Source organism: Ziziphus jujuba, chromosome 9, assembly GCF_031755915.1.
Source record: "Ziziphus jujuba cultivar Dongzao chromosome 9, ASM3175591v1".
Lineage (NCBI taxonomy): Eukaryota > Viridiplantae > Streptophyta > Magnoliopsida > Rosales > Rhamnaceae > Ziziphus > Ziziphus jujuba.
The window spans coordinates 15,634,011-15,778,189 of NC_083387.1; the positions used below are offsets into that span (position 1 = coordinate 15,634,011).

The following is a 144,179-nucleotide window of genomic DNA, read 5'->3' on the forward strand; positions in this document are numbered from 1 at the left end:
TTACAATGGAATATCACATCCACTTGGCTGGTAAATACATATGTGAATAGGTTTAAGGGTCCATTTGGTATCGTTGATACAAGTAGAACTTTTAACTGTAGAGCTTTTGATTGTAGAGCTTTTTAAAGAAGAGTTTTTATTTAAAAAATAAAAAATTAATAAATATTTGGTTGTCACTTTAGAAAAAAATTGAATGCTGAGTAGATCACTTAGCAACATAACTTCATAAGTGCTTTTAACTTCCAATTTATACATAAATTATTTAAACAACATTATTTATTTATTTGGCAATAAAATATATTTTTGCATCACATATAATTATTTTAATTTATTTAAAATATATTAAATTTAAATCACAATTCAATATTTGAAGATCAATTTTATATAATTAAACATTTTGCTGATTGATAAAAACAAACTCGAAAATTTTTTGCTAAAAAAATATTTTGCATCCTTTGGAGTGACCTCTTTATCAACGGAGTCTATCTCTCTCTCTTTTTTTTTTTTCTTTTTTAATCAATGATGAGAAGAGAGTATTGAACGTTTTGTTTTCCGTATGTTTGTAGAGTTTTATTTTTATTTTTAGATATACTTGAAATGTTAATAAAACAGTGATGACAAAATAAATATGTAGAAAGTTTCATTAAATGCACCAAACTGAACTTCCCATATAAGCTCAAACTAGAGCTTTTTTTAAGAAGCCTAAACTATGGGCTACTTCACAATGGTCTAAAAAAGCTTTCTTTTAAGTGAAAAGTACTTATTGATTTGCAGTCAAACACCTGTGAATTCAAGTAAAAGAGCTTATGACAATCAAAGAGTGCTTTCTGGCACAAAAAAAAGGGTTATACCAAACAGAGGCTAAGTAAGAACCAAAGTTGGGATTTTTTGCATTTAAGGAAATTGTGCAAACTGACTTTGTGGCCAATATTAGTAATTGGCAGTATTATAGAGCTAGAGCTAAGGCAAAGGACAAGATCAATGGGATAGTGATTGAACAATATGGTCAGCTATTGGATTATTGTGAGGAGATCAAAATGTTCGATTTAGAAAGCAAAGTTATTGTGAAGACTAATTTAGTGGCTTATGGACTCCCTGTGTTTAAAAGAGTGTACATTTATTTGGCTGCTTATAAGAAAGGCTTTAAAGAAGACTGTAGACCATTGATTGGTTTAGATGACTGTCACATTAATGGCTAGCACTCAAGTCAAATATTGGCTGCTATTGGAATTGATGAAAATAACAGTACCTTTTGCCATTGCATATGCAGAGGTTGAGAATATAGTCATGTGACATTGGTTTTTGAAGCTTATTATGAAGGATGTTGACATTATCAATTTTCAAGGATGGTGCTTTATTACTTATAAACAAAAAAGCCTAGTTCAAGCATCAGATTCTTTTGTACCAAATGCTGAACACAAGCATTTTTTAAGGCAACTGTACAATAATTTCAAACTTCAATTTAATAATTTGTTGATAAAGAATGCATTATTGAGTGTTGCCAAACTACAACAATCCCAAGTTAAACACCCATAATCTATCACATTGTACAATTTAGTTCAGTACATATTGAAATTCATTTTCTTCTTATTTAAATCATTTTCAAAAGTGCTGTTATTTAAGCAATGTGAATTTTATGTATTATGTATGTAATTAGGTTGATAATATATTTTTTGAGATTTTCTATTTTGGGAAGTAAATTATAGGTATATAACTTCACAAAATAAACAACCTAGATTTCAACTTATAGGTTTATAACTTAACACCTTCATTTTGATCATACCCCCACATTCTTTTGGTCATACTACTATACTGTTGTGAAACAATATTAAATTTTGATCAATCTTAATGGAATGCACATGAGCATATATTCTATCCAATTTGTGACACTATTTCAGGGTGTATTGCTGAGTGCAAATGTTTTTGTATATGTTTGGTATTTAAATGGTACAACTTTTTTCTTTTTTTTTTTTTTAATGAAGGACATAGATATATGAAACTGAGTGCAAATGTTTAGCAAGTTTAGTAAAGTGCGTATTGCAATAATGCTAATCAAGCCAATTTGTGACACTATTTCAGGATGAATTGCTGCAAAATTCCTTAAAGTTTAGAGTGCATTATTGTAAAATTACTTAAAGTTTAAAGTGTATTACTGTAAAAGTAATTAAAGTTTAGAGGACATTGTTGCAAATTTAATTAAAGTTTAGGATGCATTATTGCAATATTAATTACAAGTTTTTTGACATGTTGGAAAAAAAAACACTTCATTTTCATGTGACATTTTGCTTCCTTCTGCTTAGAAACATAATAAATGCAACTTTTGCTTTAAAAAAAAATTCAAATTGTAATGAAAACAGTCCAAATAAAACAACTATAATGCTTTCATTCATTATGTTTACTATAATATTGTTATTTAAAATCTCTATTGCAATACTGTCATTAAAACTGAAATAAATTTCCAATAAACACATTAATATTCTTAAAAATAAACACAATACTGATTTGTTATGCTAATTGCTAAACATCATAATTAGCAACTTACAACAAACCATAATAACAAGCCATTTTTATATATATTCCTTGCATGCTCTTCCTCCAATTTGTTAGAGCGTCTCAGCAAGCCAAGAATTATTTCTTTCACTCGGTCAGATTTTGGTGGATCTACCCAATCGAAAAAACCACATCCATTTTGCAATGTGACAATTTCAAGTTTAGAAAACATATCATTTCCATGGCACATATCATCAACATGTGATAAACTCAAATAAAGGAAATGGTTGCATCTAAAGTAAAATTTATCACCACCATCAAGAATGTTTCTTTACACCATATTAGCCCATGAACAAATTCACTCATTTAAACCTTTAAATTAAAATTTCAAATTCATTCACTCATCTAAATTGTAAAATTCATTCATTTAAACTATTAACCTATCGCTGCAAACAAAATTAAATTAATTTTAAAAATATAATGTAAATATATGTGAGGCACTCTTCCAAATTGTTAATATCCTAGTGCGTTTGCTCTTAGATTTTATTATGAAATGAAAGGAAGTGTTTTAGATTTTGATTAATCCTTGAAAAGGGAGAGGACTTTTGTTCGTCATCATTTGATGTCTTGGTGTTTCAGAATCATCATTTTTATATAAATAGGTGCAAAAGACTTTTGTTCATCCATGTTGTGCAAAGCCTTTAACAACATTTATTTAAAGTTAGTTTATGCTTTTAGCTTTTTCCCATTGCTAACGGACTAAGGCTAAATGGCTCATATCCAAAAACCAAATCATATATACTTCTTTCATATTATGACAAGAGAAAAATCTTCAACATTCAATAAATTTTACATCCCATTAACCTTTATCATTGATACTCTGGAATTGAATCATGTACTTAGAACTTAATCATTTCAAATCCAAAATAAATACCAACATACCAATTTTGGGAAAAATAACATAAATCAAAACAAATAATAGAAACTAAAGCAAATCAAAGTAGCTAACCCGTATGAAAATACACAACCAAATGTATTTATATAGCCAAATCATACAATTTCTAGCAACCCATTCACATAATTGGGCAATTTTAAAAAAATTCAAAATCTAAAATACCCTAGAATAGAACTAGCAGGGTAGTTTTGATAGCTTAGAAACTTTTTCTAGGAGTCTGATTAGTCCATGATATCGTTATTATAGCAGTTTTTTTTTTTTTTTTTTTTTTTTTTTTTTTTTTTTTTTTTTTGCAATAGCAAAGCATGTCTTCCATATTTTCCCCAAGCTCTGTAACCCAAATAAAAAACCCTAGAATTTTCCTGCTTCATTTCGTTGGGTTGAGAGTCAAAGACAACAAGGCATATATATAATACCAATTGTATCCCTTATCTAGTGATGAATGTGCCACTAATGTGGTAGTTAATAATCAACTTCGGACAGAGCTCAGGAACCATTGCTATTAAGAACCTGTAAGTTTAGGGTAAATAGATGGTGAATGTCTAATACAAGGTGCAATTTGCTATTCCTTGTAAATTTTAGGGGGCACCGCCTTAAAAAAAATAAAAAAAATAAAAAAACTATTTATATATATTAACCATCAATATGCAAGTTAATTTAGAGGACATGAAATACAAACAATTGAGAAGAAACAAGAGCAAAAGTTAGTGAAAAAGTTAAAGTAAAAAAAAAAAAAAAGTTAGTGTTGCAACTTGCCAAAAATAGAATTTCAATTTGCAGCTAATCTTTTTTTTTTTTTTGGGTAAATATTTGCAGCTGATCTTTGTTTTTTTGGATAGTAATTTGCGATTGATCTTCAACAGCAAAAGGCAGCATCTTTTAATATAATATAGCTCCATCATCTTCATCCAATTATATATATAACTGCTGATACTCCTGCAAACTCAAGGGGCGTGTTTGTTTCACCGGATTGGACAGAATTGTATCCCAATACGGTGTTTGGTAGGAGCAAATGAAGAAGCGGATAACTTAACCGCTACAGTAGAATAATCCCCCTAGAGGATGATTAAGCTGACCCGTCCTTCCCCCTGGGTCAAGTTTCTGTCCGAAGCTCATCAAAGGCTTTACTAGTGTCTCTCGCATGCCTCTGCCCAGATCAAGCTCGTGGTAGTGTTCTTCTTCTTGAATCTGTGAGTTTGCCTTCTTCTTCTTCCTCTTCTCATTGTTTGTCTGCTTCTTCTTCTTCATTTTTCAATTTATTTCTTTTGATCTGCCATAGAAAAGACTTTTTCTTCTTCTTCTTCTCTGTTCTCCTTCTTCTTCTTCTTCTTCTTCATCTACATTCTTCTTCTTCTTCTTCATTTTCCATTTATTTCCTTCCTGCCATATTCCTCTTCTTCGTTCATCTTGTTATTCGATCTGGCAATTTGTTTTTTTCTGCAATTTTATTTTCGATCTGGTAGTACAAATCTGTAGAAAAAAATTTCTTCTTCTTCATTCTTCTTCTCCTTCGATCTGGCATTGTTTTTTTTTTTTTTGCCATTTTATTTCTTCTTCTTCTTCAATCTGATAGTACAAATCTGTAGAAAAAATTTCTTCTTCTTCTTCGTTCTTCTTCTCCTTCAATCTGGCATTGTTTTTTTTTTTTTTTTTGCCATTTTATTTCTTCTTCTTCTTCAATTTGGTAGTACAAATCTGTAGAAAAAATTTCTTCTTCTTCTTCTTCTTCTTCTTCGTTCTTCTTCTCCTTCGATTTGGCATTGTTTTTTTTTTTTTTTTTTGCCATTTTATTTCTTCTTCTTCTTCAATCTGGAAGTACAAATCTGTAGAAAAAATTTCTTCTTCTTCTTCTTCTTCTTCTTCTTCTTCGTTCTTCTTCTCCTTCGATCTAGCATTGTTTTTTTTCTGCAATTTTATTTCTTCTTCCATCTGGTATTACATATTTGTAGAAAAAAAGTTCTGCTTCTTCGTTATTCTTCTTCATTTGTTCTTCTTCTCCTTTGTTCTTCTATAACTTATGCATTGTAGAAGAATTTTTATGTGTCATCTATATCTTGACTGGATTTTTTTTTTTTTTTTTTTTTGGTTGGGATCTTTTACAGCTAATGAAAAATTGGCTTTTGTTCATATTGAGGAAGAATGGAACCACGGTGAGAAGGTAACAGAATCTTCATTTACTTCGGCTAAATGGTTTCAATTGAAATTTGTGGCTGTCAATTTCTTTTTTTGCATACCTGGTAGTAAGAATTAATGTTTTCTGTTTTTATTTTTGGGTTTTGTTTGAATTCTCTGTTCTAAAAGTATGGTTTTTTTTTTTTGTGTTGTTGTATTTTGTTGCACCGGTGATGTTGAATTTTTTTTTTCTTTTTTTTCCTTTTTTGGGATCTTTTACAGCTAGTGAAAAATTGGCTTTTGTTCATATTGAGGAAGAAGGGAACCGCGGTGAGAAGGTAAGAGAATCTTCATTTACTTCGGCTAAATGGTTTCAATTGAAATTTGTGGCTGTCAATTTCTTTTTTTGCATACCTGGTAGTAAGAATTAATGTTTTCTGTTTTTATTTTTGGGTTTTGTTCGAATTCTTTGTTATAAAGTATGGTTTTTTTGGTTGTGTTGTTGTATGTTGTTGCATCGGTGATGTTGTGATGTTTTCTGGTACCTCCAAAAGACACCAATTTTGAAAAATCAATTTCACTTGTGATCTCTCTATTTCTCTCTGCACCGAGTGATGTTATTTAATACATGCAACTGATATTTCAGTTTTGAAAAACCAATTTCACTCGTGATTTTCATTTTTTTCTGGTATCACAGGTCCTTGGTCTTTTCTGAGCAAAAAATATGTTGTGGGAGAAACAATTTAGTTGCTGAATATGGAGTATTTAGAATATCTACTTTGTTCCTTTTTCTAGGGATATAGTCTTTGTTTTACGTATATGTACATCAAAGACCAAAAAAAAAAAAAAAAAAAAACAAAAAAAAAACAACAAAAGTGTAGACCATTCTCGAAATACAATTACTCTGTTAGCTTTGTTTCTGATGGATATTTGTACAATGCTAGTAAAACCTAAACAAACAAAAAAGAGGTATACAAGTTCAATTCTTGCTAATACATGTACTTCATACCTCTGCTGCTCTTTACTTGCATTTTCAATTAAGGAAAAAAAATGTACATGTTATTGCTAGGGGTTATCGATGATTTAAATTTTCTTGATTTTTTGGTTTACATATTTTGTCAAATGCAATCAAAATTCATCATCTGAAATGAAAAATAAATAAATAAATAAATAAATAAGTAATACAAATGAATGAAGAAACATTTCAGCATGTGAAAATTAAGTCAAACCAAATATATTCAGATTTTTGGCATCTCATCACTTAGACCACCATGTCCTAGACAGCCCAAACAAAGTAAACCCAATATAGAATTTTATCATTCTCCCCCTGACACGTAATTGGGTGGTTTTATAAATTATATAACACTTGGCATTGAATTGGGGATTTTTTTTTTAGCCAAAAATTAAAAAAAATTTATTAGTTCTTTGATTAATGTTCATCTGTCATTTTGATTAATGTAATATATTTATTTGAATATTTAGTTGTAATCGAGATTATTACTTTTACTATAATTATTAGAAGTCTTACTAATTTTCATCCAAGATATATTTTTGTAAATTATAATTTTTTTGTACATTAAAATGTTATGTTTTTTTTTTTTTTTTTTTGTAGTGAATATGGATCGAAGAAAATTAGCTGCATTGTTGATGCTTCCAAATGATAAGGCATTAGAATATTTTTGTACATGCTTTATAGTTGTCGGGTTTATGTACATGTATGTAGCAATGCGAGTGAGAAATGATAGAGGTGTTAGGAATCGAATAAATAGGACTGCAGAGTTGCGTTTGTCTTTTGTAACTAGTTTGTTGGACAATGATGTTAACTGTATTAGTCAACTTAGGATGGATAGGAGAACATTTGGTATTTTATGTCAGTTATTACGCCAAGATGAAAATGTTAAAAGAGATGGTACTGTTACATTGGAAGAGCAAGTGTGCGTATTTTTGCATATAATTGCTCATCATACAAAGAACCGTACAATTATCACCAGATTCAATAGATCGGGGAAAACAGTTAGTAGATATTTCAATTCAGTGTTGAATGGAGTGTTACGTTTACATGGGACATTGTTGAGGCATCCTGAACCTGTGTCAAATAATTGTTCGGATGATAGATGGACAATATTTAAGGTATGTCGATCAATTAGTTTGGTTACTCTATTTAATTTGTATATATACGTGGCAATATCTTATGTAACTAATTTTGTTTGTGACGTAGAATTGTTTGGGAGCATTAGATGGAACTTATATTAAGGTTAATGTACCCGAAATTGATAAGCCGAGATATCGAACCAGGAAGGGTGAGATAGCCACAAATGTCTTAGGTGTATGTAACCCAAATATGGAATTTATATTTGTACTACCTGGTTGGGAAGGTTCCGCTTTAGACTCAAGAGTACTTCGAAATGCATTAAGTAGGCCAAATGGATTAAAAGTACCCACCGGTAAGATCAATCCTAAAAGTGTATATTGTAGTAGACTAACATTACGTTATCTAATAGGAGCCATTTTTCTGTGTTAGGTTATTATTATTTAGTGGATGCTGGTTACACTAATGGTGAAGGATTTCTTGCACCATATAGGGGAATAAGATATCACCTTTCCGAATGGAGAGATGGTTGTGCACCTACAAATCATGAAGAGTATTTCAATATGAAGTATGCATCTGCTAGAAATATCATAGAAAAATGTTTTGGGGTTCTAAAAATGCGATGGGCAATTTTAAGAAGTCCATCGTTCTATCCAATTTCAACCCAAATTAAGATAATAACTGCATGTTGTTTGATACATAATCTTATTAGGAGAGAAATGACACTTGATCCTGGAGAAGCTGAGTTTGATATGAGGAACGATGTTGACATAAGTGGGGAGGAAGATATTATAGGATCAATTGGTTCTTCGGATCAATGGACTAATTGGAGAAATGAGTTAGCTAGGCATATGTTTGATGAGTGGAGAAGTCGTCGTGGTTACTAGTTGATTGTTATAATTTATATAATTTTGTAACTGTTTAATTTTATGGTGTTTGTTACATCTTTTGTATGAAGACTAAATTATATTAAATATAACATATGAGATTTTTGTTACTTGTTATTAAATTCATATTTGTTATGGTATTATTGGAATCATGGAATTTTTACATAAATAGCAATGGAAGCTGGAGGTAGCAGTAACGATAATAGCGGTGATGACTCTAGGCGTACATGGACTCAACGTGAGGAAGAAGCTTTGCTGATTATCTTAGATGAAGTTGTAGCTAGTGGGCAACGTTGTGATACAGCGTCATTTAAGCCTGGCACACTTACTATGATTGAGAGGCGACTATCTGATATGTGTCCTAATTCGAGACTGCGAGCCAATCCACATATTGAGTCAAAGATGACAAAGTGGAAGTAGCAATATGGTATAATATATGACATGCTGAACAAAAATGGATTTGGATGGAATGACTGTCTTAAATGTGTGGAGGTTGACAGTGAAGAAGTTTGGTAAGCATATGTGCAGGTTTTGAATATTATTTGAAAATATATGTTAATTTCAATTTTAGTTTGTTATCTAGCATTTATTTTTTCTTAGCTAAATGTTGGCTTTTTGTATTTTAGAGTGCCCCAAGTGCAAAAGGTTGGAGAGGAAAACCTTTTCCTATTTATGAGAAGCTTGCTAATATTTTTGGGAAGGATTGGGCAACCGGACATGGAGCACAAACTCCAATTGATATAATAAATGAAATAAATCTGGACTCTGCAAATGAACCAATTGATGATGTCGATTCTCCAATGTCTGTGAATCAAGGAGGTAGTGAACCATCTACACAAGTCCAAGCAAGAGGTAAACGAAAATCTAGATTGAAGGACGATAACATTGTAGCCGGGTTAGGCAATGCAGCAGAGAAATTATTTGATAAATTGGCTACAAAGTTGGAAAAATCCGAGGCTTATTATCCACAATATTTAGCTATGGAGCTTGACAGGTTAGGATTTGAGGCCAGTGACAACCTCAAAATCTCTAAGGTAATGAGATCGGATTCATCGAATATAGAGGTTTTTAAGGTTATTAAAATGGATGCGGGGAAGATTGCATTTGCTCGTGACTTTTTGGATAACTAATTTAGTAAAGTAGTGGACTACATATTTCTGTTTATGTATGGGAGGATGATAATTATGAACAATTAGGTTTGAAACTTATGAACTTGTTGTATGGTAGTGGATGTTTGTTTCTAAATTTGCATGTAAGTATAATTTTATGATTATGTGTTATGTTTTAGAATATTCATATGAGCGTGATTGAGTTGATTTAATGTTTTTTTAATTGTATTACTATATTATATTATAATGTATTCTTATATGCAGGAATATTAAATGGCAAAGAGAAGAGTTTATATTGTGTTTAAAGGTAGAGAATCAGGGATATATAATTCTTGGCCTGAATGTCATCAACAAGTGCAAGGATTTAGAGATAATTTATATCAAGCATATAATACAACCCAAGAAGCTGAAATTGCATATGTTGAGTATGTAAAACAACTGATGCGGAATCGTAATGACGCAAATCTAATACAAAATACCACCACACATACACATGCTCAATTGAACAATGAATGGCGTAATGGTTTTATAGTAGGTTTTTTATTTGGATTGCTATTAATAAATGTATTTACTTATTTGTTTTATAAGTAGATTATCCTTGTAAAATCCAATATATTTATATTTATGTAGTACTTGTTATTTGAATTGCTACATGTGAAATCTATATACATATACGTATAAATTGGATATGGATATTCTTATATTATCAACAAGTTCTTAATTACATATATTGTTAATTATTTTTTTATTTGTGAATAATTATTATTTATGATTTACCATACTAAAATTTTATTTTAATTGGTTTTGGAAACAATATATTCATGTAATTTATGGGTTGGAAAAATATTCAATTGTCTTATGCATACCATTAAAATATATTTATTTTTAATTAATTGTTATTTATGGCATACTATGTTTTAAGTTAATTTTAAGCTATTTCTAAAGTTATATATTAATATTATTTGTGGGTGTATACAACAAATTTAGCATATTTTGCATGTATATATAATATATAAATATATAAATATACAACCTTAATTAGATGTAATAATTTTTTTCATATAAATTTAACTTTTAAAATTTTTATTCTTTTTAAATTAAAAATATAATTACAAAATAGTTCTATCCAGTCCGATTCGGTACCAAATATGGTACAATTAGTCCATCATTCAGTCCGAAACTATGCCAAACATAGTACTGCACTAATTATCCTGTCCGATCCAAACCTATCCGGAGTACCAAATGCCCCCAAGAAGGTCATGCCCAAAAAATCAGTAAATCTAACAGTCCTTTTGATTACTCAAATGCCAAGTTTACTAGCAGACCGACAAATTTTAAAATGTTGGGTCCAATTTATCACATATACATATCCAACCATTGCCCCATTTTTTATTTTTCATTTTTTTTTGGGTAAATAAGCATTGCCCAAATGGCAGAATAATTATTCACCAAAAAAAAATAAAAAAATGGCAGAATAATTCATGTAAGTAACCCATATATCTTCTGGTGAAAAAAAAAAAAAAATCAAGAGTTTTTATATGACATTTTCAAACTACCGAGTCATGTTATGGACAATTTTTTTTTTTTTAATAAATTTGGATGCTTAAAGTCACTAGTGCCATAATACATAGTCTAAAACCTCAGGCAATGCAAAAATAAAAATTCAATAACTTTAGTCATCATTAGCTCATAACGAAAGATTAGAAAAATTAATAAATAAAACGATTATCGTCAAGTCAACGTTCTTTATGAGGTTTCAAAAAAAAAAAAGAAAAACTTGCCTTTAGATCTTTTTAGCTGCAATAGGCTTTATTTATTATTGGAAGAAAGGAGATCTCAACGGCTATATCATAACGTTTCAATCTTCTCCTTCCAAAAATGAGTACATGATCCAACGGCCAGCCTTTTTTCCATTACTCTAATTGCTTCCCCAACGGTCGAAACTCTCAATTTATATCCAACAAAAAAGGAAAAAAGTCTCTCTCCCCTACAGTTTGAAAAACTAGCCGTTACCATCGATTTTCAAGAAACCGATCAACTCTCAAAGATCTTCACCAAATCTGCACAATTCTTCCTTATTTGGGTTCTCTCTTTCTATTTTGAAATCTTTGAATTTACTGGAAACCATTGTTCGCTCTCTGGCTAATAATCAATCCGATGGCCTTGCCTTCCAACAAGTCATCGTCTTCCCCAATTTCAGGCAGAGCAAACCCTAATGCAAGAAATTCAGAAATGGGAAATCCCATTAGAAGGAGCTTCACCGGGAACCCATTTACTAAACCTTCCATTGTTGCGAACCCAAGAGGTTTCAACCACAATACCCCCGTTAATAGTCCAGGTTCGACATTGCTTCAACCACTTTTTTTTTTTTTTTTAATATATATATTTGTTGGGTAGAAATAAAATTTTCTTCCTGTATGGTGGCTAGAAAATTGGAGAGAGTTGAAAGTAAAGGGAAAAATTGATAAATTTTGTTGCTTTTACTTTTCTTGCTTTTTAATTTTCTGCTTCTGGTTTGTTTGCAGAGCATCTGAGAAGAAACTCCGTGGGCAGAGATACCATAGTAACTTTGCGAGATTACGAGGACAAAGAAAACGGGAAAGATCAGAATTCAAAACCTTCGAAAGTTCGATCGCCAATGGGTTCAAAGGGCACGAAGAATTTTATGTCTCCAACGATTTCAGCCGCTTCCAAGATCACTCAGTCGCCGAGGAAGAAAATTTTGGCAGAGAGAAACGAACCACTTCGAGCTTCAGTCACTTTCTCTGAATCCAAAATCCCAACTTTCAGTCAAGCAATTGCAGAATCAGAGCACAAGGAGGAAGATTTAACAGCTTCTCTGAATCCTAAAACTTCCAAAAGCGAACCAGCCCATGAGACAATTCGGACTTCTGTCTCTTTCTCTGATTCCAAAATCCGAACTTTCAGTCAAACAAATGCAGATTCAGAGCGCAGGGAAGAAGAAGACCCAACAGCTCCACTGGATTCCAAAGCTTCAAAAACTGAACCAGTCCATGATTCCACGGAACCATTGGGTTCCAATAATTTACCGGAGACTCTTTGCGAACCCCAGAACTCTAATGTCACCGAGGAAACAGATTCTGTTAACCTGGATCCTAGTTTCAAGATTAGCCCTCCTGCGATTTCGTATCAGTCTTCTTCCTTGTTTCCTACCGTTGTTTCCCTGGATTCAGACCCATCAATGCCTCCTTATGATCCCAAAACCAACTATCTCTCTCCAAGGCCTCAGTTCCTTCATTACAGACCCAATCCTCGAGTTGAACTCTATCTCAACAAGGAAAGAGAAGGAAAGCGGCTGGACGACAGCTTCATCTCCGAAATCTTTTCTGATTCTGATGCAACTGAAGAAACCCAGTCTGAGAGTTCACAGAAAGAGTTGGAGGATTTTTCTTCAAGTGAAGTAATAGAAACCAAAGAGAAGCTAGAAGAAGAGCTACTTGTTTCTGAACCAAGCCCTGCATTTATGTCAGAGGAGATTGATGAATCATCAAAAGGGGAAACTAGGCCACGCTTCTTTTGGTGGAAAAAGTTCATTGCACTGCTTATGGTCCTATCGTTTGCTTGTTTGTCGATTTCGATTACCAATTCCCCCGTCATTGATCATTCTATGTTTGAGGGAGCAACCTTCTTGAAGCTGTATGATCATTTCGAAATTGCTGAATTTGTGAGAACGAGTTATGATGGGTTGGATAGAAATCTTCAGGTTTGGTCATCAAAATCCATGTCTTACCTTGCTGAGTTGATTTCAAATCTCAATGGAGAAAAACGCGAATTGGGCTCCTTGCATTACTGCAACTTGACTACTTTGCTTATGGATGATGTAAAGAGTAATGGGTATATGGTGTTAGATCACGATAATGAAGGAAGCGCTGAAGTGATTATGTCTGGATCAACAGGAAGAAGAAAGGTCCATATTGAATTTTCGGAAGAAAAGGGTCAGCCAGAAATTGGAGATTCTGAGGAAATTGCAGATTCATTTTCAGAAATACATCCTATTCCAGAATGTGAAGAACAAGCGGATCTAGAGGCAGAACCACTAGCTAATCACATCAGCCCAGACTCTGAAGAAGTGCATCAAGCTTCTGAATTTGAGGTAGTTGAACCCTTGTTTGATCACATAAATCCAGACACTGAAAAATTGCATGAAGCTCCAGAATCCGAGTTAGTTGAACCCCAAGAAACTGATGTTTCTGGTCAAGTTTCCATGGTAACAGAAAGCGCGACAAACTCGAAGGAGGAACCAGTTCGGACTTCTCAGGCTGGTGAAGTCCAATCCAAAGTTTCTGAAGCTGTAGTGGAACTCGAAGATAAAAGTGAAATAAGTTCTCTAGAAGTGGTTCCTCTAAAAGAAGCGGAAGATCTTACCGTAAATGGGAATTCTGAACGTACATTTTCCAAATCGAATGTGTTGGGAATTGCCTACTGGTTTTTGCCTCTAATTGCGGTTGCCTTCATCTTTATGAAGAGAAGGAATGATAACAACACAGCCTTAAACGCTTATAATACTGCAAGGGTCCAACCATTTGTGACTAAGAAATTGGACTATATTTCTACTATACCAATCAATCCTGATCAGAACACTTTCGAGGAAAAACCAGCTTCTTGGAACTGGGTTGGAGAGTCATGTCCTTCCGAAATGAGCAGCTTTGGAACAAGCAGCTCCTTTTACAGCAAGAGATCATTGAAGGGCTTAAATGAAGCTGAGAGCCAAGGCAGAAAAACAAGGAAGAGCAACAACAATCGTAGGAGAGAATCCTTGGCTTCTTCTTGCATGGATTCCTCAATGGGTTCACCCTCCTATGGAAGTTTCACAACATATGAGAAAATTCCAAGCAAGATTGTTAGCATCTATAGCTCTTTGCTTTTACTCATTGAATTTTATAAGTTTATAAGCTATTTGTTTGTTTTAGTAACTTTTTGCACTTCCATTGGGTTTTTTGGTGCAGGGATATGCAGATGAAGAAACTATTACTCCTGTTAGGCGCTCAAGCAGAATCAGAAACCTAGTCACTTCTCCTTGATGGGGTTGAAGAACAATATATGGTTTTTCATTTAAAAAAAAAAAAGAAAGAATCAATTTGGCTTTTTTTCTGCATTGCGTGGCTGCGCAATTTCTAGTTTTTTAGTTTGGTTTGCTTGTGGGAGTAGCAGCAGTTGGCTTACAATACTTGGCTTTGTATTGGGGTGTTTTTACTAACACTGTTGTGATTTAGCTGTGTAGGACCCGGATGATTCTTGGTAATTTTTAACATTCTTTTTCCTAGCATCATTTTTAAAATTTTTTTAATTATGTAAATACTACTTTGCTTGTTTTGCTTTCTTTCTTGCTTTGCATTGAATTTCTTTCCGCTTTTGCTATGCTTTTCCTGGTGCACAGGACTCTTGTTTGCCTGTGGTACATGTACATTTCTTAATTGCAACCAGCCTTGTTCATAAAACTATAAGGAGTTAAATAAGGAAAATGAGGTAAATTGACTATTCACCAATATATATATATATATATATATATTTTTTTAAAAAAAAGAATAACAATACATTCAACTCTTTATTTTCAAAATTGATGAGAAATGTGAGCCAAAAAAAATGATGAGAAATCAGTGCTTGCTCATCTATTAAAAATTTGTTTCAACAGAAAAAAAAAGAACAATTATATTTTGGTTTTACATTCTTTTTCTTTTCAATGACTTGCAGAAATTGCAACATATTAATATTTTTCTCAAACAACAAAATAAAGAACTGATTTCCCGAGTACTGTTTGAGCATTTACTTAAAATTTGTTTTGTGTTTTTAATAAAGTAATTTTTTTTTTCCCATCAAATTATATCCTAAGATAGAGGGGGTAAAAAAAAGAGTACCATTTGGTTTTACGTTCTTTTTCTTCTTAATATAGTATTTTCTCTTAAAACAATTGTTCTTTTTCTTCTTATATTATTTTATTCTCATTATATGTATTATGGCTGTATGCCAATGTCCTTACGCTAGCCAAAAATAAATAAATTATTTTCAAAAATCAAATATATTAAGATTACACTAGCAAAATAAAAATTCATTTATATAGACCCTTTGATGTTTACATCTAGTTTAAATTTTATCCTGTGATTTGAAATATTTTAGAAAGCTGTTATTAATACCTTTCTATTACCTTACATTGTCTCTCCAAACTGGAAGTATTAAAAAAATCATATATACGCTCAAATATTTAAAAAAATGACTTAGTAATCAAATTTTTTTTTTTTTTTTTGAAAAACCAATGTATATTAACTTAAATATTAGCATAATTATTAATATATATGCTATTTTAAATATTTACTTAAAAGAAAACCAATATTTTATCACATATTATATTTTTTTTTCTTTTTTCTTTTTTTATATATCAACGTATTCAAAGATATTATATTTGCTTTACTCTTAAAAAAATGTGTCTTGATTTATAATAATGAAATAAATAAAATGTTATATATATTTTTTTTATAATCAGTGCACAAACAAAATCTCTTTCTAAATAAATTAATAAAAACAGTAATAAAAAAATCATTTTCACATATACTATCTCTTTCCAAGATTATATATAATATATAAGTAAAATAATATGTATATATATAATAATTATCTAAGTAGGATATCCTGATTTTATAAAGTAATAATTTAAGCTGAAGGAAAAATAACCGATTTATCTTGAAAAATTTGAATTGTATTCTAATTTTATAAATATATATATATATATATAAGAAAATTCTACGGTGCGGACTGAGTATTGACGACATTTATTAATATTTGTTTCTGTGTGATAGTATTGATAATGATTTTTAAAAAAATTATCATCAATATTGAAATCCAGATAATAAAATATGTAGATATCTACATTATAAACGGATCATATATATGTATGCTTCGCAAAAACAATTCCTTTATTGCCAAGCTTACATCAGCATAAGGCAATAATCCTCAAAATCCATTCAATTTTTTTGTTTTCAATTTTATATACGAAAAGGTAACCAATAAGAAAAGAAAAATGTTGTTTTCCTCCAAATTCATAAACTATTCATTAATGTATTCCGTTAATGCTGTTAGACAAAAAAATAAAAAAAAAAAAATAAAAAAAATAATAATAATAATAATAATAATACAGACCGAGTCTAGCACAATTCTCTCATGCAATATCAAAAAAAAAAAAAAAAAAAAAAAGAAAAGAAAAATCTATCTCATCCAAATTTCCAAGGTTGTTGTGCCATTCCAAGAAAAAAATCATCATAATAAAGAAAAAAAAAAGAAAAAAAAATGCTGTCACTTGTTCATATATAGAAACTAATTCTCATATTCACAATTTAAATACAAAAACCCATAAAAGCATATAATGAAATACTTAAATCTCATCTACACCATGACTTCAAATCTACAAATCTAAATATCAAAGCCTAATATAGAATGAGAAATCAAGAGAAAAACTTGTCATGCCAGATCCGTGGTCTTGTCAACACCATTATTATGCTAGGTTTCATAAGCCCTTTTCTCATCCTAATTTAAAGGACAAAACCATAAGTAGCTCTGCAAAACCCATTTTGGAATTTTGTTGAAAAGATCAAAACTGCTAGTGTGTTGGCTTGAAAATCCTACTTGTTTAAACATGATAATTTAAAGATTACGGATGAGTTGTATAGAGTGAATACTTTGGCAACTTTGCATACCATATAAAAGAATGGAAGAAATTCACCAAATGAAAAAGAAAGGAAGAAGATAGACGAGGAGGGTGTGGATGTGGTCGATATGCATGCGCAAAAACTTTCCTTCACTTTTGACACGTTTTTCAACAATTATTATATAGTTTTAACTTCTTTTTTTTTTTTTTTTTTTAAACTTTTGTAAATTTTAGTTCACTTTTGGCACATTTTCCAACAATTATTATATAGTTTTAACTTTTGTAAATTCTAATTAATGCAATTACAATTTTATCCTTTTCATGGTTAATTTTAAAAGAAAATGCTAATTGCAAGGAGTGTTTTTGAAATATTTCAAACTATATGGTAAATTTAAAATAGGGTAAATTACAAGGTATTTGTATGATATTAACCTTTTATATAGTTCTTATTCTTCAATTTAATATTAGAGATGCTTCACTCAATTTTTAAAATACTGCTTGAGCATTTATTAAAATTTGTTTCATACTTTTAATAAAAAATTTCCACAAAAGACTTTTCTTAGCAAAAGCAAAGAAAAGAAAAGAAAAGAAAAAAAGAAAGTTATCATTCTGTTTTATATTATTTTTCTCCTTAATGGCATATTTCTCTTCAAATAATTGTTTTTTTTTTTTTCCTTGTTAATCTTTTGTTTACGTATGTATCTATTGCTGTATGCCATATGTCCCATACCAAATATATCAAGATTACATTTTTTAAATAAAAATATTAGATTGTCCAATCACTTTCCCTTACTGATTTTATCACCATTTTTTATTTATTCACTCTTTTTAATATTTTTTTATATTTTTATCTAGGAGATTGGAAATTTAATTTTGAGCTAAGTATATTACAAAACAATAATTTTATTATTAGATTTGGTGGGTTGTCTTGTTTATACAGGACGATTTGTTTCCATTTTTCAAAGCATGTTGAAACCAATAGTACCTAAATTATTTTTTTATTTTGTTCAATCACATCCTCAAACTCACTGTGTTATTCCACAATTAGTTCCTAGTTTTTTAAATTTCCATCAAAATCTTAACAATTATGCACATACCAATCATGTGACACTAAAATAAAAGGTAAAGTTGTCATTTAACATTCGTTGAAGGGCATGGTTGCGTTCTTACACATGCAACGGAGAGGTTACTACCACAGGAGGTTTCTCTCCTAGAACTGTATTAACACTTGCAATCCCTCTTTTTCCCTTTATTTATTTGTTTATTTTTTATTTTAAAAAGCCAATAGCATCTATATGTGAATTTACTCTCACCCTTTCAACCATAATGGTCGGCCGATCAAAATGCTTCTACCATCCTCTTTCAGTTCAATAAAATTTCAAATTGGATAAAATCCAAATAATCTTTAATTTTCTATCTTTAATGTAACAAACCCTAAATAGTGTTGATAACTTTTACCTAAAGTATATAAACTGTGATGTACAAGCACAATCGTGGGATTCGAGTAGCCACTGCAGAGACACACCTTTTTCCTTATATGATCCTTAAGGTTGATCCTGGTGGAGCACATTAAAGTGGTGGCCATTATTGGTTGTTGCTGACAGGAGGAGATAGTTAAGAGATACAAAAAGAAGAGGAAGAGAGAAAAAATGAAGGTAAACTTTTAATCATAACGGTCTATGGCATACTTGACTGTAGATTGCCACTTATGGTTGCCGATGTGATGGTGGTGGCAGCTACAGGTAGAAGCAATCAATGGTTCAAAATTTGGGAGATAATGAAATAGAAGGGAGAGAAAAAAAAAAATAAATAAAAACACTTGGAAGAGCAAATGAGGAATTTTGAATGAAATTACTGCGGTTGAGTAAAGACCCATCGTGGCAATAACACCACCCACATTTTAAAACCGAGCTTCGTTTATTGCTTTATATGAACTTTTTATTTTTTATTTTATTTTATTTTTTTTTGTGGGTGAATTAGTTTGTATGAATGTTGGTGACAAACTCCTTTCACTCTTTCTTTCTTTCCCTGTTTTGCTCTCTCACTAACGCAATATCTTATTTCTCTCTCTTTCTGTCTATCTCTCTCATTAAAATAATATTATGATAGTTTTGCTAGTAGTCAGGGATTTAGCTATCCTTTCATAGCTAAAAGCCATGTTGAGATTATAGAAGGTGAAAATATATCAAAGCCATTATCAATATTGCCATTCTAAATGTCTTAAGCTGAAGAAAAAGTGTTAACTCTCTCAATGTGAAAAATATCTGTCTTTCTTAAGTTTACAATTAAAAAAGAAAGAATAACCAAAGTGGACTCTCATACTTATCAATAAAACAACTTTTTAAGTTAAAGATAAAAGCATAGCTGAAAACAACAATGATAAAAACCATAGTTCTTTTCTTTGCTTATCCCATATACCATGAGAGGCTATCATGTAGCTAGATTATGGTTAAACATACACTTGTAAAGAGAAGTCAATAAAGAAATAACCAAGAAAATAGTTCACCTTTATTTCACAAACTACAAATGGTTCTTCGGTTCGAAAATCTACAAATGGTTCTCTGCTAACATAATTGCACACTCTATGGCAATAGAAAGAGACCTATAATATGCAACATGATCCTCATAAGTTATCTGAGATCGAAGAGGTGGAAGAAGAGTAGACCTACTATGATTACCCTGAGAAGAAGCTCCAAAAGTGGAAATTCCACAAGAGGGATGGACTTTCTTTGCGATACCAAACATGCCTCTAAAAATGAATAGGGAATCTAAGAGGTCTAAAAATGGGGTAAGAAAATGTCACTTGCAGATAAAAACAATGAGAAACAAAAACTTATAGCAAGAGATACCAATAAGCAGATAACACCTAAAATAACATAAACAAAATGAAAAATAAAAACAAAATAAAAATGTGGACTACGAAATATGAAAATAATAAGAACAAAATAAAACTAATAATAGCAAAAGAAAGCAAAAAACTAAAAATAATCATAAAAATAAAAAAACAAAATAAGAAAATTAAAATTAAAATTAAAATTAAAAAATTAAAAAAATAAAATAACATAAACAAAATAAAAAAAATAGGCTACGAAATATGAAAATAATAAGAACAAAATAAAACCTATAATAGCAAAAGAAAGCAAAAAATAAAAATAAAAATAAAAATAAAAATAAAAATAAAAATAAAACAAAATAAGAAAATAAAATAAAATAACAATTAAATATTTTTCTTTTTAAAAAGCCAAATAATAAGAAAATAAAATAAAATGAGCTAAAAATCCATTAGTATCTTTCGAATTTCTCAAAAAGCAGTATATAGAAAGAAATTAACAATTCAAACAAATAAATAAAAAAAGGATCTATCACAAGAATTAATCTTACAAGTGCACCGGATTCAGTCTTCAAATAGCATCTTAATCATAATAGATCATCAATAAAGCTCATTAAGACACAATAACAATAAACCAACAACAAAAGAAAAAGAGAAAAAGCAAAGAAATAAAAATAATGTTATTCAAAAAATTATGTAATAAAAATGGAATGCTACTAACCATAATTCCATAGTGAAACTTGCGACAAACACACGATAAAAGCCTAGACAAAACTCTAGCAAATGGAGGTTAAAATTCAATGATAAATCGAGAAAAAAAAAAGGGCCAAAATGAAAATAGAAAGACAAAAACTTTAAAGATCAATGAAGTCTAGTTAGAATTTGGTGAGAAACATTGAAAAATCAATGAAAAAAGTGGTGGATGGTGTCCAAGAGTGTAGTCCAAACAAGAGGTGAATTTAGGGTTTTATAGAAGTAAATCAAGGAAACAAAGATGAAAACTAATCACGAAGGTTTGTTCGAACAATGTTAAATGATATACCAGAATGTGATAGATGACCAAGGGTGTGTTTGAACTATATATACATATTGTTCATACAATGTATAGATCCATCGAGTTCATGGTGGTATGTGTACAAGGGGTTGTTCGAACATACATGTGCCAAATATGTGTTGTTGGTATGTTTTTCGTTCAGTGCAACATATAGACTCAAAATTCAACCAAAATGATCTAAAACTAAAGCACATAACCATTAAAACATCATTCTAATACCAAAAATTGAAAAATTAAAATTAAAATTAAAATAAGCTGAAATTCCAAAATAGAAGAACCAATTTCAAAGAAATTTCAAAGAACTAAACAATTTCAAAGAAATTAAAACCAAAAACATAAATGCAAGGAAATTAAATACAACAACATGCCAAATTAAAGACAACAGAATCAGAACCTTATCAAATAGAGATCGATAAAATAAAAGTCTTAAATGTAAGCACATTATGGTGGTCAACAAGCTATTTGATGTTTACATTATTAGCTTATAATAATGTATTTTCTTAATCTATATTTATTCACATGAATTATTTAACGTTTAGACCATTGAGCAAACCAAGTGGCTTTTATTATTATTATTATTAGAGATAGATATTCAATAATTTTCTTTATTATTATTATTATTATTTATTTGAATCTTTTATATTTGAGCTTATCAATCTATATTATGTAACAAATTAGGAAGCATAATTGGACTTGTACATCATTTTATTGAAGTATATTATCAATAGTTTCGTATAATATTTGCTAGCCAGCATCTAAGGATGTAATCAAACAACATAAAGAAATGGACCACAATTTGCAAATATGACTGGTATGACTGCTTCTAAAAGAAAGAAAGGAAAAAAAAAGAGGAAAAAAAAAAGGAGAAAAAAACAGTATGATTGCGGTGATGTTGCAAGTTGAACTCATCTATTATCACCTGATTAGGAAAAGATTTGAGTCGAGGGGGAATATAGTAATAGAAATAATATAAATAATGTCATGTTGTAAGGCATATATATGACCAATTGACCGTGCAATATCTTTGTTAACATAAGAGTTGTGAGCTCGCTGTCCAATCAAAAGCAATCTTATTATTCTACAATATTTGGCTCTATATCTTCGTCTTGTATATAGTATATTTTTTCCTAATTAGAATCTTCTAATAGTTGATGATAGGATATCTTAAAAAAGCTAGCTAATATACACGTATATATGTAAATATTCTAAAAAAAAAATTCAAATTATTATTATGATAGATAATTTAGTTAAAGTTTATTCATTATTCATGTATGCCTGCTTCAGTGGGCTTAAAGTCTTGAGTTAAACTTCAATAATGGCAAAAAGTAGACTAAAGAAACAATAGGAACATCATTTTATTAATATCATGCTTGTCTATTATATTAGTGAGTTACACATAAAAAATAAATAGAAAAACATAATAATAAAATAGTATATATTATTGCATTAGCTATAACTGAGAGGAAGAAAATACTTCGAATCTGTTAATGTCTTAACCATTTTAAGAATACTAAAGATATAATGTCATTTGAGTGGCAACCAATTATATTAACACCAGTATGAAAATGTTATCATGATATGCATTAGCTTGATTTCCTATCAACGTTACCCAAGAAATGAAGCACAAAGGATTTAATATCCTTTTACAAAATCAACTATGATAATAGAATATTATGTTTACCTTGGTATACTAATTTTAAAGCAACAAAAAAACTACAATCATGATTTAACTTTAAGCAAAAATGTCCTTTTATGCAAATTTTAATGCACTTACAGCATAAACTGAATTTTCATATTCATCATGGTTTTCTCTGTTTTCTCTCCATCATCTGAACCTAATGACATAAATAAATATTAATTACAAATTATTACGACATCTAAAAAACATTGTTAAAAAACTGAACTCATTTAAATTTCATACCATATTTTTTAAAATTGTTACAAGTCAAATTTTTGAAACTAAAAACAACTTCAATCGGAACGAGAATAAGGATTAACAACAAGTTTTATATATGTACATAGGCTTTGTCTTTGCTAATATTTAAATTTATATATAACATGTAGTCAATTAAAATCATGTTACAACAGTTTAGAGAAATTCTTGGAAATACGATGTGTGCCAATATGGCTATTGATTTAATACACATTGGCCAATGATATTATGCCATGTGCATAATAATACACCTTATTTAAAATCTTAGGTTATTAGTCCAAGACTATTAACATCATTTGTAATCTCCTTCTTCTCGTTATATGGTTATTATTATTATTATTACTTTCACTGGTAGCTACATTACACAGTGTTGGAGTTTGGTGTAGTTTTGGATTCACTTGGCCACAAGTCGTCAGTCAATACCCAACAAGAAACAATTCCTAAGCTAAATACAACAAAACTTAGGTACTCAAAAGACATTAAAAAAAGCATAAAACATAGACATAAATATTGTTTTAAGACATTCAACAAAACATTTCTTGTGAAAAAAAAATGAGGGTGCAAACCTTGATGAACTTTGGCTTACACAAGATGGCAAGATTACCACCTTTTCAACACATAATTCTTTTCCTTTGCCATAAATAAGATATCTCCATGGATGTAGGCTATTATCCTTCACTTCCTATTTGAAACATATATAAAAATTCCTCCTACCAGAGTTGCCATTGTTATGGATAGAAGTTTATATATATATATATGCAAATAAGATTATAAACTTAATTTTGCTTTTTCATAAAAAAAATAAATATATATATATATATATATAAATACATATTTGCTTTTGATGAATTAAATTAATTTTGAATCTATAAGTCTAAAGAAAACTTGAATTTTTTTCTCTTTTTCCTTTCATACTGTTTCTTAGTAACCAAACAAATTCAATATCTAGAAAAAGAACAAAAATGAAAATTTCACAACCGATTAAAGCCCTCGAATCACAAGGGTATGCATTAACACCAAGATCTGCATCAAAGAACTTAAATTTTTGCAATTTGTTGTCTTTCACAGAGTTTTCAATCTTCAAGCTTTTTCTTATATTTTTCCTTCAGTACCAGGTCACCACCCATTGTTGTTTTCTACCATTGGAAGAAGAGGTTTAGGAGTGATAAAAAAAGAAGAAGGAAAAAATAACGACATTTAAACTCTATCTACACACGTGGAGTTTTTAACTGAGGTGTACTATTATTTAAATATGGCATAATATCATTGACAAATGTCTATCAAATCAAAAGCCACTTTGGTACAAAATGTGTACCCAATAATTTCTTCAACATATCAAGAATTAGCATTGTCTACATGTAGTGCTAACATACATACACCTAATTTTTGTTAAGTCCAAAGCAAAAAAAAAAAAAAAAAAAAAAAAGAAGGAAAAACAGAAGTTTACAAAAAAAACACCAACATTTTAATTATACAAATAAGTGGTAACCACGGCATTATAAAAGTTACCAAATAAGCAAATACTAAAGAATGAAATGAAAGATTATTTTGAGAAAAAAATTTTACTTTTGTATTTTTAACACCAGCAACTAAAAAGAAAGAAAAAGTTGTATAAAAAATTAATAAAAGGCAAGCAAAATAATGCCATTTGCCTAAAGATATGCCCAACCAAGACAAACTTCAAAATCATTTGCAAAAAGCCCATCATTTTCCTATTCATTCAATATTTGAGCTTGATATATTTCAATTGTTTTTCGAAATGTTGGTGAAAGTTTGTTGAGATCTTAGTTTATAATGCAGTTTTATTGTTCTTCTTTTTTTATTTTATTTTTATTTTTTTAAAAGCTATCTTCCTTATTCTTGATCTTTCATCTTTATTTTTTAAGCTTCTTCCTTTATTTTTTGACTTTTCATTTTTGAGCATTCTACTTTATTTTTTCTCCTTTTTCATTATTTGTTCACATAATTAAAATTATTACTTATCTTTCTCTCTTTTCAACTCCAACTCTTTTTGATGAACATCAATTTGACTTTATTTTTCTCTTTATAACATTTTCTTCCTCATGGACACACAATACCCATCAAAACTAATATCTTCAACCACAATAGTATCTAAGACAAAATTGTTTGCTTCATTATAAAACAACCCTTGTATTGAAGTCAACGCAGGTGGATTATGAATGCCATTGTGTAATTTTACACAACTAGAAAAAACTTAATAGATGACAGTAATTCAAAAAATTATAGATGTCATTTTCGTAAAATCTATCGTCTATATTGCAATAATTAGGTTGCAAATAATTTTCATTCATAATAGATAACAGTTATTTTAAAGTGACACCTTATGATTTAAATAGATAACAGTTATCTTAAAAAGTCATCTTTTTATTTATAATACATAGCATTTATTTGAAAGTATAATCTTTTAGTTTATAATAAATAACAATTATTTGAAGCATCATTTTTTTATTAATAATAAAAAAAATTTATTTTGTAAAAACCATGATTTAAAGTGTAATAGTTCAATGGTCATTTTTTTTTTTCATTCTAATGGATAACACTTATTTGAAGAGCATTAAGAATGTTTAACTTTTGATAAAACTTATGCAAAAAGTGCTATGAAACGCCCAAAGTTTAATGACACTTAGAGTAAGACTATCATTTTTCCCACTCTGTTTTAGAATCGCACCTTTTAAAATTACATTCACATGAAGCCCTAAAATTTCAATTTTATTAAGAACCCCTAGCAAACTTTTATTTCGTAACCCCCTACCAAGTTTGTTTTTTAAAAGCTAGCAACAGACCTGAAGCCAACAATTTGACCTATGTTGTGCGTCGATAAGGCTTCCATCCCTACGGGCCATGCTAGTGAACCTTACTCTGATACTTTATGAGCACCAAGAGATTAGAGCTCAAGCCCATCTGAGTTGTTATAGCCAGGTACAGAGCACTAGCAGGCAACCTAATATCCAATCCCACATTATCCGAATGTAGATTATAGGATGATTCAAATGTAATGATACTCACTTCCTTAATGTTGATGCCTTTTCCGAGCGGTTGACTTTAAAGTTTGAAAGAACTCCGAAGTTAAGCCTGCTTAGGAGAGAACAATCATAGGATGGATGACTATCTAGGATGCTCTAGACAAAAAAATCTCATATTGAGTGTAGTGGTTAAATTAGGGACAATATCAGTAGAAAGTGAAAGGTTCACTAGTGGAGGTGGGATGTTACAAATGGTATCAGAGCCTGTTTTACCTGGTTGGAAGTGTGCCAGTGAGGACACTAGGCACCAGGATGGTCGATTGTGATGACCACTAATGGTGGGTGCGGGGTATTAGTAGGCTACTTGATGTTTAATCCCATATCGATCAGGTGTAAATCAATGGATGTTTTAAATATAATGAAAATCACTCTCATAATGTAAGAGTCTTTTTAGAGCAATTGACTTTAAGATTCAAAAGAATCTTGAAGTTACATGTGCTTAGGGGAGAGCAATACTAGGATGGGTGATCTCCTGAGAACTTCTGAACAAAAAACCCCATACTGAGTACAGTGGCTAAATTAATATAGAATAAAAGATTCGTCAGTAAAGATGAGGTGTTATACAGGAGCTGGATTCTATACGAGTGTTGTGTTACACTACAGCTAGATTCTATTCGAGATAACCGTTGGACAGTGGTGAGTGCTAATAGGGTTTTTGAAAGTGTGAAGTAGAGGAAGGGATTTAAGGATTTGGGTTTCAAAGCAAGCGATTGAAGTGTGGGTCAAATTAAGGTTTTCAAGGATTGCAAAGAAGATGGTGGTGGATTTAATGTAAAGTTAGACAAAAAATATAGGGTTTGTGAAAATTGTTCAAAGCGAGAAAAACATAAATAATGTTAAAGACCTCAACAGTGGTAACAATGGTGATGTTGATTAAATCTTAATGCTGGTAAATACAAATGGGTCTGATAAAGGCAACTAAATTCATAATAAAAAAGTTCTAAAATTGTTCGGGGTCAATAATAAAGCAACAAAAATTGGTAATCGAATTCATTTGGGGCGGAAAAGGGATGGCTTGTATAGTTTTGTGGATGGCATGTAATTGATGTATTTTTCTTGCAGTGATGTATCCAATTTGAAATTAGATAATGGATGTTCAATGTATGATATAGATGATCTTATTTACTAGCTTAACGTTGTTAAGTCATTTTGATCATAATTTTTTGTTCAAATTGTTTATATTGATGTGTATTATAAGTACAGTCCAATTAAAAAGTATAGTAGCGTATTCATATCAATACTCATTCCAAGCAAGATAAAACCTGTTTCAAATAGTTCATATCCACCATTGGTCAGTAGACTTTTGAGCATAAAATCAAAGTAATCTCTATTGTATCTTAAGTAGTGGAAAATTTGAAACTAAATTAATTTAAATCTAAATATGATGGGGAAATTATATAACTTGAATTCATTTGAATATACTTAAGTATATTGTAGCACAAAATATGTGCATACATATAATAAATATATCCATGTCTAATATAATAAAAAGAACACAAAATATGTCTATACATATGTTAAATGTGTCCCACATAGGTGCTGGTTGTTGGAAAAAATATTAGAAAATTTTGAACATCAACTACAATCCATTTTCAACTTGGCTAAGACAATGATATTCCTCTTCCTTTGCCTCTGTCCTTAGAAATCCTTTTAAAAGGTGGTGGTTGGGTAATGCTTCTTGCCTCTGGCTCTGTTGGTCAAGGTTATTGGTCATCAATGGAAATGTCTCTACCTACGTTTCCTTTTCCTCTCATTTTCCCCTTGACTCTCCCTCTTCCTCGAGTTCTAGCTTAGGACCCTCTATTTATCTTTGTATTATGTATGGCACTTTGTATAACATGTTAAAACAAAAATCAGTTATCTATGTGATGATTATTTAAAAGCAACAATTTACATAAATGGCATAAGCCATGCATTTATATCAATTTACATTAGAGGAAATTTTAGCTTAAATTACAAAGTACTTACAGCTATAGAAGGAACTGGAGCTGCAGGTACCATAGTGGCTAAGTTCCCACTTACTATGCCATTATTATCATTATCTCCTTGCCATAAGCAAAAAAAATGTAATAATTACTTATAGGAATACACTTGTAACAACTGTTCATATTCTATACATTAGTTTGAATATTACCATATCAATTGTAGTTGCAGCCTCATGGTCAAACTATCTCCCAATTCGCCAAGTTTGTGGTCTCTTCCTAGAAGCTTGCTTACATGACCTCTTATTGTGTCCCCACTCCAAACAGTTCTTGCACTGGACTGTTGGTCCCTTTATAGGCCGTGCCTTGTCCTTTTTAGATGGATCTCTTCTTCTTACTTTTTTTGGCCTTCCAACAGCCTTTTTATATGGGTGAGGGTACACAGGGTCAAATGAGGTCTTTGTCCACATATCTAATCCATTTAGTGGGAAAATAATAGGTTCATAGGCTCTCATATAGGCAGCTGTACTGTATGACTGATCAATATAGTCAGCTGGGTCATGTTTTATAAAAAGATGCATGAAACACCATGCTTACATGGGACACCACATATTTTCCACTTTCTACAACTCCATGAACGTTGTTACAAATTGTCATAAATTTATTCGAACGATCCTCTACCTTGAAAAATTCAATACCAGCTCAATATGGTAAGTAGTTCCTACTGTCTATTTTTATCTACTCTAGATTCTGTAAAGGTAATGGGCAGATCCTGTAAGTATGTTTTCTCATTCTCTCCCTATTCTCCCTCATCCTCAACATTAGCTTCTACCTTATATACTCTAACATGTATATAATGGGTTTATCTCTCCCCTCCCAAATCCAATAGTTAAAAGACTCACTAATATTGGTTGTCAGCAAATCACATTTAATGTCCTCTCAAAATGCATGTCTACTCCAATGCTTCAGATCCAACCATAGCAACCACTTGGCTGCATTCTTTTCTACCATTTTCAGAACTTCGATTTTCATCACAAAACCAGGTGTGTTGCTTGCCCTAGCTGCATCCCACAGCAAATTCATAAACTTTTTTCCTTTATAAAGCTTATTGAAGTTTGCATAGAGGTGTCACACACAAAAGTGATAGTCCACATTTAGCATACGCTCTTCAATTGCAGGAACCAGCCCCTACAAGTGTCTCACATAAATAAAATTCAGGTTATTAGTAACAGAACATAACGAATACTAAATTGTTTATTTAAAAAAAAAGAAAAAAAAATAACAAATAAATAATGTTACTAATAATCAAATACTTGAACAGAACTTAAGAAATGAATTACTAATACCTTTTGTTAATCACTCATGAAGATAAACTTCTTACCTTCACTCATGAATGAATACTCAAGATTTTTCTGTAAGTCAAATAAGAGCTGCAAAAAGCTATCTATATAGCCTCAAAAACCCAAACAGTAGAAATATTAAAGGTCCCCAATTAAAACCTATTTATTCCCCATCAATACAAAACCCATTAAACCAATTTATCCCCCCATGAATGAAAATGTTAAATCATTCAAATTCTAAAAACATTACAAAATATTACACTAACATTCTAGTTTTATGTTTCTTCGGCTATGACAATCATTTTTTCTCTTTTTCTTTTTTTTGACCTTTTTTTTTTAACCATCTCCACTGCATGGATCTGAAGTTATCATCTTTAAAATATTATTGAGAATATATATTGGTTCTTTTTATTAACTAAAGTAGACAATAACATTGAATATTATAGCAAACTACATCAAAGTTTTCCATTAGATTATTGGAATCTTCCATTCAATTGAACATTCAACTAATTCCGAAGCTAATTCCAAAGAATCTTTATTAAAATTATTATAATGTATGTTTAGTAGCATAACTTGAAGTGAGCATCATATGCTTAGAATAATGACAATGAAATTGAAGCTACATTAAATAATTCTTGATATGAAGAATGTTTATACAAATAATTCATATTCTTTAACCACACAGATATTCAATTACAAAAACTACAATTCTGCTAATATGACCAAATGATATGGATAATGGATACACCTAATTTTAAAATTAAAAACTAACTTAATGGTTATAACAGCATTTTAACGACTTGTTAATTGGTTTTTTAATATGGAAATCATAAGTTGTGAATAAATTTGTAATGGACAATTAAAAAAAATTAATTATAAAACATTTATTACAACTAATTAAATACGAGATTTAATTATGAGCTTTATGAGATGGTTTAAAACCATATTAAATATCAAATAATCCTAGCTTGGTTGAGGGCTAAAAATTCCCTAACCTCCTGTTCAATTTTGATGTGGAATGCGATAGAACAAAGGAAACCACCACAAAAAGCTCTATAGCTCTCTTCATCTCATATATCTAAAATTTCCTTAGTTTTGTCCAAGATCTTTCGATTTGGTAGAGAAAAATAATTTCAAGTTTATCAAAAGAAACTCAAAGATGCGACGTTTAGAGGTTTTGTTGTTTGTTCTATCATAGGAGATAGATACATTTGGATTCATTAACACTAATAAAGAGTGAATCTGTTTTAAGGATACTTTGTAGAACATAGGCCTCGAACCCAAAGTTCATTCCTACATTCTAATAGGTTTTTATATTAATATATATTTGTTTATTATTATTGTTTGGATTATTATTATTTTTTTGTATAAAATGTATTTTATATACTATGATAAAGCTTTCTGCATATATTGTTATAAGCTTATTATTTTGAACTTATTATTATTTGTAATATTCATCCTTTGTAATTTATTTTATTATTTCTTTTAGCTTTCTATATTTTATAGTTATAAGCTTATTGTAACTAAGTTTAATATTTGTAATATTTATTTTGTTCCAATTCTTGATATTATATGTATATTATATATTTTATTATAATTTTTCTAACATACACAACTATACAAAAATTAAATACGAAATGTAGTATTCTAATCACATTCAAGCTTCCTTTGAACATTATCTCCCTTACTCCCATTCTCTTTGTGTTCCTCTTGTTATTTGCTAGAATCAATTCACTTGAACTCATTATTTAGTAGAATCAACTATAAGTGAATGTACATTTACTACTTTTGAGATATCGTTCCCAACTATTATGATCAGCAATTTAAATGCACTCCAATTCAAATCACATAATAGAAACTAAATTATGCTTAATGCAGCCCAAGCATATAGAATACAAATATGAACATGAAATTATATAATACATATAAAAAACAGAAATATATGCAAAAGAAAAAATAAATACAAATATAAACTTTCGTACATACATAAATACATATATACAAAAATACACAATCCTCACCGAATCAAAAACATAATAAAGACAGAAAATAGAACCGATACCCATGCAAATCTTATGATCAACTATTTCAATTTTCAGATTTCCAATTTTCCATTAACAAAGTCATGCTTTGAAGTCACTAAAAGAAGAATCAAAACCAATTAAAATTGAAATTTTACTTACCCCTTTTGAAAATTGGATTTGAAACAACCATAACGTTAGATAAAAGTTGTGATTCTAAAGCCAATTGATACTGTCATTAACACCTCTGGGAGAGAGCCTTGACATTACTTTGGGACTTACATTTGATGTTGGTTGTAACTTCAACGGAAAGTATTCAAATATATTGATGATTTCAAATGTCGTTGGAACAATTAAGATTTTGTTTAACAATGAGAAGAAAAAAAAGATAAAAAAAAGAGAGGAGGAATAAGAAATCCAAGTGCATAAGGGAGAAGAAATTTGAGACTTTGAGTGCGCAAATTGGAAAAAAAGGAAAAACAAATATTTTTCTCTTTACAAAAATTGATGGAATTAATTAAATTGTTGAATCACTCTGTCTAATAGATCTTCCAGAAGTAGATAATCAAGATAGTAGTTTTTTCTTCTTTTTTTTTTTTTTTTTTTTTTTAGGTAACATCAACTTGAAGAAGTCTTTGCATAGAACCATTGGGGATTTTTTTTTTTTTTTCAATAGACTATCTATTTGTCTTTTGTGGCAAGATTTTTTAAATAATGAATAGAGTTATTGGAAATACTCTAAATGTTTACTTTTGGAAACTATGTTAGATATTTTGAAATTTTCTAAAAATCAAAATTCCTTAAAAAGCCAATTTTTTTTTCAAAAAATAAAAAATATATATAAAATATGTATTAATTAATTGATAACCATAAATAATCTTTTATACATTGCAATTAGAAAACAATTTAGTAATTGACTGTTTGCATAAAAAAAGTATGTTTATGCTAACAATCAATCGTAGCATTGTTCCCCAAATGTATACAAAACTATTTATAATTATCAATTAATTATTTGACAAAACTGACTTTTTAAGAAAAAAATTATTTATTAAAAAAATTTATAATGTCTAACAATGGTCATCTTAACAATATTTATTTATTTTTTATCAAATAAGCTTCACAGGATATTTAAACAAACTCATTAGATAGGTTTAGTGGATGTTTATTTTCTAATGTGATAAAAGAAAATTAATAATAAATCGAGCTATCAAAGATATATCTGCAATAAAAATTAAATTGTAAAAATATACATATCATGTAAACAATATGGATAATATTTTTAAAAACTAATAATGTTTAAAACGAATATCTAATTAATGTATCTTAAACATTATCAAAATAAATGTTTATTCTTAAAACTTATATTTGACATTTTAAAAATTTTCTTAAAAAAGTTCTTTAAAAAATTAATTCATCAAAAAAATTAATAAAATATATTAATGATTAATAGCCATAAAAAAATCTTTTATATACCTTACTATTTAATAAAAAAATTTATATTTGATTATATTTAAATAATATCAATTTATATATTTCAGAACAATATACAAAATATCCACTGTTATAACATCTAAATCAGTGAAGAAAAAGTCAACGATGTTAGCGAAATATCGGTGATAATATTGAATTTCCGCGAGCATCGACACTAACAAAGGGGAAGAAATTTCAATCTCTCTCTCTCTCTCTCTCTCTCTTCCTGGCTCTAGCTAGCATTTTTCAGCCATTGGAACTTCTATCAAGTGCTTGCCTTTGGCGACGATGAGGGGAAGACTTAATTGATGATGCACTACTTTTCTGTATTCTTTTTTGTAAAAATTCTGTATATCTTTTTTTTGCCAAAATATAAAAACAAAAAAATAAAAATTTGGGATTTCTAGGAGGCTGTAATCCCCAAAATTAATTTGTTTTGATAGGACATTAAAAAAAAAAAAACCGAAACAAATTTTTATAAAAAAATTGAAAATAAGAGAAAAAAATTTTCTTTGTGTTTTTATCAACATCCAAACAATAAAAAAACTTTAACAAGGAAAATCAATTTTATTTTCCTCATACTTTTTTTCCCTACATTTTCCATCCATTTTTTTTAATAGAGTTTTTGTTGTAAAAAAAGCAAGGAATATTTCTCTAATATAAATTTTTTTTGAACAAATATTTCTCTAATAGAATTGAAAAATATACACTTTTTGTTTTAATTAAAAAAGATGCATTTGTTGCATAATTCAATTAGTATAATTAAGATAAAATATTTATATAATTGACATTTATTATTTATATTTGAATCTATCAAAGAATTCTTTATATTTTGGTACTAACAAACACTTTATTTTCTTCATTTACAATAATTTTTAATATTCAGAAACTATTTTATTATTATTGTATTTTATATTATTTTTTACTATATTAATTATCTAATATATAAAAATTTATATTCTAAATTAAATATTTACAGTTCTATAATTTTATTAATATTTTCATAAATATCGATATTCTTATCAATACTTTTATAAAATTATACTCTATCATTTCTCTTTATTAGTATTTTCATAAATATCAATATTTTTATAAATATTTTTATAAAATTATACTCTATCATTTCCATCTATACGGATATTTTCATCACCCATCTTAATCACATCAGCCTAACTGTTCATTCAAATATATTAACATCTTTTATTCAATATATGATTAATTATACCCGACACTCTTGAGGTTTTCCTTAATTACAACCCGGTATCTTCAATATTTTCATAATTATATTGTACACCCTCTAAATTTTTCTTAATTACAACTGAATACTTTTATGTTTTATAATTACATCGTACATTCTTAAGGTTTTTTCTCTAATTACAATCAGATACCTTCATGTTTACATAATTACATTCGCCTTCCTTTTCACAAAATTTCATCCATTATACTCTCTATCTTATATTGCAGTTAAAATTTTATTAATTATCTCTTGTATATATTAATTAAACGTGGATTTATATTGATTTGAAAAATAAAGGCTTTTTAATTTGAAAATGTTGAAGCCCAACAGAATGTTTAAAACATAATTTTTATGTTTTCTAATTTTTTTTTTAAATTTGTTTTCAAAACTTGTTTTTGAAAATAAATGGCTAAACATGAATGACTAAACTTTTTAAATTTGTTTTCAAAAACAAGTTTTGAAAACAAATTTAAAAATTAGAAAATATAAAAATTATGTTTTAAATATTTCAGAGGGTACCGTTAAAAATTGATAGTTATTCTTATACTTACTGTCCATTTGGCTTCAACATTTCAAATTAAAAAAAATTTTATTTTTCTAATCAATCAAAATTTACGTTTAATTAATATAGACAATGGACAATTAATAAAATTTTAATTATCACATAAAAAATATATTTTTATAGATGAAATTTTATAAAAAAAAATAGATGTAATTATAAAAATATAAAATTATCCAATTATAATTAAAAAAATCTAAAAAATATATAATATAGTTATAAAAATATAAAAAAATTTAGTTATAATTAAAAAAATTTAAAAAATATATAATATAATTATAAAAACATTAAAGATACCAAACTGTGAGTAGGAAACCTCAAAGTTCTCGAATTTAAACGAAGTTGTCGAATATATTTTAAACGTTCAAATATATTAACATTGGAGAGTGAACATCGTAACGTTACTTGAGTAGATGTCTATTTTCATCATCCAAGTCGCTTTAAGAGGGAGATGCTTTTATGAGAGATGCTCTTAAAACCCACCTCCCAGCGCCAAAGCTGTTTCATCTTTTCCTATCCTCGGAACTCCTCTGTTGATTATTTTCTCACAGAAGCATCTTCCTCTGTTCGCCATGACCCTTTTCTTTAGAGCTTTTCCTCTCATACCCTTCCGCCCCAAGCCTCCATTCTCTCTGTCTTTCCACGTATTTCTCAAGCCCTTTTTCCCAAAACCACTTATTCCTTTAAACACAACTCTTTTCTCTGTCTCCGCTTCTGCTTCATCTCCTACCCCACCAACTCCTTCTTCTTCTTCTTCTTCTTCTTCTTCTTCTTCCACTGAAACGGTTTTTCCCACTTCCAAGCTCTCAGTTCCCACGCTCAATTGGGTCAGCCGAACCGGGTTCTGCGGTCAATTGTCTGCTGACGACGTTGGCAAACGGGTGCGTCTTTGCGGGTGGGTTGCTCTTCATCGGGTCCATGGTGGCCTTACTTTTCTCAATCTTAGAGACCACACCGGCACTGTGCAGGTTTATTGGAATTTTCCTGGAAAATCTTTCAAAAATGATTTTTTTTCCCCAGAAATGGCAAAGCCGGTTGTGTTTTTTCTCTTATTGATTTCTATGTATTATTTTATTTTATTTTATTTTTTGGGTTAAATTATAAGGTCACGACTCTTCCCGATGAGTTTCCCGATGCCCATTCTACTATTAATGACTTGAGGCTTGAGTATGTGATTGCCGTGGAAGGTGTTGTGAGGTCGCGGCCGAGCGAGTCAGTCAATAAGAAAATGAAAACCGGATTTATAGAGGTCTGAACTTTCCCATATATAATAATGTTTTTTATATTTTGTTCACTGTTTATTGCAATCTCAATTTGCTTTTGAATTTCTCTACTTTTTGGCAGATTGCAGCTGAGCAAGTTCAAGTGCTGAATGCTTTGAAATCAAAGTTGCCATTCTTGGTTACCACTGCAGATGATGCAAAAGATTCTGTTAAAGAGGAGATCCGTTTAAGGTATTTTGGCTTGGCATGACTCTCTTGATCATCTAATGTTAATGGTTTCTTTCTGAAAGATTACCAAGGATTAATATTAATGGTATCCAAGGTTGCTCAAATTATTTAAATGTCGGTGTAGATAATAGATATTGCTCAGTAGGAAATGATATTTGAAGGAGGACAATGCTTCAACTCTATATACCCCAATGCTTCAACTCTATATACCCTGTTGTTGGATATGGCTTTCCAAGTTCTTTTGTCACACCTTTTTTTTCAAACTTATTTTTATTTCTGTTTAATATTCATTTTAATACTTGATATCAATATATATATATATATATATGGTTTTCTTTATAATCTTTTGCAATTTGTAATGGGTTCATGTTTTCTTTTTGATAGACAGTTCTTAAAGCTGCATCAGGTTGCTCTTTTTTTTTTTTTTTTTTTTTTTTTTTGGGTGAATCTCTTTGAGCTTTATTAATTAAAATAATCAGATATATTTTGATAGATATCGATGTCTTGATTTGCGCCGCCAACAAATGAATTACAATATAATGCTTCGTCATAAAGTTGTAAAACTCATTCGAAGATACCTAGAGGATGTACATGACTTTGTGGAGGTACTATATATAAAGTGTCTGCTGTTCACTGATTATAATAAATCCTCTCTTAACCAAAATGATAATAAGTTCTTTAATATTTTGATTCTTTCTTTTTGCTCATGGTTATAAGTTAGATTGAGACTCCAATACTCTCTAGATCTACTCCTGAAGGTGCCCGGGATTATTTGGTGCCCTCAAGGATTCAGGTACTTTATGTTTATTCAGCTGCCATTTACTCAAAATCTTCTCTTTTGTCTGCTCTCCTTAACTCACAAATTTTGTGATCCAATTGCTTGAGATTTGCTCCTAAAGTGTATTCCTGTTCATCACATGTCTTTGTTGCACTCTAAAGTTCAATGATTCTTTTTTATTAACAAAAGTTCTGGTTGAACTTTGAATTTTTAATTTCCTCTAATATAATTTTTTGGAGAAAAATATAAAGATGCTGCTTATGTGCTTTCAGCTTCATTTTAATTTCAAATGATATAATGCTTTTCTAATCTTCAGGTTTTTTAGAGCTTTAAAACATAAGCAGTAAGCGGATTCACCTTTTTGTTAAACATAGCAACTGCTAGTTTGGAATGTTCCGTTCTTTTTTAGATGCATTAAGATTCCTGGAATATATCTCTTCAATATTGGGTCACTATCAGTGATAAGTGTATGAGCACAATTTGTTAGGAGTATAGCTCTTACTTTATAACACGTCCTGTAGGCTAGTTAGTTTAATCTGCTCATGCATATCTAATTCAATCTATACTTGTAATTTGAAGCCAGGAACATTTTATGCTTTGCCTCAAAGTCCACAATTGTTCAAGCAAATGTTAATGGTTTCTGGTTTTGATAAATACTACCAAATTGCTAGGTAAGCTTGCACTGACTTGCTTCATGAGCTTGTTTTGTTTCTAGTACTCATAGATTTGTCTCAGATGTGACCTGAGCTTTCTGCTTTCCTCCAATAAACTCATTGCCAAATGTAGTGTGATTATTTTTCTTTTCATTCTTATGTTTTTTCTTCCTCCAAGATTGAAATGAACTCATCTAGTTGGCACATTGAGTGTGCTTTCATAAATCAGGAAGGCAAGAAAATATTTTGAATTTGTGATTTTAATTTTTTGGTGGAGAGACTTTTCCTGTGGTCTTTAGCAAGGAGAAAAAAAATAATGCATTTATTTCATACCCTGAATTGTACAATATCTTATTTATTAAAGATGCTTCCGGGATGAAGATTTGAGAGCGGATAGACAACCTGAATTCACACAGCTTGATATGGAACTTGCTTTTACTCCTTTTGAGGACATGCTGATGCTCAATGAGGAATTGATTAGAAAGGTCAGTCCTTTTGGCTTATGGTAAAATGGAAGACCTCTTGGCCTCTTTTTTAGCTTTTGCTTTCAAGATTATAACGTTAAAATAATTTGTATGATTGCATTATACCATCTCAAGTCTAATTGTAATGTCACAGTATTGTCTAGAAATATAATATGTAACCCTTTGCTGCTTCCTTATAATTAATTTTAATCTTCTATTTTGAACAGTCTCTAAACCCACTCCTCAAAAACAGCAATTTTGTTGTATTCTTGTTTCATTTTTGAATAATAAATAAATTAATCTGGGTTTTTCTTAGTTTTATTGAACGACAGATCATGCTAATGAAGCAAGTTAGGACCTTTGATACCCAAAAAAGACTGGAGATATCTTAATTATAAGGCTTTTATTGTTATAACTTTGTTTTTTCTGGTTTGGGCAAATCAGTGTGTCATTAGTTATAGAGGGCTTAAATAATTTAAATTCTGCATGTGGTTATGAATAGGCCTAGCATCTCTCTAATACCTGCATATTTCTGATTGTGATTTAAAATTTATCTTTTGCAGGTTTTTCTGGAGATTAGCGGCGTGCATCTACCAAACCCTTTCCCTAGGCTTACATATGCTGAGGCAACGAGTCGGTATGGTTCGGACAGGCCAGATACTAGATTTGATCTTGAGTTACAAGACGTAATCATCTCTCTCTTGACTTCTAAATTTAGAATTATAGTTATTTTATATAGCATATCCAGTGATCAAGACCTAAGTTAATTATGTAGAGAACATATAGAATCTTTTGGATTTTTTTTTTTTTTTCTTAGGAGGAGGAGAAAAAAAAAAAAAAAAAGCTTCTAATGAATGGTTGTTGAAGGGCTGTATCTATTGGACCTGCAGGTGTCTGATATATTTGCAGATTCTCCCTTCAGGGTTTTTTCAGATACATTGAGAAATGGGGGAATTATCAAAGTGCTATGTGTGCCCTCAGGTGCTGAAAGCTATTCAAATACCGCTCTCAAGAAAGGTGATATTTACAATGAAGCACTCAAATCTGGAGCAAAAGGTTTACCTTTCCTGAAGGTCCTAAATGATGGTAAAAAAGTGGTTATGTTTTTCTGTTTATGAAGCTGAAGAGATATTGAGATTTGGTATTATTATTGATGGTTTCAAATTCTACTTGTAGGAGAACTTGAGGGAATTCCTGCATTAGTATCTAGTTTGGATCCAACAAAAAAAGAGATGTTGCTCAGGCATTGTTCTGCCGGACCAGGAGATCTTCTCTTGTTTGCAGTGGGCCATCATGCATCAGTTAATAAAACATTGGATCGACTTAGGTTATTTGTAGCACATGAGCTCGGTTTGGTGGACAACGTGAGTATCAACCTTCTTTCTATATAAATGAATTTAATCTCAACTTTTCTTATTTTCTAATTGTTATTTTAACATTTTGGCTATTGTTCTAATATTTTAGTCCAGGCATTCAATTCTATGGGTGACTGATTTCCCAATGTTTGAGTGGAATGAGTTGGAGCAAAGGCTTGAGGTCTGTCTCTTGTTGGATTTATTTTTTTGTAATTCAAGTGAAATAAGTTTTATTGTATTTTATTCATATTATTCTTTCTTTGATTTCTTGGTTTTTTCAGTTAGTTGACATGATAATTTTATTTGCAGAATTCTTATTAGAGAGTTTGAAGAAATAAGATCACTTTTTATTTTTATTGATGTATTAGTATTATTATTATTATTGTTATTTGTTGTTACCATGTGCGTGTGCGAATATTGATGGAAACTAATAGCAAGTCTCATTCTTTATAGCATTTTTGGTTTTTTATTTATCTTTATATGTTATTAATATGGTCAGTGTTTTGCAGGCCTTGCATCATCCCTTCACTGCCCCAAAGCCTGAAGACATGGATGATCTTTCATCTGCTCGTGCCTTGGCTTATGACATGGTTTACAATGGAGTAGAGGTATTGCTTTGTTTGTTAGTCCTTTGGCAACTGGGAGTCTGAAATATCAGCTAATACTAAATACTTTCTCCAAGTAATTCTTTTTATTTATATTTTTCTGTATGGTGCTTTTAGATCGGTGGGGGAAGTTTGAGAATTTATAAACGAGAGGTCCAACAAAAGGTTTTGGAGATCATTGGCATCTCCTCTGAAGAGGTGAGCAGAGCCCTATCTAATTTGAAATTTATAGTTTGGATTGTATCGCCACCGTTATTTGGTTTTACATGTTTCCCTTAATTCTGACATCTACTGCAACTATATTTCGTCTAGCTGGAGACTGCTTCCAAGAAAGGTTATATTTTTAATAAAGTTATTTCCACCTTATAGGCTTTAATGTACAAAGCATTGTATTTAGTGGGTCAAAAGATTTTAGATATTGTTGTGCAATGTTTCATTGATTATAGCCATTACCTTCCTATAAATTGTAATGGTGATCATTCAGAATTATGGAATAGGGTCAAGTTAGTTGCTGTCATCAACAAATGATAATATGCATGGTTAATCTAGTATAAAAATATTGTTCTGGTTTAACCTAAATTATTTCGCCTGTGCATTATTAAATATGTATTTAATTTCGAGTTATGAGTCCTAAACCTTATGTTGGTAACATAGTAATTATACCTTTTCAAGTACATGTAAATTTAAGCGTAGTACAAGCTAAAATGGCTTAGGTCTATCCTTCCACTCATAACTTTAAAGAGGGCTTTGGAGAGGTATACCAGCTGCCGTTGCCTTTCAACCTTATTGCAGCTTCGCCTGGTGACCAGTGTCAGAACTGCCTCTGCTGAATTTCTTAAGGGGAAAAAAAAAAAAAAAAAAAAACATCTGTGATATATTTGATTTTGACATTTGAATTGTAAGTTAATCTGCATGTTTAAAGTTTCTTGCATTAAATTGAAGGCTTTTAAGTCCTATATAACTTGTAATTTTACTCGCATTCTTTTGTTTAACTAAAAATTAATTTGAGTGTGGAAATCTAGATACTTTCTGTTCTTTTCCATTAATGTGGGTAATGCTTTGTCTGCAGGCTGAAGGGAAGTTTGGCTATCTTCTGGAGGCATTAGACATGGGTGCTCCTCCACATGGTATTGAAATCTATTCCTGGCCATTGGCTGAATATTATTATTATAGCTTACTAAGTCAAAAAATTAGATCTCATCACTCTCATTCATATATGATTGTTATTGGTGCACATATTGGACGATTACTGGCTTATATGTGTGAAAATTTAATGGTTGTCTTGCCTCTCACCATGTTTTATTAAACTTTTGTTCCAAAATTTAAAATATTCACTCTACTATTTATGAGGTCAAGGATATTTTCAGATGATAACATGGGAGCTTGCCTATGAATTTGTCATTCAAACTGTCTAATTGAAGATTCCTTCAGATTTATCTGAAGCAATAGAAAAACTATATATATAGTGACGAGTTAGAACCAGACCATAAAGTTTGTATTGAGATGTGCCTGGCTATTTCGATTTATGCGAACATGAGCAGACCCTTTTGGGAAAGGGTCCAAAGGTAGACTTTGCTAATATTTCTTTCTCATCTCCCATAAGAACCTTTTGTTCAACAGATTTGGCACTACAATAAATTCTTAGTCTGTGTATTTGTCTTGGGATCTCCGGTAGCGATGGCATGTGATGTCGATGTTCTAGTTGTTTATCTGAAAGCACAATCAAAATTATTCCTTTAGTCAAGAAGTAATTATGTAACATTTTTAATGTTTTCATGCAGGAGGAATTGCTTTTGGATTGGATAGATTAGTTATGTTGTTGGCTGGTGCTAATTCCATCAGGGATGTCATAGCTTTCCCAAAGACGACAACTGCACAATGTGCCCTCACTCGAGCACCATCGGAGGTTGATCCTCAGCAACTAAAAGATTTGTCTTTTAAAACTCATTGATTTGCTCTATCAACATTCTAAGATGCCATTTTTTTGTTTCTTGCATCGACTCTAACCTAGATTATTGAGCTTACCTAGTTTTTCCTTTCACATTTATTTAGCTGCCTTAATCTTGTTGCTCTCACATTTCCTAGTCATTGCTAATACGGTCAAAGTTTCACGTTCTTTCTTTTTGTTTACTCGTTCTTTTTTCATCCCAAGTGATTAAATCAATCTCCAAAGATCTTTACCTTTTGAATGTAAGAACTAACATTTGGTTGCAGGAAGAAAATCCTTTGTCATTTTGGGTCCAGTGGCCGAAAACACTTTTAAAAGAGGTAATTTGGTGCAATACCCTGTTTTTGGGCCAACAAATGGAACATTATTTTCCCTTAAATAATTAAAATTATCCAAATTTGTTTGAACTAGATATTTTACCATCGTCTTCAACAAGTGAATGCCCGCCCTTTTTTCCTTTCATTTTCCTTTTTCTACTAACCATTTTTCTCTCTCTACCACTAATGTGATTTACAAAGCTTTAACATTTATTTATGTAAATTGCTTTTGCAAAAAGTCAGCTTTCATCTCCTTGGGAAGATCTAAAAACCCATAAGATTTTCTTTTATTTTAGGGTAATTGGAACTAACACTTACAAATTATATCCATTGTTGCATATTGGTTTCTAAACCTTTTTTCTTTCTTTGTATTTTACCCCCCAAAACTATAGTTTTTATTGCGCGATAGTCCTTAATGCCATATTTTGTCAAATATCTAATCAGAAAAGGCACATGTAAAGTTTTCTTGGTCAATTTTTCCAAACATGTGGACAGGCGCTGAAGTGGAACCTCAATATAGTTTGAAGGGTAACAATGCCATAATCCATTTTTTTTTTTAATTAAAAATTAATTTTTTTTACAAATAATAAAAATTTTAAAAAGTCTTTTACACAATACAAAAATTTTAAAAATTTAACCCATACTAAAAGAAACCAATAATGCTATTATGTACCAACTTGTTTTACCAAATTTACATTTTGTTGGAGCATACATATATATTAATTTTTTAATAAAATTTTTGTTATTTCAAAATAGTTTTTTACTCTAGATTTTCTTAAACCTCTATAAATTTAGAGAAGTGATGAAAGAAAACCAAAAAAGCATTAAAAAATTAAAAACTCTACATGTGCCTTTTCCTGTCAAGGATTTGACAGAAAATTGGATGAGTCCTTTCAGTGCACTAATCACTATAATTTATGGGGTGAAATGCTAAAAAAATAGGAAAAAAAAAAAATTAGGGACCAATGTGCAAAAAATGGATATAGTTTGGGAGATCATGTCAAATATTGCTTTTTTTTCTTTTGTGTTTTTTAATGTCAAATTGGGTTGGTTTAATGATAAACCTCATCTATTGTTACGAGGTCATGGATTTAAAATGGGACTATATTTCATTGTAACTTGATTAAAAAAAAAAATTGCTTTTTTATTTTGTAGATGTTTAGATTAATATATGATTGTATATTTTAGCATGTCCAAATGAAACATACAGATTTTGACAAAATTTAGGAAGAATTGAAATTTAATCACTATAGTTTATGGGGTAAAATGCTGAAAAAAGAAAAAATAAAAAAAAAGGGATCAGTGTACGAAAATGGATATATAGTTTAGAAGATGGGGTGAAATATTGCTTTTTTTATTTTTTATTTTTTATTATATATATATATATATATATATATATATATTATACTAGGTTGGTTTAATAATAAATTTTGTCTTTTTTTTTTTTTTTTTGGTAATAATTCACCTAATTTACAAACTATCTAAAATCCTTCGGACGTTCATAGGCACAAGTAGAGGTGCTCTACCACTGAAGCTACCTGTTTTGTCAACTTCGACCGTTACGATGAGATCATATATTCAAAATAGGTCCATTTTCTTTAGAAATAGAAATTATTGTAACTTGATTAAAAAAAATTGCACTTTTATTTTGTAGACGTTTAGATTAATATATGGTTGTATATTGTAGCATATGTATATGAAACATACAGATTGTGATAAAATTTAAAAAGAAACGAAATTTGTCATTGCTTGGAAATATCCTGATGGTTTTCTCGATTGGTGGTTGGAGAATACAATCAATTTTAACAAAGTTAAAAAAAAATCCATGACAGGCTTGTTTGGGATCTTTCATCTTCGTTTTTATAATGGTTGCAGGATTTTTCAATAGTGGCTGTAGGATTTTTCAACTGTGTATTTGTATTTGTTCAATTTTTTATTTAACAAAATTTCAAAAATCCCGACGACCTCACTAGGGGATTTCAATTCCCCACGGAGAGCTGACTTTTTTTGCCATGCTATGCTGACAATGAAACTACGGTGTAAGGCTTTCATGTTGCGCAATGCAAACAGCATTTTGCAAGGGAGTGCGGGGTTCCAAAAGAAAGAAGAAAGGACTTGGTTCTTTTTTGGTAGTCATGAGTAGAAGAGAAGAGCATATATATATGTGTGTATAAATATATATATATATATATATATGTACTTTTTTAAAAAAATAAATTGGGGAGAGCATTTTAACACCACTGTGGTTGAACCTTGAGTATTTGGGCTCAAATAGGTTTTTAATATTATAACTAGCATTAGATCTTATTTGTTTAGTTTCTGGATCGTGTTAAAAATTTAAATTTAAAATTGTATTTACTAATTATCGGATGCTAATAAGATTTATTTTTACTAAAATAGAGTTATAATATCTCATTGCACTCATATTTTATCACAATTTTAATTTTCAGTCTTAATCCTTAGTGTTATCCAATGATCATAAAAAATAGATCTTTGTTTAATACAGATAGATCTTACTAAAGACTAGCTGTAATCTTGAGAGCAGTTTAGGAATGTTAATTTCACATGGCTAAAAGGAAAATCTATTTTGTGGGCTGAATGTTGGTTCAAATTTTCCTAAAGGACTACAACCAGGGAAAATTGTTTGGCACGTATGGTCCCAACCATATTTAGACGAGAAAAGGCTTTATTTCAACGTGGTGGAGCGAATAGCAGCAAATAGATAAATAAGAAAAAATAAGGTTGAAGAGCTGAAGTGCTTTATTTGTCCTTTAATTATTCTATGGTGGCACTTTTATCTCTATTATTATTATTATCTTTTTTTTTGTCCTTTCAATATTAGATGTACATTGGTTCTTAAATTATTTTTGGCCTAATTCATAGTAGTTTTGTAATGTGCAAAGCATTTGATGTAACATGCAGATTTTTTGTGGGAATATGTAATTTTTTTGCTTTGAAAACTTGCAGTAAGTGCACCAAATGCCTCAAAACTGTTAAAAATAGTTGAAAAACCAACAATACATCAAAAATTGAAGTTACTAAAGTGCCAAAGGAAAATTCTGTTGAAAAGGTAATAATCTTGCCACCTTATGAATGTTAAAGTCCACCAAAGTTTGCATTATTTTTTTTTTCACAAGAAATGTTTTGTTGAATATCTTAAAACAATATTTATATCTATGTTTTATGCTCTTTTTAATGAATTTGGATTACCTAAGTATTGTTGTATCTATCTTAGAAATTATCATTTTTTGTTGGGTATTGCTATTTACTTATAAAATGGCTATGTGCTGGAAATTGTGTTTCAAGCAACATAGATCCATTGTGGGGGCTCACCTGTTTTGTGTTGTTTGAACCAGATTATGAATTTTTGATATATTGTAATAGATTTGTAAAGGAAAATATAGCAAAAAGAATGACTCAAAAAGCATTTGAAAAGCCTAAGATATATAGGTTGCAAGTTGGCATAATTGCTAAGATTTTCCAGCTGTTATAGCCCAAGGGTTTGAGATGAATTGGAGACTCTCTTCAATTTCTTTGGACCTGATCTTCTTCAAATTTCATCCTCAATATTTTAACATGCCACATGTTAAAATTCAAACATTAGAAGGAAACAGTCTTTGGAATTCAAAATCTCACCAACATTTTTCATCTTTGTATACTTACATGTGCAGTTGGTATTTGAACGTTTTGTTATCATATTATTGGGTGGGAAATTTGTATTTTTTGAATTTTGAATACTTTATTTAGTCTCACACAAACTTCACATGTGTGAACCAAGTTTTGTACTAATATAATGCAACAATAAAATGAAAATACATGAGTAAGCTGTCTGGTGTGTTATTTTTGAAACTTGCATCTTCTCTTCTTTTCATCTTCTTCTTCTTCTTTCTTCCAAACAAAAACTCTAACAAACCTCAATATCACCATACCAAAAACAAATATAAAAATCATCTAAATACTAAACCAAAAAATTGGATTAAAGGTTATACACAAAACTAACACCTTGTATACAACACTTTTGGCCAAGTGAATCCAAAACCACACTAAACTCCAACAAATTCAAGGATCAATTTGCAGAAGCTTAATAATTGAAGGGTATAAGTGCTAAATACCTTAAAATAAAAACAAAATGATAGTGCCTTCTCAAAAACACCTAGAAATTTTATTGTATGGATTTTAAAATACAATGCATGAGTAATGGCTTTGCTAGAGGAAATAGTGGTGGTAATGACGGATTCAAAGATTATTATCAAGAGAGCACAGTAGTTGTAACATCCCACATCGGTTGGAGAGGGGCACGAAGCGGTCTTTATAAGGCTGTGGATACCTCTCCCTTCAGGACGCGTTTTGTGAGCAAAACCTTGAGGCCAGGGGGGAGAGAGGGTGTGAACCCTGGGCCAAAGAGGACAATATCCTGATGCGGGTGGTCTGGGCTGTTACAGTGGTATCAGAGCCAGTACCCGGATCGGTGTGCCAGCGAGGACGCTGGGCCCCAAGGGGGGAGGATTGTAACATCCCACATCGGTTGGAGAGGGGCACGAAGCGGTCTTTATAAGGCTGTGGATACCTCTCCCTTCAGGACGCGTTTTGTGAGCAAAACCTTGAGGCCGGGGGGAGAGAGGGTGTGAACCCTGGGCCAAAGAGGACAATATCCTGATGCGGGTGGTTTAGGCTGTTACATTAGTTGTGTTAAGTAAATCTTTATTATTTTCCACTAATTCGACATTTTTAGAACAATAGGATTTTGATATTTTGACAATAATTTGACATTCACAATAAATACATTAAAAATTTACATAAAAAAAAAAATCATAGTCTAAAGCAAAGAGAGAGAAAAAGAAAATTATTTTAGATTTTGTTGCAAATTAGTTAATAAAAAATAAATGGAGAACAAGAAAAACAACAATAAAATTAGTCATTAAAATGAAGAATTAGCATTTCTATAGTTAAAACAACATAAAATAATAATTAAATTAAAATTATTTATAAATAACTATCATTTTTTGTTTAAATTATATAATTATTTTGTTATTAACTAATCATATTTACTGTAATTGTAAATAATCATTATTTTTAAAACTTGTAGTTAATAAGTATCGTATTGTATTTAAAAAAAAAGTATTTTACTGAAGATAAATATTATAATTATATTTAATAAGTATGATTGTCATAAGTAAAATAAGAAAAAATATAACAAAATGAGTGAGAAAAAATGCATTAAAATAAGAAAAAGGAAAAAATATAATAATAAAGAAGAAAAAACTCTAAAACTGAATTTGGGGTGTGTGCACTAAGCTCTTTTAAAAAGAATAAAAATGATATTATATTTAATATACTGGTTTGTTATCAAAACCGAGATGAGGATTTATTTTACTGAGATTTTGACTTCAGTAGAAGTTCCACATGAGAAAACATGTGGTGGTGAAATTCCAATGGTTCTCATGTGAAAGCTGCATCGGTAAAGTTTACTTATTATCTCCAATTGAATTTCTTATTTCCATAATTTATTGCCTAAATAAAACTGATTACCAACATTTCAGGCATTGAGCAACACCATTAAAACTGATTCCGCCAAACCAAACAGTATAACAAACTTGGTCACCAATTAATCACTATTCTGAAAATTCATAATCATTTAGGTAAAAGGAGACAAGTTCTATGATCCATCATGGCTCTGAGACATTCACACCGTCCACTTGGATAGCTTCCACTGATGGAATGTTTGACTGAGTGGGCTCTTATTAATTCATGAATTCTGAGAAATTTGCAAGCTGCGTTGTTAAAGCATTTATTTATTTATTTTCCTTTTCATATGAGGAAGGCTTAATAATCAAATGCTGTCACCTAGAGGGGAAGCATGAGTTCCCTCCTATTTTAATTAGAGTAACACTAAGGCACTGATCATTTTATGTTTATTAATGCTTGACAGATTAATAGAACCTAATTACATGGAAAATAACCTACCAAAATAATGTGACATCATTTTGTATTCAAAATTTAATTAATAAAATTTGATAATGTAGCATTATATGGTACATAAACAAGGGATGAGGATGTTCTATCCTATTTTTATCGTCCTCATTTGTGTTTGATCATGATTTGTGTTTATATATTTTTATATTTGAGATCTTTTTATATATATATATATATATATATATATATATTCCATTTGGTATCCTTTTTAAAATGAGAAGGCATTGTAGATAATGGCCAAATAAAAACTGAGGCAACAAAATGGAATAGAAAAAATTAGAATAAAACTTTTTAAGATTTAGTTTTCTTTTTAATTAAATACATATAAAGATCTTTTATCTATATTTGTGTATGACGAAAATCTTATTTCATTTTAAAAAAGTAGTTATTTTTTTTAGTTAATTTATTTTATTTCTTTATTAATAATTTTAAATAAGTTGGCATCATATAAGATTTAGATTCAATTAAACATATCATTTTCTTGTATTATCAATTAGTTATTGCTGGATAGTAATTGAGATAGACTAATCTGATTAGATATTTCTAAACATCAATCCCTCTTTTTCCTTATTTTTCCCTTTTTCCTTATTCCAAAAACCGAAAAATGGAAATAAATAAAGCAAGCATTAATGGCCCAATTAAAGTCCACTTAATCAGAATCATTCAAAATAAAAAAAAATGTTGCAAACGTTGCACTTCATACCAAATATACTAATAACTAAAAGATTTTAAAACTTCCCAATCTAGCATATGATTAATTACGGGGCAAAGAAGTAAACAACTGACAGCAAAATGATAGGTATCCTATACAAATCTTTTTCTCAAAAATCACCCCTATATATATGTTTCACTTTTTTCCAACTCCTCCTGATCTACGCCCCATCTCTCTTCCAAAATATCTTCAGGAAAACCCTCTTTTTCTAACAATATGGAGAAGAAGAACAGCAGAGGGCGTCAAAAGGTCGCAATGGTGAAGATGAGCAACGACAGCAACCTCCAAGTCACGTTCTCGAAGCGCCGTTCGGGACTCTTCAAAAAGGCCAGCGAACTCTGCACTCTCTGCGGCGCCGAGATAGCCATTGTCGTTTTCTCACCTGGAAGGAAAGTTTTCTCCTTCGGCCATCCTTGCGTGGAGGCCGTCATCGACAGGTTTCTCAATGGAAACCGGCCGGCGCATCAGAACTCCGGCACGATGCAGCTCATCGAAGCACACCGGAACGCCAGCGTCCGGGAACTGAACCTCCAGCTGACTCAGATCACCAACCAACTGGAGGAAGAGAAGAAGCGGGGCCATGAACTGAATCGGATGAGGAAAGTGAGCCAGGCGCAGTGCTGGTGGGAGTGTCCCATCGAGGAGATGGAGCTGGAGCAGCTTGAGCAGTTGAAGGCATCCATGGAAGAGCTGAAGAAGAATGTGAGCAAGCAGGCTGACAGGGCTCTCATTCAGAATTCCAACCCTGTTGCTGCTCCCTTTTACGCGGGGAGTTCTTCTTCGGGTCAAGGGGCGGCGATGATTACTTATCCTTTCGATGTTAAAAATGGCGGATTTGGTGGGAATATAATGCCCAATTTGATGCCTCATCATCACCATGCATACAATCTTGGTTATGGCCGTGGTTTCTTCTGAAAAAGAAAAATGGTTCTTTTTTTATTTTTATTTTTTAAGCATGTCTTTTATATATTTTATTTTAGTCCACACAATGTCAATAAATATATATATATATATATATATATATATATATAATTATGGCAGGAAATTGTTATAATTTATTTGATTTAGAGGTGTATCCTTTTTTTTTTTTTGCTTGGAGATTTAGTGGTTTATCCTTGTAATAAAAAAATAAAAAAGGTATATTTTCCTTGTATAATATATATGTATGGTTTGCTTTTAATTATATGGTGATGACCGACACTGGAGTCCAATAGCATATAAATATACGTATATATACATATATATATATATATATATGTATATATCAATTATTCCCAAAAGATATTTACTTATTTATTATATATTGTATTCAATAAGGATTATATACGACTTCATAAAAAAAAGTAATAATAAAAAAAAACAATGGTCATATATATATATATATATATATCATATGTTTCCTATATAAACTATTATTCTATTTTTAAGATCATTTCTTGAGTTTTTTTTTTTTGTGTAAAAAAAAAGAAAAAACCAAAATTGTATGGAAATTATATAACATGTAACAAATATGCTTCCGAATTAAAGGTACACTATATTTGTTTCAATGAAAACAACAATCAATTAATTAATCATGATTATATTTATCAAAAAATTAATTAATCATGAATATATATTAATATAGGTTCAGTAATTATAAGGGTAACGATTAGAGAAAAAAGGTTTTCTCTTTTTCTTTATGGATCATTAAGTAATGAGAAAACAATTATTTTATTATTGGACTGTTTCAAAAAAATAATAATAAATAAAATTGAAAACAAATTAGATATCATTATTATTATTGAAATGACAAGTAAGAATAGATTTGACAGAACCCTATAGAGTAATCCGCAGTATAGGATTTGTATGCCAGAATAAATTAATCAAGGCCTTATAAATGATTAAAAAGGCTATCAAGTTTAGCAATTTAGCATAATTATTAAACGTCGAAGACAATTACTGTCATTTGCTCATCTTCGTTATACTTTATAAAATGCCAATTATAATTAACATGGCATATATATATATATATATATACACTCTAACTCAAATCAAGCATTTAATATTAAAAGATTAATATGAAATTTTTTTTGTTAATTTTTAGATTATATTAAAGATTAAAATTTAAAATAGAAATTTAATATGTTAGCAAATTTATATTTGATTATTTTTAAAATTTAAAATTTTAATTTTTTATGTAATCCAAAATCTAATAAAAAATAATAAATATAAAGTTGATATAAAAACCATCAAGTAATGTGATGTGAGGCTAACTCATATAAATATAAGTAATTACAATGCAAGATGAGCAATGACAAATATAAATGTTTTTTTCTTTAATGAATAAATCATAAATATAAGTGTTCATCCAAAACAATGAAAATATGTTTTAATCATCACAAAAAAAAATACAAACAAGATTAAGTTACAACCATTTATAATTAACAATTCGATTTGGTTAAACGAATTTCTTGTGACTCATCGATGGAATACGTATATACCTTACAGAGACGTGGTATAATAATATTGAAATCTATCTGTAATCATCCAAGTAGCTGTACTGCTTAAGATCAATAAAATATATATTACAGCTAACATACAGGACAGCAATATTTGGAAACAATAAGGGGAAACAAATTAATTGAAAAGTGTCATTCTGGAATGTATAAATTAATTAACTTACTTGGTGAACCTAATTAAACATAGAAAGTAATAACTAAGCAGCATATTAATTCTCAAAACAATAAATACAAAAATTATAGTATAAATGTTAATGATTAAAGATTTTGCCTAACAATCAAACATCATAACTTTTTGAAACCGGCATAGCATTACTCTTAGAAGTCCTTTAATAATTCAATCGAACATTTAATCTCTTCATATTTAGAAACATTAGCAAAGAAGTAAAATAAATTAAGCGAAAAAATATGTGTTATTTTAAGTTTAGTTAGGATTGTACCACCGATCAGACTTAAGCAAATATAGAAAAATAAACACAAAAGAAATTCATCCAATTTTGACTGCCTTTCTCGTATGATATAACTAGCTTACATACTCTTATTTTCCTTCCTGTATATATTTGAAAACAATATATGCTGTCTAGGTTTTTCTTCTCTCTTTTTCTTTTTCTTTTTCTTTTTCCCCCTCCCTTTTGGTTAGTTAGGTATATATTTATATTCCTAATTTTCTATGGAAAAAGAGTATATGATTTTTCATTTTTTTCTTTTTTAGAAAAAAGATGAATGCCATCGATTTCCTTTTTATATGAGAAACAACCATCAATGTTGATCGACATCTATGGAGAATTTCTCGAAGTCAAAAACTTCACATAATAATGCTTCTTTAGTATATATAATTAGTCTCATATTAATCATACATTAAATTAAGATTTTGGTAACTCCCAATGAATCTTTGTTTAAGTACATAAAATAATACGAATTATAATATTCCATTGGACAATAACCTGACCAATACATAATATTGAGTTCTGTCTGAATGAAAGGAGTAAAACAAAAAAAAAAAAAAAATCAATAAATACCATATTCATTTTTCCTAAACTCCAAAGAAACAAGCTTCAGGTAAATCTCTAACTACCAAGTTTTGTCACTATTTTCCATATCCTTCACCAAAAAAATGGCAAAGAAGCCGAGCCAGGGTCGGAAAAAGATAGCCATAGCCAAAATACCAAAGAAAAACAATCTACAGGTCACCTTCTCAAAGCGCCGGGTCTCTTCAAGAAGGCAAGTGAGCTTTGCACTCTCTGCGGCGTAGAAATCGCCATGATAGTCTTCTCGCCAGCAAAGAAATCCTTCTCTTTCGGCCATCCAAATGTCCAATCCGTCCTCGACCGCTTTCTCAATCGAAATTCTAATTGCCTGAACCCTAGCTCTAACCATCTTGTCATCGAGTCTTGCCGAAATGCGAATGCTCACGAACTAAATGTGGAGCTAAGCCAGCTAATGAATCAGTTGGAAAGCAAAAGTAAGCGAGGAGATGCGCTAGAGAAAATGAGGAAAATGGGACGGAAGCAGTCCTAGTGGGAAAACCCCATTGAAGAGCTTGGTTTGTAGGAGATGGAGCAGTTGAAAGCATCAATGGAGGAGCTGAAGAAAAATGTGACCAGACAAGCTTACCAGCTGACGAATGAGATTAATTCTGTCACTAATAGTGGCTGTTCTGAGTATTTTGTGATGAATAATGGGGTCAGACAGTGTGTTTGAGAGAAAATCTACTAAGATTATTAGTTCTTCGTCCACAAATATTCCAAATGTTTTTAGCTTTGGATATGGACATGGGAATTTCTGAATTTCCACCTTTGTTTTTTTTTCTTTGATAAATCGCCTTTTTCGTTTCTTTCGATTTTTGATGATAATTGGCAATGAGTAGCATCTTGTTACTCGATTAATTGTCTAATAAAAATTTGTAACTTTTTTATTTTATTTTTTTGATATTAAGGACGGTGATTCAATTTTGGGTCATTATTTAAGGACGGGGATTCAATTTTGGGTCATTCTTTGGAGAAATGGCTTTCATGCATTTTTAATGTTTTTAATATTTTCATGCAAGAGGAATTGCTTTTGGATTGGATAGATTAGTTATGTTGTTGGCTGGTGCTAATTCCATCAGGGATGTCATAGCTTTCCCAAAGACGACAACTGCATAATGTGCCCTCGCTCGAGCACCATCGGAGGTTGATCCTCAGCAACTAAAAGATTTGTCTTTTAAAACTCATTGATCTGCTCTATCAACATTCTAAGATGCCATTTTTTTGTTTCTTGCATCGACTACTCTAACCTAGATTATTGAGCTTACCTAGTTTTTCCTTTCACATTTATTTCACTGCTTTAATCTTGTTGCTCGCATTTCCTAGTCATTGCTAATATATGGTCAACGTTTCACGTTCTTTCTTTTTGTGTAATCGTTCTTTTTTCATCCCAAAGTGATTAAATCAATCTCCTAAGATCATTGCCTTTTGAATGTAAGAACTAACATTTGGTAGCAGGAAGATAATCCTTTGTCATTTTGGGTCCAGTGGCCGAAAACACTTTTAAAAGGGGTAATTTGGTGCAATGCCCTGTTTTTGGGTGACCAAATGGAACATTATTTTTCCTTAAATAATTAAAATTATCCAAATTTGTTTGAACTAGATATTTTACCATCGTCTTCAACAAGTGAATGCCCGCCTTCTTTTCCTTTCATTTTCATTTTTCTACTAACCATTTTTCTCTCTCTACCACTAATGTGATTTACAAAGCTTCAACATTTATTTATGTAGATTGCTTTTGCAAAAAGTCAGCTTTCATATCCTTGGGAGGATCTAAAAACCCATAAGATTTTCTTTTATTTTAGGGTAATTGGAACTAACACTTATAAATTATATCCATTGCTGCATATTGGTTTCTAAACCTTTTTTCTTTCTTTGTATTTTACCCCCAAAGCTATAGTTTTTATTGCGCGATAGGACTTAATGTCACATTTTTGTCAAATCTATAACCAGAAAAGGCACATGTAAAGTTTTCTTGGTCAATTTTTCCAAACATGTGGACAGGCACTCAAGTGGAACCTCAATATAGTTTGAAGGGTAACAATGTCATAATCCATTTTTTTTTCTAAATTAAAAATTAATTTTTTTTACAAATAATAAAAATTTTAAAAAGTCTTTTACACAATACAAAAATCTTAAAAAATTTAACCCATACTAAAAGAAACCAATAATGCTATTATTACCAACTTGTTTTACCAAATTTATTTGAATGCATTTTTTTGGAGCATACATATATATTATTTTTTTAATGAAATTTTTGTTATTTCAAAATAGTTTTTTTATTCTAGATTTTCTTAAACCTCTATAAATTTAGAGAAGTGATGAAAGAAAACCAAAAAAAAAAAAAAAAAAAAAAAAAAAAAACATAAAAAAAAAAAATTTAAAAACTCTACATGTTCCTTTTCCTGTCAAGTATTTGACAGAAAATTGGATGAGTCCTTTCAGTGCACTAATCACTATAATTTATGGGGTGAAATGCTAAAAAAATAGGAAAAAAAAAATTAGGGACCAATGTGCAAAAAATGGATATAGTTTAGGAGATCATATCAAATATTGCTTTTTTTTTTTTCTTTTGTTTTTTTAATGTCAAATTAGGTTGGTTCAATGATAAACCTCATCTATTCTTACGAGTTCATGGATTTAAAATTGGACTATATTTCATTGTAACTTGATTAAAAAAAAAATTGCTTTTTTATTTTGTAGATGTTTAGATTAATATATGATTGTATATTTTAGCATGTCCAAATGAAACTTCAGATTTTGACAAAATTTAAGAAGAAAAGAAATTTAATCACTATAGTTTATGGGGTAAAATGCTGAAAAATGAAAGAAGAAAAATAAAAAAAAGGGATCAATGTGCGAAAATGGATATATAGTTTAGAAGATGGGGTCAAATATTGCTTTTATATATATATATATATATATGTTATACTAGGTTGGTTTAATAATAGATTTGGCCTATTACTATGAGATCATATATTCAAAATAGGTCCATTTTCTTTAGAAATATGAATTGTTGTAATTGAATTAAAAAAAAATCGCTCTTTTATTTTGTAGATGTTTAGATTAATATATGATTGTATATTGTAGCATATGTATATGAAACATACGGATTGTGATCAAATTTAAAAAGAAACAAAATTTGTCATTGCTTGGAAATATCCCAATGGTTTTCTCGATTGGTGGTTGGAGAATACAATCAATTTTAACAAAGTTAAAAAAATCCATGACAAGCTTGTTTGGGATCTTTCAACTTCGTTTTTATAGTGGTTGCAGGATTTTTCAATAGTGGTTGTAGGATTCTTCAACTGTGTATTTGTATTTGTTCAATTTTTTATTTAACGAAATTTCAAAAATCCCAACGACCTCACTGGGGATTTCAATCCCCCATGGAGAGTTGGCTTTTTCTGCCATGCCATGTTGACAATGAAACTACCGTGTAAGGCTTTCATGTCGCGCAATGCAAACAGCATTTTGCAAGGGAGTGTGGGGTTCCAAAAGAGAGAAGAAAGGACTTGGTTTTTTTTGGTAGCCATGGGTAGAAAAGCATATATATGTATATAATATATATATATATATATATATATTTATATGTATATTTTAGTAAATTGGGGAGAGCATTTTAACACCAATGTGGTTGAACCTTGACTATTTGGGCTCAAATAGATTTTTAATATTAGAACTAATATTAGATCTTATTTGTTCAGCTTTTGGATTGCGTTAAAAATTTAGATTTAAAATTATATTTACTAATTATCGGATCCTAATAATGTTTATTTTTATTAAATTGAGTTATATTATCTCATTGCACTCATATTTTTAATTTGCAATCTTAATCCTTAGTGTAATAAAGTAAGATAGATTTTAGGTCTTACTAAAGACTAGCTGTCATCTTGAGAGCATTTTAGGAATGTTAAATTTCACTTGGCAAAAAAGATAATGTATTTTGTGGGCTGAGTGTTGGTTCAAATTTCCCTAAAGGACTACAACCAGGGAAAGTTGTTTGGCATGTATGATCCCAACCATATTTAGAGGAGGAAAGGCTTTGTTTCAACGTGGAGTGAATAGCAGGAAATAGATCAATAAGAAAAGATAGGGTTGAAGAGTGTAAGTGGTTTATTTGTCCTTTAATTATTCTATGGTGGCACTTTTATCTTTTTTTTTTTTTTTTTTTTTTTGTCCTTTCAATATTAGATATGCATTGGTTCTTAAATTAATTATTTTAAGAAGAGATGAATGAGAGGCTCTATCCAATTTCTTTGGACCTGATGTAACACCCCGTCCCAAATCGCACCGGAATCCGTGCACGTTGACCGAGGTTGACCGTTGACCGAAGGGGGTCAAAAGTTGACTTGTTGACTCGGTGAGAATTTTGAGTTGACTAGGGTACGGTGGCGAAGTGCATGACGCCCTGAGTTCGTAGACTAGTAGCACGTCGAAAACGGAGCTACGGTTTGAAAGTTATGGGCAAAACAAGTTGAAGTGTAAACTGTCTAAAAGGTGCCGGGAGTTGACTTTTTCTTGTGATGTAATTGTGAGTTGACTCTTGTATGGTTGTAAAGTACTCGTCGATACGAGTTCATAGACTAGCGGCACGCTTAAATCGGACATGTGGTTAAAAAGTTATGGACGTTTGAAGTTTACCGGATACCGTATTATTTTAATGTTTTTGGGTCGTGAACAGTGAAATGCCACGTGTCAGTTTCTGATTGGTCCACGTGGCATGAACAGTGTCACGCAGGGTTTTAATTTTGAAAAACTCTCGGGGAAGAGAGAGAAAGAGAGAGAAGAGAGAGAAAGAGAGAGAGGAGAGAGAAAGAGAGAGAGAGGACCCGCCGGCCGCCGGTCATTTTCACGTTTTTCCGGCCTAGTTACTGTACACGCGCCGGCCAGCCAGATTGCCCACCTCATTTCCGGCAAAACCTCCAAATTTCACGGCGAACGGCCGCCGGACGCGCCCGGATCGGACGTCCGAAGTTTGGCGGCGATTTTTCCCCCTCCACCGCCGGCCACCGCGAATCGGCACTATTCCGGCCGATAAACAGTACACGCGCCATACACCCAGCATCCTCTCCTCAAGTCCGGCCTACCCACCAAAAATCACGGCCATCGGACCACCGACGCGCCGGGATCGGAGCGTTTTCCGGCGAGGGGTCGAAAATCTTCAAACGGTGATTTCTCCGCCGTCCGACCTCCGTTTTGCTCACCGTCGGTCCCGTTGGATTGCTCTCCTCACGATCTACAAATCTGCAAAATTTCACAGCAAACGGCCACCGTCGGAAATTACTGTTCCGGCGACGGTTGCCGGTGACGTGGCGGCCTGCCGGAAAATACTGTTCCGGCGAGTACCCGAAAATTCCGGCCAGCTCCAGTCCGCAGTGTTCGACCTCCTGAACCCAAATCCGACTTCCGTTTCCACCAATTCGCGACGGTTTGGGAGAATTGCGGAGCCGAAACCCGAAAAGCTTCCCGATAAAATTCAAACCCCGTCGGGTACGATCATCGGAAATTAAGACCGGATCTGTGATTAGCATCACTCGAGCTTCGATTCGGTATATGATTCGTAAATTTTAGTTATCGTTGTGTTTTGACCCCCCGGGTACCGGGTATTATTTACCCGAATAAAATATTGACTGTCTGTGAATTTTGTTCTAGGAGCACCGGTGAGTCGTAGAATTGATCTCGTAGTGGATCATGGGTTAATTGCGTGCTCCAGGTGAGTGACCCACCTTCAAATTAATTTTGGGGAATTTAATTGATGAATATATTATGTGTGAATTAAATATTTGGAATTTAATATCTATGTGCCAAATATTTATTGGATTTATTGTAGAATTATTTATGAATTTATTGGATTTAAGAAAATGCGAATTCTACAAATTTATGCCATGTGGAATTATTTTATGGTTTTGAGGATTTTGAAATTGGTGTGGTTTTAATGGTAAATTGGGCACGATTTGATTTTCAAATATTTCAAGGAAAATATTTGGTTATGTTGGTGATTTCAATTTTTATGAAATATGCCCATAAAATATTATGGGATTTGATTATGATATTTCGAGAAATTATTTATGCTTGGAAAAAATGTGGATATTTGAATTGATGGATTTGGGAGTTGGTGGATTTGAAAATCATGGAATTTATGGTATTAATTATAAGGAAATTGTGGAGAATTTCCCGGTTCAAGCGGATGGATTATGCCCGCTATGTTTATGAAAAATGTGAAATTTGTTTTATAATTTAAATTGTGGATTTTATGAATTTTAGATGCACCGTGCACGTACTGGTGTTCTGATTATGTGATATGGTATATGTGATATGGTTAGTGTGCACACGGTTGTGATTAGCGCGCAGGTGGGTGTGAGTAGCGCGCGGTTGATATTATGAGGGTGTCCTGTGGATGCCATCGGAGAGGGCGGCCACCCCCCTTTGGCCGGGACACCAGGTTAGCAGCGGCGCTGTGGGACGCCACGCGACCGTATGCCGGTTTCTCTCTATAACCTCCTGTCTGGCGGTACCTTGGGACGCTGGGTACTGTTGGCGCCACTGGTATATAGTGGGTGCATCAAATGATTTTCAAAACTGTGTTTTAAAAATAAAATGTTAATGAAAAATATAATTGTTACCGCTTCTGGTATTTAATTGATGTCTTGGTTTTCGGGGAATATGAATAAAGGGTTTTGTGAAATTGTTTTAAAAGTGGAACCTTTCCAACTGAGAGAATTGTAAGGGTTTTGAGAGAAAATATTATTTCCAAATAATTATTATTTATACTTATTACTGTGATATTATATGGTATAGTAGTAGGGTCGCTCACTGAGATGATTAGCATCTCACACTCTTAAATTCCGTTCCTCTAGGTACCAGGTTGTCGGTGTTCACTCGGAGCGGACTTGATCTTCCTCGCTGTTTTAGTTCGGCAGTACCCTGTTATTCTTTTATTGCAGTTGTAATATTTCTTTCACTCTTGTTGTATTTATTTTGCACTGGATTACTGTATTTATTTTTTTAAGTACTGCAATTTGTGGAACCAATTTGTAGTTTGTGGGAGGAATAAGGGGATATTTTTGAAGTGTGTTTTCAGTGCAGGTAAATTTGTGGTAAGTAAATCCCTTAGGGGAGGTGCTGCCGGATTTTCCGTTGGAAGGTTCGGTGGTATTTCCCTGGGATCAGGGCTGTCTAGGGTTCCGGGGAAGGAATTCTGGACGGGTCCTGACAGTTGGTATCAGAGCTCTAGGTTCTAGTATTCCTAAGGGACTGTGCATTGTTGTGTGTCCCATCCGTGTCTAATCTCTCGTTTTACCCGTGTGAAGGCGTTCTTTCCGTTTGTCTCGAAGTAAATTCGTTGCCCGAGTTTGAATAACTCTAATCTTCGAGGGTGTCAATTAGGATCATCTAGCCTAACGGGGAATTCCTATGGCCTAGTCGATGGTCGAGGATGCCTTTTCTTTTTGAAGGTCAAGCTTATCATCGTGAATGGTATCCGTTTCGTTCATGGAGGAGAAAGATGATTGCCTAAGGATGTGTGTCGATCGATCGATTTCAAGGCGTCAAAATATTTTCCCGATCGATTATCAAAATTTAAATGCTTTTCAAGGTGTTTTATTCAAGTATTTTTGGTTTGTGTTCATACATGTATCTGTATGTTATATTGTTTAATATTATACTGCACCATATGGAGGCGGCGAACCAATGTGGTCCATGTAGAGCTAGCCCCATGATCATGTTGCCTACGAGTCCAGGGGATTGGACGGCCAATATAGGCAACCACCCTGGTTTGTATTGGTAGCAGAGTGTCGGCGACAGTTGGAATCATGGATTACGTAACATGTAGAAGGTGTTGTACGTACCTCCATTACAAGCGTGCATATTTTATTTTATGCTATGGATTTTAAGATATGAATTTCAATGTGGAGTTTTAACAATTGCCTATGCAAGTTAGGTATATTTGAAAAATATATTTTATTATTTGTTTATTGTTATGGTTTTTCCAAAAGCGACTTAAGGTTAAGTATCGCCAATTAAGAATCCAAAGCAGGGTATCGTTGAGTTCAAAAAGGAGATCTTAAAGGAAGCACGTGATTCAAAGTATGCGATACACCCCAAGGGTACCAAGACGTATGGAATGCTCACTGGATGACATGGTGGTTTGGCACGATAAAGGAAGTTGCAAGATCCGAATAAAGGTACTTAGGTCACCGATAAGTAAAAGTAGGGAGATGTAAATATGGATTTCGTGCTTAAACTATCATTCACAAAGAGAAGGTACGACAGCGTTTAGAGAATCAAGCAAGATCCGGATAGCGACTAAAGTTCTACTTGGTGGTTGATGAGGTTAATGAGATGAGGATGATTCCTTAGGCATGGTTGGATGTTTAAGCATGGTTATTTTTCATTCTAGAAGCTAAGATCTTGATATCTTATTTCCTTGGAGATTTAAGGTTCGTATTGATGGTGCTTCATCGATTCAAGGTGGTTGATATTGTTGGTGATAATTTACAATGATAAGGAGTATGATTTTGGGACGGAGTTAGAATTTAAGAAGTGTGGAATACTTTATTGGGTTAAGGATCTAGTGATTTGTTCATAGTATTGGTGGTGATGCTAGAATTAGGATTTAAATTCTTTATTGCTTGAGGTGTGGATTCATGGAATTTATTTGAAATGGGGGAAACTTAGGGTTTTCAAGAATGGTATTTGGATGTTGAGAAATTTTATTCATGACCTTGATGAATTTAGTTAAAAGAAAGATTGATGTTTGTCGAGGTTAAGACTATTGGTTAATCAATGAGGAGCAAGGGTTTTATAATTGTAAGTACTAGGAGGGTAATCGAAGATAAGTGAATTAATCTCAACCTTAACTTGGTGATACTAGTATTTGAGGAAATTAGACTTAAGTTCTAATCTAACCTTTTAAAGTGCTGATCGAGTCACGAGAGTTGGTTGTTGGTTTAAGGATGCATGCTTTAGAAGCACCTTATGGTTAGCGTTCGACTATGACCAAGACTTGTAGATCGTGTTCTCGTGGACCAATTTGACTATCCTTAATTAGTGGGCATGAGAAGGAAAGTTGCACAAGAGGGAAGTTAAAGTCACTATTAGGCGAATGTAGTGGCAGATGCTTTGAGTAGGAAGGCTACTGGATCCCTTGCTCACATCCAAGTCATCCAACTACCTCTCATGGTGGAGTTGAAGAAGATGGGGGTGTTAATGCATATGCATCCTTCAGGAGTTCTCATGGCTAGCTTCCAGGTACGACCGGTGTTGGTGGATCGTATAGTAGAGACCCAAATGGAAGATCCTAAGTTGAGGACAATTAAGGGCAAGGTACAAGAAGGTCTTGATCCGGAATTTTCCATAAGGAGGGATGGAGTCCTCGTGTATAAAGGACGACTTTGCGTTCCGGATATCCCAGGACTCAAGAAGGAGATTTTGGAGGAGGCGCACAGCTCGATGTATGCGATGCATCCGGGAAGTACCAAGATGTACCGGACGCTTGTTAAGTATTATTGGTGGATTGGTATGAAGAGAGAAGTGGCAGACTTCGTATCAAAGTGTTTGATTTGTCAACAAGTGAAAGCAGAAAGACAGAAGCCTTTGAGACTACTCCAATCTTTACCGATTCCTGTGTGGAAGTGGGAAGAACTCAACATGGACTTCGTATTCAAGCTTCCTTCCACACCTAGAAGGTACGACGGCATTTGGGTAATCATTGATCGTCTCACCAAGTCGGCACACTTCCTACCGGTGCGAGAACGTTTTTCACCCGAGAAGTTAGCCCAGTTGTTCGTGCAAGGCATACGTGGGATCAGTTCAAGATGGCCTTCTCTACTGAGTTTTGTCCTCCTGCCTACCGTGAAGCAAGAAGGAGAGAGTTTGAAGAACTACGACAGGGGAACATGACAGTGACAGAGTACGAGAGGAGATTCCGAGAACTATCAGAATTCTACATGCACCTAATTCCCGACGATCACACGAAGAAGGTGAGGTTCATAGACGGATTGAAAGAGAGCATCAGCTACACCCTTTCTGGATCAGTACATCCCACCTATCAGTCCGCCAGGGATGCAGCGCTTGAGCTAGAGAGACAGGAGGAGATACACAGACCCGCGAGGCGCAGATCATTCGAAGGTTCGTATAGCGGAGTACCTCGACAGGGGGCAGCTAAGAAGAGCCATAGCTCAGGCTCAGACAGTGATGGGTTAAGCCCACGAGGCAGATTCCAGAGGAGAGATAGTTATCGCATGCCCCAGCCAGCTCGCCATTCGATCAGTGTGGATGCAAGCTCGTATCAGCAGTCACGCATTGGTTCTCCGCGGATTTGTCCACTTTGTAGGGGGAATCATTCTGGGCAGTGTCAGATGGATGGTTTATGCTTTCGGTGTGGGCAGCCAGGCCACATAAGGAGGGATTGCCCTTATGGTAGCGGCAGTGTGCTAGAAGCAGGTCGACGGACACAGCATACGGGGATATTTCCAGGACAGAATTCCCAGGGGAGTCAGCCAGTAGGAGTTTCTTCGGGATCAGTCCAGCCGTCTGCAGGATCGAGTCGAGGTAGAGGAAAGAGACCCCAGCAGACAAGTCAAGGCCGGGTGTTTGCTATGACGCAGCAGGGAGCCAGGACTACGCCCAACGATTTCACAGATCAAGTGATGGAAGCAGACCTGATCCTGTTGGATCTATCCGGACTTGAAGTAGTGTTGGGCATGGATTGGTTGGCAAGGAACTACTTAGTCGAGGAAGCGACATGGGAGCCCGAAGCGCAGGTGCGTGATCAGAACCCTTGTTTGTTCCAGTGACGTGCGGAAATTTCGAGGACGAAATTTTTGTAAGGGGGGAAGGCTGTAACACCCCGTCCCAAATCGCACCGGAATCCGTGCACGTTGACCGAGGTTGACCGTTGACCGAAGGGGGTCAAAAGTTGACTTGTTGACTCGGTGAGAATTTTGAGTTGACTAGGGTACGGTGGCGAAGTGCATGACGCCCTGAGTTCGTAGACTAGTAGCACGTCGAAAACGGAGCTACGGTTTGAAAGTTATGGGCAAAACAAGTTGAAGTGTAAACTGTCTAAAAGGTGCCGGGAGTTGACTTTTTCTTGTGATGTAATTGTGAGTTGACTCTTGTATGGTTGTAAAGTACTCGTCGATACGAGTTCATAGACTAGCGGCACGCTTAAATCGGACATGTGGTTAAAAAGTTATGGACGTTTGAAGTTTACCGGATACCGTATTATTTTAATGTTTTTGGGTCGTGAACAGTGAAATGCCACGTGTCAGTTTCTGATTGGTCCACGTGGCATGAACAGTGTCACGCAGGGTTTTAATTTTGAAAAACTCTCGGGGAAGAGAGAGAAAGAGAGAGAAGAGAGAGAAAGAGAGAGAGGAGAGAGAAAGAGAGAGAGAGGACCCGCCGGCCGCCGGTCATTTTCACGTTTTTCCGGCCTAGTTACTGTACACGCGCCGGCCAGCCAGATTGCCCACCTCATTTCCGGCAAAACCTCCAAATTTCACGGCGAACGGCCGCCGGACGCGCCCGGATCGGACGTCCGAAGTTTGGCGGCGATTTTTCCCCCTCCACCGCCGGCCACCGCGAATCGGCACTATTCCGGCCGATAAACAGTACACGCGCCATACACCCAGCATCCTCTCCTCAAGTCCGGCCTACCCACCAAAAATCACGGCCATCGGACCACCGACGCGCCGGGATCGGAGCGTTTTCCGGCGAGGGGTCGAAAATCTTCAAACGGTGATTTCTCCGCCGTCCGACCTCCGTTTTGCTCACCGTCTGTCCCGTTGGATTGCTCTCCTCACGATCTACAAATCTGCAAAATTTCACAGCAAACGGCCACCGTCGGAAATTACTGTTCCGGCGACGGTTGCCGGTGACGTGGCGGCCTGCCGGAAAATACTGTTCCGGCGAGTACCCGAAAATTCCGGCCAGCTCCAGTCCGCAGTGTTCGACCTCCTGAACCCAAATCCGACTTCCGTTTCCACCAATTCGCGACGGTTTGGGAGAATTGCGGAGCCGAAACCCGAAAAGCTTCCCGATAAAATTCAAACCCCGTCGGGTACGATCATCGGAAATTAAGACCGGATCTGTGATTAGCATCACTCGAGCTTCGATTCGGTATATGATTCGTAAATTTTAGTTATCGTTGTGTTTTGACCCCCCGGGTACCGGGTATTATTTACCCGAATAAAATATTGACTGTCTGTGAATTTTGTTCTAGGAGCACCGGTGAGTCGTAGAATTGATCCCGTAGTGGATCATGGGTTAATTGCGTGCTCCAGGTGAGTGACCCACCTTCAAATTAATTTTGGGGAATTTAATTGATGAATATATTATGTGTGAATTAAATATTTGGAATTTAATATCTATGTGCCAAATATTTATTGGATTTATTGTAGAATTATTTATGAATTTATTGGATTTAAGAAAATGCGAATTCTACAAATTTATGCCATGTGGAATTATTTTATGGTTTTGAGGATTTTGAAATTGGTGTGGTTTTAATGGTAAATTGGGCACGATTTGATTTTCAAATATTTCAAGGAAAATATTTGGTTATGTTGGTGATTTCAATTTTTATGAAATATGCCCATAAAATATTATGGGATTTGATTATGATATTTCGAGAAATTATTTATGCTTGGAAAAAATGTGGATATTTGAATTGATGGATTTGGGAGTTGGTGGATTTGAAAATCATGGAATTTATGGTATTAATTATAAGGAAATTGTGGAGAATTTCCCGGTTCAAGCGGATGGATTATGCCCGCTATGTTTATGAAAAATGTGAAATTTGTTTTATAATTTAAATTGTGGATTTTATGAATTTTAGATGCACCGTGCACGTACTGGTGTTCTGATTATGTGATATGGTATATGTGATATGGTTAGTGTGCACACGGTTGTGATTAGCGCGCAGGTGGGTGTGAGTAGCGCGCGGTTGATATTATGAGGGTGTCCTGTGGATGCCATCGGAGAGGGCGGCCACCCCCCTTTGGCCGGGACACCAGGTTAGCAGCGGCGCTGTGGGACGCCACGCGACCGTATGCCGGTTTCTCTCTATAACCTCCTGTCTGGCGGTACCTTGGGACGCTGGGTACTGTTGGCGCCACTGGTATATAGTGGGTGCATCAAATGATTTTCAAAACTGTGTTTTAAAAATAAAATGTTAATGAAAAATATAATTGTTACCGCTTCTGGTATTTAATTGATGTCTTGGTTTTCGGGGAATATGAATAAAGGGTTTTGTGAAATTGTTTTAAAAGTGGAACCTTTCCAACTGAGAGAATTGTAAGGGTTTTGAGAGAAAATATTATTTCCAAATAATTATTATTTATACTTATTACTGTGATATTATATGGTATAGTAGTAGGGTCGCTCACTGAGATGATTAGCATCTCACACTCTTAAATTCCGTTCCTCTAGGTACCAGGTTGTCGGTGTTCACTCGGAGCGGACTTGATCTTCCTCGCTGTTTTAGTTCGGCAGTACCCTGTTATTCTTTTATTGCAGTTGTAATATTTCTTTCACTCTTGTTGTATTTATTTTGCACTGGATTACTGTATTTATTTTTTTAAGTACTGCAATTTGTGGAACCAATTTGTAGTTTGTGGGAGGAATAAGGGGATATTTTTGAAGTGTGTTTTCAGTGCAGGTAAATTTGTGGTAAGTAAATCCCTTAGGGGAGGTGCTGCCGGATTTTCCGTTGGAAGGTTCGGTGGTATTTCCCTGGGATCAGGGCTGTCTAGGGTTCCGGGGAAGGAATTCTGGACGGGTCCTGACACCTGATCTTCTTTAGATTTCATCTTCAATATTTTAACATGCCACATGTCAAAATTAAAGCGTTGGAAGAAAACGGTCTTTGGACTTCAAAATCTCACCAACATTTACCATCTTTGTACACTTATATATGCAGTTGGTATTTGAACATTTTGTTATCATATTATTGGATGGGAAATTTGGATTTTTTGAATTTTGAAGACTTTATTTGGTCTCATACATACTTCATATGTTTTGTACCATTATAATGCAACAATAAAATTAAAATACATGAGTAAGCTGTCTACTGTGTTGTTTTTGATACTTGCATATTCTCTTCTCTTCATCTTCTTCTTCTTCCTTCCAAACAAAAACCCTAAGAAACCTCAATATTACCATAGCAAAAACAAATATAAAAATCGCCTAAACACTAAACCAAAAAATTGGATTAAAGGTTAAACACATGACTAACACTTGTGTACAGCACTTTTGGCCAAGTAAACCCAAAACCACATCAAACTCCAACAAATTCAAGGATCAATTTGTAGAAGTTTAATAATTGAAGGGTATAAGTGCTAAATACCCTAAAATAAAAATAAAATGATAGTGCCTTCCCAAAAACACCTAGAAATTTTATTCTATGGATTTTAAAATACGATGCATGAGTAATGGCTTTGCTAGAGAAAACAGTGGTGGCAATGACGGACCCAAAGATTATTATCAAGAGAGCACATTAATTGTGTAATGTAAGTGAATAGGTTTCATATTTCTTTATTATTTTCCTCTAATTCGACATTTTTAGAACTATAGGATTTCAATATTTTGACAATAATTTGACATTCACAATAAAGACATTAAAAATTTGCATAAAAAAAAAAATCATAGTCTAAAGCAAAAAGAGAGAAAAAGGAAATTATTTTAGATTTTGTTGCAAATTAGTTAATAAAAAATAAATGGAGAATAAGAAAAATAACAATAAAATTAGTCATTAAAATGTAGAATTAGCATTTCTATAATTAAAACAACATAAAATAATAATTAAATAAATATTAGTTATAAATAGCAATGATTTTTTGTTTAAATTATATAATTATTTTTTTATTAACTAATCATATTTATTGTAATTGTAAATAATCATTATTTTTAAAGCTTGTAATTAATAAGTATCGTATTGTATTTAAAATAAAAGTATTTTATTGAAGCTAGATATTATAATTATATTTTATAAGTATGATTGTCACAAGTAAAATATGAAAAAATATTATAAAATGAGTGAGAAAAAATGCATTAAAATAAGAAAAAGGAAAAAATATAATAATAAGGAAGAAAAAACTCTAAAACTGAATTTGGGGTGTGTGCACTAAGCTCTTTTAAAAAGAATTAAAATGATATTATATTTAATGTACTGGTTTGTTATCAAAACCGTCATCTAAAACATGAGGATTTATAAGCAAAGATGAGGATTTATTTTACTGAGGATTTTGACTTCAGTAGAAGTTCCACATGAGAAAACATGTGGTGGTGAAATTCCCGTGTTTCTCATGTGAAAGCTGCATCGGTTAAAGTTTACTTATTACCTCCAATTGAATTTCTTATTTCCATAATTTATTGCCTAAATAAAACTGATTACCAACATTTAAGGCATTGAGCAACACCACTAAAACTGATTCCGCCAAACCAAACAGTATAACAAACTTGGTCACCAATTAATCACTATTCTGAAAATTCATAATCATTTAGGTAAAAGGAGACAAGTTCTATTATCCATCATGGCTCTGAGACATTCACACTGTCCACTTGGATAGCTTCCACTGATGGAATGTTTGACTGAGTGGGCTCTTATTAATTCATGAATTCTGAGAAATTTGCAAGCTGCGTTGTTAAAGCATTTATTTATTTATTTATTTTTTTTCCTTTTCATATGAGGAAGGCTTAATAATCAAATGCTGTCACCTAGAGGGGAAGCATGAGGTCCCTCCTATTTTAATTAGAGTAACGCTAAGGCACTGATCATTTTATGTTTATTAATGCTTGACAGATTAATAGAACCTAATTACATGGAAAATAACCTACCAAAATCATGTGACATCATTTTGTATTCAAAATTTAATTAATAAAATTTGATAATTTAGCATTATATGGTACATAAACAAGGGATGAGGATGTTCTATCCTATTTTTATCGTCTTCATTTGTGTTTGATCATGATTTGTGTTTATATATTTTTATATTTGAGATCTTTATATATATATATATATATATATTCCATTTGCTATCCTTTTTAAAATGAGAAGACATTGTAGTTACTGGCCAAACAAAAACTGAGACAACAAAATGGAATAGAAAAAATTAGAATAAAACTTTTTAAGATTTAATTTCCTTTATAATTAAATACATATAAAGATCTTCTATCTATATTTGTGTATGACGAAAATCTTATTTCGTTTTAGAAAAGTAGTTATTTTTTTTAGTTAATTTATTTTATTTCTTTATTAATAATTTTAAATAAGTTGGCATCATATAGGATTCGGATTCAATTAAACATATCATTTTCTTGTATCATCAATTGATTATTGTTGGATAGTAATTGAGATAGACTAATCTGATTAGATATTTCTAATTTTTGGCTTCCCACATAAGAACTAGCCCAACCACTTCTTAAGCAAATTAAAGAACTAAAATTTCAATAAAACAATATTCAGAAAAACTATGAAACTGTATAAACTTCTTCTTCTTCTTCTTCTTTTTTTCCTGTCTAAAATGATCAATATATTTTATTTTGTTTTAGTTTTTATTATCTGTTGATACCTTTTGGTCTTCATCATATACAATCTGTCTTCACAAATATATAGTCTAAAAATTAAATTGTAAAAAATAAAAAAAAAAATTCAATAAAAGATCCAAAAACATCAATCCCTCTTTTTCCTTACTTTTCCCTTTTTCCTTATTCCAAAAACCGAAAAATGGAAATAAATAAAGCAAGCATTAATGGCCCAATTAAAGCCCACTTAATCAAAATCATTCAAAATAAAAAAAAAAAATGTTGCAAACGTTGCACTTCATACCAAATATACTAATAACTAAAAGATTTTAAAACTTCCCAATCTAGCATATGATTAATTACGGGGCAAAGAAGTAAACAACTGACAGCAAAATGATAGGTATCCTATACAAATCTTTTCCTCAAAAATCACCCCTATATATATGTTTCACTTTTTTCCAACTCCTCCTGATCTACGCCCCATCTCTCTTCCAAAATATCTTCAGGAAAACCCTCTTTTTCTAACAATATGGAGAAGAAGATCAGCAGAGGGCGTCAAAAGGTCGCAATGGTGAAGATGAGCAACGACAGCAACCTCCAAGTCACGTTCTCGAAGCGCCGTTCGGGACTCTTCAAAAAGGCCAGCGAACTCTGCACCCTCTGCGGCGCCGAGATAGCCATTGTCGTTTTCTCACCAGGAAGGAAAGTTTTCTCCTTCGGGCATCCTTGCGTGGAGGCCGTCATCGACAGGTTTCTCACCCGAAACCCGCCGGCGCATCAGAACTCCGGCACGATGCAGCTCATCGAAGCACACCGGAACGCCAGCGTCCGGGAACTGAACCTCCAGCTGACTCAGATCACCAACCAACTGGAGGAAGAGAAGAAGCGGGGCCATGAACTGAATCGGATGAGGAAAGTGAGCCAGGCGCAGTGCTGGTGGGAGTGTCCCATCGAGGGGATGGAGCTGGAGCAGCTGGAGCAGTTGAAGGCATCCATGGAAGAGCTGAAGAAGAACGTGAGCAAGCAGGCTGACAGGGTTCTCATTCAGAATTCCAACCCTGCTGCTGCTCCTTTTTTCGCGGGGAGTTCTTCTTCGGGTCAAGAGGCGGCGATGATTACTCATCCTTTCGATGTTAAAAATGGCGGATTTGGTGGGAATATGATGCCCAATTTGATGCCTTATCATTACCATGCATACAATCTTGGTTATGGCCGTGGTTTCTTCTGAAAATGAAAAATGGTTCTTTATTTTTATTTTTATTTTTTAAGCATGTCTTTTATATATTTTATTTTAGTCCACACAATGTCAATAATTATATATATATATATATATATATAACTATGGTAGGAAATTGTTATAATTTATTTGATTTAGTGGTATATCCTCGTAATAAAAAAATAAAAAAAGTATATTTTCCTTTTATAATATATATGTATGGTTTGCTTTTAATTATATGGTGATAATCGATAATGGAGTCCAATAATATATAAATATATGTATATAGACATATATATATATATATATATTATTCCGAAAAGATATTTATTTACTTATTATAGATTGTATTCAATAAGGATTATATACGACTTCATAAAAAAATAAAAATAAAAATGGTTATATATATCATATGTTTCCCATATAAACTATTATTCTATTTTTAAGATCATTTCTTGATTTTTTTTTTTGGTGTAAAAAGGAAAAAACCAAAATTGTAAGGAAATTATATAACAAGTAACATATATGCTTCCGAATTAAAGGTACACTATATTTGTTTCAATGAAAACAACAATCAATTAATTAATCATGATTATATTTATCAAAAAATTAATTAATCATTAATATATATTAATATAGGTTCAGTAGTTATAAGGGTAACGTTTAGAGAAAAAAAGGTTTTTTCTTTTTCTTTATGGATCATTAAGTATTGAGAAAACAATTATTTTATTATTGGACTGTTTCAAAAAAAAAAATATAAATAAAAATTGAAAACAAATTAGATATTATTATTATTATTGAAATGAAAAGTAACAATAGATTTGACAGAACTCTATAGAGTAATCCGCAGTATATGATTTGTATTCCAGAATAAATTAATCAAGGCCTTATAAATGATTAAAAAGGCTATCAAGTTTAGCAATTTAGCATAATTATTAAACGTCGAAGACAATTATTGACATTTGCTCATCTTCGTTATACTTTATAAAATGCCAATTATAATTAACATGGCATATATATATATATATATACTCTAACTCAAATCAAGCATTTAATATTAAAAGATTAATATAATTTTTTTTTTGTTAATTTTTAGATTATATTAAAAATGAAAATTTAAAATAGAAATTTAATATGTTAGCAAATTTATATTTGATTACTTTTTAATTTTTTTATGTAATCCAAAAGCTAATAAAAAAATAACAAATAAAAAGTTGATATAAAAACCATCAAGTCATGTGATGTGAGCCTAACTCATATAAACATAAGTAATTACAATGCAAGATGAACAATGACAAATATAAATGTTTTTTTTTTCTTTAATGAATAAATCATAAATATGTGTTCATCCAAAACAATGAAAATATATTTTAATCATAACAAAAAAAATTACAAACATGATTATGTTACAACCATTTATAATTCATAATTCGATTTGGTTAAACGAATTTCTTGTGACTCGTCGATGGAATACGTATATACCTTACAGAGACGTGGTACAATAATATTGAAATCTATCTGTAATCATCCAAGTAGCTGTACTGCTTAAGATCAATAAAATATATATTATATACAGCATACAGGACAGCAATATTTTGAAACAATAAGGGAAAACAAATTAATGTAAAAGTGTCATTCTGGAATGTATAAATTAATTAACTTACTTGGTGAGCCTAATTAAACATAGAAAGTAATAACTGAGCAGCATATTAATTCTCAAAACAATAAATACAAAAATTATAGTATAAATATTAATGATTAAAGATTTTGCCTAACAATCAAACATCATAACTTTTGAAACCGGCATAGCATTACTCTTAGAAGTCCCTTATGATTTACAAATTCAATCGAACATTTAATCTCTTCATATTTAGAAAAACAATTTTTAGCATTAATGTCATCTCTTTTTCCTATTTCTATGTGTGTCTATCATTAATATGATAGTAAAATAAATTAAGCGAAAAAATAAGTGTTATTTTAAGTTTAGTTAGGATTGTATCACCGATCAGACTTAAGCAAATATTGAAAAATAAACACAAAAGAAATTCATCCAATTTTAACTGCCTTTCTCCTATTATATAACTAGCTTACATACTCTTATTTTCCTTCCTGTATATATTTGAAAACAATATATGCTGTCTAGGTTTTTCTTCTCTCTTTTTCTTTTTCTTTTTTTTCCCCCCTCCCTTTTGGTTAGTTAGATATATATTTATATTCCTAATTTTCTATGGAAAAAGAGTATATGATTTTTCATTTTTTTCTTTTTTAGAAAAAAGATGAATGCCATCGATTTCCTTTTTATGTGAGACACAACCATCAATGTTGATCGACATCTATGGAGAAATTTTCAAAGTTAAAAACTTCACAAAATAATGCTTATTGAGTAGATATAATTAGTCTCATTTTAATCATACATTAAATTAAGATTTTGGTCCCAATGAATCTTTGTTTAATTACATAAAATAATACGAATTATAATATTCCATTGGACAATAACCTGACCAATACATAATATTAAGTTCTGTCTTAATGGAAGGAGTTTTAAAAAAAATAAAAAATCAATAAATACCATATTCATTTTTCCTAAACTCCAAAGAAACAAGCTTCAGGTAAATCTCTAACTACCGAGTTTTGTCACTATTTTCCATATCCTTCACCAAAAAACTGGCGAAGAAGCCGAGCCAAGGTCAAAAAAAGATAGCCATAGCCAAAATACCAAAGAAAAACAATCTACAGGTCACCTTCTCAAGTTCGAGTCTCATCAAGAAGGCAAGTGAGCTTTGCACTCTCTGCGGCGTAGAAATCGCCATGATAGTCTTCTCGCCAGCAAAGAAATCATCCTCGACCACTTTCTCAGTCGAAATTCTAATTGCCCGAACCCTAGCTCTAACCATCTTGTCGTCGAGTCTCGCCGGAATGCGAATGCTCACGAACTAAATGTGGAGCTAAGCTAGCTACTGAATCAGTTGGAAAGCGAAAGTAAGTGAAGAGATGCACTAAAGAAAATGAGGAAAACGTGTAACACCCCGTCCCAAATCACACCGGAATCTGTGCACGTTGACCGAGGTTAATCGTTGACCGAGCGGATCAAAAGTTGACTTTTTGTTCTAGTTGGAATTTCCCGTTGACCAGGGTACCGTGGCGAAGTGCATGATGCCCCGAGTTCGTAGACTAGTAGCACGTCGAAAACAGAGCTACAGTTTGAAAGTTATGGGCAAAACAAGTTGAGGTGCAAACAGTCCAAAAAGGTGCCAAGAGTTGACTTTTTCTTGTGGTGTAATTTGGTGTTGACTCTTGTACGGTTGTAAAGTACTCGTCGATACGAGTTCATAGACTAGCGGCACGCTTGAATCGGACGCTTGGTTAAAAGGTTATGGACGTTTGAAGTTCGCCGGATACCGCAATATTTTATTATATCTTGCTTAAGTGCACAGTGATGCCACGTGTCAGCTTCTGATTGGTCCACGTGGCATGAACAGTGTCACACGGTGGCATTTATTTGATAAAAATCTCGGGGAAGAGAAAGAAAGAGAGAGAGGAGAGAGAAAGAGAGAGAAAGTCCGACTGGCCACAGGAGATTTTCAAATTTTTAAGCCGATCTATTGTACATGCGCCGGCCAGCAAGGTTCCCCTCCCCATTTCCGGCAAAACCTCAAAGTTTCACGGCAATCGGCCGCCGGATGCCCCCGGATCGGACGTTCGAAGATCGACGGTGACTTTTTCCCTCCACCGCCGGTCACCGCTGATCGACGGTGACTTTTTCCTCCACCGGACCACCGACGCGCCGGGATCGGAGCTTTTTCCGGCGAGGGGCCGGAAATCTTCAAACCGTGATTTCTCCGCCGTCCGGTCTCCGTTTGCCTCACCGCCAGTCCCATTGGATTTCTCTCCCCACGATCTACAAATCTGCAAAAAAATCACAGCCAACGGCCACCGCACGCGCCGCCGCCGGCGACGGTTTCTGGTGACCGCGGTGGCTCGCCGGAAGTTACTGTTCCGGCGAGTACCCAGTTTTCCGATCGGCTCCAGTCCACTGTGTTCGACCTCCTGAACCTGAATCCGGCATCCGTTTCCCCCAATTCGCGATGGTTTGGGAGAATTGCTAAGCCAAAACCCGAAAAGCTTTCCGACGAGATTCCGACCCCGTCGGGTCCGATCACCGGAAAGTAAGACCGAATCAGTGATCCTCATCACTCGAGCTTCGATTCGGTATATAACTCGTAACTTTTAGATATCGTTTGGTGTTCGCTCCCCGGGTACCCATTTGGGAATTAGCCGAATAAAATATTAATATTTTTTGTTGGTACACTGTGGTTGTTTAGGTGCGCGTACGAATGGTGGAGTTGATCCCGAGGAGGATCTTAGTTAATTTACGCTCTTAAGGTGAGTGACCCACCTTCAAAAATTATTTTGGGCAATTAATTATGTTTATTTGGTATTTAAATTGATATTTAAATTAGGCTCATGTAGTGTGATTTATTTATGAATTATATTGTGGTTTAATTTATTGTGCATGAGCAAAGTGTATTTCGGTAGTATTTGTACGTGGTTTCAAATATGATTGTTCGGGCATAACTGGGTTAAATATTTTACGAAAATATTTGTTTAAATTTTATAAATTATGCCCGCGGTATTTTTATGGTTGCATCTCGTATTTCGAGAAAATTGTGGTTTGTTGTTATCAATGGTTCGTACCGATGTGTTAAATAAAAATATGTGGGATGGTAAGTGTGAGAATTTAATGTATTTCCCACGGTAATTTTTGGAAAACAGTACGGTTGGTTAATAATATTTATTTTTAGACGCACTCATACAGTATTGGTGTTCTGGTGTATGGACACGTGGTAGCGCGCAAGTATTATGTGGTTTAGCGCGCATGTATTATTTCTCTCGTTGTTGCCATTGGACCGTGGGCAGGCAAGTTTGTTTTTGGCCACAGCCACCCCCCTCCTTGGCCGGGAGATGGTTTCAGCAGCGGTACTGTCGGGACGCCGAAGTGCCGTTTGCAAGTTTCTCTCTTTAACCCCCCGCCAGTCGGTGCTCGGGATGCTGGGTATCGGAGGGCATCACCGGTATATGGTGTGGTGCGTCAGGTGTAAATTGCAAATAATGTTTTAAACCCCAAAGGTGTTCAAAAAATTATTTATTATAATTTATTTTAATTAAATATATTGGGGTATGTTTTTATTTATTTATTATTTATTAAATTATTTGATCCCTTGGTTTTCGGGAGGTACGAATATCGGGTTTTGTGAAAATGTTTTAAAAGGGGAACTTTTCCAATGGAGTGAATAGTGAGGGATTTGAGAGAAAATGTTACTTCAAATGTTTATTTATTTATTTATTTATTTGTTCGGTATTGGTTAATTAAATCCCTTTATTTGGTATATTATTAATATTAAAGGTGTACAGTAGATAGGGTCACTCACTGAGATGATTAGCATCTCACACTCTTAAATTCCGTTCCCCTAGGTCCAGGTTGGAGACGTTGATTGTCTGGGGTGAGCCCAACGTCTCAGTTCGTTGCCGAAGGTTCAAGAAGTTTTTCTTCCCTTTTTCCTCTCGAACTGTATTGCTTCTTTATCTGTCATTTTATTAATTCCACATTTAATTGTATAATGCTCTGTATACTGTATTGGACACATGTTATTTATGCACTGGGTTGCCGCTGTTTTCTTTTGAAGTGCTGAAATTTGTGGAACCAATTTGTAGTATCGTGGGAGGAATAAGGGGATGTTTTTAGAAGTGTGTTTTCAGTGCAAGTAATTTTTGGTTAGTCCTACCTTTAGGGGAGGTGCTGCCGGATTTTCCGTTGGAAGGTTCGGTGGTATTTTCCTGGGATCAGGGCTTGTCTAGGGTTCCGGGGGAGGAATTCTGGACGGGTCCTGACAAAGCGGGACAGAAAATCTACTGAGATTATTAGTTCTTCGTCCACAAATATTCCAAATGTTTTTAGCTTTGGATATGGACATGGGAATTTCTGAATTTCCACCTTTGTTTTTTTTTTCTTTGATAAATCGCCTTTTTCGTTTCTTTCGATTTTTGATGATAATTGGCAATGAGTAGCATCTTGTTACTCGATTAATTGTCTAATAAAAATTTGTAACTTTTTTATTTTATTTTTTTGATATTAAGGACGGTGATTCAATTCTGGGTCATTGTTTAAGGACGTGGATTCAATTTTGGGTCATTCTTTGGAGAAATGGCTTTCATGCATTTTTAATGTTTTTAATATTTTCATGCAAGAGGAATTGCTTTTGGATTGGATAGATTAGTTATGTTGTTAGCTGGTGCTAATTCCATCAGGGATGTCATAGCTTTCCCAAAGACGACAACTGCATAATGTGCCCTCGCTCGAGCACCATCGGAGGTTGATCCTCAGCAACTAAAAGATTTGTCTTTTAAAACTCATTGATCTGCTCTATCAACATTCTAAGATGCCATTTTTTTGTTTCTTGCATCAACATTCATGTTCTTTCTTTTTGTTTACTCGTTCTTTTTTCATCCCAAAGTTATTAAATCAATCTCCTAAGATCTTTACCTTTTGAATGTAAGAACTAACATTTGGTTGCAGGAAGATAATCCTTTGCATTTTGGGTCCAGTGGCCGAAAACACTTTTAAAAGGGGTAATTTGGTGCAATGCCCTATTTTTGGGCCAACAAATGGAACATTATTTTTCCTTAAATAATTAAAATTATCCAAATTTGTTTGAACTAGATATTTTACCATCGTCTTCAACAAGTGAATGCCCGCCTTCCTTTCCTTTCATTTTCGTTTTTCTACTAACCATTTTTCTCTCTCTACCACTAATGTGATTTACAAAGCTTCAACATTTATTTATGTAGATTGCTTTTGCAAAAAGTCAGCTTTCATATCCTTGGGAGGATCTAAAAATCCATAAGATTTTCTTTTATTTTAGGGTAATTGGAACTAACACTTATAAATTATATCCATTGCTGCATATTGGTTTCTAAACCTTTTTTCTTTCTTTGTATTTTACCCCTAAAGCTATGGTTTTTATTGTGCGATAGGACTTAATGCCACATTTTTGTCAAATCTATAACCAGAAAAGGCACATGTAAAGTTTTCTTGGTCAATTTTTCCAAACATGTGGACAAGCTCTGAAGTGGAACCTCAATAGAGTTTGAAGGGTAACAATGCCATAATCCATTCTTTTTCTAAATTAAAAATTAATTTTTTTTACAAATAGTATAAATTTTATAAAGTCTTTTACACAATACAAAAATCTTAAAAAATTTAACCCATACTAAAAGAAACCAATAATGCTATTATATACCAATTTGTTTTACCAAATTTATTTGCATGCATTTTGTTGGAGCATACATATATATATTATTTTTTTAACGAAATTTTTGTTATTTCAAAGTAGTTTTTTTATTCTAGATTTTCTTAAACCTCTATAAATTTGGAGAAGTGATGAAAGAAAACTGAAAAAAAAAATTAAAAATTAAAAACTCTACATGTGCCTTTTCCTGTCAAGTATTTGACGGAAAATTGGATGAGTTCTGTCAGTGCACTAATCACTATAATTTATGGGGTGAAATGCTAAAAAAAGAGAAAAAAACAATTAGGGACCAATGTGCAAAAAATGGATATAGTTTAGGAGACCGCGTCAAATATTGCTTTTTTTCTTTTCTTTTCTTTTTTTTAATGTCAAATTAGGTTGGTTCAATGATAAACCTCATCTATTGTTACGAGGTCATGGATTTAAAATAGGACTATATTTCATTGTAACTTGATTAAAAAAAATTGCTTTTTTATTTTGTAGATGTTTAGATTAATATATGATTGTATATTTTAGCATGTCCAAATTAAACATACAGATTTTGGCAAAATTTAAGAAGAAATGAAATTTAATCACTATAGTTTATGGGGTAAAATGCTGAAAAATGAAAAAGAAAAAAAAAAAGAAAAAGGGATCAATGTTCGAAAATGGATATATAGTTTAGAAGATGGGGTCAAATATTGCTTTTATATATATATTATATATATATATATATATATATGTTATACGAGGTTGGTTTAATAGTAGACTTCACCTATTACTATGAGATCATATATTCAAAATAGGTTCATTTTCTTTAGAAATATGAATTAAAAAAAATCGTTCTTTTATTTTGTAGATGTTTAGATTAATATATGATTGTATATTGTAGCATATGTATATGAAACATACAAATTGAGATAAAATTTAAAAAGAAACGAAATTTGTCATTGCTTGGAAATATCCCGATGGTTTTCTCGATTGGTGGTTGGAGAATACAATCAATTTTAACAAAGTTAAAAAAAATCCATGACAGGCTTGTTTGGGATCTTTCAACTTTGTTTTTATAGTGGTTGCAGGATTTTTCAATAGTGGTTGTAGGATTTTTCAACTGTGTATTTGTATTTGTTCAATTTTTTATTCACAAAATTTCAAAAATCCCGACAATCTCACTAGGGGATTTCAATCCTCCATGGAGAGTTGGCTTTTTTTCTGCCATGCTATGTTGACAATGAAACCACGGTGTAAGGCTTTCATGTTGTGCAATGCAAACAGCATTTTGCAAGGGCGTGTGGGGTTCCATAAAAGAGAAGAAAGGACTTGGTTTTTTTGGTAGTCATGGGTAGAAGAGCATATATATGTATATATATATTAGTAAATTGGGGAGAGATTTTGACACCATTGTGGTTGAACCTTGACTATTTGGGCTTAAATAGATTTTTAATATTAGAACTAATATTATATCTTATTTGTTCAGGTTTTGGATTGCATTAAAAATTTAGATTTAAAATTATATTTACTAATTATCGGATCCTAATAATATTTGTTTTTACTAAATTGAGTTATTTTATCTCATTGCACTCATATTTTTAATTTTCAATCTTAATCCTTAGTGTAATAAAGTAAGATAGATTTTAGGTCTTACTAAAGACTAGCTGTCATCTTGAGAGCATTTTAGGAATGTTAAATTTCACTTGGCAAAAAAGAAAATGTATTTTGTGGGCTGAGTGTTGGTTCAAATTTCCCTAAAGGACTACAACTAGGGAAAGTTGTTTGGCATGTAGGATCCCAACCATATTTAGACGAGGAAAGGCTTTATGTCAACGTGGAGTGAATAGCAGCAAATAGAACAATAAGAAAGATAGGGTTGAAGAATGTAAGTGCTTTATTTGTCCTTTAATTATTCAATGGTGGCACTTTTATCTCTATTGTTTTTTTTTTTTTTTGTCCTTTCAATATTAGATGTACATTGGTTATTAAATTAATTATTTTTGGCAGGCCTACTTCTTAGTAGTTTTGAAACTTGCAAAGCATTTGACGTAAGATGCAGATTTTTTGTGGGATTATGTAATTTTGTTGTTTTGAACACTTGTAGTAAGTGCCCTAAGTGCCTCAAAACTGTTAAAAATAGTTTAAAAACCAACAATGCATCGAAAATTGAAGTTACTAAAGTGCCAAAGGAAAATTCTATTGAAAAAGTAATAATCTTGTCACCTTGTGAAAGTTAAAGTCCACCAAGGTTTGCACCATTTTTATTTTTTCACAAGAAATGTTTTGTTGAATGTCTTAAAACAATATTTATGTCTATGTTTTATGCTATTTTTAATGACTTCGGGTTACCTAAGTATTGTTGTATCTATTTTAGAAATTATCATTTTTGTTGGGTATTGCTATTTACTTGTAAAGTGTCTATGTGCTGGAAATTGTATTTTCAGCAACATAGATCCAGTGTGGGGGCTCATGTGTTTTGTGTTGTTTGAATAATGTTATGAATTTTTGATATATTGTAATAGATTTGTAAAGGAAAATATAGCAAAAAGACTGACTTAGAAAGGACTTGGAAACCCAAGATATACAGGTTGCAAGTTGGCATGACTGCTAAGATTTTCAGCAATTATGGTCCAAGGGTTTGAGATAAATGGGAGGCTTTATCCAATTTCTTTGGACCTGATCTTCTTCAGATTTCATCTTTAATATTTTAACATGCCACATGTCAAAATTCAAGAATTGGAAGAAAACAGTCTTTGGACTTCAAAATCTCACCAACATTTACCATCTTTGTACACTTATATATGCAGTTGGTATTTGAACATTTTGTTATCATATTATTGGATGGGAAATTTGTATTTTTTGAATTTTGAAGACTTTATTTGGTCTCACACATACTTCATATGTTTTGTACCATTATAATGCAACAATAAAATGAAAATACATGAGTAAGCTGTCTACTGTGTTGTTTTTGAAACTTGCATATTCTCTTCTCTTCATCTTCTTCTTCTTCCTCCAAACAAAAACCCTAACAAACCTCATTATTACCATACCAAAAACAAATATAAAAATCGCCTAAACACTAAACCAATAAAATTGGATTAAAGGTTATACACATGACTAACATTTGTGTACAGCACTTTTGGCCAAGTGAACCCAAAACCACATCAAACTCCAACAAATTCAAGGATTAATTTGTAGAAGCTTAATAATTGAAGGGTATAAGTGCTAAATACCCTAAAATAAAAATAAAATGATAGTCCCTTCCCAAGAACACCTAGAAATTTTATTGTATGGATTTTAAAATACGATGCATGAGTAATGGCTTTGCTAGAGAAAACAATGGTGGCAATGACGGACCCAAAGATTATTATCAAGAGAGCACATTAATTGTGTAATATAAGTGAATAGGTTTCATATTTCTTTATTATTTTCCTCTAATTCGACATTTTTAGAACTATAGGATTTCAATATTTTGACAATAATTTGACATTCACAATAAAGATATTAAAAATTTGCATTAAAAAAAAAATCATAGTCTAAAGCAAAAAGAGAGAAAAAGAAAATTATTTTAGATTTTGTTGCAAATTAGTTAATCAAAAATAAATGGAGAACAACAAAAATAACAATAAAATTAGTCATTAAAATGAAGAATTAGCATTTCTATAATTAAAACAACATAAAATAATAATTAAATTAATATTATTTATAAATAACTATCATTTTTTGTTTAAATTATATAATTATTTTGTTATTAACTAATCATATTTATTGTAATTGTAAATAATCATTATTTTTAAAACTTGTAATTCATAAATATCGTATTGTATTTAAAAAAAAGTATTTTATTGAAGATAGATATTATAATTATATTTAATAAGTATGATTGTAACAAGTAAAATATGAAAAAATATAATAAAACAAGTGAGAAAAAATGCATTAAAATTAGAAAAAGACAAAGATATAATAATAAGGACGAAAAAATTCTAAAACTGAATTTGGGGTGTGTGCACTAAGCTCTTTTAAAAAGAATTAAAATGATATTATATTTAATATACTGGTTTGTGTTGAAGTGTGGCAATTTTGCCACTTGATGGTGCATGTCACCGGCTAGCATGCACACCTTGGTATCAACTCCTTTCCTTTTGTGAGTTTATATTTTTTTCTACCTTTTTAATTGATGCAAGGTATATTTTGATAATGTTTTGTGCCTAAGTTATGTATGCAAAAGCATAGGCAAAACTATGCACAAAAGAGTAGGAACGTTATGCTTGAACTATGGTACTGGATTCATAATTTCCAGCAATATAGGTCCACTGTTTATCTTATATCTCAGGTTTCAAATGGATTTTTGGGCTGAAATTTTGGGGGATGTCTACAGACATATATAGAAGACTATGGTCCAAATTTCAGGTCAAAATGACATGGAAAAGTCCATTTTCTATTCCAAACAGATTGCTGTATCTAATGGGTCCAGTATGCAGAGTATGGGTCAGTTTTGGAGCTGTTTGGCCCATGATCTGATTCTAGAACTTTCCTAGCTCTTGGAAAAATATTTATTGATGACCAAGGATGCTTCAAACCAAGTTTCATAAGCAGATACAAAGGGGAACTAAGTAGGTGAAGCTAGTTTGGTTGTTTACCCAAACTAACTAAACAATAGGAACTTAGTTCAAACCATGTGCCACTTTTTACTATATTTGGAATAGACATGTTGCAGCTGGTTTTTACCTCTTTTTGTATGAAAAGTTAGGTGTTGACCATTTTACTTTTTAAATTTCAAATACTTTACTCATTTTGTAAGCTCACATGCTTGGCATGTGTGAACTAGTTGTAATTTCAAGCTTATATTGTTAAATGAATGAGATGGCTATACATCTAAGCCTAATTTTCAAAATCAACGTGGTCCCCTTCTTCTCATCTCTTTTTCAACACCTTAGAACACTCTAGGAATCCTAAAAACCAGAAAACACCATAACTAAAACCTAAAAACACAACTCACACACAACCATTCCCAAGAGCATTACCAAAAGCTTGCTTGTTACTAACACTTCAAGCTAGCTTGTTCTTGGTCATAACCTTCTCACCCCAACAGTTTGTTATCTAAACCGTCATCTAAAAGATGAGGATCTATAAGCAAAATTTTATCATGGCTCTACTTCTGGTCTTAGAGGACTTGACTTCAGTAGAAGTTCCACATGAGAAAACATGGGGTGGTGAAATTCCAGTGGTTCTCATGTGGAAGCTGCATCGGTTAAAGTTTACTTATTACCTCCAATTTAATTTCTTATTTCCATAATTTATTGCCTAAATAAAACTGATTACCAACATTTAAGGTATTGAGCAACACCATTAAAACTGATTCCGCCAAACCAAACAGTATAACAAACTTGGTCACCAATTAATCACTATTCTGAAAATTCATAATCATTTAGGTAAAAGGAGACAAGTTCTATTATCCATCATGGTTATGAGACATTCACACCGTCCACTTGGATAGCTTCCACTGATGGAATGTTTGACTGAGTGGGCTCTTATTAATTCATGAATTCTGGGAAATTTGCAAGCTGCGTTGTTAAAGCATTTATTTATTTATTTTCCTTTTCATATGAGGAAGGCTTAATAATCAAATGCTGTCACCTAGAGGGGAAGCATGAGTTCCCTCCTATTTTAATTAGAGTAATGCTAAGGCACTGATCATTTTACGTTTATTAATGCTTGATAGATTAATAGAACCTAATTACATGGAAAATAACCTACCAAAATAATGTGACATCATTTTGTATTCAAAATTTAATTAATAAAATTTGATAATTTAGCATTATTGGTACATAACCAAGGGATGAGGATGTTCTATACTATTTTTATCTTCCTTCATTTGTGTTTGATCATGATTTGTGTTTATTTATTTTTCTATTTGAGATCCTCTTTCTTTTTTTTTCTTTTTTTTTTTAATTCTGTTTACTATTCTTTTTAAAATGAGAAGACATTGTAGATATTGATCAAACAAAAACTGTGAAAACAAAATGAAATTGAAAAAATTGGAATAAAACTTTTTAAGATTTAGTTTCCTTTATAATTAAATACATATAAAGATCTTCTATCTATATTTGTGTGTGACAAAAATCTCATTTCGTTTTACAAAAACAATTACTCTTTTTAGTTAATTTATTTTATTTCATTATTAATAATTTTAAATAATTTGGTATCATAGAATATTCGGATTCAATTAAACATATAATTTTCTTGTATCATCAATTGATTATCGTTGGATAGTAATTAAGATAGACTAATCTCATTAGATATTTCTAATTTTTGGCTTCCCACATAAGAACTAGCCCAACCACTTGTTAAGCAAATTAAAGAACTAAAATTTCAATAAAACTATATTCAGAAAAACTATGAAACTGTATAAACTTCTTTTTTTCTTTTTTTCTGTCTCAAATGATCAATATGTTTTATTTTGTTTTAGTTTTAGTTTTTATTATCTGCTGATATCTTTTGGTCTTCATCATATAGAATCTGTCTTCCCAAATATATAGTCTAAAAATTAAATTGTAAAAAAAAAAAAAAAAAAAAAAACCATCAAGTTTTCCAGCTGTAGATTGCGCTGTCATGTAATCGTCAAACAAATGCTTCTATAAGGAGTCCCACCAAAATGAGATTCATCACAATTGGTTACCATATGCCTTTAGTTATAATACGTACTTATTTTTCTCACTTATTTATTTGTTTATTTTATTTTTGTTCATGCTATGTGTCTGGTCGGCATGTTGAATAAGCAATGACAAAAATCAGTGTCTGACCCATTTAAAGAGTTACATGGCATTAAATCTATAATTATTCATCAACTTCATACCAAATATACTAATAACAAAAAGATTTTAAAACTTCCCAATCTAGCATACGATTAATTACGGGGCAAAGAAGTAAACAACTGACAGCAAAATGATAGGTATCCTATACAAATCTTTTTCTCAAAAATCACCCCTATATATATGTTTCACTTTTTTCCAACTCCTCCTGATCTACGCCCCATCTCTTTTCCAAAATATCTTCAGAAAAACCCTCTTTTTCTAACAATATGGAGAAGAAGATCAGCAGAGGGCGTCAAAAGGTCGCAATGGTGAAGATGAGCAACGACAGCAACCTCCAAGTCACGTTCTCGAAGCGCCGTTCGGGACTCTTCAAAAAGGCCAGCGAACTCTGCACTCTCTGCGGCGCCGAGATAGCCATTGTCGTTTTCTCACCTGGAAGGAAAGTTTTCTCCTTCGGCCATCCTTGCGTCGAGGCCGTCATCGACAGGTTTCTCACCCGAAACCCGCCGGCACATCAGAACTCCGGCACGATGCAGCTCATCGAAGCACACCGGAACGCCAGCGTCCGGGAACTGAACCTCCAGCTGACTCAGATCACCAACCAACTGGAGGCGGAGAAGAAGCGGGGCGAAGAACTGAATCGGATGAGGAAAGTGAGCCAGGCGCAGTGCTGGTGGGAGTGTCCCATCGAGGAGATGGAGCTGGAGCAGCTGGAGCAGTTAAAGGCATCCATGGAAGAGCTGAAGAAGAATGTGAGCAAGCAGGCTGACAGGGTTCTCATTCAGAATTCCAACCCTGTTGCTGCTCCCTTTTTCGCGGGGAGTTCTTCTTCGGGTCAAGGGGCGGCGATGATTACTTATCCTTTCGATGTTAAAAATGGCGGATTTGGTGGGAATATAATGCCCAATTTGATGCCTCATCATCACCATGCATACAATCTTGGTTATGGCCGTGGTTTCTTCTGAAAAAGAAAAATGGTTCTTTTTTATTTTTATTTTTTAAGCATGTCTTTTATATATTTTATTTTAGTCCACACAATGTCAATAAATATATATATATATATATATATATATAACTATGGCAGGAAATTGTTATAATTTATTTGATTTAGTGGTATATCCTTTTTTTTTTTTCCTTGGAGATTTAGTGGTATATCCTTGTAATAAAAAAATAAAAAAGGTATATGTATGGTTTGCTTTTAATTATATGGTTATAATCGACACTGGAGTCCAATAATATATAAATATACGTATATATATATATATATATATATATATATATATATATATATATATATATATGTATGTATATAGCAATTATTCCCAAAAGATATTTATTTATTTATTATATATTGTATTCAATAAGGATTATATACGACTTCATAAAAAAAAGTAATAATAAAAAAAACAATGGTCATATATATATATATATATATATATCATATGTTTCCTATATAAACTATTATTCTATTTTTAAGATCATTTCTTGAGTTTTTTTTTTTTTTTTTTGTGTGTAAAAAAAAAAAACCAAAATTGTATGGAAATTATATAACATGTAACAAATATGCTTCCGAATTAAAGACACACTATATTTGTTTCAATGAAAACAACAATCAATTAATTAATCATGAATATATTTATCAAAAAATTAATTAATCATGAATATATATTAATATAGGTTCAGTAATTATAAGGGTAACGTTTAGAGAAAAAAAGGTTTTTTCTTTTTCTTTATGGATCATTAAGTAATGAGAAAAAAATTATTTTATTATTGGACTGTTTCAAAAAAAAATAATAAATAAAAATTGAAAACAAATTAGATATTATTATTATTATTGAAATGACAAGTAAGAATAGATTTGACAGAACCCTATAGAGTAATCCGCAGTATTGTATCCCAGAATAAATTAATCAAGGCCTTATAAATGATTAAAAAGGCTATCAAGTTTAGCAATTTAGCATAATTATTAAACGTCGAAGACAATTACTGTCATTTGCTCATCTTCGTTATACTTTATAAAATGCCAATTATAATTAACATGGCATATATATATATATATATATACTCTAACTCAAATCAAGCATTTAATATTAAAAGATCAATATGAAATTTTATTTTTTGTTAATTTTTAGATTATATTAAAGATTAAAATTTAAAATAGAAATTTAATATGTTAGCAATTTTATATTAGATTACTTTTTAAATTTTAAATTTTAATTTTTTATGAAATCCAAAAACTAATAAAAAATAACAAATAACAAGTTGATATAAAAACGGTCAAGTCATCTTATGTGAGGCTAAGTCATATTTTATATAAATAATTACAATGCAAGATGAGCAATGACAAATATAAATGTTTTTTTCTTTAATGAATAAATGATAAATATAAGTGTTCATCCAAAACAATGAAAATATGCTTTAATCGTAACAAAAAAATTACAAACATAATTAAGTTACAACCATTCTTGTGACTCATCGATGGAATACATATATACCTTACAGAAACGTCGTATAATAATATTGAAATCTATCTGTAATCATCCAAGTAGCTGTACTGCTTAAGATCAATAAAATATATATTATAGATAACATACAGGACAGCAATATTTGGAAACAATAAGGGGAAACAAATTAATTGAAAAGTGTCATTCTGGAATGTATAAATTAATTAACTTACTTGGCGAACCTAATTAAACATAGAAAGTAATAACTAAGCAGCATATTAATTCTCAAAACAGTAAATACAAAAATTATAGTATAAATATTAATGATTATTTTGCCTAACAATCAAACATCATAACTTTTTGAAACCGGCATAGCATTACTCTTAGAAGTCCCTTATGATTTACAAATTCCATCGAACATTTAATCTCTTCATATTTAGAAAAACAATTTTTAGCATTAATGTCCCCTCTTTTTCCTATTTCTATGTGTGTCTATCATTAATATGATAGTAAAATAAATTAAGCGAAAACATAAGTGTTATTTTAAGTTTAGTTAGGATTGTATCACCTGTCAGGATCCGTCTAGAATTCCTCCCCGGAACTCTAGACAAGCCCTGATCCTAGGAAAATACCACCGAATCTTTTAACGGAAAATCCGGCAGCACCTCCCCTAAGGGTAGGACTTACCACAAATTTTCTGCACTAAAAACACACTTCTATACACAACCCCTTAACAGCAACTCAGTGCATAAATAATAACTACATGTCCAATACAGTATACAGAGCATTATACAAATAAATATGAAATTAATACGATGACAAATAAGAAGTAATACAGGATGGAGAGGAAAAAGGAAAGAAATACTTCTTGGACTTTCGGCAACGAACTGAGACGTCGGGCTCGCCCCGGACGATCAACGTCTCCCAACCTGGACCTAGGGGAACGGAATTTAAAAACGTGATATGCTAATCATCTCAGTGAGTGACCCTAACTACTGCACAATTATAAAGCCATGATAATTATAGTACACTTGATCACTTAAGAATAATAAATAAATAATAATTAATTAGAAGTAATACTTTCTCTCAAAACCCTCACTATTCACTCCGTTGGAAAGGTTCCCCTTTTTAAAACATTTTCACAAAACTCGTTATTCGTACTTCCCAAAAACCAAGGGATCAATTAACTTAATAAACAATAAAGAAATAAATACCCCAAATGTAATTAAAATGTAAATAAATATAATAAATAATTTTTGCTCACTTTGGGGTTTGAAATCTTATTTGAAAAATTTGTACTTGATGCACCACACCATATACCAGTGATGTCCTCCGATACTCAGCGTCCTGAGCACCGACTGGCGGGGAGATTAAAGAGAGAAACTTGCAAACGGCACTTCGGCGTCCCGACAGTACCGCTGCTGAAACCGTCATCCCGGCCAAGGAGGGGGGCAGCTGATGCGCAATATATGACTTGCCTGCCCTCGGTCCAATGGCAACTCACGGGAAACATAATACTTGCGCGCTAAACCGTACCGATTTTCCAAAATCACCATGGGAAATATACCAATTTTCACATTTACCATCCCACACATTTTCCTTTAACAAATCCGGTACGAAAACATTGATAACGATAAAATAATAATTTTTGTCGTAACACGAGGTTCAACAAATAATATACCACGGGCATAATTATAAAATTTAAACCACCAATTAAACAAATAATTTCCTTAAAATATTCAAACCAATTATGCCCAAAAATAATATGAAATCCAGACACAATTAATTACTGAAAATACTTACTCATGCGTAATAAATACCATTTAATCACAATAAAATAATAATCGGAAATTTCTTAATGACCCAAAATTTCCGTTTAGCACCAATGGGTAAATATATATATAAAATAATATATTTTTTTCCCGATTATATTTAAAATACACCACATGAGCATAAATTCCAAATATCAAATTAACACAACATAAATATAATTAATTGCCCAAAATAGTTTTCAAGGTGGGTCACTCACCTGGAGCATGCAATTAACATAAGATCCTCCATGGGATCAATTCCACAACTCACCCGTGCTTCTAGAACACAATTCACACACAATCAAATAAATTAATATTTTATTCGAGTAAATAATAACCGGTACCCGGGGGGTCTAACATAAACGTTAACCAAAATTGACGAGTAATATACCGAATCGAAGCTTGAGCGATGAGGATTACAAATCCGGTCTTACTTCCTGGAGATCGGACCGGTGGTGGCCGGAATCTCGCCGGAAAGCTTTCGGGATTCAACTTTTCGATTCTCTCAATCCGTCGCGAATTGGTAGAAAAGGACCCCGGATTTGGATTCAGGGGGTCGAAATCAGTGGAGAGGGATCGGCGGTGCAACTGGATATTTGCCGGAACAGTGATTTTCGGCGAGCCACCGCAGTCACCGGCGGCGGCGCGTGCGATGGCCGATGGCTGAGATTTTTAGGGGTTTTGTAGATCGAGGGGAGAGGATTCCAATGGGACCAGCGGTGAGGGAAACGGAGGCCGGACGGCGAAGAGATCGGAGTTTGAAGGTTTTCGGCGCCTCGCAGGAAAATGCTCTGATCCCGGCGAGTCGGAGGTCCGGTGGCTATGAAATTTGGTGGGCTGGCCAAAAATGGGGAGGTGCTCCCGTCTGGCCGGCGCGTGTAGCAAGGGTCGGCCGGAAAATTAGACGATTTTCGGCGGCCGGTCGTTCTCTCTCTCCCTCTCTCTCTCCTCCCTGGTGTTTTTGCCAAATAAAAGCCATCGTGGATGACATTGTTCACCCACATGGACCAATCAGGTGACGACACATGGCGTTACTGTGCACTTAAGCCAGATATAATAAAATATTATGGTATCCAGCGAATTTCACACATCCATAACTTTTTAACCAGATGTCCAATTTAAGCGTGCCGCTAGTCTATGAACTCGTATCGACGAGTACTTTATAACCATATAAAAGTCGATACAAAATTACACAACAAGAAAAAGTCAACTCGGGCACATTTTGGACAGTTTGCACCTCGACTTGTTTTGCCCATAACTTTCAAACCGTAGCTCCGTTTTCGACATGCTACTAGTCTATGAACTCGTGCCAATGTGTACTTCGTAATGGTACCTCAGTCAACCTAGAATTCCATCTGAGTCAAAAAGTCAACGTTTGACCCCTTTGGTCAACGGTCAACGGTCAACGGTCAACCTCCATTAACGTGCACGAATTCCGATGTGATTTGGGACGGTATATATTTGAAAATAATGGCTCAACGGTCAACGGTCAACGGTCAACCTTCGTAATGCTGTCTAGGTTTTTCTTCTCTCTTTTTCTTTTTCTTTTGTTCCCCCCCCCCCCCCCCCCCCCCCCTTCCTTTTGGTTAGTTAGATATATATTTATATTCCAAATTTTCTATGGAAAGAAGAGTATATGATTTTTCATTTTTTTCTTTTTTAGAAAAAAGATGAATGCCATCGATTTCCTTTTTATGTGAGACACAACCAACAATGTTGATCGACATCTATGGAGAATTTCTCAAAGTCAAAAACTTCACATAACAATGCTTATTTAGTAGATATAATTAGTCTCATATTAATCATACATTAAATTAAAATTTTGGTAACTCCCAATGAATCTTTGTTTAATTACATACAATAATACAAATTATAATATTCCATTGGACAATAACCCGACCAATACATAATATTAAGTTCTGTCTTCTGGGAAAGAGTTAAAAAAAAAAAATCGATAAATACCATATTCATTTTTCCTAAACTCCAAAGAAACAAGCTTCAGGTAAATCTCTTTAACTACCTAGTTTTGTCATTATTTTCCATATCCTTCACCAAAAAAATGGCGAAGAAGCCGAGCCAGCGTTGGAAAAAGATAGCCATAGCCAAAATACCAAAGAAAAACAATCTATAGGTCACCTTTTAGAAACGCTGTTCGGGTATCTTCAAGAAGGCAAGTGAGCTTTGCACTCTCTGCGGCGTAGAAATCGCCATTATAGTCTTCTTGCCAGCAAAGAAACCATTCTCTTTCAGCCATCCAAACATCCAATCCATCCTCGATCGCTTTCTCAGTCGAAATTCTAATTGCCTGAACCCTAGCTCTAACCATCTTGTCGTCGAGTCTTGCCGGAATGCGAATGCTCATGAACTAAACGTGGAGCTAAGCCAGCTAATGAATCAGTTGGAAAGCAAAAGAAAACGAGGAGATGTGCTAGAGAAAATGAGGAAAGTGGGACGGAAGCAGTGCTGGTGGGAAAAACCCATTGAAGAGCTTGGTTTGCAGGAGATGGAGCAGTTGAAAGCATCAATGGAGGAGCAGAAGAAAAATGTGACCAGAGAAGCTTACCAGCTGACGAATGAGATTAATTCTATCACTAATAGTGGCTGTTCTGAGTATTTTGTGATGAATAATGGGGTTAGACGGTGTGTTGATATTTTTGAGAGAAAATCTACTGAGATTATTAGTTCGTCGTCCACAAATATTCCAAATGTTTTTAGCTTTGGATATGGACATGGGAATTTCTGAATTTCCATTTTTTTTTCTTTGATAATTCGCCTTTTTCGTTTCTTTCGATTTTTTATGATAATTAGCAATGAGTAGCATCTTGTTACTCGATTAATCGTCTAATAAAAATTTGTAATTTTTTTTTTTTTATATTAAGGACAGTGATTCAATTTTGGGTCATTGTTTAAGGACGGGGATTCAATTTTGGGTCATTCTTTGAAGAAATTGCTTTCATGCATTTTTAATGTTTTTAATGTTTTCATGCAGGAGGAATTGCTTTTGGATTGGTTAGATTAGTTATGTTGTTGGCTGGTGCTAATTCCATCAGGGATGTTATAGCTTTCCCAAAGACGACAACTGTACAATGTGCCCTCACTCGAGCACCATCGGAGGTTGATCCTCAGCAACTAAAAGATTTGCCTTTTAAAACTCATTGATCTGCTCTATCAACATTATAAGATGCCATTTTTTTGTTTCTTGCATCGACTCTAACCTAGATTATTGAGCTTACCTAGTTTTTCCTTTCACATTTATTTAACTGCCTTAATCTTATTGCTCTCACATTTCCTAGTCATTGCTAATATATGGTCTAAGTTTCACGTTTTTCTTTTTGTTTACTTGGTTCTTTTTTCATCCCAAGTGATTAAATCAATCTCCTAAGATCTTTACCTTTTGAATGTAAGAACTAACATTTGGTTGCAGGAAGATAATCCTTCGTCATTTTGTGTCCAGTGGCCGAAAACACTTTTAAAAGGGGTAATTTGGTGCAATACCCTGTTTTTGGGCCAACAAATGGAACATTATTTTTCCTTAAATAATTAAAATTATCCAAATTTGTTTGAACTAGATACTTTACCATCGTCTTCAACAAGTGAATGCCCGCCCTTTTTTCCTTTCATTTTCCTTTTTCTACTAACCATTTTTCTCTCTCTACCAAAGCTTTAACATTTATTTATGTAAATTGCTTTTGCAAAAAGTCAGCTTTCATCTCCTTGGGAGGATCTAAAAACCCATAAGATTTTCTTTTATTTTAGGGTAATTGGAACTAACACTTACAAATTATATCCATTGTTGCATATTGGTTTCTAAACCTTTTTTCTTTCTTTGTATTTTACCCACCAAAACTATAGTTTTTATTGCGCAATAGGACTTAATGCCATATTTTTGTCAAATCTCTAACCAAAAAAGGCACATGTAAAGTTTTCTTGGTCAATTTTTCCAAACATGTGGACTGGCGTTGAAGTGGAACCTCAATATAGTTTGAAGTGTAACAATGCCATAATCCTTTTCTTTCTTTTTTTAAATTAAAAATTATTTTTTTTTTACAACTAATAAAAATTTTAAAAAGTCTTTTACACAATACAAAAATCTTAAAAAATTTAACCCATACTAAAAGAAACCAATAATGCTATTATGTACCAACTTGTTTTACCAAATTTATTTGCATGCATTTTGTTGGAGCATACATATATATTATTTTTTTAATAAAATTTTTGTTATTTCAAAATAGTTTTTTATTCTAGATTTTCGTAAACCTCTTTAAATACAGTGAAGTGTTGAAAGAAAACCAAAAAAATTAAAAAATTAAAAACTCTACATGTGCCTTTTCCTATCAAGGATTTGAAGGAAAATTGGATGAGTCCTTTTCAGGATGCGTTTGGTACGCATGATAGGTTCAAATCATATTGGATCGGATATGACAGGTCCAGATCAGACATAATAGAATAGTACAGTTCTGTATTTAGTATAGTTTCGAAGTGAATGGTAGATTAGTTGTTTCGTGTTTGGTGCAAGATTGGATTTGATTGGCCTATTTTATAATTTTTTATTTTTTTGAGGTGAAAAATTTTAAAATTCTATTTATAATTACAATAAAAAATAATATATTCAATTAATATTGTAAATTTATATATTTGATTTTACATATGCAATTTAATTTTTTATTACAGCCACAAACTATATTAATTTATAATTTTAAAAATAAATGAAAATTAAATTAGAATATAATACTTTATAAATAACAATTAATTAAAAATAAAGATAATTAATGAAATTTTCTAATTGTAATTTTTTTTTTTACATTGTAATTAAATTGTAATTTTATTTTACAGCCACGAATTACATTAAAATACGGTTTTCAAAACGAATTAAAATGAAATTATAATATGTTAAATCATAACTAACAATTAACTACAAATAAAAAAAGTTAATATTATATTTAATTAAGAACTTGTTGATAACAAAGATTTCACATACTTATCCGCATACATATGTATATATTAGATTTTACAAGGATAATTTTCTTATATAACAAATGCGTAAATACAATCATTGATAGGAATACAAATATAAAGCCTAATATAAAACTATTGTGTCACCCATTGTTCCAGTTAGCACGTGTATGGGCAGTGAACTCTCTGAGATATCAAACTTTATATTCTTCTTGACTTCAATATCTTTTATCGTGGCACACTGAGACCCAATTTTGAATATTTTCAAAAGAAAACAGAGCACATATATTAGCATCGATGCACATAAGCAACATAACTGAAACAAAGATTTGAACAAAAATTTGATGGATTCAATAGATTATAGAGAAAGTCATTTAGAATGATGATCTATACAAGCAAACGAAACCGATATGAACTATGAAGTGGTAAAACTTCGGGACATTTTCTAATAAATGCGTGAGAATTAGTCACCTCACCAACACATTTAGATAAAGGTAAATTGAACAAAAGAAAACTAAAAAAAAAAAAATTCAACTTACACCGAAAGTAAAGATGGTCAAATATGCTTTCATTCCTCCTCATTAATGGGTCCTCCAAGAATGGCATGCATTTCATCATGGGGTTGGGTCCCATCCCTCTCATATCCAATTCTTTTTTCGTTTCTTTTTTTTTTCCCCCTCAACCTTTTCAACTGAAGTATTGGTAAATGCTAACAAATTACAACCAGAACATACAGCTTTCCCATTTTAATCCAAGCCCATAATCTCACCAACCACTTAAAAATCATGGCTTGGGGGCTTGTAATCCTTCAAAAGCACACAAACAATGGAATAGCTACAAATCAAAGTCATGGCGACATTTTCTCCATTTGATTTGGAACTGAAGTTTTATCATTCTAGAATCATAAGAATGATGTTGCGATTATAGCACCATAGAACTAGCACAGAAGGCAAGAATGTCATAAATCTCCTTCAACAAATATGTGGCTTTTAGTCCTGCAACTTAGATGAAAAAAACCTCCTTCGAAAATGTGCAATTAAGCAGTTTTTAGTGCATAAGTTACCAGAAGCACATTTTCTCTCCATACTATGATGAGCCAATTGCTAACGGTTAGAATTTATTTTTCAAAACTTTCTGCACTATTACTTCATATATATAAGAATCAGAACTACAAATCCTAACATAATGTATCTTGACCACTGGATTAAATCATTGTTTTCAGGAGGTCCCTTAGTTCTAGAGCTGCTAAGTATCTCAAATTTAACAAGAACAATATAGACTAAATATCTATTCCAAGCTCTTATTTAGCTTTCTTTGCAGACAAGAAGTTGGACTTAGAGAAAAAAGCATCATGAAAGTAAAAGATATAGGGCAATTAGCAACCCAACAAGCACACAAGAGTCAGATTGATGCTCTGCAATGGAAAACTTTTACTTATCAATATGAACCAACATAAAAAGGACACTAATTTCAGTGAATCATCATAAGAATTTTTTATTCAAATATCAAACAATTATAGAGAAAAGTTGCTTACAGATACCAAATACAAAACATTGGAGATATCAAACTCGTGGGTTTGCACAGCAGAGCATACCCTGAGACAATGACCTTGAGCTCCTGGAATCGATACCGAGGCAAGAGGGGATCCAAGCATAAGATACCGCTGAGTGAAGGGGAAGCAGAGATTGAACACAACCCAACTGAGAAACAGACTTGAAATTTCAAATTAAAATGAAAAGTTGAATCTATTCCCGAGTTTAAAGAAATTCATTTGAGAAAAGGATCTAAATTACAAGTCCCAATGGTCAAAATTCCAAAAAGAAATAAATAAGCAAAAAATCCCGATATGAAGAGGGTTGGGTCCTTGCAAATCTGGTAGGGATTTAAGAAGTGATGGAAATTTGGGGTCCTTGCAAATTGAAGCCCTAAATTTTCAAGATCGAGTAAGATCAGCTTTCATTTCAAATAGAAGGAGAAGAAAGGTCACGAGATGGAAGAAAGAAGGAGAAGAAGGTCAAGAAAAGGCTGGAACAGATACAGAGATGCAGAGATGGAGGGTAGAGTAAGAAGCATACTCACCAGCCGTGTTTGTTTGTTGGAGAGATGCAAACGTCCGGCGAGAGAAACGATCATTCACCGGGAAAGAGAGCTCCTTCAATTGTTGACACGATCCAAGGATTTGCTTCGGGGAGAGAACACCAGCAAGAGTGAGCTAAGCTTCGTTTGAGTTTGGGACAAAATTGACCCCCGTAGGGGGGAGGGGGGAGACGGGTCTGATGAGTCCCATTCAATTGGGATTAAAATACTATTTAGGATAAGTTGTTCCATCTCAAATTGTAAAACCGACCATCAGACTGGAATAGAATCCCATCCAATCCTGGCAAATTCTACTTACCAAACACACCCCAGTGCACTAATCATTATAGGGTGAAATGCTAAAAAAAGAGGGAAAAAAAAATTAGGGACCAATGTGCAAAAAATGGATATAGTTTAGGAGATCATGTCAAATATTGCTTTTTTTTTCTATTGTTTTTTTAATGTAAAATTAGGTTGGTTTAATGATAAACCCCATTTTTTGTTACGAGGTAATGGATTTGAAATAGGATTATATTTTATCGTAACTTGATTAAAAAAAATTATTTTTTTATTTTGTAGATGTTTAGATTAATATATGATTGTATATTTTACCATGTCCAAATGAAACATACAGATTTTGACAAAATTTAAGAAGAAATGAAATTTAATCACTATAGTTTATGAGGTAAAATGCCAAAAAAAGAAAGGAAAAAAAAAAAGGGATCAATGTGCGAAAATGGATATATAGTTTAGAAGATGGGTCAAATACTACTTTATATATATATATATATATATATTATACTAGGTTGGTTTAATAATAAACTTCGCCTATTACTATGAGATCATATATTCAAAATAGGTCCATTTTTTTTTAAATAGGAATTATTGTAACTCGATTAAAAAAAATTGCTCTTTTATTTTGTAGATGTTTAGATTAATATATGATTGTATATTTCAGCATATGTATATGAAACATACAGATTGTGTTAAAATTTAAAAAGAAACAAAATTTGTCATTGCTTGGAAATATCCCAATGGTTTTCTCGATTGGTGGTTGGAGAATACAATCAATTTTAACAAAGTTAAAAAAAAAAATCCATGACAGGCTTGTTTGGGATCTTTCAACTTCGTTTTTATAGTGGTTGCAGGATTTTTCAATAGTGGCTGTAGGATTTTTCAACTGTGTATTTGTATTTGTTCAATTTTTTATTTAACAAATTTCAAAAATCCCGACGACCTCATTGGGGATTTCAATTCCCCACAGAGAGTTGGCTTTTTCTGCCATGCTATGCTGACAATGAAACTACGGTGTAAGGCTTTCATGTCACGCAATGCAAACAGCATTTTGCAAGGGAGTGTGGGGTTCCAAAAGAGAGAAGACAGGACTTGGTTTTTTGGTAGTCATGGGTAGAAGAGAAGAGCATATATATGTGTGTATATATATCTATATATATGTACTTTTTTAAAAAAATAAATTGGGGAGAGCATTTTAACACCACTGTGGTTGAACCTTGAGTATTTGGGCTCAAATAGGGTTTTAATATTAGAACTAGCACTAGATCTTATTTGTTCAGTTTTTGGATTGCATTAAAAATTTAGATTTAATATTGTATTTACTAATTATCGGATCCTAATAAGATTTATTTATACTAAAATAGAATTATAATATCTCATTGCACTCATAATTTATCACATTTTTAATTTTCAATCTTAATCCTTAGTGTTATCCAAATGATCATAAAAAAATAAATCTTTGTTTAATAAAGATAGATTTTAGGTCGTACTAAAGACTAGCTGTAATCTTGAGAGCAGTTTAGGAAAGTTAATTTCACATGGCTAAAAGGAAAATCTATTTTGTGGGTTGAGTGTTGATTCAAATTTTCCTAAAGGACTACACCTAGGGAAAATTGTTTGGCATGTATGGTCCCAACCAGATTTAGACGAGAAAAGGCTTTATTTCAATGTGGAGTGAATAGCAGCAAATAGATAAATAAGAAAAAATAAGGTTGAAGAGCTGAAGTGCTTTATTTGTCCTTTAATCATTCTATGGTGGCACTTTTATCTCTATTATTATTTTTTTTTTTTTTGTCCTATCAATATTAGATGTACATTGGTTCTTAAATTATTTTTGGCCTAATTCTTAGTAGTTTTGTAACGTGCAAAGCATTTGATGTAACATGCAGATTTTTTGTGGGATTATGTAATTTTGTTGCTTTGAAAACTTGCAGTAAGTGCACCAAATGCCTCAAAACTGTTAAAAATAGTTTAAAAACCAACAATACATCAAAAATTGAAGTTACTAAAGAGCCAAAGGAAAATTCTGTTGAAAAGGTAATAATCTTGCCACCTTGTACAGGTCAAAGTCCACCAAAGTTTGCACCATTTTTCTTGTTTCACTAGAAATGTTTTGTTGAATGTCTTAAAACAATATTTATATCTATGTTTTATGCTCTTTTTAATGAATTTGGGTTGCCTAAGTATTGTTGTATCTATCTTAGAAATTATTATTTTTTATTAGGTATTGCTATTTACTTGTAAAATGACTATGTGCTGGAAATTGTGTTTCTAACAACATAGATCCATTGTGAGGGCTTGCCTGTTTTGTGTTGTTTAAACCAGATTATGAATTTTTGATATATTGTAATAGATTTGTAAAGGAAAATATAGCAAAAAAAATGACTCAAAAAAGACTTGCGAAGTCCAAGATATATAAGTTGAAAATTGGCATAACTGCTGAGATTTCTAGCAGTTATGGCCCAAGGGTTTGAGATGAATTGGAGGCTCTATTCAATTTCTTTGAACCTAATCTTCTTTAGATTTCATCCTCAACATTTTAACATGCCACATGTCAAAATTCAAACATTGGAAGGAAACAATCTTTGGAATTCAAAATCTCACCAATCTTTATCACATTTGTACACTTACATGTACAATTAGTATTTGAACGATTTGTTATTATATTATTGGGTGAGAAATTTGTATTTTTTGAATTTTGAAGACTTTATTTAGTCTCACACATACTTCACATGTGTGAACCAAGTTTTGTACCAATATAATGCAACAATAAAATGAAAATACATGAGTAAGCTGTCTAGTGTGTTATTTTTGAAACTTGCATCTTCTCTTCTCTTCATCTTCTTCTTCTTCATTCCAAACAAAAACCCTAACAAACCTCAATATTACCATACCAAAAACAAATATAAAAATTACTTAAACACTAAACCAAAAAATTGGATTAAAGGTTATACACATGACTAACACCTTGTGTACAACACTTTTGGCCAAGTGAATCCAAAACCACACCAAACTCTAACAAATTCAAGGATCAATTTGCAAAAGCTTAATAATTGAAGGGTATAAGTGCTAAATACCCTAAAATAAAAATAAAATGATAGTGCCTTCCCAAGAACACCTAGAAATTTTATTGTATGGATTTTAAAATACGATGCATGAGTAATGGCTTTGCTAGAGGAAATAGTGGTGGCAATGACGGACTCAAAGATTATTATCAAGAGAGCACATTAGTTGTGTTAAGTAAATCCTTATTATTTTCCACTAATTCGACATTTTTAGAACAATAGGATTTCGATATTTTGACAATAATTTGACATTCACAATAAATACATTAAAAATTTGCATAAAAAAAATCATTGTCTAAAGCAAAAAGAGAGAAAAGGAAAATTATTTTAGATTTTGTTGCAAATTAGTTAATCAAAAATAAATGGAGAACAAGAAAAACAACAATAAAATTAGTCATTAAAATGAAGAATTAGCATTTCTATAGTTAAAACAACATAAAATAATAATTAAATAAATATTATTTATAAATAACTATCATTTTTTGTTTAAATTATATAATTATTTTGTTATTAACTAATCATATTTACTGTAATTGTAAATAATCATTATTTTTAAAACTTGTAGTTAATAAGTATCGTATTGTATTAAAAAAAAAGAAGGTATTTTACTGAAGATAAATATTATAATTATATTTAATAAGTATGATTGTCACAAGTAAAATAAGAAAAAATATAACAAAATGAGTGAGAAAAAATGCATTAAAATAAGAAAAAGGAAAAAAATATAATAATAAGGAAGAAAAAACTCTAAAACTGAATTTGAGGTGTGCGCACTAAGCTCTTTTAAAAAGAATCAAAATGATATTATATTTATTATACTGGTTTGTTATCAAAACCGTCATCTAAAAAATGAGGATTTATAAGCAAAGATGAGGATTTATTTTACTGAGGATTTTGACTTCAGTAGAAGTTCCACATGAGAAAACATGTGGTGGTGAAATTCCAATGGTTCTCATGTGAAAGCTCCATCGGTTAAAGTTTACTTATTACCTCCAATTGAATATCTTATTTCCATAATTTATTGCCTAAATAAAACTGATTACTAACATTTAAGGCATTGAGCAACACAATGAAAACTGATTCCGCCAAACCAAACAGTATAACAAACTTGGTCACCAATTAATCACTATTCTGAAAATTCATAATCATTTAGGTAAAAGGAGACAAGTTCTATTATCCATCATGGCTCTGAGACATTCACACCGTCCACTTGGATAGCTTCCACTGATGGAATGTTTGACTGAGTGGGTTGTTATTAATTCATGAATTCTGAGAAATTTGCAAGCTGCGTTGTTAAAGCATTTTTTTTTTTTTTTTTTTGGCCTTTTCGTATGAGGAAGACTTAATAATCAAATGCTGTCACCTAGAGGGGAAGCATGGGTTCCCTCCTATTTTAATTAGAGTAACGCTAAGGCACTGATCATTTTACGTTTATTAATGCTTGACAGATTAATAGAACCTAATTTCATAGAAAATAACGTACCAAAATAATGTGACATCATTTTGTATTCAAAATTTGATAATTTAGCATTATTGGTACATAACCAAGGGATGAGGATGTTCTATCCTATTTTTATCGTCCTCATTTGTGTTTGATCATGATTTGTGTTTATATATTTTTATATTTGAGATCTATATATATATATATAGTCTATTTGCTATCTTTTTTAAAATGAGAAGACATTGTAGATAATGACCAAACAAAAACCGGGACAACAAAATGGAATAGAAAAAATTAGAATAAAACTTTTTAAGATTTAGTTTCCTTTATAATTAAATACATATAAAGATCTTCTATTAATATTTATGTATGACAAAAATCTTATTTCGTTTTAGAAAATCAGTTACTTTATTTAGTTAATTTATTTATTTTTTTATTAATAATTTGAAATAAGTTGGCATCATATAAGATTCGGATTCAATTAAACATATTATTTTCTTGTATCATCAATTGATATTGTTGGATAGTAATTAAGATAGACTAATCTGATTAGATATTTCTAATTTTTGGCTTCCCACATAAGAACCAGCCCAATCACTTCTTAAGCAAATTAAAGAACTAAAATTTCAATAAAACAATATTTCAGAAAAACTATGAAACTGTATAAACTTCTTTTTTTTTTTTTTCTGTCTAAAATGATCAATATATTTTATTTTGTTTTAGTTTTAGTTTTTATTATCTGCTGATATCTTTTGGTCTTCATCATATACAATCTGTCTTCACAAATATATAGTCTAAAAATTAAATTGTAAAAAATAAAAAATAAAATGAGTTACCGTGGGAGAGAAAAAAAATTCAATAAAAGATCCTAAAACATCAACCCCTCTTTTTCCTTTTTTTTTTCCTTTTTCCTTATTCCAAAAACCCAAAAATGGAAATAAATAAAGCAAGCATTAATGGCCCAATTAAAGCCCACTCATTCAAAATAAAAAAAAATGTTGCGAACGTTACACTTCATACCAAATATACTAATAACAAAAAGATTTTAAAACTTCCCAATCTAGCATATGATTAATTACGGGGCAAAGCAGTAAACAACTGACAGCAAAATGATAGGTATCCTATACAAATCTTTTTCTCAAAAATCACCCCTATATATATGTTTCACTTTTTTCCAACTCCTCCTGATCTACGCCCCATCTCTCTTCCAAAATATCTTCAGAAAAACCCTTTTTTTCTAACACTATAGAGAAGAAGATCAGCACAGGGCGTCAAAAGGTCGCAATGGTGAAGATGAGCAACTATAGCAACGTCCAAGTCAAGTTCTCGAAGCGCCGTTCGGAACTCTTCAAACAGGCCAGCGAACTCGGCACTCTCTGCGGCGCCGAGATAGCCATTGTCGTTTTCTCACCTGGAAGGAAAGCTTTCTCCTTTGGCCATCCTTGCGTCGAGGCCGTCATCGACAGGTTTCTCACCCGAAACCCGCCGGCGCATCAGATCTCCAGCACGATGCCACTCATCGAAGCCCACCGGAACGCAAGCGTCCGGGAACTGAACCTCCGGCTGACTCAGGTGACCAACCAACTGGAGGCGGAGAAGAAGCGGGGCGAAGAACTGAATCGGATGAGGAAAGTGAGCCAGGCGCAGTGCTGGTGGGAGTGTCCCATCGAGGGGATGGAGCTGGAGCAGCTGGAGCAGTTGAAGGCATCCATGGAAGAGCTGAAGAAGGACGTGAGCAAGCAGGCTGATAGGGTTCTCATTCAGAATTCCAACCCTGCTGCTGCTCCCTTTTTCGCGGGGAGTTCTTCTTCGGGCCAAGGGGCGGCGATGATTATTCATCCTTTCGATATTAAAAATGGCGGATTTTTCGCGGGGAATTCTTCTTCGGGTCAAGGGGCGGCGGTGATTATTCGTCCTTTCGATGTTAAAAATGGCGGATTTGGTGGGAATATGATGCCCAATTTGATGCCTCATCATCACCATGCATACAATCTTGGTTATGGCAGTGGTTTCTTCTGAAAAAGAAAAATGGTTCTTTTTTTATTTTTATTTTTTAAGCATGTCTTTTATATATTTTATTTTAGTCCACACAATGTCAATAATTATATATATATATATATATATATAAAACTATGGTAGGAAATCGTTATAATTTATTTGATTTAGTGGTATATCCTTGTAATAAAAAAATAAAAAAGGTATATTTTCCTTTTATAATATATATGTATGGTTTGCTTTTAATTATATGGTGATAATCAATACTGAAGTCCAATAATATATAAATATATGTATATATACATATACATATATTTATATATTATTCCGAAAAGATATTTATTTATTTATAATATATTGTATCCAATAAGGATTATATACGACTTCATAAAAAAAAAGTAATAGAAAAAATGGTTATATATATCACATGTTTCCTGTATAAACTATTATTCTATTTTTAAGATCATTTCTTGAGTTTTTTGTTTTTTTGGGTAAAAAAAAAAAAAAACCAAAATTGTATGGAAATTATATAACAAGTAACAAATATGCTTCCGAATTAAAGGTACACTATATTTGTTTCAATGAAAACAACAATCAATTAATTAATCATGATTATATTTATCAAAAAATTAATTAATCATGAATATATATTATATAGGTTCAGTAATTATAAGGGTAACGTTTAGAGAAAAAAGGTTTTTTTCTTTTTCTTTATGGATCATTAAGTAATGAGAAAACAATTATTTTATTATTGGACTGTTTCAAACCAAAAAATAAATAAAAATTGAAAACAAATTAGATATTATTATTAGTATTATTGAAATGACAAGGAATAATAGATTTGACAGAACCCTATAGAGTAATCCGCAGTATAGGATTTGTATGCCAGAATAAATTAATCAAGGCCTTATAAATTATTAAAAAGGCTATCAAGAGTTTAGCAATTTAGCATAACTATTCTCTAAAACGTCGAAGACAATTACTGTCATTCGCTCATCTTCGTTATACTTTATATATATATATATATATATATATGCACTCTTACTCAAATCAAGCATTTAATATTAAAAGATTAATATGAATTTTTATTTTTTTTAGTTTTTGGATTATATTAAAGATTAAAATTTAAAATAAAAATTTAATATATTAGCAAATTTATATTTGATTATTTTTTAAAATTTTAATTTTAATTTTTTATATAATTTAAAAATTAATAAAAAATAATAAATAATAAGTTGATATAAAAACCATCAAATCATCTGATATGAGGGTAGCCATCAAGTCATCTGATGTGAGCCTAACTCATATTTTATATAAGTAATTACAATGTAAGATGAGCAATGACAAATATAAATGTTTTTTTCTTTAATGAATAAATGATAAATATAAGTGTTCATCCAAACAATGAAAATATGTTTTAGTCATAACAAAAAAATGACAAACATGATTAAGTCACAACCATTTATAATTAATAATTCGATTTGGTTAAACGAATTTCTTGTGACTCATTGATGGAATACATATATGCCTTCCAGAAGAGGCTGTGTGGTAGCCCTGGTAGTAAGAGACACCAAGATCCCAGCATATGAGCTGGATTCGAGCCTTACCAAATAAAAAAAAAACTATATATATATATATATATATATATATATACACCTTACATAGTCGTGGTATAATAATATTGAAATTTATCTGTAATCATCCAAGTAGCTGTATCCATAAAATATATATTATATATAACATACAGCACAGTAATATTTGGAAACAATATGGGAAAACAAATTATTTGAAAAGTGTCATTCTGGAACGTATAAGTTAATTAACTTACTTGGTGAACCTAATTAAACATAGAAAGTAATAACTAAGCAGCATATTAATTCTCAAAACAATAAATACAAAAATTATAGTATAAATATTAATGATTAAAGATTTTGCCTAACAACCAAACATCATAATTTTTTGAAATCGGCATAGCATTACTCTTAGAAGTCCCTTATGATTTACAAATTCAATTGAACTTAATCTCTTCATATTTAGAAAAACAATTTTTAGCATTAATGTCCCCTCTTTTTCCTATTTCTATGTGTGTCTATCATTAATATGATATACGTCGAAAACGGAGCTACGGTTTGAAAGTTATGAGCAAAACAAGTCGAAGTGCAAACTGTCCAGAAGGTGTCGAGAGTTGACTTTTTACCATTGTATAAATTTGTTTTGATTCTTGTATGGTTGTAAAGTACTCGTCAATACGAGTTCATAGACTAGCGGCATGCTTAAATCGGACATTTGGTTAAAAAGTTATGGACGTTTGAAGTTCATCGGATACTGCAATATTTTATTATATCTGGCTTAAGTGCACAGTGACACCATGTGTCATCACCTGATTGGTCCACGTGGAATGAACAGTGTCACACGGTGGCTTTTATTTGACAAAAATCTAGGGGAAGAGAGAGAAAGAGAGAGAGGAGAGAGAGAGAGAGAGAGAGAGAGACCGACCGGCCGTCGGAATTTTTAAAATTTCCGGCCGATTCACCTTACACGCGCCGGCCAGACGGACGTCCCTCCCCATTCCTGGCAAAACCCTAAAATTTCACGGCTGTTGGCCGCCGGACGCACCTGGATCGAGGCGGCGAAGATCGGCGGCGATTTTTCCTTCCACCGCCGGCCACCACCGATTGACCCCTTTCCAGCCATTTTTCGGCCACACACGCCAGCCACCCCTCACCACCTCCTCAAGTCCGGCCTACCCCCCAAATTTCACGGCCACCGGACCTCCGACGCGCCGGGATCGGAGCTTTTTCCGGCGAGGGGCCGAAATTCTTCAAACCCCGATTTCTCCGCCGTCCGGCCTCCGTTTGCCTCACCGCCGGTCCCGTTGGATTCCTCTCCCCTCGATCTACAAATCTGCAAAAAATCTCAAGCAACGAACACCGCACGCGCCGTCGCCGGCGACGGTTGCCGGTGACCGCGGCGGCTCATCAGAAGTTACTGTTCCGGCAAGTACCCAGTTGCACCGCCGATCCCTCCCGACTGTGTTCGACCTCCTGAACCCGAATCTGGCATCCGTTTTCGCCAATTCGCGACGGTTTGGGAGAATTGCGAAGTCGAAACCTGAAAGCTTTCCGGCGAGATTCCGACCACCTCGGGTCCGATCACCGAAAATTAAGACCAAATCCATGATCCTCATCAGTCGAGCTTCGATTCAGTATATAACTCGTAAATTTTAGATGTCGTTTGGTGTTCGCTCCCCGGGTACCCATTTGGGAGTTACCCGATTAAAATATTAATATTTGTGGTTTGATGTATTGTAGATGTTTTAGGTGCACGTGCGAGCAGCGGAGTCGATCCTACGAAGGATCTTGATTGAGATACGTGCTTAAGGTGAGTGACCCACCTTCAATTTAATTTCGGGGATTAAATTTGTGATTATTATGTGCGATTTGAATATTTGGAATTTAAATTCTATGTGCCAAATATTTAATGATTTATTGTGGAATCATTGGTGAATTTATTTTGATTAAAGAAAATATGCATTATATAAATTTATGCAAACGTGAAAATTATTTTATGGTATTGAGGATTACGAAGTTCTTGTGGTTTCAACATTTATTTGGGCATGATTTGATTTTCAAATATTTTAAGGAAAATATTTGTTTATGTTGGTGACTTCAATTTTTATAAAGTATGCCCACGGAATATTATGTGATTTAATTATTATATTTCAAGAATTATTTATGCTATTGGGAAAATGTGAATATTTAAAGTGGTGGATTTGAGAGTTGGTGGATTTGAAAATCATGGGATTTATGATGTTGATTATAAAGAAATTGTGGAGAATTTCCGGGTTCAATTGGATGGAATAAACCCGTTGTGTTTATGGAAAATTTGAGATTTTGATATAAATTAAATATGTGGATTTCATGATTTTTAGATGCACCGTGCACGTACTGGTGTTCTGTTTATATGTGATATGGTTAGTGTGCACACGGATGTGATTAGCACACAGGTGGGTGTGAGTAGCGCGCAGGTGATTTTATGAGGTTGTCCTGTGGTTGCCATCGGATGAAGGTAGGCCACCCCTCCATGGCCGGGACACCAGTTAGCAGCGGCGCAGTGGGACGCCACGGGACCGTATGCCGGTTTCTTTCTATAACCTCCTGTCTGGCGGTACCTTGGAACGCTGGGTACTGTTGGCGCCACTGGTATATAGTGGGTGCATCAAGTGATTTTCAGAACTGGGATTTTAAAATAAATATTTTGAAATTGTATTGGAATTAAAAATATAATTATTACTGTTTCTGGTGTTTATTTGATATCTTGGTTTTCGAGGAATACGAACAAAGGGTTTTGTGAAAAGGTTTTAAAAGGGGAACTTTTTCCAACCGAGAGAATTGTAAGGGTTTTGAGAGAAATTATTATTTCCAATTAATTATTATTTATCTACGTTATTACCGTGATATTATATTGTATAGTAGATAGGGTCACTCACTAAGATGATTAGCATCTCATAATTTCAAATTCCGTTCCTCTAGGCACCAGGTTGTCGGTGTTCATCCGGAGCGGACTTGATCTTCATTGCTGTCTTAGTTCGTGAAGTACCCTGTTCTTTCTTTATTGCAGTTGTAATATTTCTTTCACTCTTGTTGTATTCTATACTTAGTAGTACTTCATGAAGCTCTGTATACTGTATGGGACACTTATGTATTTATTATGCACTGGATTACTGTTATTTATTTTTTTGGAGTGCTGAAATTTGTGGAGTCAACTTGTAGTATTGTGGGAGGAATAAAGAGAACGTTATAGAAGTGTGTTTTTAGTGTAGGAACTTGTGGTAAGTCCATCCCTTAGGGGAGGTTTTGCCGGATTTTCCATAGGAGGGTCCGGTAGGGTTTCCCTGGGATCAGGGCTTGTCTAGGGTTCCGGTGAAGAATTTTGGACGGATCCTGACAATAAGTGTTATTTTAAGTTTAGTTAGGATTGTATCACCGATCAGACTTAAGCAAATATAGAAAAATAAACACAAAAGAAATTCATCCAATTTTAACTGCCTTTCTTGTATGATATAACTAGCTTACATACTCTTATTTTCCTTCCTGTGTACATTTGACAACAAGTGAGCTTTGCACTCTCTGCGGCGTAGAAATCGCCATGATAGTCTTCTCACCAGCAAAGAAACCGTTCTCTTTCGGCCATCCAAATGTCCAATCCGTCCTCAACTGCTTTCTCAGTCGAAATTCTAATTGCCTGAACCCTAGCTCTAACCATCTTGTCGTCGAGTCTCGCCGGAATGCGAATGCTCACGAACTAAACGTGGAGCTAAGCCAGCTAATGAATCAGTTGGAAAGCGAAAGTAAGCGAGGAGATGCGCTAGAGAAAATGAGGAAAGTGGGACGGAAGCAGTGCTGGTGGGAAAACCCCATTGAAGAGCTTGGTTTGCAGGAGATGGAGCAGTTGAAAGCATCAATGGAGGAGCTGAAGAAAAATGTGACTAGACAAGCTTACCAGCTGATGAATGAGATTAATTCTGTCACTAATACTGACTGTTCTGAGTATTTTGTGATGAATAATGGGGTTAGACAGAGTGTTGATATTTTTGAGAGAAAATCTACTGTGATTATTAGTTCTTCGTCCACAAATATTCCAAATGTTTTTAGCTTTAAATAATAAAGGATAATTATCATTGATTTTTTATGATAATTAGCAATGAGTAGCATCTTGTTACTCGATTAATTGTCTAATAAAAATTCATAATTTTTTTTTTTTATATTAAAGACGGTGATTCAATTTTCGGCCATTCTTTAAGGATGGGGATTCAATTTTGGGTCATTCTTTGGAGAAGCAGTGGCTAATACCATTAAGCTTTCCCCACAAGGACAAATTTTTAGTTATGTTAAATTTAAAATAAATAATTTCATTTAAAAATAATTATGATTTTTGCAAAGAACATGTTCATACGCATTACAAAAATGTTTTTTTTTTAATTAAAAATATGGGAATTTGAAGATGGAATTACTCTCCAAACGAAAACAGCAGTTTTGTCACTCACGGTCATCCGTACAGTGACTGCTAAAATGAGTCGTATATGTGGTAACTTTTGGAAGTATGCAAAATAATTACCAATGTTAATTTTTCTTTTGATAGGGAAATTGTAATTTCCCTCTTTCGTTAGACATGTCACATTGTTTCCGCCAATCCAATTCGTGAATCCCACATTTATACATGTTAAACGGTTTATGTCAATTCTAATGCAACATAATTAAATATTTATTATCTAGAATAAATTGTATTCTATTTCTGTTATCGTGCTATCTATTTTGGCCAATCGTATAAGTTCAACGGCACAAGAATGATACTTTTTAAGGGATTTTAAGATTCATTTTATTTTCTATTGGCAATCTTTTGAAGTTATACAGACTATATATTCAAGCATGATTCGAGAATTTTAATTTGTTTACTTTTTTACATCTTTTATTGTTTTCTCAAATAAATAATTCAAATTCAAATCATTTTCAATATATATAAAAACATAAAAATAAAAGAAAGAAACAGAATAGGTTAAATGCACTTTAATAGCTCAAATTTTAAAATTTCGCAGTCTAGATTATCAACTTTTCAATTTGATAACTTAGGACCACAATTTTTTATTTGTTGCAATTTCAATCTTATTTGACTTTTGACATAGGGTTGAATGGTTGTCTTGTGTGACTAAATTGTATAATATTCAAACAAAGAGGTACTAAAATACAAAATATAAAACTATTTTTAGAAGTTTGTACTTAAGTATCTTTTATTATTTTTAAAAAAAGATGATACAGGTCACCTAACTAATATTAAATTGTATTAAAGTTGAAACTAGAAAATATTAAAAATACATATTTTTAGAATTAATTTGAGATTTTACGCTTACACAAAATTTTGATATAGTTTAATATCAGTTGTGTAAATAGCTAGGTGTTAAACACAATAAGCCAAAAGTTAGAAAACCCAAATTGTAACAAATTGAAAATTTGAGAGGCCTAAATTGTCGGTTGAAAAATTAAACGCTTAAATTGTAAAACTTTAAAGATTAAAATTATTAAAATGCAATTAATCCAACAAAAGATTTGACCTTTTTACACGTAATATATTAAATAATTTGTTGTGACGTACATTGGTCTTGTTAAATTAACTACGTGAAAGCAACCTCTATTGCAAATGTTAATTCATTTTCCATTATAAAATTTTACCTTATTATTTTCTTTAATATGCCTCCCTATCGAGTAAACAAATTAATCCAAATATTGTCCAACTGTACTACCCAATTATTCCAAATATACAAGAGTTTCCTACTTTGTTTGGGCAAAATTTCAAAATATCCAGCTTTTCAACTCTAATTATATGTGGATTCACTACTAATTATAATTTATTTGTGATTCAACTCTTTTCAAGGGGATTTAAAAAAAAAAAAAAAATTCTATGTTACGTCTTATATGACACATCCCTTTCCATAAATCCGATATTAGATCTTTATCCTATCAAAAACCTATCTATATACATATACATACATATATATATATATATATGTATATATAAAGGTATGGTATGGTGCGGACAGTCTGCATACGAACTGTGAGTATTTGATTCAACTATTTTCAAGGGGATTTAATAAAAGAAAAAAAAATTCAATGTTATGTCCTATATGGCATATCCATTTCCATAAAATCCGATATTAGATCTTTATCATATCAAAAACCCATCTATATACATATATATAAAGGTATGCTACGGTGCGGACAGTCTGCATTCGAACCGTGAATATTGACAACGTTTTTTAAAAAACCGACATCAATACTCTCTTTGTGTCAGGACCCGTCCAAGATTCCTCCCCGGAACCCTAGACAAGCCCTGATCCCAAAGAAATACCACCGAACCTTCAAACGGAAAATCCGGCAGCACATTTCCTAAGGATAGGACTTACCAAAAATTTTCTGCACTGAAAACACACTTCTATAAGCATCCCCTTATTCCTCCCACGTTACTACAATTTGTTTCCATAAATTTACAGTACTTCAAAGAATAACAACAACTCAGTGCATAAATAATACATAAATGTCCGAGACAGTATACAGAGCTTCATGAAGTACTACTAAGCATAGAATACAACAAGGATGAAAGAAATATTATAATTGCAATAAATAAGACAAAGGTACTTCTCGAACTAAGACAGCGATGAAGATCAAGTCCGCTCCGGATGAATACCAACAAACCTGGTACCTAGAGGAACGGAATTTAAAAATATGAGATGCTAATCATCTCAGTGAGTGACCCTATCTACTATACATTTATAATACCACGACAATTAAGTAGATAAATAATAATTAATTGAAAATAATAATTTCTCTTAAAACCTTTACAATTCTCTCGGTTGGAAAAGTTCCCCTTTTAAAACATTTTCATAAAACCCTTTATTCATAATCCCCGAAAACCAAGGAATCAATTTATTCAACTAAATATCAAATAAAATATAATAAATCAAGCATTCCAAATTTATAATTAAAAAGAAATTAATTTATTGAATAATTAAATATAGGGAAAATTAATCAATTTAAAATCCCTATTCAATTAAATAATAAAAACAGCATTAATTATATTCTTAATTCCAATGCAATTTCAAAATATTTATTTTAAAATCCCAGTTCTGAAAATCACTTGATGCACCCACTATATACCAGTAGCGCCAACAGTACCCAGCGTCCCAAGGTACTGCCAGATAGGAGGTTATAAAGAGAAACCGGCATACGGTCTTGTGGCGTCCCACCGTGCCGCTGCAAACAGGTGTCCCGGCCATGGAGGGGCGGCCTACCCTCATCCGATAAAAAACACAGGACAACCCCATAAAATCACCTGCGCCCTACTCACACCCACCCGCGCGCTAATCACATCCGTGTGCACACTAACCATATCACATATAAACAGAACACCAGTACGTGAATGGTGCATCTAAAAATCATAAAATCCACATATTTATTTTATATTTCAAAATCTCAAATTTTCCATAACATACCGGGTTTATTCCATCCAGTTAAACTCGTAAATTTCCCACAATTCCATTTTAATCATCGTTATAAATTCATCGCATAAATACCGTATTTTTCAAATCCACCATCTCTCAATTCCACCAATTTAAATATTCAAATTTTCCAATGGCATAAATATTTCTGAAATATAATAAATTAAATCACATAATATTCCACGGGCATAATTATAAAAATTGAAGTCACCCACATAAACAAATATTTTCCTTTAAATATTTGAAAATCAAATCATGCCCAAAATAATGTTAAAACCACAAGAATTTCATATATAATTGAATTCCACAATCCTCAATACCATAAAATAATTTTCACATGGCATAAATTTATAGAATGCATATTTTCTTTAATCAAAATAAATCCACCAATAATTTCCACAATAAATCAATTATTATCAAAATCACAATGCCTTTATATAACAAATTTCCATAAAATCCAAATTTCCATAATTTGTCAAAAATCAAATATCATTTAATTTATTCAAATATGGGCATCAAAATTTCCACATATAAATCCACTGAATATTTAACACATAGAATATAAATTTCAAATATTCAATTCACACAAAATATTCACAAATTTAATTCTCGAAATTAATTTGAAGGTGGGTCACTCACCTTAAGCATGTATATCAATCAAGATCTTCCACAGGATCAATTCCAATACCCGCACGTGCACCTAAAACATCCACAATACACCAAACCAAATATATTAATATTTTCATCGGGTAACTCCCAAATGGGTACCCGGGGAGCGAACACAAACGACAACCAAAGTTGACGAGTAATATACCGAATCGAAGCTTGAGCGACGAGGATTACAAATCCGGTCTTACTTCCCGGAGATCGGACCGGTGGTGGCCGGAATCTCGCCGGAAAGCTTTCGGGATTCAAGTCTTCGATTCTCTCAATCCGTCTCGAATTGGTGGAAAAGGACCCCGGATTTGGATTCAAGGGGTCAAAATCAATGGAGAGAGACCGACGGTGCAACTGGATACTTGCCGAAACAGTGATTTCCGGCGAGCCGTCGATGATCACCGGCAACCGTCACCGGCGGCGGCGCGTGCGGTGGCCAATGGCTGAGATTTTTGGGGGTTTTGTAGATCAAGGGAGAGAGTTCCAACGGGACCGGAGGTGAGGCAAATGGAGGCCGGACGGCGAAGAATCGGGGTTTAAAGGTTTTCCACGCCTCGCCGGAAAATGCTCCGACCCCGGCACGTTGGAGGTCCCGTGGCCGTGAAATTTGGTAGGCTGGCCGGAAATGAGGAGGTGGTGAGGGGTGGCTGGCGCGTGTGGCCTGAAAATGGTCGGAAAGGGGTCAAACGGCGGTAGCCGGCGGTGGAGGGGAAAAATCGCCATCGAGCTTCGCCGGCTCGATCTGGGCGGGTCCGACGAACGGCGGTCGTGAGATTTTGGGGTTTGGCCAGAAATGGGGAGGCGCTCCCGTCTGGCCGGCGCATGTAGCAAGGATCGGCCGGAAAATGTGACGATTCCGGCGGCCGGTCGTTTCTCTCTCTCCCTCTCTCTCTCCTCTCTCTCTTTCTCTCTCTTCCCCGTCGTTTTTGCCAAATAAAAGCCACCGTGGGTGACACTGTTCACCCACGTGGACCAATCAGGTGTCAACACGTGGTATTACTGTGCACTTAAGCCAGATATAATAAAATATTACGGTATCCGGCAAACTTCACATGTCTATAACTTTTTAACCAAATGTCCAATTTAAGCGTGCTGCTAGTCTATGAACTCGTATCGACGAGTACTTTACAACCATATAAAAGTCAAAGCAAAATTATACAACGATAAAAAGTCAACTCCCGGCACCTTTTGGACAGTTTGCACCACGACTTGTTTTGCCCATAACTTTCAAACCGTAGCTCCGTTTTTTATGTGCTACTAGTCTATGAACTCGGGACATCATGCACTTCGCCACGGTACCCTGGTCAACTAGAAATTTCAACTGGAACAAAAGGTCAACTTTTGATCCACTCGGTCAACGGTCAACCTCGGTCAACGTGCACGAATTCCGATGTGGTTTGGGACGGGGTGTTACACTTTGTGTATGAACATTGATGATGGTTTTTTCGAAAACCATTGTCATTACTCATGATCCACATGCGGACCGTCTACACCGTAGTCTTTCTCTAGATATATATATATATATATATATATATCAGCAAATGAAGCAAACGTCTCCTAGACAAGTTTATCATATTTTTAGTCTAACTTTACGAGTACCTATATTTTACTTTCCCTTAGACTCACTGGAAAACCGATTTCCATGATTCACTTTCCTAGGAGTTAATTTTCTAAAAATCAATTTTCCTCCTATAATGTTTAGTTAATTGATCATAGAAATTTGCGAATTTATTTTTTTTAGAAAATTCACATACATAATTTGTTAGGGGTTCTCAAAATAACACTTTGTGAGCACAACATTCGCATATACTTTTTCTTAATTTGGAATTTTGATTCCATAGGTTCACTTTTTCCTAAAGTTTTTATTCTGTTAAAGGATTTATATTCCCATTAACTTTATCAATTATCACATATGGTGGGATCTCAACTATACTTTCTGCTCTTTGCACTTTCCCCTCTAAATTACAAAACCCCCTTAATTGTTATTTTCTCATTAGCTTAATTCAATGTACCATGCAATTCTTCCTAATAAATTTGAATAACTTCGTATTTTATGTTGTCAAATAATAAAATAAAAATGAAACAATTTTCAAATAGAGTTACATGAGATGTGTATGTTTACTTTTATCGAATATCTATTGGTCAAAATACATGATTTAATTTAATTGATAGGAAAACAAGAATTGAGGAAGTGTGAGGTAGTTTGAAGTATAAAGTGAAAAAGGTAGCATACTATATATATAAATATATATAAATTTCAAAGCAAAGAGAGAATTTCATAAATTTAGAGGAAGAAGGAGAAATATCCTCCAATAACTTAGAGAGTCACTAAGGCGCCTCCTCTAACCAGATATTAACATCATTAAAAGAAAGAGCAAAACTTGCATGGTTAAAGGATATAAAATGTAGTTATCTCAAAAATTGCTTTTGGTAGATATAGGGGCAAAAACCCAAAAGCAAAATGAGACAACCAAACACCTTATCCAGGCTATAATCTGTATGTCATCCACAATCACAATTAAGCATTTCATACCGCTTATAGTGCACGTTGCAGAAAATTGGTGAATTAAGCTATCGTGGAAAACCTATATTTTTCACCATAAATTTGAACAATAGTGAATAATGAAAAGAGATAGTGGTAGATACTCAGTTACCACAACGTGGCAAAGTTGAATTCTGAGTAGCCTATGTACATGATGAATTTTACAGCTCCAACCACATAAAAAAAGAAAAATTAAAAAAAAATAATTAAAAAAAAAAGAAAAAGAAGAAGAAGAAGAATTGTGACAGGCTCTTAATAAGGTTGGTTTAAAGAGAGTTATTGACATTAATTTCACCTTTGATCTTGACCGAAGCTGAATCAATTTTTAGACTCCAACTTATCAACAGCCATATTTGTTTAAGCCAATTTTCAACCGAAGAAAAACAAGCTAGCCCAAATTTCAGCACACAACCCCATTCCCGTCGCCCAAATTAGCACAAAAACGAGAATCCTTGCATTACTCTGATGCAATTCAACCAAAGGACCACAAAAGAAACAGTAAAAGAATTTTCCCATAAGGCCATGACACAGTAAGATATTTCTGCTTATCCATGAAGCATTTCCATGTACAGGGAAACTCTTATGTGAACACTCAACAAGCCCGTGCCTTTTTGTCATTTTTGGTGTCTAATGCAACTCTTTTTTTTTTTTTGGGTGTAAATATGTCTAATGCGACATGCAACTTATAAAGTAATAAGCTCAGGCACCATCTACTAACCCTTTTATTATTATTATTATTAGTTATACTGTTTAGTGGATTTTATATTAGTATATAGTTTGGATATTTGATGTTTGGGAATTTCAATTCAAAGAATATTACATGAGAAAATAATGATCACCGATTTGTCCATACAGGGACTACATGAGGTAGAGCAATGAGACCATATTATTGAGAGAGGAAGATGACATAATTTTGCATTGAAGATTTTGACTAGAATGTTATTCTTTTAAAATTTAATAAAAACTTAATTTATACACCCGTTCAGATAATAGGCCACCAAAAAAACCTTTGAGACATGGAAGATAGGGTGGATGGGGCCAAATGGGCCGGCAGCCATATGCATTCTGTATGGGAACCTTTTTTTTTTTTTTTTTTTTTTAAACCTCTTTTACATAAATTTTTGAGAAGATACTTCTTTATTGAAGATAAAATATTTAGTTTTAAATGTTCGGTAAATTTCAACTGAACAAATACTAAAATGTTCAATATAAATCAATTGAATAATATAGATGAGCAGAAACATACTTTTAACATTTAAAAAAATCTTTTCTTAATGGTGGAAATATAGAAATTTAATTAATTCATATGCAATATATTTTATCTATATACTTTATTAATGGATTATTTTATATTACAGTTTGTATTTTTTTATTATATAGAGATCCAGAAAAAAAAATATTTTCTAAATAAACTATTATCAATATTATTATACAAATAAAATAATTTTTTTTCGAAATTATCGTATTTTGAGTACGTGCGTATAATAAAAAATTACAGACGTCTATATTATAAATTTTTTTTATTAATTACATTAAATACAATTATATTTGATAAAGGAGAATCCATATTTTTTACCATTAAAATTTTTGAACAACTTTTTACACTGTATTAATTTTTTTAGAGGGAACAGAATATGTATATATATATATAAATTTTTAATTTCAGATTAGATTTTTTGTCAATGAAAATTCTAATTCCAGAGATTGAATATAACAAACAATAAGGATTAATAAAAAATACTCTTAAATCAGTATAAATATTTGGCACTAGCACATCGCTTGACAGTGTATGATGGGATGGATGATATTTTTAGGAGAAGGTTATTTGTATAGAAATCCTAGACAAGACTCCTAAAGGCGTATAACTTTCTATATGATAAAATATGTTATTTTTTTAATCTTTTAAAACAATAAAGTTGATAATAACTACTGGTAATAACTTCTAGTTCAAACTCTGGCAATGAAGTCTCTCTTAAAGACTGGCAATGAAGTTTCCCACCTCACTTATATATATATATATATATATATATATATGTATGTATGTATGTATGTAGTTGTTATCTTTGAAAACTATATTCTTGTTAAAATTTTATTTTAATTATTTCTTCTTTCTTTTTTATATATATTCGGATGTAAGGATTTGACTATGGCATCATTCTCGTGTATATATTTAAACTTAATAGATAAAAGTTTAAATCATAATTGGCAATCCTTAGAGATAAATTTTAATGGTTAGAGAATGACCATCATTGGAACGGATATTCATTCGTTAAGTGATTTGGTATAATCCAAACATGAATTATTTTAAGTATGGTTAAATTTATCGTGTCATATATATATAAGCATTCATCATCTAGTCAGCACCTAGCTCACTATATCGTTAGCTATGTAAGGGTAGTTTTGGCAAATAATAGATGATAATATTAGTTTACAGCGTTTATTTTTATTTTTATGTTTCGAAATTAAAAACATAGTAAGGGAAATTGAACATTTTAATGACAGTTTATTAAATTGTCATATGATATGTAAAAAATAATTCATTTTTTAAAAATATATATACATATATATATATATATATATAATTTGCATTGCATTTTTTGCCCCCATTTAATATTGTGCCACATCAATATTATAACATCCCACCTATTTGCATTTCATTATTTGCCCCCATTTAATATTGTGCCATATCAATATTGTAACATCCCACCTATCGGTGTCTCATTATTCTCTTGGTCCATCAATATTGTCCTAAATTTCATCCCTGCACTATAGAGTATCAATATTGTAATGCCCCCCTACTGGCATTCTTTCACTCTTTTGTTTCACCGATATTGTCTCCAATTTCACCATCACACTTTAGACAGTATGAGATTTTTATTCAGACTTTCTAAAGAGTTACCTATCCTAAGATTACTCCTATTGGAGCATATACTTAACCCCAACGTTCTTTTGAATTCTAAAACCAATCGCTTTTAAAATGCCTCAGTTATTAACACATTGCCTACTTTACAATTAAACCATCATTGTTCCATACCCGTACAATATGGGATTGGATACTAAGTGGCTTTTGCTTGTAAGGTAACATGCCAGTGTCTTGCACTCTCCCACAATTACGCCAGTAGCATCACACTGATTCACCTCTGGTCATCATAATCCACGCCAGTATATTGTCCATTGATCTTGCTCAAGTCTTTCAGAGCTCACAAGTCTTACAATACACCTCCTTTGGGTTCTAGCATCCTCGCCAATATATTTCCTACTAGGGACAGGCTATGATACAATCTGTAACACCCTCAATTTATCTCTGTCGATATTATTTTTAGTTTTGCCACTGCACTCAAAACGGTATGGGTTTGTTTTTATTTTTTTTTTCAAATAAACTTCCCAAAGGATCACCAATCCTAACTCTGCTCATTTGAACCATCATTGTTGCACACCTAGGTGAAATTGGATTAAAAACCAGGTGGCATTTGCAAGTAAGGTAGCATGTCAATGCCTCACACTTATCCACACTTATCCTAGTAGCATCATACTGCTTCACCCCTAATCATCACAATCCACCCCAATATGTTGTTCATTATATTGCCTCACATCATTCAGGACTCACAAGTCTTACAATGATGTTGAAAGTGGAATTTAAACCCACACCCTTTTAGACTAGAACCTTAATCTGGCTCCTTAGACCAACTTGACCATCTCAACTTGTCATCTATACAAACGTAATTTTTTTCTTGATTAGCTAGTGAAATGATCCTGCTATCTTAGAAAACTTTTCAATGAACCTATGGTAGTATCCTACTAAACCAAAGAAACTCCGCACCTCAGTCACTATAGTGGGCTACTCCAAATTCAACATTGTTTCCACCTTGAGAGTATTCATATAAATGTTGTTAGTAAAACTACATGCCTTGAGGAAACTCACTCTAGTCAACCAAAACTCGCACTTGTTGAACTGAGCATATAATTGATGCTCCCTCAAGGTATGCAAGACTAACCTCAAATACTCTTCATGCTCCTCATCACTCTAAGAATACACCAAACTACCGTCAATAAAAATTATGACAAATAAATCCAAGAAGGGTGAGAACCTTAGACATAAGGTCCAAGTAAGTTGCAGAAATATTGGTCAAACCAAAAGACATCACCAAAAATTCATAATGTCCATATAGAGTCCTTAAAGTATTGTTAGGAATATCAATTTCCTTAATCCTCAATTGGTGATATCCTAACCTCAATTCAATCTTGGAAAACACCTTGACACCCTGTATTTGATCAAACAAATTATCAATATGCAGTAAAGGATACCGGTTCTGCATCGTCACCTTATTCAACTACCTATACTTAATACATGATCATATGTTACCATCCTTCTTTTTCACAAACAAAATTGGTGTGTCCTAAGAAGAAACACTCGATCTCATAAAACCCTTGTCCACTAACTATTGCAACTAAGTTTTCAACTTTTTCAACTAGCTTGGGTCCATTCGATATGAAGGTAATGAGATAGGACCAGCAGCGAGAATAAAATTAATAGCAAAATCTATCTCTCTACAAAGGAAATTTAAGAAAATCCTTAGGAAACACATTTGAAAAGTTTCGCACTACATATATATTGTGTAGGTAGGATTTATTTCGAGCAATAAACCTTCTCTTAAACTCAATTAGACTATAAGTAAAGTTAAGCTATAAAGTTACAAGAGAAATGTATGAAGAAAATACAATTCCAAGCATACACATCCAAGAGGAATGGCGGTGAGTGAATTAGCAATCATCTCACCATGGTTGAAAGCAAGTTTGGTACGACTAAAAAAATTTCTTTAGACGTTCCAAAAGATCATGTCTTAGACTTATATATCAACTCTTCAAAATAGGAAACTTCCATAAATGTGTCAAGTGCAATTGTCTATTAGATAAATTAGGAAAGTTAGTGCTTTCCTAATATGAGACTCTATGGTCTAGCCTTTTAGGTTAGTGAATCGGTTTTTTTGAAGAACAAGAAAACCCTTTGCCAAGAATATATAAATATCTCTTCATTCTCCATAACCATGCACAATCCAAAGAAAGAATCCTAAATTTCATCTTTGGCATTAAAATAATACTATTTGATTTGGGTGTTCAAGTGTCTTTGGCTGGCACCACACTGGAGCTTCAAGGTTCTTCACGTTCTCATGTTTTGTTAGTGACAGCTAAATTTTAGTCTGATCACATGATAGCTCATGGTGAATCAAATTCGTACATCAACAAGTTTGCTGCACCAAATAGGGGGCACTTTCATAAAAATATGTGATTTTATACCAAGAAAAGGACAAAAAAAAAAAAAAAACCCCAATTTTGGTTCAACTATTGATGGCGTGATCTTTCAACCATGGTGATGATGATTCTAAAAGACAATTAACTTTCATAATCTATACCAGTTACAACAAAGGCATAGATTTTGGCTTTGCAAATGATTTAAAAATGAATGATCAAAGGAGACTAATCGCACCAATCAAGAACTTATCAAGCAGCTGTTCCCAGACTTGTCTCAAGAATAAGACTAAACTCACTTGAAAGTTACCTACACATCAAGGATAGATACCACAAGGGCTGCTCTGGTCACTGACGAGCGTAGGAGGAAAGAATGGGAGAACCAAAAGGATTTACACTTAATTTAAGTTGAGCAGAATGATGTCACAAAGAGAGGGATCAGCAATCAGAACAATCTCTCTAGCATGAGCCATGTGATAAGAACCATGTGGATAGTCACAGTAAATGCACAAAGTAACACCGGTGTGGAACAAAACTCGAAGAACACAATTTAATGGATGTCGAAGAAAAAGATCAAAAAGGAGTTTTTAGGGAGATGAGAAGCATCTCGAAAAGAGAAAAAGGTAAGAAAGTTACCCTCAACCATTGATGGGCTAAGAGAACTAATACAACAAGAAGTCTTAGGAAAAGAGATCAGTAAACAAGCAATGCACGGATCAACGACTAAGTCAAAATACTTTTTTTACATTAGATACAAAATATGATATTGCCATCTCGTTTGGTTCCACCCAAATTTGAGCAATTTGATCGCTTATCAGATCCGAAAAAGAATATGTTCAACAATATTGCAACAGTATGGGGCAACTTGAAATCTCAAAAGAAAGAAAAGAAGCAACTATGCATAAAATCTTCTCTATTTATATGAAAGGACTTGCTTTGTTACGGTTCTACAACTAAGAAGCTGGCTTAATAAACTCATTTGAGGAACTTATGAAGATATTTAAGGCTCAATTCACCTCGAGTATGAAGGTCAAAAGGGAATCTAATTTCTTGTTTACCATCAAATAAAGGAAGGAAAAAACACTTAGAACCTTCGCTTAAAGGTTCAATAAAAAGAAAATCAGCATTATTAATTGCAATGACTCGACAGTTGTGGAAGTTTTTCATGAAGGATTGTTCTGAGAAAGTCCTTTATATGATTACTTTACCATGAAAATCCCTTCAACTATGACAGATGCACTTAAGAGAGCTAACAAGTTTTTCAAGTTAGATAAGAGCTATATGCAATGGCCACCACAAATGTACTCAGATCGAATTTGAGGGATCATACTAATTTTTGCTCCTCTCATAACAATATAACCCACACGATGTAAGATTGTCGCTAGCTTAAATGGGAGATTAAGAATATGATTAACTACAATAATCTGAGAAAGTTTATGCCTGCTGAAAGAATTCTAGGTAAAGAAGATATAAGGCAAGTGGAAGAGGGAATATTTACCAAAATACGACCAAATGATTAAAGGCGAACAAAAAAGCAAGGCTGAGAAAAAGAAGCTTTATTAGAGAATAATCGATACCATACATCGTGGAGTCACGAGTGGGGAAGTAACCACAGTTGTGAGAAAAAGACACATTAAGCTCGCAAAGATCACTTCAATGTGAATAGTAAGACCATTAACCTTGGAGGCCCAAATATCACGTTTGCAAGAGAGGATAAGGAAAAATTGCACATGCCCCATGATGATGCTTTAGGGGTCAAGATTTCTATAGGGGATTGCATGGTAAAAATACTGTTGATTGACAATGGAAGCTCTACAGATATAATTTTCCTCGACAATCTAAAAGAAATGAGATATGATGTAAGGAAGATAAAAGAAGAAAAGCCCACGAACCTTGACAAGTTTAATGGTAAACCAAGAATTGTACTTAGAATAGGGGTGATGCCTATGATTACCAAGGGTATCATAAAGTATGCAACCATGATCGTGGCTAACACACTCTCAACTTATAACGCCATTCTTGGATGTCCATAGCTTCATAGTATGAAGATTATTGTCAAGACCTGTCTAGGATCTTTTAGCAGAACCTTAGATAATCCTTGATACCAAGGAAACCCTACCGGACTTTCCAACAGAAAATCCAACAGCATCTCCCCTAAGGATTGGACAAGCTACAAAATTCCAGCACAGAAAACACAATTCTGTACAGCACCACTTTATTCCTCCCACCTTTCTACAAATCATTCCACAAATTTCAACACTTCATAATAATATAATACAGGGAATATGTATAATATTAATTAAATAAATATCTAACATAGTATACAGAGTATCATAAGATTTACAAATAATACATAGTTTAATACAACACAAAGGAATAAAGAAGAAATGTTACAAGGAAGTAAGAAAAAGAAAAAGGAATCCTTGGGATCCTGTAAGAACGAAAGATGTCGAACTCGCCCTGACAGTCAATGCCTACTAACCTGGGTCTAAGGGCATGGATTTAAAAATATGATATACTAATCATCCCAGTGAGTAACCCTAACTACTGTGTAATTTATAATTATGTAATAATATATAATAAATGTGATTAATAATAAATAAATAAAATAGTAAATAAGTAAAATTTTAAATTTTCTCTCAAAACCCTTACAATTTCACTCAGTTGGAAAAGTTCCCCTTTTCAAAATCTATTTTTACAAAACCCATTATTTCATACCCGAAAAATCAAGGAAACAAATAAAAAATAAAATACAAATAATTCAAATTTTAAAATTAACATTGAAAATAATTTAGTAGCAAATTATTAAATTTTGAATAAAATACCATAAGATAAAACAAAATCACAAATAAAATTTGTGTTAGAAAATTTTGATATAAAAGCAAAATTAACCTCAATATATAATTTATAAAATGTTGATTAATTAAATCAATGAAATAATAAAAGAAATATTTTAATTAATTTAAAAACCTCAATTCGACATAGATAATAGAATACAATCAAATTCAAGTTAAAATCTTAAATTGAAATAAATAATAAAAACATGATAAAATGAAATTTTAAAACATTAAATTGAAATAAACAATGAAACATGAAAAAATGCATTTAAAAAACCACAATTTAAAATAAAATAATAAAAACATAAAAAAATTATATTTTAAAACATTTTGTTTGAAAAACATATCGAAAAAATCACCTTAATGCACCACACTATATACCAATGGTGCCAAACAGTACCCAGTATCCTAAGTACTATTCTAATGAGGAGGTTGAAAAGAGAAACTTGCAAACAGTCACCTTAGTATCCCAACAATGCCGATGCTAATAAACAATCATCCTGGCCTTAAAGGGGTGGTTAATACTCATTGTACAAATATATTTGTGAACCCTTAAGTCCATGGCTCCAACAAGACGACCATATATACTTGCGCGCTAACAACAAATACAGTATAGAATACCAGTACTATATGGACCATCTAGAACCATAAAATCATAAATTCTCATAAAATACCATTAGGTTTAGTACATCCTTTTAAACCCGTAAAATTCCACATTTCCTTTTAAATCTATCGATTTAATTACATCAATTTTGACCACCATAAAATCAAATCCACAAATATTTGAATTCATGAATATATTTTTAAGTATAATAATTTAAATCAAATATTTGTCTCAAATCCTTAAAATCAATTTATACCAAAAATAACATTAAAAACCACACAAAATTCATATATAATTAAATTCATATAAATACATTTTATTATACATAATAAATTCAACAATAAATTTAACATTAATTTAAAAACCATAATTTCTTTAAAATCAAAGATATAATTCTGTGCAACACATATTTAAGTCAACATAATTTTGGCATCATAAATTTAAATAACAATTTTTCTTAGATATTAAAAACATAATATTTTTTTGAAGTTCAAATAACAAAATATATATATTTCCACGGCCCAAAATAGTTTTTGAAAGAGAATTACTCACCTCAAATGCGTGGATCACTCGAGATCCTCCACTGGATCGGTCCCACAATGCACACGTATGCCTAAAATATCAACAACACAGAGTACCGATTAAAATAATATTTAATCAGGTAAAATATACATGGGGTTATCCAGGGGAGTTAACACAAATATTGTCCAAAATACACAAATTATATACCAAAACGAAGCTTGTACATGTTGTTCTGTCCAGTATCATTAAATGTTGAACTTCTCTATTGGGAGGAGATTAAAGTGCTAAGGATCAATCAAAAAATGGCTCGATCTTGCTATGTTAATGCAATGAAAGGAAAGACATATAAGGATAAATAACAATCCAAGAACCTTGGACTCCTCACAACCTATTAGGAAAGATGATACGAATCAAATTGAGGAGGTCCTGTTGGATCCCTAGAAACCCAAGCAAACTGTGAGGATGGGGATTAAATTGAGTCCCCAAATGAGAGAAAAGTTGGCTGCCTTTCTGAGAGAACAAAAGCAATGCTTTGCCTAGAATGCATCAAATATGCTTGGAATCAACATCTATGATAACTCAAAAATTGAATTTCGACCCATAATATAAATCAGCAAAGCAGAAGAGAACAAAGTTCATGCTTGCAAAGAATCAAGTGATTAATGAGGAGGGCAAACGACATGATCCAAGAAGTACAATACTCTAAGTGGCTAGTAAATGCAGTTGTGGTATAAAAATATAAATATAATGAAAATAATTATAAAAAAAAGGGGGGGAAGAATAGGGTATTCATCGACTTCACATATCTGAATAAAGCATGTCTGAAAGATACTTTCCCTCTTTCCATTATTGACATGTTAGTGGATGCAATGACTAGTCACGAGTTAATGAGTTTCTTAGATGCTTTCTCAGATAAAATTAGATTTTGATGCATTTTGATGATCAAGAAAAAATGTCTTAATCATTGTGAGAAATCTATTATGCCTTATAAGTTAAAGAATGTAGGATCAACTTATCAGCGGCTCATCAATAACATGTTCAAGAAAAAGATCGAAAAAACAATAGAAGTTTACATAAATGCCAGTGAGTCCTTAAAAGGTAAGAAGCACATCGAACATTTAAGGCAAACATTCAAAATCTTAGAAAGATATCATATAAAACTTAATCCGATAAAATGTACCTTCAAAGTCTCAACAAGAATATTTATACAGTAAATGTTGCGTAAAGAGGAATAGAGATCAACCCCAACCAGATCACAGCCTTGACTGAGATATTATCCACTCGGTATAAGAAAGATGTCTAGCAGTTTTATGGTAGGATAGTGGCTGTGAGCAAATTTATTTCTCAATCATCATATATATGCCATAAATTATTAATATCTTAAAGGGTTGCAAAGATTTCAAATGGACAGCAAGTGTGACGAGGCATTCCAAGAATTAAAAAAGTATCTTAGCTCGCCTCTTGGTAAAGCCCAAACCCAAGGATGTGCTCTAATTGTATTTAGTCGTTTCAGACAAAGCAATCAGCTCCGCACAGGTGAAGACAAAAGAAAAATAGTAGGTACTGATTTTCTTCATTAATAAAGTATTGTTGGATACTGAGACTCGTTATAACATGATGAAAAAGTTAGTCTATGCTCTCGTTATGTCTACTCAGAAGCTACAACGTATTTTCAATGTCACATTATAGAAGTGTGCATTTCCTCTCAAAATGATCATGTGTAAGGCCAAACTAGCAGGAAGGTTGGTACCTTGGTAGCTAAGTTAGAAGACTTTCACGTAAAGCATATTCCTTGGATGGCTATGAAGTCTCAGATCTTAGCAAATTTCTTCATAGAATTCACAGTAGGTGCAAAGGATGCTAAGAAAAAGGTAAAAGAGTTTAAGGCAGAATGGATATTGTATGTGGATGGCCCATTGAATTTTCGAGGGAGTGATGATGGGATCCTATTCAAAAGCCCAAACGGTGATGTGATAAAGCATTCTCTTAGATTTAGATTTCATGTCTCAAATAATGAAGCTGAGTATGAAGCATTGAGTACTAGATTTGGGCTCATTTTGAAGTTTGGAGCAACATCCTTGAAGCTATTCGCTAGTGGTCAATCATAATGGGAATTGCATGGCCAAGGAGAAAAATATGATGGGTTACCTCAATTAAGTAAAGGAGTTAATCTAGAATTTTAAGAAAGTTCAACTCCAGCAATTGCCAAGAGACAAGAATAGTCACATTCCCATCGATTGAGAAGAGACCAATACCAATAGAGGTGCTGTCTAAAAGAAGTATTATTAGAGATGAGAGGATTATGAATGTGGAAGAGAATAAGAAGAATTGAACAAAAGAAATCATCAGCTACATTTTGGATGGACATTTTCCTTAGGACAAGTTAGAGGTGAAAAACCTACGGACGAGAGCAACAAAGTGTTGTATGATTGGAGACAAGTTCTACCAAAAGTTAGTCTTAAGACCTCTGCTTAAATGTCTCAGACCTAAGGTGGCTCTAAAAGTGATGGCTGAGATGTGAGAAGAACAATGTGAAAATCACTTAGGAGGGAAGACAATGGCAAGGAAAATAATGCTACATGGTTTCTTTAGGCCAATGGTACTCAAGGATTTTGAAGAGTATGCCAAAAGATGTGAGAAGTGCCAAAAGTTTGCTCCAATCCATCACATACCTTATAATGAACTCACGTCCATCTCTCGTCCATGCCCATTTATCCAATTAGGCTATAAGTAGTCAGACCTCTTCCCACAACTCCAAGTCAACGAAGGTTTATCTTGCTAACAACCTACTATTTCTCTATGTGTGTAGAAGCTTAAGCTTAGTTCAACATCAAAACCTCAGATGTAAAGAATTTCAATTGGAAGAATATTATTTGGAGATTTTAACTTCAGGGTAATCATCTCAGATAATGAATCTCAATTAATAAGTGTTAAATTCAGATATTTTTGTTCAAAATGGGAGATCAACATCAGGCGCTTGACACATAGACATCCACAAAGAAACAAACAAACTAAGGTGACTAATAAGACCATCCAAAACTCATTAAAAAAATGGCTTGAGCAAGTGAAGGAAAAATGGGCTGAGGAGGTACCTAAAGTGTTATGGTCTTATAGGGTAATCATTCGTTCCCTAACAAACTGCATGTCATTTTTATTGGCCTATGGAACTGAAGCCGTGACTCTTGCTAAAGTTTTTTAGAAGACTCTTTCAATAAGTAGGACCCTTCATAAGTTTAACGACCAAAGGATGCAATTATCTTTGGATGAAGCAAAGGAAAATAGAGAAGCAACAGCTATTCGTCTCTCTAAACATTATTGACTTATGATAGTATTTATAATAGTAGAGTTAAAAATAGATAGTTTTAGGTTAGTAATCTTGCACTCAAAAAGGATTTTCAGAATACTTAGGAGATCAACATTGGGAAACTACGACCTAATAGAGAATGCACTTATCAGGTCACCTCAATCGTTATAACTAGTGCCTATAGACTACAAAACATGGACGGGAAGGACGTTCCATGAAGTTGGAACTCTAAGAACCTTTTCCTGTATCATCTTAATTTCTTTTTTGATTAATGTTTTAGCATTTCATGGATATGAAACTTTTGTTTTGATTTTATTCCTTTTGCTTTGTAAAAATGAGGGGCTAGAGTACACAAGTCTTCATTAGTTCATTTCATGTTTTGTGTGGTTATCCTTCTTTGCAAAGGTTTTAGCAAAAATGACTTGGCCCGTCCTGTCTAGTCCAGTTACTCTATGATAGCCACAAGCTATCATAGAATGGAAAATCGATGACCTAGTCTCAAACTAGAAAAACTACAAGTCGGTCTAAGACTTGAAGAACTATAAGCTAAAATGGTTTAGTTTTATACCTTTCCATTTAGAGAGAACATCAAACTAGTCTTAGATTTATGATAGTGACAAACCATATGTAAACTTATAGGTTTTATGACTGATTGGTTATATGACCTTGTATTGAGCTTTAATTGAAATGGATAGATGGCGGATAAAAAGAAATACTACCAGTCTTGGATGGAAATCCTATGTACAAATTTCACTAAAGAAAAGCGCCTAAACAGGTCTCTTGAATTAAATTACTTATTTGACTTTTGGTTTGATTGATGTTATAACTAAGTACTTCTCTCGGATTAAATTACTTATTTGACTTTTAGATTGATTTAACATGTCTCTTGAAATAGTTTGTTAAGGAGTAAATTCAATCACATGGAAATAAAAAAAGTTTACCTTAGAATAATTGAATTTCATAAGGAATTGCTGATTTATCCACTACTGGATCAACTTAGTAAAATTTGGCTGAACCTTTAAATTCTATCATGAATGGATTATCTATATGAGGCTCAACTAATAAATTGGCTCATCTATGAAAGTTATTTGCACTAAGAAATTTGGAAAAGTAAAGGCAAAATTTCTAAGTATTACCTTAGATCTTTGCTCAAAAATTTTGGATGAGTGTTTGGATAGAAGGACTCATGATTTGCCTTGGAAATAAGAAATGTTTCCCATGAAATGACCAATATCTATTGGAAATTTCTAGTATCAATTCGAAAAAGTAATTAACGTATAATACTAAGGCAATAGTTAAAGCAAGTTAAATAAACAACCCTCCGCAGGGGTAAAATTATCTTTACAAACTTTTGAATAAAAGCTCTCAGAAGAGAAATATCTCAGCAATACAACAAAATAAAGAAGTTAACTAATAAAGGCTTCATTAGTATCCTTAGCACTATTTGTCCCGCATTTACATCACTAACATTGACCTCTATATCTTTGGTTGTCTCATCACCTTTGGCTTAGCTTCAATAGATGTCCTCAACTCAATAATTTTGCTTATTGCCTCATCCGAAGTTCTCTCCAAACTAGTAACCTCAAAAAGGCAACCAAGTGAGTGTATAAATATTGTCCTCGTATGACGAGATGGCAAACCATTCATCATTTTTAATCTACTTGCATTCTTTCTTATACTTATGTGCACCGATGGTCACGATAAGTGCCGTACTTCACATACACTTTTTTCCATCTCTTTGAAATTCTTTTGTGCCTCAGCCTGTGTCTTTTCACCTCTTCTAGCTAGAAAAGGAACTTGAGCTCCCATTCAGCATTTTCCCTTTCCTTCTTCGCTGATTTCTACTGAGCCTCTTCAGCTTGTTTCCTCTCAGCCTCCATTCTCTCAACATCTGTCTCTAGAATTTCCCTTAGAGCTTCGAATTTTCTCCACTATTTTAAGGCTACCTTATACCGATCCTTGAAAGATTTAAGGTCGATCTCAAGTTTCTTTTGGGCCTCATAGTCTGCTTTATATTTCTACAAGAAATATAAAAGGGTTACATAAAGAGAAACTCCTTACGGAAAGTTAACTTTTGAAGAAGATAAATCTTTGTTTAAGTAACTACCATCAAGCCAAAAGAAGCTATTTGGCATTGAAGAAGAGTTTGGCTTCTCTCTTGGGGGTCTTTTCCATCTTTTGGAGTTAGGAGGACTTAAGCAACTTCTTCACAACTATCTGCAGATTTTCCAAAGGATGCATATGATGGGAATGTGGTTAAGATGTGTTGAGGATCGTCAACAAACAGTCCTGCTTAGATCCTTTTCTTGGGTGGTTCATCTTTAATCAGGTCTATTGTCCTCTTCTTGAAATGCAACTGAGGTGGCACTTTGAGGATAGATGGTACTAGAGTAAGGAGAACCCATCACACAAAAGGAGGGATAGCTAGCTTCATGGGTCTACTTGGCTTAACTTCACTTTTCTTTCTTTTCTCTCGCTTGGCCTTATTAGCCTTTTAAGGTCTCTTGGCATTCGAACAGAGAAGGCTTGGCAATCAACATCGTTATTCCTTTTGTCATCGAAGGATGATGGATCAAGACCAAGCCATAGTTCTAAGAGTGTTGAACAAGCAAGTCCAAAAGAAACAAAAATGCAATCTCTCAACCAAGGAACTAAAGGAACTTTAGTAACAAGCAAAGGCTAGATGAGAATACATGTGGGACAATTGTACTTTTTGGCCTGATAAGACCGCAGTTAATTAAACTTTTCTTGGTAAGGATATCTTTTAGGTCAAAACTCTTGATCCTTTCAAGGTAATTGATTGTAGTTTACTAGGCGATTGTGAGTAATCTAGGTGCAAGTTTTCATTTTTAATCTAAAAAATGAATATAGAGTTGGTATCCGACAAGAAAATTGATAGCACAGTTTTAGATGAAATTGCTCATCAAAATTTAGATTCTAAGTTTTTCTTACAAATCTAAACAGGGATTTAGTGTCATCGCAACCACATTCTCCATCAATAAAGAAGTATTTATTCTACCAACCCTTGTCATAGGAAGATGTTCCGGGAAAAAGTTGTTTATTCTTTAAGGCCTGGAATTGGTAGTGTTCTTTATCGTCAATACTTTCTTTCAAGACGTAATATCTTAATAAAACTCTTGAATCTATTTTAAATTTGAAGGTTCTAGAGAGAATCTCTAATCCGAACAAAGTTCTCCAACGGTTTAGCATCAATTGATCGGGGGAGAGATCAAAATATAAAAGAAATCTCATATAAATATGGAAGTGGAAGATAAAGTCCTAGTTTGAATGGAATTTCATAAAAGCACATAAACTCTCCATGAGAGGAGTGATGAGAACCCGCCCAAGCCCGTACAACCGACAACCCTTTGGGATGCAAATCTAATACAGATGAAGACCAAGCCAATCACTAAGGCTTATACGATCCTCAAACTAGTTCATTAAATAACTAATTATTAACGTTAGCAATCTATAAATATACTGCTGACTAGCCTCCAGTCATATAAGGTTTTATGTAACAACCCATACCAAAATACACATGTTTTACAAATTTGATCAAGTTTGACCAAGTTTGATAAATTGAACAATATGTGGGTCCTAGGTTGACTTTTTCAATGGTCAATATTTTTGGTTTGATGGAGGTACCATTGTATAAATCTCGTCAATATGAGTTAATAGACTAGTGGCACGCTAAATTCTGAGTTACGGATAGAAAGTTATAGTTTTGAGAAGTTTTAAGCATAAGTTTTATATCAGTGTCCAAACCAGTCCCATATTTTTATCTGTTAGTGACCCAAAGCTCTATATAAGCCTTGGTAAGCATGTCGAACAAGAGAGAAATCCCAAAATACCCATTTTGTCCCCCAAATCCTGAGAAATTCCTCTCTAGTCCCGTGGGTTCGAATTTGGTGGTTTTGAACTCGTTTACCGTCGAACCAGGTCACTGTCGTTTTTGCCCATTCCGGCAGGCCACCATCTACACGTGCCAGCCTAAGAGGGAGCCCATATAGAGGCAAGCTCGGCCATGAAATTTCACTACAAATGGCAACTGAAAGCACCCAGATAGAGCTGGCGAAGCTCGTGGTGATCAGCAAGATGGGTCATCGAATTTTCATCAATATTTCAATTTGCATAATTTTATAGTCGTACAAATTAATTTAAGACATTTGGTGTTCAAAAATGTCTTTAGTTTAGTTATTGGAGCCTAAGAAATATTTTTATTATATTACAGACACTCGTGTTGAGTCTGGAGGCGGTTCTACAGGGAAGAAGGAGTGAGCATCTGCAGTACTATGAATGGTTATAATTTTAAAATGTTTTGGGCATATATTATAATATATATGTGGTTTGAGTATTTTACTTATACCTATCGTTTGATTTAAATGTTCATTTTATGGATATATGAGGATCTGCTTTTACATATATGCGTTATCATTTTATGTGACTTTTGTCAATATTTTAAATGTTTGGCAATTCTAATGAGTTTATGAATGAACTTGTGGTATTTAAATGTTTTGGTATTTGAATTAAGGTTTTAAATCACTGTGGAAAATAATTGATTTGAGTAAGCAGATTGAAAACTATATGATTTTAAGCATGTTCAAATATTTTATAATTTTATGTGCTTAAAATTGGCTTATGGTGAATATATTTTACTGTGATATTTCTGGTTTAGCATAAAATGATGATTTGAAATTTTGAAATATTTAAACAAGCGGTTGAGTTTGAATATTAAATTATGATTTATGATACAGTATCGATTAGAAAAGTATAATCTCATAAGATTGTTTTACGGATACTATATTGTTTATTTTTAATCGATGTACCATATAGTATCAGTATTTCGCATCAGTATTATATTACAGCGTACTGGGTTTGTCACAGTACTATAAGGTTGGATTTAGCCCATAGGTTATTTATTGCTACGGCTATGTGGTTGGGTTTATCCCATAGGTTTATTGTTGCCACAGTATCGTGAAGTTGGGTTTATCCCACAAGTTTATTATTGCCACGGTATTGTAAGGTTGGGTTCATGATACGAACCTAGGACGACCTACTCCTAAACCCGTATTATATTAGCCCGGATCTTAATTAAGTTCAAATTATAATGGATTGGACCTCAACCCCTAACCAACCTGTGGTTAGAAACCTTGGTATAATGTAGACGCCATAATAGGGGATGGAAAACCTATTGATAAGTCAAGCTAAAACAACCAAGTCTCTAATGGTGTTTTAGGTGTTCTCAAAGAACAAAGAGATAATTAATCTCACAAATATTTCTTAATCAAATCAAAGTTGTATTCATATTGAAAAATAAGCCTTTAAATAGACTACAAAGCCACGAAATAAAACCCTAGAAGATAAAGAAAACCGGCCACCACACATAAAGAAACCTAGTTGGCCGAAACTATACTTCCTTTCCTAATCTAAGTTTGATTAATTAATTTCTTTATATTAAATTAGAAATTAATTAATTTACAATGGAAAGAATAAAATAAAAACCTTCCTAAAGTTATTTGTCCAGAAAATAAATAAATAAAAGCCAAAAAGTAATGGTAGTTTCCTAAAACAAAAAGTAAAAACAAATTAGGAAACTAAAAATGCCAGCCTTTTGATCAAGTTAACTTTGATCAATCTTTGATCTCTTTGAGCTTCAAATCAGCTTCTAGATTCTTTTTAGGATGCCAAATAAGCTGAATATGAAGTCCCACACGTTGCCCATGCTTGGAAAAATAAGAAAAGGCTAATACAGTAAAATATAGTAAAGCCAGCAAGCAATACAGCAAATTCGGCCAAATTGTTGATGCTGTCCGTACAAGCCCTTTTTGATTGCATTTGAGGCTGCTTTAACTTGATTCCATGACCTATTAGGCATATGTATTGAACCCATAAAGCATTGGAACCATTTCATGCTTCCCGGACTCCAAAAATGTACCAAAACCGTCACCCGGGTCCGTATCGGCTTCTACCACTTGGATGGTTCGAATAGGCTTTGTATCTTTAAGTATGGACAAGCTCTGTTGAGATTGATTACCATCTGTATAAATACTCCTAGGTTGCCTTTAAATCTCTTAATTTGAGCTCTTGTGATTGGCCTAGTCTTCATCCGTGTCGAGTCAGCACCCTAGTGGGTTATCAGTGGAGTGGGCTCGGGCGGAATCACATCAGTTCATCCCAGAGGTTATTTATTGCCACGGACTGTGAGGTTGGGTACGTCCCGACGGTTAACTATTTTCCACGATACCTTTCATATATTAAGGATCATGAGATGGGTATATCCCATGGTTTAGAATTTAGTATATCGAATGGTACATTATATATGCTTTTAGTACATTGTTGGTTTCAAATAATGTGATTATTACTGCACTATCATAATCATTTTGCGAAACTATGTTTATAATATTTTATGCTCAATTTTTTACATCTTGATCAAGGTATTTTATAATATTATATTGATTGTTCATGATATTGAATTAGGGTACAAGTTTGGGTTTTACGAAATGATTTTTAAACGAGGAACTTTTTAAATGAGTGGAACTAGAGGTTTTGAGAGAAAGATTTTACGGAAATAAATTATTATTTTTCTATTATACTATGCCACTCACTGAGATTTCTTTATCTCACATTTTGTTTGTTTTAAAGTCGTTCCACTAGGCCCAGGCAACTAGTAGCAGTCTACCACGTGCACCGTTTGTCACTTGTTTCCCTCCACAACAGCAATAGTATTTATCCTTTCTTTACTTTTATCCTAATCTTTCCGGATCTATTTATTATTTATTTGTACTTCTAAACCTTGTAAAATACTATTAGAATGCTCCAATCTAAACATTGGACTCAGTAGAGACCATATTACATATATATGTATTTATGGCCTGTAATATAATAGGTCGGACATATACCTTTATGCTGTGGTGGTTTATATTTATATATCGATATATTATTATTAATGCTTGTGTTCAATTGTCCATGTTTTAAGTGAGGTTCCATTAGATATCCTCTAGGGATATCCAGTGGGACTTCACCAGGCGGGACCACGGGGGAAATTCTAGGAGGGTTCCTGGGACGGGTCCTGTAATTTTATGTGTTATATTCTAGCAATTGAAAATCTGAATAGGAAAGCAAACACCTTGAGAAAAATATAGAAACTATGAGGTTTCAGTGTGTTTTTCATATTAGCCATCTTATTTATTTTGTGATCAGGTGTACTTTCTTGTTTCTTTTGTGATCAAGTGCGTCCATACACAGATCTGTCACATAGAGAACAATTTGGAAGATCATGTAGATTCAAGAAGATATTTTTTGCTACTATTTGTTAGTAATGGATAACGAAAATATCTATCATATATTTTATTCAACTATGCATTCCTAGCTTCCACTACATGAAAATGCTCTAAATGCTTTGGTATAATCCAAACATGAATTATTTTAAGTATATGGTTAAATTTATCCTATATTATGATCTTATAGGCTACTTATCTAAAGATATAATAACATGGGGAAGACAAAATTATTTAGAGCACTGACAGAACAAGAAACACCCCTTATTTAAAAAAGAGGAGGATGGATTGTTCACATTTCATTTTATGGTTAGAGGTGAATTGAAAGCTAAGCAGGGGTAATTCTAAGATTTTGGAGGAAAAAAATATAGATATCTCCTATGTTACTTGTAGCCACAATATGTTCATAGAGTCATTTTTGCATGAAGAACATAAGCCGGATGAAGAAATGAAAAGACCTAGGATGTAGAAGATCATAACGTGAGTGATTCAATAGATTTTGATTACTGTATATACACTCATTTAAACAAAACATCAATATCATGCATTATAGGGTAGCCTATTAGATCAAAACTCTATAAATAAGATAAATTTTGTTAAAAAAATATATATATATATAATTTTGGTATTTTTTTAATGGATTGAATGTAAATTGTTTTGGGGTTAATTGTATATGTTCAGGTAAATAGGTTAATTATATTTGAATATTTAGTACTTTGAAAAATTGCATCATCGCATCTTCATCCTTTAAATTTAAAATATTGCATTTAAAACTTAGTTTTTTCATCCCTAATTGATATGTCATACCAAATAAGCTTTCAAAGTTTTTAAGTTTTTATTGTTAATGTATCAAACTAAGCTTTCAAAATTTTTATGGGGATCATTATCAAAAAGGAGGGATCGATTCAAGGTATTCTTAATTGTCCAATTATCAACCTCATTGATATTACGATAAAATAATAATAATAATAAGAATAAGAGGATGCAAAAAGACTTTTTTTAAAAGTAGAATATCTTCAATAATGGATCCGCACTCCCACAAGCTCTTATAATAGCTTCAAGTCCTCGTGAATCATGTATTAAATCAACAACCGGTACAATTTAAACCCTCTAATTTATTTGGTTTAAAATACAAAAAATTAAAACTGGATGCTTTTAAAGGCAACATTTTAAATTTGAAATATAAGATATAATTTCTATTTTTTTTAAAAGGAAAGTGCAATTTCTCCTACCATAAGATATAAAGTACAATTAAGTAATTCTTTTTAGTATTACAGCAAGGTACAGTCAAGTAATTCTTCTTCTTTTTACAATTAGTTAATTCTTTTTTTAATATTACACCTATACCTTGGATTTCACTTTTGAAATCTAAAAAATATTTTTATTATATTATAGGCATCCCATATTGAATTGGAGATAACCTTACAAAGGAGTAAGAATATTTCAGTGGTATCTATGAATGATTTATATTTTTAATTGTTATTTCAGTGGTATCTATGAATGATTTATATTTTTAATTGTTTTTGGACATATTTGTACAATATATTTATGGCTTGAATATTTATGTATATGGTTTGATCTTAAATGCTTATCATACATATATAAGAATATATACTTTTATATATATGTTGTTAGAGTTTGGTGTGGTTTTGGATTCACTTGATGAAGAGTGTTGTACACAAGGTGTTAGTCTTGTGCACAACCTTTAATCTAGTTTTTGGTTTGATACTTAGGTGATTTTGTGTTTGTTTTTTGTATGGTGATATTTAGGATTGTTAGGATTTTTGTTTTGAAGGAAGAAAAAAGATGATGAAGAAGAAAAGAAGATGTTAGAGTAGGCCACACAAAACGAGACAGCACACTGATTTTTTTTTTTTCTTTTCATTCATTTGTTGCATATATAGATACAAAACTTATCTCATACATGTGAGGTGTGTGTGGGACCAAATGAAAGCCTTTAAAATTCAAAATTTATACATTTCCCACTCAAAATTATGATACATAACCATTCAACCATCAGCTCACATGTGAGTGCATAATTATGACAATGGTTGGTGATATTTTCAATTTATGGACCCTAAAATCTTTGGTAACCTCACTATATCCCTCCAAGACACCAACATTAGCATTTTTGTCAAGCTTATCTCTCATGTGTGAGTGAACATGGAGAAAGCACACACTACCAAACACTTTAACATTCTCCAAAGATGGTTTCTCTCCAAACCACAACTCATAGGGTGTTTTGCCTTCAATGGATTTGGTGAAGCATCGATTTTGAATGTAGGAATTAGTATAGATAACCTCGGCCCAAAATTTCTTTGGCATTTTCTTTTCATGTATCATACACCTAGCTATCTCTATCAATATCATATTCTTCCTCTCACATACACCATTTTGTTGTGGTGTGTATGGTGTGGTAAATTGATGAATTATTCCATTTTCTTTGCAAAAATCTTCAAGAGCTAGGCTAGTATATTCACCACCATTATAGGTCCTCAAGCACTTCAAAGTGGACCTACTTTGATTTTCAACCAACTTTTTGAATTCCATAAATTTTTCTAGAACTCGTGACTTATGTGAGAAAATAAATTCAACACATCCTAGAGTAGTCATCAACAAAGGTGAGAAAGTATTTATAACCACTCAAGGAAGACACACTCATGGGACCACACATATCCAAATGAACAAGTTATAACTTCTCCTTGGCTCTCCATGCACCAATTTTAGGAAATGGCAACCTAGTGGACTTTATAAGTTGATAAACTTCACACACATTTTTCACATCATCAATCAAGGGCATATCATTCACCAAAGCATTAGTATTCTTCGTTACACCATAACTAGAGTGACCAAGCCTTTTATGTCAAAGTTGAGAAATGGACTCAATTTTGCCTTTCAAGGCTTGTTCACTATCTACTAAATTTAACCTATAGCTTTTATCTTTCAAGGCAACTTTAAACACCTCATTTCCAAAAGCATCCGATATCAAAAAACCATCACAATCAAAGTTCAAAACATATCCCTTTTCAACCAATTGTGCAACACTCAATAAGTTTTCACATAATGAAGGCACATATAGGATATTTTGGATAAGTTTTGTACCTTTATTGGTGTTAAATGAGATGTCTCATTTTCCTTCTACATCCATGAAGCTTCCATTCCCAATATTCACCCTTATCTTGTAGGATCGGTCAAGCTCCACAAAGTTGGTTTCTTCAAAAGTTATGTGGTGTGAACAACCACTATCTACCAACCAACCAAAACCACTACTTGTAACTTTAAGGCATGTAGCCACAAATAAGGTATCGACCTCCTCATTCACAACATTTGCTTGTTGCCTTCGTTGCTTACATACTTTGCCAACATGACCTCTTTGCCCATATTTGTCACAAGTTGCATCCGATCTCCAAAAGCACTTGTTTAGTGCATGTCCATGCTTCTTGCAATGGGAGCATGGTGGATAACCCCTACAATTTTGTTGTTTTCCTCCTTGTTATTGCCTTGCATTGTTGTTGTTGTTGGAATTGTTGTTGTTGTTGTTGAAACCTCCATAACCGATTCCTCCTTTATTCTTGTTGCTGCTCCTTTTATTCTTTTTTTTGCTTTGACTAGACATAAAAGCACTTTCCAGAAACTCCTCCTTTCTTATGGCTCTTCTTTGCTTGGTTGCTTGGAGGACATTGATAAGCTGATTCAAATTAATCTCACTACAATTTCTTGATTCCTCAAGGGAAGAAATCTTAGCTTCAAACTTTTCGGGTAAGCTCACCAATACCTTCTCTACAACCCTTTGGTCGATCAATGGCTCTCGAAGGACTCTAATTTGGTTCACAACCTTTAGTAGTCTATCAGTGAAGTCCTTGACCAACTCATTTTATTTCATTCTAATTATTTCAAACTCTCTTCTTAAGTTTAAAACTTGCATTTTTCTTATTCTAGTGTTTCCTTGAAATTCTTCTTGCAATTTTAACCAAACTTCTCTAGCACTTGTACAAGACATGATTCTAGTGAAGATGGAGTTACTCACCAAAGAATGAAAGGTTGTCAATGCGTTGAATCCTTTAGCTATCTCGGTCTCATGTGCAAGTCTTTGTGCTTGTGTGGTATTTGCTTTCAACTCCTCAACTTCATAACCTTCTTCCATCATATCCTAAAGTCGAAAGGCTTGTAGGAAGGCTTTCATCTTTATGCTCCAAATGGAGTAATTTTGGCCCTCAAATTTTGGTGGAGTGGGAGGTGCAAAACTTTGAGAAGCCATGACACAAAACCAGATTTTTGAAGAAAATGGCTCTTGGGTTGGATTTTTAATGAGTTTTCCAGCTAGATTTTTGTACCACTTCAAACCAAAAATGAAAAGAAAAAAATGAGGGGTTCTCTCATAAGAAAATAGGCTAGAAAGAAAGCTCACAAGGTTTTCTCAATGGTTCAAACAAAGCTCTGATATCATGTTGGAGTTTGGTATGGTTTTGGGTTCACTTAGCCAAGAGTGTTGTACACAAGGTGTTAGTCTTGTGCACAACCTTTAATTCCGTCTTTGGTTTGATGTTTAGGTGATATTTGTGTTTGTTTTTGGTATGTGATATTTAGGATTGTTAGGGCTTTTGTTTTGAAGGAAGAAGAAGAAGATAAAGAAGAAGAGAAGATGTTAGAGTAGGCCACACAAAACTAGACAGCACACTGATTTTTTTTTTTTTCTTTTCATTCATTTGTTGCATATATAGATACAAAACTTGTCTCATATATGTGAGGTGTGTGTGGGACCAAATGGAAGCCTTTAAAATTCAAAATTTACACATTTCCCACTCAAAATTATGATACATAACCGTTCAACTACCAGCTCACATGTGAGTGCATAATTATGACAAGGGTTGGTGAGATTTTAAATTTAAAAAAAACTGTCTCCACCTAATCTTATACTACTATTTTAACCAAATGGAAGGCTGGGATATCTTCATCTAAATTGTTTGAATTTTGGCATGTGGCATGTTGAAATATTAAGGATAAAATATTGAGAAGACCAAGTCCAAAAGAATTGGGTAAGACCTCCAATTCATCTCAAACCTGTAGACCATAACTGCTGAAAATCTCAACAGTTATGCCAACTTGCAACTTGCATATCTTAGGTTTCCCAGGGCCTTTTTGAGTCATTCTTTTTTTTATATTTTCTTTTATATGTCTATTACAACATATCCAAAAATCATAACCTCGTTCTAAAAGCTCAGAGAACGCCAGCCCCAATAATGGACCTATGTTGCTGGAAATACTGTTTCCAACACATAGCCATTTTATGAAATAAAATCAATACCCAACAAAGAGACAATTCCTAAGCTAAATACAATAAAACTTAGGCATTCAAAAAACATTAAAAGTAACATAAAACATAGACATAAATATTGCATTAGGTCATTCAACAAAATATTTCTTTTAAAGAAAGAAAAAGGGTGCAAATCTTGGTGGATTTTGGTTGCACAAGGTGGCAAGATAACCACCTTTTCAACATATGTGTTATCATTTCATGGGATTTTTGACAAATTTTTAAATGATTTTAAATTGTAATGAATTCATGATAAACTTGAAAATCTTTATATTTAAATATCTTAGTATTTGAATTGATGTTTCAGCCCTTTTAGGAAATATTTGGTTTTAGGGAAAAAAAATTGAAAATTGTATATTTTGGAAGCATATATAAGTGTTGTATATTTCAAGGTTTTCAAAAGTGATTTATGATAAATTATATTTCACTATTGGTATTTATGTTTTGAAATGAAATGAAATTTAGAATATTTACACAAATTGTTAGTTTGAATATTAAATTTTAGATTATGGTACTATATTTTTTTTGGAAAAAATAGAAAGTATGATCTTGAAAGAATTGTTTATGAATACTACATTGTTATTTTGAAAAGGTGTACCATATAGTATCAATGATTCTGTTTTATATTATTAGCCGTGCGCAGACTTAGTTATTTTATATGTAATCGCAATATAAGAGAATGATGATAAAGTTGTATACCATTCTCTTAAATGATGATGAATTTTATGGCACTCCTTTATAGCCATAGGATGACAGATTATCATGATATGAGAGAATGATGAATAAGTTTTCTGTTATTCTCTAGGAGTGATGATGAGTAATGTGTCACTCCCTCATGACATAAATTTCTTTATATATTTTTACTGTTTGATAGTATACTAGAACGTTGTACACCATCTGACAAAGTTAGGTATATCATATCATACATTGTATGTTTTTCTTTCTGATTGATATATATATATATATATATATATTGGTAGTTTCACTTCATTTTCATTATCGTTTCTATGATTGTGATTATATTTTTTATTGTTTAGCATTAAATTTATGTTTTAGTTGCTTATAAATAGTTCAAATTCTTTAATTATTAAATACTCATTTTATGGTATTGATTTGGGAAATAAGTTGAGTTTTATAAAATGATTTGAAAAAAGAAAACTTTTCAAAAGACTGAATATGAGATATTGAGTGAAAAATTTTGAAGTTAAATGACTATTTTTATATTATTATTTTATTTCATTTGTTAAGCTTGTCTCATAATTTATGATTTTAAATTGTTCCTCTATGCCCCAACTGACAATTAATGCATACTATGTTTAGGCACTATTCATCATCACCATATATTTTATCGTCTTTGCATCTTCATCTTTGTTACATTTCTACCGTTGATATATTGGTGCTTTTCTGCGCTGTTATAAGACTACTAATTATGTTGTTTTATTTATTTTTGAACTCATCTATTTCCTTTAGTATACTCTATGGATTAATCTAATATGTATACTTTATTTATATATATATATATATATTGTTTTTTTATTTTGTTTTGCTTTTGGTTCTTGAGTTAGAATCTTTGATGATTATGACAATGATTAGATAGAAATTCTATTAAAAGCTTTTATATTGCTCAATTTTACTGTTAAGTAACACCCAATTTATAAAAAGATTCCATTGAACCTTTGATACCGATTCAGTAATGTCTCCTTAAATGGGACCATTTCGAGTGTTAGGAAAAGTCCTTGAGAGTCTTCCTGTCAATTTTCCCATAAGGCCATGACATTGTAAGACATCACTAATTCTCCATGAAGCATTTCCATGTACAAGTAAACTCTTAGTGCACATTCAACACAGCCCATGCCTTTTCTGTCATTTTGGTTGTCTAATGCAACTTGTTTTTTTTTTTTTTTTTGTTTTTTTTTTTTTTTTTGGTAAATATATCTAATGCGACTTATATTTGAAAGCCCATTTACCAATAACATGCTAGTTAAGTTGATAGCATACTACAATTACAAAGACTCTATTTGGTTAAAAATTAAGGATTCAAATTGATGTAGTTATTGGGAGAGAAGATACCTATTAATGCTCTAATTTTTAAATGTGGATTAGGACCATACCCAATTGGACATGAGGACACCATGTGGTCAAAGAATTTCTTTTTCAAAAGAGAAAAAAAAAAATTCATAAAGTAATAAGCCCCGGTACCATCTACTAGTCATTTATTATTATTATTATTATTATTATTAAGTGGACTTTATATTAATACATGGTTTTGACAATAAGGGAATTTCAAATTCAAAAAATATTGCATAAAAAAATAATGCTCACCGAACTGTCCATACAGAGACTACATGAGGTAGAGCAATGAGACCATATTATACAAAGAGGAAGATGACATTATTTGGTATCTAAGAGTTTGACCATATTTGGTATCTGAGATTTTGACCATAATGTTATTCTTCTAAACTTAACAAAAAATAAATAAATTATACTTACCAAGAAAACCTCTGCTACAAGGAAGATAGGGTGGATGGGGCCAAATGGGCAGCAGCCTTATGCATTTTGTATGGGAACTTTTGCTTTTCCCCTTTTTACAGAAATTTTTATAAATATACTTCTTCATTGAAGATAAAATAAACATAGAACTCTAATTAATTCATATGCAATATATTTTATCTATATACTTTATTAATTGTTTTATATATAATTATATTTGATAAAGGAGAATTATATTTGTCACCCACCCATATTTTTGGCCATTAAAAAGTTTTGAACAACTTTTTAACCCCGAATTAAGTTTTTTGGAGGAACAGAATATATGCATTTTTTTTTATTTTTTTAATTTCACGTTAGATTTTGCCAAGAGACCGAATATGACAACAAATAAAGATAAATAAATAAAAAATACTTTTAAATCAGTATAAATATTCGACACTAGAACATTGCTTTTTAATGAAATGCATAAGCACATAGCTTGACGGTGAATGATCGCATAAATGATACTTACAGGAGAAGGTTATTTATATGGGCATCTTATAAAAAGACTCACATCTATAGAACTTTTCATATGATAAACTATATATATATATATATATTTTTTTTTTTTTCTTTTATCTTTTGAAACAGTATTATTGGTAATGACTATTGTTGGTGATAACTTCTAATTTAAAATCTGGTGATTAAGTCTCCTTCCTCCCTTATATGTTGTTATTTTTAAAATTGTATATTTTTATTAATATTTTATTATAATTATTTATTTTATTTATTTGTTCTTTTTTTTTATGTTGGGATGTGGGTATTTGATGGCATCATTTTCATATTTATATTTAAACTTAATGGATAAAAGTTATAAATCATAATTGGCAATCTTGGAGATAAATTTTAATATTTAGAGGGTGACCAATGGATAAAAGTTGTAAATCATAATTGGCAATTCTTAGAGATAAATTTTAACATTTAGAAGGTGACCATCGTTGAGAAAGGATATTCATTCAGTAGAAGCATCTCCACTAATTCAATTCATTTCAAATCTATTTGGTATGTAAATCAGAACATAATATGGTATAATATTTATTTATAGACAATTTTCATTTAAAATTAATCTTTAATAGATCCTCTTTAGAATAGAATGTATAAAATAAAATAAAATAATGATGTGTAATTTTTTTAAAAATTATTGTTAATTAAAATATAACAAATAGAAAAATCAAAAAACAACAAAGAACGACAAATGAACGGAAAACTGATGAAGGAGAGAAGCTAGAACATACAAATTAAGGTAGAAGAAATTACCCTACTCAGTATTCAATTATATTTAATTACCCCATTTCAACAAAAACTCCATAGCTATAGAAAAATCAAAGGTTCCAAGTTCCAAATTTCATTTCATATCTAATTCTATTTTTTTTTTTTTTTTTCAAGACCAGAACTGATATATCTATTATGTTTTTTATCCAGGTTTCAAATGGCCAGTTAGCTATTGTCAAAATATGGTCTTAAGCCTGTCCCACAAATTTTTTAAAAACCCAAAACAAGGATTGTCTCAAAAAACCATTTCAAAGTTCTATTTTTGTATTCCAATAAAAATTGGATAGATCTTAGATTCTCTCCAAACAAAATTTTATCGTTATTTGGGAAAAATTAGAAGCTAAAAGGGAGTGAACCAAGGTTGCTTTAGTAGAAGGGAAGCATAAAATAGAGGAGAGAGAAGAATTAATGGCATTAATGGGGTTGGAGAAGGAAGATTCAATCTGGATGCAACACCACTGTTCAAGCTAGCGAACTGCTATTCTGAAAAAAACCAAAAAAAAAAGTCAACCAAGCAAGGAAGAAGAAGAAGAAATTGAGAGGCAACAAAAAATTTAAAAAATATGAAAAAAGGAAAAGATGTTGAAAGTTGTTTTTCTTCTATTAAAAATTGATAATAAAAA

The 144,179-nt window shown here is 32.3% G+C and overlaps 8 protein-coding genes and 2 pseudogenes across 34 annotated transcripts; 9 read left to right on the top strand and 1 right to left on the bottom strand.

Annotated features, from left to right (window-relative positions):
* The first annotated feature begins 11,613 nt into the window (after window positions 1–11,613).
* Window positions 11,614–14,929, top strand: LOC107427091 (uncharacterized). Its single transcript, XM_016037434.4, has 3 exons — window positions 11,614–11,980; window positions 12,168–14,503; window positions 14,610–14,929. The coding sequence occupies exons 1-3, from the start codon at window positions 11,800–11,802 to the stop codon at window positions 14,682–14,684; spliced, it is 2,592 nt and encodes an 863-aa protein (XP_015892920.3). The 5' UTR covers window positions 11,614–11,799; the 3' UTR covers window positions 14,685–14,929.
* A 20,175-nt stretch (window positions 14,930–35,104) lies between these two features.
* Window positions 35,105–42,131, top strand: LOC107427089 (aspartate--tRNA ligase, chloroplastic/mitochondrial). 2 transcript variants are annotated; one of them, XR_007243145.2, is made up of 16 exons: window positions 35,105–35,677; window positions 35,815–35,958; window positions 36,054–36,163; window positions 36,654–36,765; window positions 36,882–36,953; window positions 37,518–37,609; window positions 37,956–38,076; window positions 38,619–38,741; window positions 38,946–39,141; window positions 39,232–39,419; window positions 39,520–39,591; window positions 39,920–40,018; window positions 40,133–40,213; window positions 40,729–40,913; window positions 41,085–41,142; window positions 41,797–41,864. XR_007243145.2 is itself a non-coding variant. In XM_048481409.2 (15 exons), exons 1-15 carry the CDS (start codon window positions 35,282–35,284, stop codon window positions 41,964–41,966), a joined length of 2,034 nt encoding a protein of 677 aa, XP_048337366.2. In that variant the 5' UTR covers window positions 35,108–35,281; the 3' UTR covers window positions 41,967–42,131. The 2 variants fall into 2 exon arrangements, 1 of the variants encoding a protein (XP_048337366.2); XM_048481409.2 differs by lacking the exon at window positions 40,729–40,913 and having other exon boundaries at window positions 35,108–35,677; window positions 41,797–42,131.
* A 7,005-nt stretch (window positions 42,132–49,136) lies between these two features.
* On the top strand, window positions 49,137–49,999 carry LOC112489639 (agamous-like MADS-box protein AGL62). Its single transcript, XM_060811553.1, has one exon. It carries the CDS (start codon window positions 49,182–49,184, stop codon window positions 49,878–49,880), a length of 699 nt encoding a protein of 232 aa, XP_060667536.1. The 5' UTR covers window positions 49,137–49,181; the 3' UTR covers window positions 49,881–49,999.
* A 2,578-nt stretch (window positions 50,000–52,577) lies between these two features.
* Window positions 52,578–53,279, top strand: LOC132805368 (agamous-like MADS-box protein AGL62; annotated as a pseudogene).
* Window positions 53,280–69,497: 16,218 nt separating this feature from the next.
* LOC132799516 (agamous-like MADS-box protein AGL62) lies at window positions 69,498–70,397 on the top strand. The gene has a single exon (XM_060811567.1). The coding sequence runs from the start codon at window positions 69,545–69,547 to the stop codon at window positions 70,241–70,243; it is 699 nt and encodes a 232-aa protein (XP_060667550.1). The 5' UTR covers window positions 69,498–69,544; the 3' UTR covers window positions 70,244–70,397.
* A 14,144-nt stretch (window positions 70,398–84,541) lies between these two features.
* On the top strand, window positions 84,542–85,460 carry LOC107403969 (agamous-like MADS-box protein AGL62). Its single transcript, XM_048481420.2, has one exon. The coding sequence runs from the start codon at window positions 84,590–84,592 to the stop codon at window positions 85,286–85,288; it is 699 nt and encodes a 232-aa protein (XP_048337377.1). The 5' UTR covers window positions 84,542–84,589; the 3' UTR covers window positions 85,289–85,460.
* Window positions 85,461–90,637: 5,177 nt separating this feature from the next.
* LOC107403972 (agamous-like MADS-box protein AGL62) lies at window positions 90,638–91,343 on the top strand (annotated as a pseudogene).
* A 2,154-nt stretch (window positions 91,344–93,497) lies between these two features.
* On the bottom strand, window positions 93,498–95,984 carry LOC107423708 (uncharacterized). 26 transcript variants are annotated; one of them, XR_009634029.1, is made up of 4 exons: window positions 95,611–95,905; window positions 95,126–95,243; window positions 94,071–94,222; window positions 93,498–93,772 (listed from the first exon to the last, which is right to left on the bottom strand). XR_009634029.1 is itself a non-coding variant. In XM_048481344.2 (3 exons), exons 1-3 carry the CDS (start codon window positions 95,662–95,664, stop codon window positions 93,656–93,658), a joined length of 300 nt encoding a protein of 99 aa, XP_048337301.1. In that variant the 5' UTR covers window positions 95,665–95,905; the 3' UTR covers window positions 93,498–93,655. The 26 variants fall into 26 exon arrangements, 2 of the variants coding, with proteins under 2 accessions (XP_048337301.1, XP_060667357.1); XR_007243118.2 differs by having other exon boundaries at window positions 94,071–94,337; window positions 95,611–95,904; XR_007243115.2 differs by having other exon boundaries at window positions 94,071–94,468; window positions 95,126–95,194; window positions 95,611–95,902.
* A 5,611-nt stretch (window positions 95,985–101,595) lies between these two features.
* LOC132799399 (agamous-like MADS-box protein AGL62) lies at window positions 101,596–102,575 on the top strand (the record flags this gene model as incomplete). Its single annotated transcript, XM_060811207.1, has 1 exon — window positions 101,596–102,575. A coding segment is annotated over one exon (831 nt), but the record flags the coding sequence as incomplete, so codon positions are not given.
* A 4,975-nt stretch (window positions 102,576–107,550) lies between these two features.
* LOC132799400 (agamous-like MADS-box protein AGL62) lies at window positions 107,551–108,066 on the top strand. The gene has a single exon (XM_060811208.1). It carries the CDS (start codon window positions 107,551–107,553, stop codon window positions 108,064–108,066), a length of 516 nt encoding a protein of 171 aa, XP_060667191.1.
* Window positions 108,067–144,179: the final 36,113 nt, after the last annotated feature.

What these genes read in the sequence shown, in the direction of transcription:
- LOC107427089 (XM_048481409.2), top strand. Translation starts at nt 35,282, where the DNA reads ATGACCCTTTTCTTTAGAGCTTTTCCTCTCATACCCTTCCGCCCCAAG. An exon ending in ACCACACCGGCACTGTGCAG is followed by an intron (nt 35,678 to 35,814) that starts GTTTATTGGAAT and finishes TTAAATTATAAG; the next exon opens with GTCACGACTCTTCCCGATGA. An exon ending in AAAGAGGAGATCCGTTTAAG is followed by an intron (nt 36,164 to 36,653) that starts GTATTTTGGCTT and finishes ATATTTTGATAG; the next exon opens with ATATCGATGTCTTGATTTGC.
- LOC132799516 (XM_060811567.1), top strand. Translation starts at nt 69,545, where the DNA reads ATGGAGAAGAAGATCAGCAGAGGGCGTCAAAAGGTCGCAATGGTGAAG.
- LOC112489639 (XM_060811553.1), top strand. Translation starts at nt 49,182, where the DNA reads ATGGAGAAGAAGAACAGCAGAGGGCGTCAAAAGGTCGCAATGGTGAAG.
- LOC107403969 (XM_048481420.2), top strand. Translation starts at nt 84,590, where the DNA reads ATGGAGAAGAAGATCAGCAGAGGGCGTCAAAAGGTCGCAATGGTGAAG.
- LOC107423708 (XM_060811374.1), bottom strand. Translation starts at nt 95,664, where the DNA reads ATGATCGTTTCTCTCGCCGGACGTTTGCATCTCTCCAACAAACAAACA. An exon ending in CCAACAAACAAACACGGCTG is followed by an intron (nt 95,195 to 95,610) that starts GTGAGTATGCTT and finishes CCCTTCACTCAG; the next exon opens with CGGTATCTTATGCTTGGATC. An exon ending in ATGTTTTGTATTTGGTATCT is followed by an intron (nt 94,223 to 95,065) that starts GTAAGCAACTTT and finishes CCAATACTTCAG; the next exon opens with TTGAAAAGGTTGAGGGGGAA.
- LOC107427091 (XM_016037434.4), top strand. Translation starts at nt 11,800, where the DNA reads ATGGCCTTGCCTTCCAACAAGTCATCGTCTTCCCCAATTTCAGGCAGA. An exon ending in TACCCCCGTTAATAGTCCAG is followed by an intron (nt 11,981 to 12,167) that starts GTTCGACATTGC and finishes GTTTGTTTGCAG; the next exon opens with AGCATCTGAGAAGAAACTCC. An exon ending in AGAAAATTCCAAGCAAGATT is followed by an intron (nt 14,504 to 14,609) that starts GTTAGCATCTAT and finishes TTTTTGGTGCAG; the next exon opens with GGATATGCAGATGAAGAAAC.
- LOC132799400 (XM_060811208.1), top strand. Translation starts at nt 107,551, where the DNA reads ATGATAGTCTTCTCACCAGCAAAGAAACCGTTCTCTTTCGGCCATCCA.